Below are 144,179 nucleotides of genomic sequence, written 5' to 3' on the forward strand. Positions count from 1 at the left end.
TGCTCATCTGCAAAATACTGAATTAAACAAATCTTATGCAATTCAACAAACACCGCCCACTTTGCCATTTTATCATCAGTCCCTGTCTGCAGTTCGAAACATCTTCATTGGGCTTACCTCTAAAAATTGTCTACGAAATATATCTGTGAACTTTTCTTACTTCACTGGTTTTGCGGATTATTTCCCGTCTCAAAAGGAATAACAAATACATGTGGTTCTATGACACATACAGTAAATACTTACCTTTCTAGGTAGGTTACAAAAAGGGAAGTAATGCAGAAGGTAGGCAGTCTAAACATAAATGAGTGTGTCAACATGGTGTTTTGGCACTGGAGTGTTTATTACTCCAATCATGTGCGCTAATAATGAATGAAAAGGCACATAAGTATGAATACTTTATTTTGACACAGAAGCTATGGCCAACGTGTGTGTGTTGCCATTACGCTTGTAAGAGAAGTGCAGACTTGTGAGTACACTGTTGAGCCAGTAGCACAGGGAGCAGTCAACTTGGGCCAGGGAATGCCATGCTTTGAAAGGTGGGCAGCTGTTGTGATCTTTCGACTAGTATCAGTCACGTGCAGGATCGGCTGTCACGGGGAGAAAAAACAAAAGAATGCAAGCTCAGAACAATAACAAAACACCCAGAGAAACTCAGAGATGTACCAAATTTAAATAAAAAGATAGCAGGACTGCAGCTAATGCAGCAGCTCATATATTCTAATAGTGGATTTGCATATGGTCACTACACCCTCAAAAAGGAAAGAAGCACAAATGCTGAATTCATGACTCGTCAAAGGAACCAGACAAGAAGAAAAGTGTGCACCCTGTAGCATAGCTCAAGAATGAGAAAAGCCAAAACAGAGAAAAGGTTACCCTAAGTAAGGCCAGTACTAGTGCTCTCTGCATGCGTGTGACAATGTATCACTGCAGTGCACATGCACAGCAGAAATGGACACCATGGGTGGTAAAGAACTTTATCAACACTGGCCGCAGACATCAGAACAGACAGCTGGTTGTGCTTTGGTATAACGCAAGCGTGCGGGCTTTGGTAGGTTGTGAAGCATATAAATAAACGTTGAGACATCTTGAAAACCATGTGTGCACATTTTCATTTGCTGCTGCATCCAAGAAGTTTCGCTTGCACTGTTCATTAGACGACATGCGTTGCTCTCGGATTGTAGCGTTTGTCGACTACACAGCATGATTCCAGAATTGCGACTGACTCAGCTGTGAACATTTCATTTTTCTAAACTTGCGAAATCATTCCTATGGGCTGTGAAAAAGAATGAGGAACTGTTCCACCGAAATGTAGTCGCTCGCCCTCTATAATGCACATGATGGCAGTCATAAGTCATTTTGTGCCAAACAGTAATTTCCATACAAGTAACAAGAAGTTCTCAAACTATGTGACAGGACCATAGCTATTTACTTTGAGGGTGGCCACAGCAAACGGGCAACAACCACAAGATGGGCAAATCCCTCACCGAACTACAGGACCACAACAGTTGCTACAATGCTAGCATCATAAAACCTCTGGCTGTCTGATATATGGTCCTCATCACAAATACACCAGTTCATGTTGTTAAGGAGGCTGTCCATGAGCATCATACTTCTCAAAGCAGCTAAAAAATATTGCAAACAGAGACCAACACTTGATTTTAAGTGCAGTAGCAGCACTACTAACATTCAGTGTGTTAATGAAGTATAGACACCCTGAAACAGATGACAAAAATTCAATTATAAATTATTTAGCGGTTGAAGATAAAAACCAGGTGATGATCTGTACAGAGTAATGTTTTGCATGTCGTTAACAAGCAAAATGCGACCAAAATTAGGTGCATATGCTCCTGTAAGATGAAGTACTGCACTGGCCTAGCCCAAGCAGTGCGAGTACCTCCAGTCAAAACGCTTTCAAGTGCCATCATCCATGAGTTGGTTGCCCAATAGCAATCGGAATTTTCATAATGCAGCGTTCCTTATCTTCGGCCAGCATTTTTCACTCTTCCCAATGGATGCAACCCTCCCCAAAACTCCAAATTGAAGACATCAATTCAGTCATGCAGAATTGTCAATAATGACCTGAACCACAAACCAACTTGGAGAGGTGGAAGCAGGCTCGAGCACTTTGAAGCTATAATACGGGAGTTTTGAAGCATTCAAATTGTTTTGAAGCACGTTTCTAAAGTCAAAAGATTTTATTAGCTGAATTTTTTATACCTGACATACCAAAATAACCTATTTGATTCCTTTTTATTCAAAGATCAATGCATTGCTGAAAATGCAAGACTAACAGCCAAAACATGTATAGATGTTTAAAATAACACAAATGACCTTAGCAACAATTTGGAACAAACTAGCAGAAAATGCAATGCTTGTTTCTATACTTGATGCCCGAACGATAAGTTTGACTAAAAACATGACTCTTTTAGCTTGAGAAATGTGGACTATACCACTATGATGTGCTCAAGCACCACTAGACTAGTTCGGAGTTCACATCAATAAGCAGCACATTTCCACTCTCTATCTTGTGCATATAATTTTTTTTTATCCATGCCTGTTCTGATAAAATTTCCAAGGCACTGATCAGTAATAACTTCAGTGAGGATAGACTGCACTCAAGGATAGCCCTTTCCTCCTCCAGATGCCCTACTCCACGGCTTTCTGTCAGTGGCTTCTCATGTTTTCGCTTGAGTGGCACCGGAGCTTCCTTAATTTTAACATGTTAATGATGGGCCCTCCATGCCTGCCCAATACTTGTGACATTTCTAATGATTGACACCTTCATGGTGTCACACCCATAATACTGTGTTTTTGTCTGACGTATGTTTGACAAGCTTATTATTAACAAAGAGGTTCAATGAAATAGATCTATGACTGCCAGAAACGAGGCTCATGCTGGTCTGGCTTATGGGATTTAATGTCCCAAAGCAACACAGGCTATGAGAGGCTCATGTTCTTCTATTTAGCAGAAAAGGAAAAAATTGAGGAAAGCATATAATTAACTAATAAAAACAAAATCTGCATTGGTGATGAATGGCAATTAGCAGTGTATCTACTCTCAAATGAGAAATAACTCATTGCAAACTAGGAAAACAAAACAAAAACAAGAAACATGCCACTGTTGAGGTCCGAGTCCTCCACATTATGCATCCCATGTTGAAAAACGTAGGAAAAATAGCTTTAAGAGCCATGTCCCCTGTTAAGGATGGCGACAACGAGACAAACGCGAGAGCTGCCGCTTTCAACTATTGTGACAAGAATTCCCCACCGGAAAGGAACGCGGGGTGTTTGGCCAGACGGCGACAGCAGCCCAAGTCGGGCCATCGGGAAACAAAAAGGTTCAAGTGAATCCCGGTGTCTTCCCGCCTGGGTCAGTACCCTCAAGCCGGCCACGCGGTCATCCCCTTCGTCTGGCCGACAGCGCGCAACGGCCCTTGCGACGCAGACGGTGTGGCCCAGACCAAGTCCTCGCTAGCCATCTACACTACGCTTCTCCAATTCGTCTTGCCGACAGCGCGCAGTGGCGCGTTCGACATGGTTCGACGCGGGAGTGCCCCCGACAATGGGACGCAGACAGACACCGATCGACGCAGGTGTGTGCCAGACTGTGAGACGCCGGCAGTCAGTGAGCTCCTCGTGTGCTGCCCTTTACACTGCCACAGCGGCTTCCTCCTTCCCCACCAAGTCTAAACTTTCTAGGGGGCCCCGAAAAAAAAGAAAAGAGAGAGAGGGAGAGAGAGAAAGTAATCGGATTTCTTGTGAGGAGGCTTTAATATTTAGACACCGCGTGCAGCAAAATATAACATTAAAATCTTGAGGAAACGCAAGGTAGCCAATTGCATGTGTATGTAGTCTTCACGCCATGCCAAAACTGCCGTTAGTTAAGCGTAGGTATCAAGAAAGAGAAAACCAATATTCTTCCCAATTTAATGTATCTGTGAACTGGAGGCGACGGTGGTAGAAGAAAGACAAGAAGCTCAGGCGGCGTGCCCGCCCTGTGGTGTGCGAGAGGCGCTGTTATATCATAGCTATATTTATCGCACCGCCGCCAGGGCCGGCATGTGTTCTGGCTGCAATGCTCTTCGCTGATTCTGCATGTAGAAGGTCCCCCCCGCCTCCAATTTCCCCTTTCGAGAAAGATGGCGCCGTTGCGGCAGCAAGACTGTATCTGTGGCTGAGGCGTCCCGAGTGTTGAACAGCAACCTTGGAAAAGGCCAAACCTCATAAAGCGTTCAGACGTTGGCCCTTCCCAGTGGTTTGTATGAGGTTTCCAGTTCCTAGTCTCCAGTGGTATACAAAACTGATCATGTGCGGAAGCACCTTATCGCAGACCAGCCTCATCCAGCGCTACTCTAATTTATTAGGCGAATGCCACGCTGCACCACACTAGAGTAACCCGCACATGGCATTTTAAGCTTTAAAACATGCAAGAGCGGTGTCTGACTGCTGCTCTTCAGTCACAGAGGGGAGTAATTTCATATATTCGTTTGAATCGTTCAATGGGCCCGCGCACGTCTAATTGCTTACGACATTATTTGACTCATTTAATGGGCCCGCGCACGTCTAATTGCTTACGACATTAATTGACTCATTTAAACATTGCTCATTCAAGATTTATCTTATTTCCCCGGGTCCAGCAAAAATGTTCACGAGTCGGCCCAGACGACCCGTGGACTGAGCCGCACCCGGCTTTTGGGCCGGCCCATGCCCACGCAGTGTCGTGTGAAGCACGTGCTACCTTCACCTGACACTTCTACACAAGGTTTGACGATCTTCTATTTTTTCGGTTCCTGGGACTGCCTTTCAGTGGGTCGCTTTCTACTTTTCGAAGTCTGAAAGGTAGGCAAGGCCGGCAGAGAATATTGTGGGGACCGCTTCCTTTGCTAGCAACGAGCAACGCTTTGTAGCACATGCCCATTTAACTCTGTCATCCATGTTTTGGACACAAACCTGGGCTTCAAATGCCCCTCACAAACAGTGACTGTATAGCTCGGTCCTATCTTGGTATGCCGGCCGCCATAGCTGAAGCTGTTCGACATCTTTTCGCACCGAAAAAAGCTGACATTTTTCATTGCAGAATACGTAGCCTGTATCGCAGTGGAGAACAATGCACGTTTTTTCCACATTACATTACAACTTAGAATATACCATGATCGAAGAAAGGCGTGGAGCGGGGGCGTCAGCGAAAGTTGAGAACTGACTGCCATTCCTTGCGGCAACCAGCGAACCCGCGGCCACCAACAGCCAACGCAGTCTCTCGGCAGCCTACAGAAATCAGCGCATCGGTATCGCCACTTACTGCTTGGTGTGGAGCAGCCCGCTCACGCATTTCTATTCTAACACCATGATGCGGAGGTTGTGTGTCCGGGCCGACCAGTGGCATATGGTAGTTTTTTGCTTGACAATTACCTCAGACAAAATCATTATGAAATCCATTGATAGCCACGCCATTATGGGCATAGAGCAGCGGTCTCAAACTCATATTGCTACGTGGGCCGCATTGACAAAGCCTTTTCTCTCATGACCCAGGAGCCAGAAAACAAAACAACAGGAAACAAAATACAATAAATAATGATAAAATGAACAAAAATAAGCAAAACTTCTTTTTTCCAGACCAAGCCCTTCCATTATTGAAAAAGAAAAGCAACGTGTGCTCCTTTCCGCTTGAATGCCGGACAAAAGCAGTTTCAGGATCACTCGGAGAGAGGTACTGAAATGACATACCTGTTAATAAATACCACACTTATAATCCTCAGCAAGAAAAAAAAAAGCACACTTGGAAATAAAACAAAAGGCAGGATGTCCGGCTCCTTGCTTTTGAAGGCATAGTGATGTAAAATGAAAGTTCATGCAGATTAAGTGGTCAACGCCTTATCAAAAATGAATGTGTACTAACTGGGTACTAAGTCAGAGCTTATTTTAGCTCGAAATTAGGGCTGGTGGTAATGCTTTCAAAATGTCGGCTAAAAATTGAGCTGGGCAGACTGCATCACGCAGCTTCGCTGGCCGTGCTCTAAGACCCCTGGCATGAAAGGATCATCTCTGATGAGCGGAAAGAGACTGCCCGGCACTGCTGCGCCAGAAGATGCAGGAGATGACAAAGCAAGTGAGTGCGAGGGCATGCTCACAATTCTTGCTGCTACAGTGAGCCTCATTTGCTAGGCTGCTTTGATTAATGTGAAGCAACCCTGCCACAATCGGCTGGTAGGCATATCGCTGCCCGGAGAAGCTGTCACTGTTTTTAGCTGCTCAACGGCCCTGATAGTAACCAAATAAATAAATAAATAAATAAATAAATAAATAAATAAATAAATAAATAAATAAATAAATAAAGTTCTTGCAGCAACTTTTTCACACGCACAAAAAAGCGACACAACCAATCTGTGTAGGAATACCATTCGTTAAAGAAGGCAGCTTTGCTAGTTTCTCACAGCGAATTGAGAAGACAATATAGCGTGGTTTGATCTTCCATCTCGTGCAAACATTTGTTTGTTTTTGGAGCTAGTCTGGTTTTCTTAGTCTGAATCAACTGTTACATTGCACACTGTTTGCGATGCATTAATTGCAGCTGAGAAAGAAAGGCTGCGAACTACAAGCTGGACACCGCAACTGCAGGAAGCTGCAGGGATGCTTGCTTATTCGAATCCTTCATGCACTCTATGCAACTGGTGACCTGTGCCATGTTCCCCATGTAAAAATTAAAACAAATGACCAGTCCCGGTGGCACAGCAATTGTTTTGAAATTAAGTACAGGGCTCACCTTGTGGCGTTGGAGCATATGCTGCCTCCGCCTTTCATAGTCCCATTTGTTCAGCCTCAGCAACCAGCAAGCCCATGCTAGACTCCAAAACACATATCAGGAAGGTCCCTGCGTACAAATATTAGACGTCAGCTTATAAGCGATGTTTACACACACAAAAGAAATTAAGACAAGTACAAGGCGTAATCGCTTACCTCACCGTAATTAGAAAGTGGCCCTGCATACACTTGACAGTGCGCAGTCATAAAATGAGGTATGAAATCATTATTCTACACCGCGTCATTACAATGCGGGTCACACAAAGGGTCACGTCGCACAAATGGCTAGTACGTCGTGGTGCACCGAAACAAAAGCTTCCCACACAGGCCTGTGTGATCCTCGCCTTTCCTGCTTCTACGCGTTGTTTTGTCATGTCCTAGTATCTCCTTAAGTCCCTCCATCAGCTCAAAGACGTTACAATCAATAAATATTCATCCAGACCGCTGAGGAAAGCTCACCCAAGTTTCCCGCCGTTTTCAGGCGCACGCAAGACTGGTAGTCAGGCGTGTTTTACATGACTGAGACTTTCGTGCGGTTGGCCTAATAAACGGTATTTAACCGCATGTTCCTTGGTGTAGAACTACGTTGAGCTTTCGATTGAAACTTTCTATAATACACCTTTGGGCCGTTCGGGCCCACTGCCGGCCAAGCAGGCTCAATGGTCGTCAACAGAACATTCGGGCGCAGGGAAGTTGAAAACTAAACGTAGAGTTCCTGACAGCGGGCAATGACTCAATACATGCATACTGAAATATCTAAAAAATAGAAAAAATTGCTTACGTACCATACAACACGAGAGCGCACTGCTGGCACGGCGACGCAGCTCCCACGGCTCCGACGACCAGCCATTCTGCTACTAAAAACAACCACCTGACCACAAAACAATAGCCGGACGTGACGTTTTTCTTAAACCGAATAAGACGTCATGGGTTGCAGCAAGCATTTTGCTCCTGCAACCCGGTTGCAGGAAGCATTTCGCTGCTGCAAGCGGGTCGCAGGAGACGGCGCCCTCGAAGAAGTGCCCGTGGCGTTCGAGAAGAAGCCGAAGTTAGCTGCCGTATCTCGGTGCTCCGACCCTGCTCTTCTGCGCCTGCTAGCTCAACCCCTAATTAAAACCCAACCTTCTGGTTACGGGCCTAAACGGCTACGTGACAATATATTGAGGACAGCGCGTGACAGAATGAAGATACACTTGTGAATTGGACAACATCAGCAGGTAAGGTATTCCACTGGCGAGTCGTTCTAGGAAAGAATGATTCTTTAAAAATGTTGGTTTTGGAGGAGTATTCTTTAACTTGTTTAGGGTGATAGGAACGTGTTGTGCGTGGGTTAGCGGTTTCAATATAAAGCGTTTTATCAATTCCTAATTCGTCATGATAAAGCAAGTAAAAAAGCTTCATTCTTTCCCGGTAACGTCTTGATGCTAAGCTTTCCAGGTTGGCATCTAGTGAGAGTTGGGTTGGAGATGTGCGCCAGTTATATGCGTTATAAATGAATCTTGCCAATTTACGTTGTACGCTTTCAAGTTTGATGATGTTGGTTTGTGTGTAGGGGTCCCAAATAGTAGCAGCATATTCCAATATCGGTCTGATGTACGTTTTGTAAGCCAAAAGTTTTATGTCGCGTGTTGATTTTCCCAGTGTTCTCAGATAACCGAGCCCTTTCATTGCCTTCTTTTCAAGGTATCCTACGTGTTGGTTCCATCTTAGATCTCTTGTGATTATTAATCCAAGATATTTAAAACTTGATACTGTAGCTAAGGCATGGTTTCCAAGACAATATGTAAAGTGCAATGGTGGTTTTTTTGCGAGTGATTGTCATAGCGACTGTTTTTTTGTTATTTATAGCCATTTGCCACGTAGGGCACCATTCTTGTATTTTGGCCAGAGATGTGTTTAAGTCTACCTGATCTTCAAAACTATGGATTTCATGGTAAATCACGCAGTCATCTGCGAAAAGTTTGATTTTCACTGGGATTTCACAAGTGATGTTGTTAATAAAACGAAGTGTCTAAAGGTACGTCCGACGGATCCATTCGATTCTCGTAAAGATACGGCGGACGTCGATATACAGGCTCATGGCTACATGCACGTCGAACGCGGCCCCATTCCGCTTGCTACGCGTGAATGGATCTCATCCTCTATGATATCAGCTAGCCGCGACTCTCGATGAGGTTCTACGAAGAGTGCATCCGTTCTAACATAGATCACGGTCTTCACTTAGGGTTGTGTACGGCAAACATCGCTGTCAAGCACGTAGCTGCAGGCGATATATGCTACGTACTGCACCAGCTCCACCAGCTGGCATCGAGATACGCACATTCACGAGCAGCTTTCGCTTCGCACTAAACTATCACCTCGATCTGCCCGTAATGCGAGCGAGCTATTCCTAGCATTTACGCTGTCTTAGGTCCTGCATCGACCTCTGAAGATCTAGCGCCGGTACAACACACACACACCTCGTCGTGCAGCTGAACATTCGGCAGTCCAAAGTATGTATGTGAAATGGCATTGTGCTCGTTCCTCACATGCAGACCGAGGAAACAGGATGTTTTTAGCTAAATTCTTCGTTTAAATTCTACCTCAGAGCCGTGGCAGTAGACATGCCGAATCTACTAGAGGCCTGCACATCGACTCGTCGAGGCGAAGACCTACTGCACCGCACCGCAAGAGTGCACAACCGGAAAGCCGGAAGCGTGAATGATCCGAATTCCCTGTGAACAGCAATGTTCTTTGGTATATAGGGGATTACTAGACTAAAGTGCTTAGGCTGCATCTTTTTCTTGTCGTTGAAGTTTGCGTACATGTAGTTTAAACCCCCGCATGCTCGAGGTTAGCGTGACCCGACTGAACGGCCGCGCAGCTTTGAAACGATCGGGATCGATATGCATGCATCGCCGGGCTTAGGTACGCGGTAGAAAATGTGCGCTGCACATTTCGTTGAAGAAGCTGACTCTTGGAATTTTGCAGAGTGTGCCATGCAAGCGATCGTTGCTACAACCACGCATCCATGTTCCCACGGCTGGCCTACCCCGAGGCGCATAAATGTTCAACCGTGGACGTATCAATGATCGAAGAGAGGACAGATTTTCACAATATTGGGCGCGAAATCGATAGCTACCAGTGCTCAGTGTTAGAGAAATTCTGCCTTGATCATGCGCAATTCAGTGTTTCAGGTGTGGTCAGTAGCTATATAAGTTTGAACAGTTCGCCTTTCAAGTCAGCGGCGCCAGCGATGGATCGGCGGAGCGATTTTCCACGCTACATCGCTGTCTTGCTAGAAAGCCTATCTAGGCGGCGTTTGACATTCACCTGCTTTTTGTTGGCCCCGTAATTGAAAGCAACGCCTTCAGAAACGCGTTAAATGTTCAAAAATGTATTCTCTTCAACAGTTTCACTCCAGGCTGTCAAAGCAGGCGGACGTTGATAAAACAGTTGAGCACTCCAGTCTTTAGAAATCTGTACAATCACCTTCAGTTTGTAAAATTATTGGAATAGGTCACTTTCCGATCGCTGGGACATAGACCCTCATGACAGCGCTGTCACGTGAATAAGGACCACACCAGGCCGAAAGCTTGTCTCATATAACATAGCTAACCAAGGTATACCTTACTACAGCATTGTGTTGATTTTTATGGTGCCTAAGCGACTAATGCTGCCATGCACCAAGAACAAGGTTTAATGTATTTATTTTGTGTGTAATGACTAAAATGTTCTTTAGGATGTAGCTTGTTTAGGAACATTTTAGGAAACCAAAAATGCAGGAAATTTGCACGTCTCTCCTAGGATCATGCTGGGATGGAAATGGATCTGTTGGAAATTGTACAAAATGTTTCCTCTTTTCTCGACTCTGGCGCATGTGTAAGATATGGTTTATTGTTAGTTCATCTCCACACTCCTTGCATATTGGTTTGTCCTCTTTCATAAGTATGAAGCTGTGTGTGAGGTTTGGGTATGTGTTTTGTGAAGATGACGTAAAATGTCCTCCATGTTGTGTTTTTGATTACTGCATGATTTCCATTCCTTAATGACAGGTTTGACAAGTATAGTTTGTAGTTTATTTCAATGTTTCAAAAATCCTGCCATTTCACTCTCACTTTTCTTTGTACAAGCTTCTTGGTATCTTCATGCAGCATATTCACCCTCTGTAATTTAGAATTGCGTCAAGGTAACCTGGTTATTTCTTTTCATCACCTTTCAAGACTACTGTCCCGATTTCATAAAGTTTCTGACGACAGGAACTCCTTGGAAGTCATAGAAATAAATGAGATCCACAATCATGAGCTATCTAGGGTATGCATATACATGTCCATCGCTCAGTGGAATGGCGTCAGTACGCTGTTAGAACAGGTCTTGAGATAACAACAACCATTGTCTGAGGTGGTCCTTTAATGGGCATTGAAATGCTATGTAACTACAGGTACTGATAGAACTCTTGATCATGTTATGTGATGATGCGATCCTTGCATGAATATAGGTATACATTTCAGAATCTGCAGTGCACCACTTGACCATTTGCCACCAGTTTGTGTGAAAATGTATTTTTCATGCATGTTAACCAGTGTTTAACAGATGACCCCTGTGCACAAGCCAAAAGTGCCACGAGCCAAATGTCACGAGGCCACACGACATGGCAGGAGCTGTTAAGCCAAGCTTACAAAGTTATATTTGAAATATTTCATCTTCAACGTTTCAGCTCCAATTAAGAAAGGTTGAGGCTTACAGAGGTCTATGCCAGGTTGTCTATCACCTAACAGGGCAGCCTACGACCGTATGCTAATGAGTATATCTGAGATAACAGAGACATGAATTAAGGAATTAGTAGTAATGTTTGTAGCAAAGGGCATGTAAATTAATGAGAATCCACAGTGGGATCTGCAGACAAGAACCATTAACGCTGGCACACCATACCCTTACAGGTGGAGATTAGGAGTCTCCCTAATTTTTTGTCTGCTCAAAGCTTGTCATTTCCTTCGTTCTTCCAGATGAGGAAGATGTGAAAATGATAGCATCTAAAATGCCAGAGACCATCGTTAACAAGGATGCTGATCCCAACAGCGTAAAAAGGAATTTCAGAAAAGATGGGTGACTAGTAATGCTGGCAACAGTTGAAACTAAGTGGAAAGGCATGAAATTGAAATGCAACATATGCAGAGATATGTTGCGAGACGACCAGTCTGTGGTGTGCGACATCTGTCTCCGTTAGTTCCATCAAGTGATTGGCCAAAGCAGATGGGGCTTGTGGTTTTGTGATAAGTGCAGTGTAGTAGCATAGATGCAACCTTGCCCATTAATAATTCGAGTGGAGTAAGTGCATTGTTTTGTTTTGTTCATGGTTTCCATGAAAACATTATGAGAAATTTTTTTCTAGAGAATGTTTGCTGAAATGTGAATATAATGTGCAATAAAACTAGTGTTTTCTTGCTGTTTACTTTTCCTTGTATACATTAGTTCTGTGAAGAAAACCACAGGCTAGAAAGAAATGTAATGGCATGCATTTTGATACTTGGCCCCGTTGTGCTGGCTCAGTAGTTAGAGTGCTTGGCTGCTGAACCCAAAGATGCAGATTTGGTTCCAGCCACAGCAGGGACATTTTAATAGAGGCGAAACAATAGGCCGTCATGCACCGTGCGGTGTCAGTGCATGTAAAAGAACCCCAGATGGTCGAAATTATACCGGAGCCCTCAACTATTGTGTTCCTCATAGCCGTAGTTATTTTGGGATGCTAAACCAGATATATATCACATCATACTCTGAGTAAGATGCTATTCATGGTCAGTTAATCATACACTAAATGATCAATTTTTTTTCTGCATGGTACAGCAGCTGTTGTACAATTTTACTTTAGCCTTCATGAAGAATATCACACTGGCTCCACATGGCCTTCTGTTGACCCTTGATATGCGTCACAATCACACACCCGAGTATGTATTTGTCTAAAGGCACCTATGCATGCAAGGAGGGGACCGTTACTTTCCACTTGTCAGAACTGAAATGCATGATCCACATCATTTCAATAATTCAACTGCTTGCTATTTGAACTGTCCAGCATTGATGCAAGTTTCAAAGAACTGCAATTAGCAAATTAATCTAAGCAGCAAACCATGCCAAGAACTGCTTCGGTTTCATCTTTAGCAACTGTTTGGGAACTAAAATTAGCCAAATGTTGCAAAACATAGATGAGAGGTTACAAAATCTAAAAAACAATGCAGCCTACCTGTGGCATGTAGGGTTTAACATCCTAAAGTGACATATGTAGCTATGAAGAATACCGTAGTGGAGAGCTCCAGACTAATTTGACTGCCTGGGCTTTGTACTTTGAATTGACATCTTGCAGAAAACAGAAGCATTTGCATTTCACCTGCACCAAAGTGCGACTGCCATCACTGGCATTAAACATCATGACCTTGGGGCAAGCAACCGAATGTGCCACTAAGATGTCGCAGCGTGTACGTACATGCTATACATGTCAACCTTTCTAGCATTAAAGCTGTCACATGCATGGCAGATATTCATGTTCAGCTTTGGACTGACAAGTTTAAAAGTGTACTATTTGTGTTTGTCTAGCATGAAAAACAAAGGAAACTAAGGAAAAACGAAAAAAAAAAAATGAACATAATATGTTGAAAAAGCATTAGTCATTAACACATAAAGCATATTCGTTCCTTTATTAATGATAAAGTGGCCTTCAACAATAGTACAAAGCCTGAACATTTAGAAAGGTGCTGTGCCAGGCAGCTATTTTACAGAAACCTGAACCATTTCACCTGTAGCAATACGCATCCCGGCGGTGTGGGCTGGGCACTTATTTTTCGGTCCACTCCAACATGCGAAAACTGCATCGTGCATTCCCATTTTCCGAGTTTTGAGCTCTGTAGTACAGGCTAACAAATTGTCGATGACTTATTTTCGTCTGATTGTTGCACAGCGCGTGTAAATAAATTACCACTGCACCTAATAAACACTGACATGCACGTGCAACATCGCCGATCATAAACGGACACACTGATGTCCGTCCGGACATCGGCGCACTCATCACAGCACTCTTCGTAGTCTCACACAGCACTCTAGTAGGACGTAATCCGTAATCACAGCATCCCACGGTAAGCACAAACCACACCTCCAGTTGTACAACAAACACGAATGACGCGATGCTTGGGCTAGAGACACGCCGGCTCGCCGGCGGTGCCCAGCTTTTTCAGCGCCGCTTGTACTACGTAGAACTTGCAGCACCAAACCTCAATGCGAGCAGAAAGCGATGCGTTACGTGACGCATCTCATCACAGATGGAAGTGAGGAAACTTTGAAGAATCAAAACTACATAATTACATAACGACCGTCGTAGACGTTAATCCACATAATAACGAGGACCAAATGAGCGGGCGTGCGTGCCGCGGGCTGGCCGTCAACACCGCGATTACATGCGCTTGCGCTCTGGTCGTGCTTGCCACCCTGCCGCGGTCCAACTCACGTAAACCTATCATCATGCCATCACGTAGTATATCACCCATTCTAGGCACTATTCTTGCCACTGTACTATTCTTTGTAATTTCACATTTCACGCATGCAGTATGTAGTACATACTTCTTACACCTCGCACGTACACCTCATACCAACTTCGATTTGGCTACATATGGCTACCATGTTGTTGCTACAACCACATCTGAGTCCGGCTTTCCCGACGGATCCCAAGGCCCATATCGGAGAAAAATGCGTTGGGTCCGTCGGAAGAACCCTACCGATCGGGTCCGTCCGCCGTACCTCTGAAAAATATTTCCCGGATCCGTCGGACGGATCCCGAAGAAAAACGCACCGGGTCCGTCGGACGTACCTTTAAGACCATTGATCGGGTCCGTCCGACGTACCTTTAGCCACAGCCTTAATAAAAATCAAGAAGAGTGGTCCTAGTACCGATCCCTGAGGGATTCTTGACTCAACTAAAACAGGTCTGGAGGACACATTACCAACCTTAACACTGATGACTATAGGACAGATAAGTTTCTATCCATGCAAGCAAGGTATAATTTTTCAGTAAAGATTTTAGCTTCAACAGTAGTTTACTATGAGGTACGCGATCGAAGGCATTTTCGAAATCTAAAAAAATAATGTCAATCTGATTATGATTATCTAAGGCTGCGGCGAGGTCGTGAATTGTTTCAAGTAGCTGAGTTACAGTAGATAGCTTAAAGGGCCACTGTCCAGGGAAGGCCCTTTTAAACAAAGGAGCCCAGTGTTTCGATCAGGTACCGGAGATAGTCTGTGCAAAATGCTACAGTGACACGCGCGCCGCAAAGCATCGAAAATACAATTCAAAGCTCTCTCATGCTCTCCTTTGGGAAGCCAGCCTCCCCGCTTCCTGCGCTGGCCCGACGGGCCACGATAATGACGTACGTATCGGGAACGATGTCCATTGGTCCATCTCGCTGACTGACGGGTGAAGGATGGGTGTCTACCGCTCGCAGCGCGCTTTTCCCTCGCCACGGCCAGACTGAATCCAGCGGCGCGCGCTCCCTCAACCGTTTTTTTTTTCGCGCTCGCGGAGAGCCACGCCCCACCTCCCGCCAAACGTGGAGGAGGAAGGGGAATTTGTATTGCGGAGGCTAGACGACCTCGGGCAGGAGAGTGAAAAACCTTTGCGAGGGAACGGAAGGAGAGAGGCATGACAGAATCGGGTGATTGCGGTGGCTGTAACTGCGTTATTAGTTACTCTTTTCAAAAACAGAGATGTGTTTGGCAATGATATGCTCCAGGGTTTTAGCACAAGTGCACAACAGTGAAATAGGCCTAAAAAATGTGGGTAGCGACTGGTCAGAAGTTTTTGGAATAGGAGTGATTTGGGCATACTTCCAGTCAGCTGGGAGTTCGGCACATGTCAATGATTTGTTAAATATGGGGGTCAGGTATTTCGCGCACCATTCAGCATACCTAATTAGAAAACAGTTCGGTATTCCATCTACACCAGAGGACTTAGCGTCTAAGTTCAGTAATAGCGAAAGTACACCTTCCTCTTTAGCGTATACATCACCAATTGCCGGGACTTCATCATAGAGGTTGAAATTGGGTCTTAAGCCGTCATCACGTGTAAAAACAGAGTAAAAATAATCGTTAAGGGCATTTGCAGTTTCAGATTTGTCGGTTGTAACGACATTGTTCAAGCACATGCTTTGCAAGGATTTCCTTTTTGGTGCAATGTGGCGCCAAAAACTTTCCTGCGGACGAAGACAGAAAATTTCCGAGAGACATTTTGATAATGAGCTTTCGCCTTCTTGATGCTATCTTTCAGCATTGCGCGCAGATCGCCCATTTTGATTGCGCTGGCCCCGGACGGGTGCCGCTTATGTTGCTTCCTTGCGTTTTTCAACTTTCGCCCAAGCCGAACGATTTCTTTATTATTCCAAGGGCTAGTATTGCGCACTATCTTTCGTTGAAAGGGCACGAAGTCGTTTATGCATTTCAGCACCAAATCCTTGAAAAAGCGCCATAGCTGGTCAACAGAACTCTGGTTTGAATTGCAAAGGGAAACAAACTCGGTAAATGAGCTATCCATTGCATCTAATATATCGACGTCACTTGCGCGAGAAAAGACAGGAACAACTCGTTCTTGCATTTTTTGTCGTGATAGGGTATTGACCTGCATTGAAAAGCATACCATTTTATGATCCGAAATGCCTTCAAAAATATGAATTTCCGGGTTTCGACGAAGATCGAATTGCTTTGCCAACAAGAAAGAAGTCCAGTACAGATGACGAGCTGCATTGAATCCGGGTTGGTTGCTTTACTAATGAAATAAGATGAGATCAACCAGAGGTTAGACAGAGCGCTTGGAAAGTCGTCACTCCAGTCAATGGACGGCACGTTGAAATCGCCAGTAAGCAGTACGCTACATGAATGGTTTCTGTGCGAACACAAAAATTCATTCAAGTGCCTAAAAACGTGTTATCGGTGCTTGGTGGTTGATAGAAGCCCCCAATCACTATGTTCATTTAATACCTTGATGATAACAGATTCTACTTCGGCAATATACCTGGGCCTTAATGAAATGGGGTATAATGAAAAATGAAATACTGGCCTCAGATCCCGCGTTATACACGATGTGGTCGCTGACCTGCGACACACACTTATACCGGTTTCCATTGGGCGAACAGGAGCAAGAGCAACGAGCAGCCAGAGCAGCGCACGAAAGCACTGGGGTCGCGCGTTCTCGTCTCCCCAATAGAACATACCGAGGCGGAGCGCGTGACGTCAGGCGTCATGTGATCAAACTTTTCCCGCGCTTGCGTTGCCCGTATCTACTCAAGCGTTTCGGGGTAGCTCGGCTGGAAACGCTGATTGGCCCACAATTTCTGACGTCATATATGACGTCACAAAACGTCAGGGGTCACGTGATATTTTATGATGTCATGTTCGGATGTAAGGCACACGTGTTTTCCCTAGACTCCCTGGATTCCCCATGCTTTTCGACCGCCATGCGATAGTGCCTAGAATATACTGGCTAGTGTGCCGTGCGGAGGGCTCTCTCAATGGGAAGAGGTGGCCGCGCCGGCGATGCCTTCCAACTTTGGCTGCCAGGGGCGCTGCTCATCGTATAGGTGCACGTGGCTACCGGAAACGGACGGACTGGCGACAGCGGGAGCTTCCGAAGCGTCAAATAGATCAGTTCTTTCCTTTATATACTTTATTTCTTTTTCAGCTAGTTAGGTTAAGTGCAGCCTAAAGAATAGATTTTAGCTCTTGGTCCTAGCGGCCTGGTTTTTCGTGCCGGCAGCTAGGTTTTCTTGGCGTTCATTGTTTAGCTATCTTGTTTAGATAAATATTTTTCTTTCTAGGCTATTGGCATTCGCAGATTTGGTTTTTAACGCGTGTTTGCTAGTCGTTTATTGTGTCTTCTTTTGGCAATTTGTATATTCTAAGAATTCGTAACAGTTATAGTTCAGTCGATGAGCGCTTAAGATGTGCAATCAAAAGAAGGTAAAGTGTACTCAGTGTGAGGCGCAGGTTAATCTCAAAGAAACGCGTTTTGATTCTGTAGGTGAAGCGGAAGGCAGCGATTTTTTGTGTCGGTGTTGCGTACTGAATGCACGTCTAGATAGATTTGATCAAGAAAGGGGCAGTTTAGTGTCTCGTGTGGAGGATTTAGAAAATGAAGTACGTTTGCTAAGGACGGAAAATCAGAAACTGCTTGGACAGCTTACTCAGATTGAAAAGAAAGGGGCCGACTTTGTCCTTGGAACCAACAAGGACGAACATTCCAATGCGGGCCACGTGGCTGGGGCCAGCATGGAAGGCATAATCAAAGTAGGTCAGGCAGATCCGAACCGTCAGAGTTATTTAGAAGCAGCTAAGACGCCGGAAAAAAAGAAGTAAGGAAGAATGAAAATCCCAGAGATAAGGACACAGATAACCGAAAGCAGGAGCCAACAGTTGGGAGAGGGAGAGAGAAGGCCCAGGTGCTTATCGCCGGAGATTCTAACATAAACAGGTGCAAGCGAGATATCTTGGAACGTGTAAGGGGTGATAAGAGAGTGTTGGTTGGAGCCTTCCCAGGGAGAACAATGAGGGCTGTACTAAAAGAGAGTAAAAATAGGCTGTTGAAGGATTCCGCAGAGCGCAGTATGGTAATAGTAGCCGCGGGTCTAAACGATGTCCTAAATGGTGACGCTGCAGGAGTGGTGGAAAGTTTAGCTAAGGGAGTTGACGAGATCAGGGAGATAGCACAGCAGACGCAGATACCAGAGGTGCTAGGATTGAACGGAAAGATGGAAAAGGACATGGTGACAGTTAATCAGGACATCAGAAAGTTAAGCCTGGAGAAGCGTTTCGAAGTGGTTGAGGTAAACAGGGAGGTACATAAAGCAGGTTTTGGTAGGGCTTTTCAGCGAGATGGCATTCATTTTAACAGAAGGGTCGGAGTACAGATCGGCTGGCGCTTGGCAGGCAGGGCTGTAGCTTTTTTAGGGGGTCCGCGAGGACTCCGTGCACAGAGATAGTTAGAAGTGAAGTAAAAGAAAGTGTAATAATGGAGGCTGAGCCCCCCAAAATGGCAAAGAGTAGGTCGAGAAAAAAAAGTACAAAAAAGAAATTTAACACTAGGATCAGCTACATAAACATGCAAGGAGGTAGAAAAAGAGCGAAATGGCTAGAGATAGAACAGCAGTTGAAGGATGACAAAATAGGTGTGTACGCTCTTTGCGAGACTCATCTCAGGGATCTAGAAGATCCGCCGTTTATAGAAGGCTACGTCTGGGAAGGGTGCAACAGAACGAGAACGGAAAGAAAGGGTGGAGGGGTAGGTATGTTGATAAACCAGGGAACAAATTGGCAAAGAATTAAATCATCTTGTAAAGAACATATCTGGGTTTCAGGAACCATTGCCGGCATAAGGACATGGCTAGGGGTAGTTTATTTAGGAACAGGACATCAATGCAGGCAAGAAAACAGGGATCTTGTTGAATGTCTCAGTGACGATATAAGCCAGTTTGGAAACGGGGCCAATATTATTCTGCTGGGGGACATGAACGGCCACATCTACGATCTGGATGGATACACGGATTGTAACGGGAAGCTAATGCTAGATTTCTGCGAGCGACACGATCTAGTTAGTAAATAGAGAAACAAAATGTGAAGGCCAAATCACGTGGGAATTCCGCAACAGGCAGACGACCATTGACTATTGTCTAATGTCGCAGGAAATTTATAGCAAGGTCACAAAAATGGAAATAGACGAAGAAGGGGAGTGTAGTCTGGGAAGTGATCATAAACGTATTAGTCTGCAGATGGGGCCCTTGATGAAAAGAGAAATGGAACTTAGACAAAACGTAAACGCAAAATTAAACGACGATCAAATAGCGCAGATAGCAGCAGACATAGAGGAAGCAATAGAGAAAAGCCCCATGGAAGACTGGGATTATGAACAGGTAGAACTACTCATAAGGAGGAAAATTCAGGAGGTTAAAGTAGCAAACCGCTGGAATGGAAAGAGGAAGCCACGGTGCTGGTGGAATAACGAAATCAGGGAAGCTATTGAACAACGACGGGCTGCTTCAAGGGAACACCGAATGGCAAAGAAAGCACAGGCTTCTCAAGAGGAAATCGACCAAAAATGGGAATCATATCGACAAAAGAAATTTCAAGTGCAGGCCCTCGTCCAAAGTAAAATAAGACATTCCACCGATCGCTGGATGGCTGATATACACGATGCCTCTAGAGGCGGAGCAAGAAAATTCTGGAACCATATAAGCTGGCTAGCGAAGAAGAATCAAAGAAAGCAGGATCGGATTCAAGATAACGAGGGAAATTGTTTAAAGGGAGACAACGCAGTGAACTACATTACATCAGTTATAGCCGAGTCATTTAAGAACGACGATAGGGTAATCTCCTCAAATCAGGAAGCAACACAAGGTAGCAGAAAACAAAGCAGCTTAGAACTGACCAATCTAAACTGGAAAAAGGCAGAAAGAAATATTCCTAAAAACACATCTACAGGAATAGATGGAATTCCGATCAAGCTGATTAATGAACTCGGTCCAAAAAGTAAGGAAACGTTGTTAAAAGCTTTGGAAACAGTCACAGCAAATAAGCAAATTCCGCACAGCTGGCGGCAGAGTAAAATGAATTTGATTTATAAAGGGAAAGGAGAAAGGATGCACATAAAATCCTACAGGCCGATTACCATAACATCTGTAATGTACAGGTTAGCCATTTGAAAGTAACAAGATACTCGGAGAACTTCAGAACGGCTTTAGAAATGGTAGGCGCTTAGATGATTGCCTGTTCGTGCTTACCCAATGAATCGAAATATCTAGAGCGGAAAATAGACATTTGTATTTGGCCTTCCTGGACATAAATGGGGCGTACGACAACGTAAGCAGGGAACTCCTGTGGAACATATTAAAAGAAGAAGGTAGCGGTTATGAGATAATAGAGTTCCTACAGGAAATATACCGGGATAACAAAGTAGAAATTACGTGGGAAGGGATAAGAAGTACGGAGGATGTCAAAGTATGCAAAGGATTAAGACAAGGCTGTCCTCTATCACCGGTGCTGTTCATGCTTTATATGATAAACCTGGAACGGAGGATACAAGACCTAGGTTTTAACCTGTCATACAGATTAGGTGGAAAGGCGGTAGAGCAGCGCCTCCCCGGTTTGATGTATGCAGACGATATTGTGCTGCTAGCTGAGAGTCTGGAAGAATTGCAAACTCTAGTTAAGTATTGCGGAGACGAAGGGGACGCTCTAGGCTTCAGTTTCAGCGCAGTTAAGTCGGGTCTGATGATTTTCAACGGCTCAACTGATCAGGGTCTTAAAATTCAAGGCCTTGAAATACCTAGAGTAGCAGAATATAAATATTTGGGGGTATGGGTAAACGAAGGATTGGCATACATTGGAAAGCATGAGCAATCACTTAAGGCCGAAGGGCGAAGGAATGCCGGGATAATGAAGCATAAGGCATTGTGGGGGTATGAGGTATTGAGGGGTATTTGGAAAGGAATTATGGTGCCCGGACTTACTTTCGGAAATGCGGTTTTGTGCCTAAAATCAGAGGTACAGTCGACATTAGAAACAAATCAGAGATCCGTTGGACGATTAGCACTAGGTGCCCACGGCAAAACTACAAATGAGGCGGTACAGGGAGATATGGGCAGGGCATCTTTCGAAGTACGGGAAGCTCAGAGTAAAATATTATATGAGGAACGCCTGAGGAAATTGGATAGTAACAGATGGGAAGCTAAGGTATTTAAATACCTGTACCTAAAAAGCGTTGACTCACAATGGAGGAAAAGAACTAGGAAACTAACTAGTAAGTATGCTAGTTACAAGGACGGAGAAATAAAGAGCATTAAGCAACAGGTGAAAAACACAGAAGGTAAAAATTGGATAAATTCGATGAAAAAAAAAAAAAAACAGAGTGTGGAATTATACCGAAAGTGGAAAATGCAGATCAGGAAGGAAGATTTCTTTGATAACTCAAGAGGCAGTGCCCTACTTTTTGAAGCTAGATCAGGGTGCCTTAGAACACGCAGCTACAAAAAGAAGTTTAACAATGGAGATGACGCATGTGCTGTATGTGGAAACTCCAGTGAAACAATTGACCATATTATACTCGAATGCAATGGTATCCATCCGGAAGTTGATGCAGGCGCAATAACTGTTCCTGAAGCTCTGGGGTTTAGAGATACCAGTGGCCGGGTGAATAAACCGGCGGTGGAAACTAGCAAAAAACGGCTGGAAGATTGGTGGCTTAAAAGCAGAGAAGTGACATAATGTCAGTAATGTAGGAGCAAAATTTAATAAATAGAATGATGGTTTAGTTAACCATTCTAAATCAATAATTAAGATATATGGAGAAAAATGAGCATGATAGCTACTGCTACCACCCCGTTTCAAAGGGGACTCTCCTATATTTCATCCATCCGTGCCGTCGACGCCGTCGGCCGCCGGCGCGCCCTTGATTTGCCGCAGCTGCGCTGGCCGAGCCATCAGTGGGTTCGAGCGCTTTGGACGCGTCTACGCTGTTCTTTTGTTTTAGTCGTTCTTTTTCTTGCATTCATATGAGATAATTAAATTTGCAACGACTAATGATGCTAAAAATAAAGCATCAGGGCAATGAAAAGACATGTTTCGTGCCGCTCTGTCGGAGTGGCTACCGCTCAGGACTAGGTTTCTATGTTCGGTGTGCCATCGGACCCTGCGCAGTTTGCTGAGTGGAAGCGGCTGATTAAAAGACAGGACCGCAAGTTGACTTCAACGTGTGTTGTCTGCGAAAAATATTTTGAGGAGAGCTACATCGAGAGAACGTTCAAAGTGACAGTAAACGGCATCGTCAACGAGCTCGCTAGAGATAGACCACGAATTAAGCCCGAAACCGTGCCAACGCTATTCGACCATTATCCGAGCCATCTTCTGCCTAAGAAGACATCGAAAAGAAAGTTGAGGAACCTCTGTGACCAACCGGCCGCTAAACGACTGCAGACGACACAGCCATGCACGCACCGTCAAGGATGTTTGACAATGCTTCCAAGGAGCTGGCAGCAGAAGAGCCGAGCGAGAACTCATGCCCGCAGCAGCAGACGTGCAGCTTTGAGCCTCGGGATCCGTTTGACTCAATTTACATACCTGCAACTTGGACCAAATTAACCGAAGCACCTGCTGGATCTGAAGCCTACGCGCGTTATCGAGCCTAAAAAAAGAAAAAGAACTTTGTCACTTTGTACATAGAAAAAGTGATAACTTTTGGAAGCCTGAACGCAGTTCTGTGGACACTACAGTGTATATTCTCGGAAAAGAAAAAAACAAGCGCGTACAATACAACAATATCTAAAGCTGAAGATAGAGCTATATAGGTAGAGTGCACTGGAGGGTCTTTGTTCCGAATGTGGTCTGCAACCAGCTGATTCAGGAAGCACATATCATTCATGGGAATATATTTTGCAGAAAAAGTGTCGCTTGACCGTCAACCGTGAAGGGGTTAGCTTAATGCAAATACCAGCGGAGGCTTACACAAGATGCGCAGAAAGAAGGAAAAAGCATGCAACTAGCCAAATAAATGCTGCAACATTTCTCGCGCTCTGAGAAGAGCTAAGAGAAAACTGGCATGGAGCGCAGTACAAGTGGCTCTATTGAAAGCGCAAAATGAGGAGCTAATAAGTGAGTCTGCGGTTGAAGCTTTTTTTTTTTTTTTTTTTAATCCCGCGCGTGACCCATACAATTGTGACCGTACAACAACCGCTCGGCTGCTGAAACCGCGAAGCCGAAACTGGTGAAGTAAGTAAGATTAATTATAAATTACTTAGCGGTGGTAAGCGAGAAACCACGTGGAGAATTATACAGGAATATCTAGCGCATCATTAGCAAGTGAAAAAAAAAAATACCACCAAAAATTGGTATCAGACTACTTTAAAATTATTGCGGTGTCATATGTGCGGCCTTTCTCCAAAACCTTTAGCGGTGCATTTCTATATTTTTACTTGTTTATTGTTGCTGCGCCTTTTTGCTCAAATTTTACTATATTGTAGACTTTGTAAAAAAAAAAAGAATCAGTGATACAATCACCACTTTTGTTTCTTGCCTTTCCTTCTGTTACAAAAGAAAGCACACCGCATAATAATCATTTATGTAAAGAGTAAGAACAAAAACTGAAGTCAGATTCAGACTGCTTGTGTTTATTGTCGCATATGCGATCTTTGAAAACATGCGCGCGTGCAATATATGTTACGAAAAAGCAAGATCGCCCTTCTTTTCTGTAGCATAAATGTGACGCTATAAAACGTCACTAACCTGATATATATCACCTTAGCAATAAACATGACTGAATTGCAGAAACGTCGACGTAACCTATCCGAAAGCATGAGGCCCGTATACGTATTGACGTTCGTAGCACTTGACTGCGGCATCGCGATATACCATGGACCATAAGAAAAGACCGAAGAGTAAATAAAATTCAAAGTTGGATTAATGAACAGTGTAAAATATTAAGGGTATTTTCTGATACCTGTGTCACACGGACAATAACAGTCGTCGTCGATCCGTTCCGGGTTGCGTATTGACAAACCATATCCCGTAGGAACACTCGAGCAGACGACGCTCTGACGCGCAAGCACGTGACACGACGTCACTTCCTTTAAGTTTTTTTTTGCTTGTTTCTATTTTTTTTTTTTACGCCAAAGAAAGATGGCCAGATAGCGGCGCACACGCGCGCGCCGTTAAACTGGTTAAACGCTTCGCCGACGCGGGCGTTGGTTAGCCAGCCAAGCGCGTATCCTTCTACCATGGCCTAGTGGCATGTGCCTGTGGATTAAGGGGTGCTGCGGCCGCATTTTGAGGCTTTATAAACGCAGTGGCCCAAGCCGTGTCATTTGGATGCTGGATATACTGTGATGCTTGCAGTTCGAAACAAGTGTTGGCCGTCATGTTTGACTCTGACAGCAAGCGATTTTGTGAAGCCACAACTGCTGCTCTAAGCATGCTGGATGCCGACTGTGCTAGTGCTGGATGTGCAAGTGCGTCGATTCCAAGAAAGCTGCCCAGCGCCGTTGGATGCTCGCCTTGGAGCCACTAGTCGCTGAAAGTGCCGCCTTGGTTAGTAGCACTGCAATGTTTGGATAAGCACCGCTGGAATAGGGGGTTAAAGGGGGGGGGGAAGAGAAAAAAACGTGGTTACGTGGTGTATTTGTGAAACATTTGCTGTGATGCTGCATCGCTGCTCGAGGGGGTCTTCGCTAGGGATGCTAAACCCAAGCAACCACCGACATCCATCGGACGGCCAATGGCCATCCGTTTCGGATGTTCCGGATGGCCGATGGACGTCCGCGAACAGCCAGTGGACGTCCGTCGGCCGTCCGATGGGCGTCCAAATGGACATGTTTGTCTGGCCAATGGACGTCCATTTCGGACGTCCGTTCCCGGATCTTTCTCGCATATTCGCATATATGCTGCATGCATGCTCTTTTCGCTCCCACGAGGCAATAAAATAGAAAAGCTGCTTAAAGTACAACAGGCATATTTTATTGTAAAGTGTCTAATTCCTCAATATGACGTAAAACTTGAAGCGCACATCCATCTTCCGTGATGAAGTGGAAGCGACCAGCTTTCTGCAAAAAGAGAAAAAAAGACAGGTTAGTAAACAGTCTGTCTCTCATGCACAGTATAATCCTTGACTCGAGGTTTTCTGGAGGATAATAACAAGAGTATTTCTCATATTGTACCTGCCCTACAGCACTTGTTACAAGCAGTCTCAAATATCAGCGAGGTTCTGCCCTCCTTTCCCTTAGTTCACGCCAGTTATATCGCACCCGCTCTTTCAAATATCACATAGTTTCATCTGCAATGCTTCAAGGATAAAGCTAAATACGCTAAACAGTTCATAAGGCAGTATCATACAGGCCATACCTAAATTAAAATAAGCTGATAACGCGCTTCAATAATTTCAAGCACAGAAAAGGCCACTCGCTATCTGAAATGATTTTTTTTTTGTAGTGGTGCACAACTTTCAAGCTCGCGAGCTTGGGCGATTATCGCTTATTGCATTGTACAGGAGCAGTTATGCATTTTATCACTGTAATGCACTGCAGCGCAGACTGTGCCCTCGCAACCTGCAACTTGCATTGAAAAATGCAGAACATGCCACTTGCGAAGGCAAGCATATTAAAAAAAAAAATCTTTGAAGACCGACTGTTTACCCAGCACCTTGGTTGACGAAAACAAGGAGGTTGGTTAAGGTGGATTCACACGGCGGACCAAATCGCGAATCGCTCTCACGATTCGCTGTGACGTGGCCCTACGTCAGTGATTTCCGCTGCTTCGCTTCAGTCCGCGAGCAGCAATTCGCGACAAGGTCGAGAGTCCTTTTCACAATTCGGATCCTTCACGGACAAGACATTTTTTTATTTATTTATTTCTCTCGCGGAACGCTTTTCAGCTATGCTCCCGGTGCCCAAGCATAGACAACATAACATACATTGCACTAAAACGCTGTAGGAAAGCGAGAAGCGGCTTCTGACGACTGACGGCAGTCGTTTCTATTTTGGAGTCGAACTAGCCTGTTTTTGCCTTCATTCGCAGTACATGGTTTTCACAGAATTTACAGTGACAGGCTCTTGCACTGCGCGATACCGAATGCGTGAGTTTTGTGACTGCACAGAGCAGTCGCTTGAATGTATTCATCGCTTTCCTCAAGCGTTTTGGCATTTGGCACGTACCGGGAGCATAGGGGCAGTCCGAATGGTCGTCTTCCAAGGGTTGAAAGCAGTATTTTCATGCAGCTCTCATAGAGTAAGCGCGATCGTTTGCACTGCAGAGAACTGCCTGCGTAGTATACCACATCGAGCGAAACAGTCACCACAATACTTTGGCAAAACGGCGCAGCAGCAGTAGCTGTAGGCCGCCGCAACCCGCGCATTCACCCACCGTCCATGCATCGTCCATGGTAGGCTACCCTCGATAACAGCGCGCCAGAACAAGGCTCTCCTCTCGCGCAGTGCCTGGGAGAAAGAGTAAGTCCGCTCTGTCGTCTGCTATTCTCTCCCACCGTGTGAATGCTCGCCGCGGACGGACGGACCTCGGATCAGAGGTCACGTGACCGATCGCTTCGCTATTCGGTCCGTCGTGTGAATCCACCTTTATAAGCCTCGCAAGACCTCCAGCAATTTCCTAGTTTGCGTAGAGGAGAGGGAGAGCCAACTCAATCGACATACACGGACGCCACCGCGCCGATTACTCCTGGTTTTCGGTGTAACTAGCTCCTTAATGCTATCGCGTTGAAATGTGTCAGTAGGTTCACTGCGCTGTTACATATTCATACAATTTTCGCTGCGCAGATTTTCACGAAGCTCGATCGCAGTACTCACTTTCAAACGCGGTCGCTTTCGCCGGAGTCGTCCGTCCTGATGTGTTGTCGTCGTGAGCCACTGTTGCTCCAAGGGGGTAATCCTTTCACACTAGGAACTGGCACAACTGCGCAATCGTTGTCCTTGCAGCGCACAAAGATGGGTGAAGGCATTCGAGCATAGTTGCGTGCACCCGCACAGAACGAAAAAAAAAACTGCTGCCGCGAGCCGCTGCGGCGCGGCGGCAGGACGACAGCCGGCAATGGCGGCACAGAAACACGTGGTACGAAACTACGGCAGAAACATTCATGCGCAGAATTGAATTGGCCCTAATAAGTTAACACTATAATTTTACTGAATATTGTTAATTTCTTTAAATAGGAACCCTTTCTTGTAAGGATAATCAAGCGAAACCTACCATCTCCCCTCCTCCCCTCCAACACACACACACACTGCGATGGAATACGCAACCTTCAACCAAACAGCACGGCCGCCGGCCGGCGGGGACTGGCGGGGATTTCAAACAGCAAAAAAAAAAAAAAAAAACTTTTTGTAAAGACCCACAGTGCAAGGTAATCCGGCGCTTTCGTTCGTCAAGACGTAGTCGTGGACCATCGTGGATGGCGAAGCCGCGCATGTGGTACATGTAGTACATACGTTCAGGCTCAACTAGAGTAACAATTGAAGATCACGACCGTCGCTACCAACGGATACAACGAATTGCGGCATGAAAGCTGAGAAATTAATGACAATCGCCCCATACTGTGTATGTGCCAGAGTTTTTTAGGCCAACCAGCTAATCATTTGGTATATAATACAATTCGCTATCTCAGGAGCCGAATGGAAGTTGCAAACCTAATTGGATTTCCTATTGGAATTTTGAGTACCATTTGGAAAATCCGAATGGAATTTTACACGCAATTAAAACTATTTGGAATGCCCAATTGGTATTTGCAGAACCATTTGGTTAATCCAACTGGACTAATCCATTGGAGAGGTGGTGTCCAATATTGGGTCCAGATGTGACCTTTGCAGGTCTCAATTGGCCCCATTTTTTTTTGACTAGGCAGGACACATCTCGAGCATTGAAGACAAGTGTGAATGTTGAAACAGAATTTTGTCAGCGAGGAAATATATGTCCTGGAAACATACTCGTCCGTACGTACATCGGACGTACACCTCGTCTCTCATGCGGATATACAAAAACGGACGTAGTCCGTACGTACATCGGACATACACCTCGTCTCTCATGCGGATATACAAAAACGGATGTAGTCTGTACCTCCGACGGACGTACGAATACGGATGTCCGAAACCGGAGGTTGTACGTATGTCCGACGGACGTACAATTTCGGCAAAGGACGTTCGGCTCTAGCTCGGACGTACAACGGACGTCGGTGGTTGCTTGGGAAGCTACTGGCCTACCCAAGGACGTATGACTACTACCGATGCTAAATTACATCTCAAAGGCCGTCTCTCATTTTATGCTACCTTGTGAGCAGCTGTCTGCACTCAGGATTTTTTTTTTTTTTTTTCAGTTTCCGGCATTTAAATACGGAAATGTTTCTATATGGCAGCATGCTGGGACAGCGGAGCCAGTTTTCTGAAATTAGCGGTAATCCTTGAAATGAAAACATGTTCTCGTTTTGTGAACGCACGCATGATTACGGCATCTTGTACATAGCGGCAACCGCCCTTTTCTGAAGCCCATAATCTGGCGACGTCAAACTATTGATTCTGAAAGTAGTGGGATATTAGGTGAATTCGATAACCAAGTACTCACGCTTCTGTGGCTAAAAACAGCGCTGACAAGAGACGAAGCAGAGGGGACACGATGCTGTTTCGTCTGCTTCGTCTCGTGTTAGCGCTGTTTTTAGCCACAGATCATGCACCAACCAGCCAGAATTTCCACCCTCTTAAAGTACTCACGCTTGTTTGAGAGCACTGCGTTGAATAGGCATTTGTTGAGCGCAGTAGCTAACTTAACTGCACCTGTTAAGCAGAGGCAGTGGCATAGCATGCTGCGTAATTTGTTTTTTGTAACTCTTTATGTATATGATCGGTATTCTGCTCAATTGTCATGGCAAGAAACAAGAGTGTTTATTTTTGCAGTCGTGGGCACCTCATAACATGCTTACGCAGGATGGTGCTGCTCAATATTGAGTCAAATAAATAAGTGCTGGCTTTCACAACAACTGTTTATTCCTTGTATACATCTCAAAGTGACCTTGGCTAACTTGAATTCCAAACTATCTTACAGGCGCCGCTTCAAAAGCTTCTGAATTAGGTGACATATTGTACTTGCACCATTATGCCTACTAATTTTTTTGAAGAAAGGAGCATTGCTACAAAATAAAGGATTAAGCTCACAAATTATATCAACACATGAAGAGGGGAGAACCAGAGTATTTTGACATCAGTCCCTTATGGTTTGCACACTGGTCAGCTAGCAATCCAACTTTTCAAGAAATGCTGGTTAATGTCATAATCATGTGTCACAAGTGTGTTTATAGAAAATTAGGTACTACAAGGCTACCCCGATGAAAGTCGTCTAGGAAATAGTATGAAACAACCAGATTTAGGCATTTAAATTTGAGGAACCCGAGTTCGATCCAAGCCATAGCGACCATGTTTTGATAGAGGAAAATGTAAGGCAGCCATTTACTGTGTGATGCCAGTGCATGTTAAAAAAAAAAAAAAATCATTGGTCAGAAATGAGCTGGAGACCTACACTACAGAATCCTGCAGAGCCTAAGCCAAATTAGGACACTATACTAAACAAAACTGAAATGCACTGCTTCTAAATTGAGGTGAAACAATGCCTTTGCTGTTTAGTAAATGCACGGCAAGCAATACATTGTAAACCATTTATGCAGAAGCAGTTTGTTTTACTGGCAAATGCCTTCAACATTTGGCAGGAAAAAGTGGCAGATGTGACTTCAGTTCTACAAATGACACTGGGCAGCCATGAAGCCATCAAAGAAACTACTTTGAATTGCAAATAGCCACATTTGTGTTTGTAAGGAGGCCCAAAGCACAGTGAATAAGCAAGATAGCGATGAAAATAATTCAGTGAAAAGAAAGGTGGAGAGTTCGGCCAGCAGCAATATGACCCTAGCGTGCTGCTCAACACTAGATAAGGGAGAAAAGGGAAATAAAAGGAGAATGATGATACAAATGGTTGATCACAATGTTGTAGTGCAGTGAATTGGTTTGAGTTACAGAGGAGACCACGCACACAGTGGATTGCACTCGTCTCGCATCATGAAGTGCATGTTCTCCACATGGGCCAGTTGTCATTGCACACATACCCCGCGCAGCTACACACTCACTCTCATATTCTGGTCCAAATGCATACACAGGCTCGCCACGCACTGATTCTGAAAAAGCTCAAACTAGACAGAAACACAATGGATTGCACTGTAAGCAGCTGTATAGACATGCGAAGCACAGCACTAACAATTTGTGGTGTGTCACATATGGAATGGTTTGACTGTTAAAGTAGTGTGGTGTTGCTAGCATGGTTTTCTGAAAAAATCTTTCTGTGCAGCTAACTTCATTGCAACATCTGATCGAAGCTGGAACACCTGCAGCAGTACCAGACAGCAAGACAAAAGTGTCCATGCAGATTGCAGAACTTTTGTAGACATGGAAAATAATAAAGTATGATTCATACTTATGAAACCTTTGCCCTTGTCTTCTTTTTGACAGTGCGGCCCTAGGCAGCTGCTGCACCAAGATTTTCATAGGTCAACAGGCCCACCAGAACCAATGCACCCAACCGACCTTCTGCAGGGAAACCCAGCCACTACAGATTCCAGTGGCTATGAGGAATGTGTTAATAAACCAGTACTACTGGAACTAGTAGGATCCTAGCAAGAAACCAGTAGGAAATTTTTACTTTGGATAAACAATTATGTTCTTTGGCATTTTTCAGCAATTGCTCTGATTGCTCTTATAAAGTGCTGTACTCTTACTACACAGCTCACAACCCCTAAAAAGATGTTGGCTACATATCTACAGAATATCATTTAATATCTCATCAAGAGATGTGTGGGCATATGTGGGTATTCGGTACATGTCCACTTTCTACTCTTTTCAACGTGGACATTATAATGTATACTATAATGATATATTATTAACATTTGCGGCAGATATTCACTGGATGTTCACTGAGTATAAGTTCTTTGGCTAAGATTTTTTTTTTGTAAACTGATTTTACGAACGTTTACAAGGGAAAGTTTTCAGATTGATGGCATGTGACTAGCACTTTGTGTCATCATTTCTACAATTAGTCATTTAGCTTCGAGGTGATGACTTCCTTCAAAAGTCTCTTCTCTTGAGCTTGCCAGCTAACTGCATAGGTCTGCATGGAAACTATCGCCTAATATATTGCGTTTGTGTACTTTCGACTCCAGTATAAGCGAGAAGCGTAGCTCCGCTTTTTATTAAACTGACTAAAATCCAACCCACATATAGCACTAGCCGAGTATAAATTATTTGACAATGATTGAAATATACTGCTAAGAGCAATACGGGCTGATCGGCAATGTACGTACCTTTCTCCATCCTTTTGAACCTTTTCCACGTTCCAAGACTTGTTGGTTTCAACGCTGTAGGCTTCCAGCCATTCGTTGACGGCTGCCTCGTTTGCCAGGTTCGCGCGATACACCGATTCGTGCCCTTTTGACGCGAGCTCATCTTTTGCGAGCTCGAGCGGCTCTGGGAGCTCTTCCATCATCTCTAGTTATCCGCAATTGACACACAAGTTCGCCAAGCACAAAATCACCCCGGCTAGCGCAGCGCGCAACGGATGAGCCATGTGCACGGGCGTACAACCCAGAAGCACCGGACGAACTGCGCAGAGCTATGCGGATGGGGAGAAGTGCAAACTTCGTGGTGTAGCCGAGCCGAGCGACGATTCCAGAACCTACCAGAACAAGAACAGCCTCGCAAGTGACCACTGGACTGAAATTTACGTGACACGTAACCGGTAACCGACCGACGTTTACAGAACACCAGAGGAAAATGCCCGCACAGTGGTCACTGGACCGAAATTAACGTGATCGCGTGACCGAACTTTTAGCCGACGGCAATTTGCGTGACTTTTACGTGAACTTCAGCTGACAGCCGTGCGGAAATACGAGCCCTGCGCGAAAACGAGACCGAAACATGCGTACCTTTGACAAACACCAGTGGGGAAAAAACGTAAATGCGAGCCCTGCGCGAAACGAAACTGAAACCATGAGGAGTCTCATCACAAGGCGCTAGGGGAAAACAACGTCGCTGCTACTCACGGAAGTGACGTTGTGTCACGTGCTTGCGCGTCAGAGCGTCGTCTGCTCGAGTGCTCCTACGGGATATGGTTTGTCAATACGCTTCCGGCGTAGATCGCGATTGAGAATATAGTTCCCATAATTCGGGGCAACCACCTGGGCTGACTGAGCGCTCACTCAGAAGGATGATGCATACGATACCTTACATCCGCAATCGCGATGCGTGGATCGCAATCGAGTGGCTCTAGATCAAATAAAATCGCCGTCGGAATATTTCATAGCAATACAGGGTGTTGCACAATTAGACCCGCGCTGTAGAATGCTTCTCCCAGCTAAACCGCGGAATCCTTGCAGTTCAGATTTCGCACAGAAATCACATTTTGTCGCTAGTATTTTTTAATACTAAATTTGTTTGTGGTACTTGCCTGATTCGATCAGAAGAAGTAAAATATTCCCATCGCCTGCGGCGGCGGCGACGCCAGACGAACCGCTGCCCCAGTGATGGGACTGGTGGCGCCACCTCATGCTGCTTACAACAACTCAAACCTTCTGCCAGAAACGCTCGCCCCCTCTTTTCCTGCTACAGAGTTGTTGTTAGCAGCATGAGGTGGCGCCACCAGTCCCATCGCTGGGGCAGCGGTTCGTCTGGCGTCGCCGCCGCCGCAGGCGATGGGAATATTTTACTTCTTCTGATCGAATCAGGCAAGTACCACAAACAAATTTAGTATTAAAAAATACTAGCGACAAAATGCGATTTCTGTGCGAAATCTGAACTGCAAGGATTCCGCGGTTTAGCTGGGAGAAGCATTCTACAGCGCGGGTCTAATTGTGCAACACCCTGTATATTGAATCCGGCCCGGACTCGATCGTTTCATCAAAGATTAACAAACTATTGCAACCAACGTGTCAACTTTAGGTGGTTTTCTCAAATTTCTTCTCTCGCTGGATATCAGGAAGTCAATATGTGTTCTGCTTAAGACCTTATCCGGTTCAGCTGAATAAATAAAACAGATGTATAGCAGACATGGACCAGACAGTATTTGTTAAACGCTTCCTCGAGCGCTATTTGAGCGTATGATTTTCTCCGCACAGTACTAGGACGGTATGAATGTCTTCCACCAAGACTGTTTTTAGACACAAAGTGCGCTCAAACAGTCAAGAGACAGGCTTCGCAGTGCGCAGCGCCCCAGATAACCATGAATATTCAGAGGATGTCCACAAATAGTCCTAATGTCCAATGTCACTTGTCGATATTGTGTGGATATTGAGAGGATTATTCGATGAAAATAATCATTTAGTGGATATTCTAAAGATATTATTTCGTGGATGTTCTTTCAGTGTATAGAAAACTGGGGAAAGTGCTTAAATGCTTTGAGTGGATGTATATTTAACTTGAAGTTATAGCACAAACATATTGCGCATGTGTCGTCTCATGTATACAGGGGAGAGATGTTTACTTAATGTTTGGTCCTTTTTTTTTTCTGAAGGAATTATTTAGGCTATCGACTGGCGCATTTCTTTCTTTTATTCATGCATGCCAGCCCGTGCGGAAGGCCAAACTTCGTAGAGACTCCTCACGTTGTGTTCAGTCCCAAACGCCAGAGTTCGAAACGAGCGCAGTCACAAACGCCAGAGTTCCGAAACGAGAACCAACAACAGAGCTGGTAGCTTAGTAGCCACGGTCATCGCCACCGGCTACACCGGCCGCGCCGCTAGCGCCACCGCCAGCATTGCTGCGGCAGCCGCGTCAGTTTGCTGCGTTGTTGTGGTGGTTCGTTCTCTTGTTTCTTTTTTTTTTCTTTCGGGTGTCTGTGTTGTTCTCGCGACGGCGACCTTTTTGTTGTGTGCTTCACGTAGTCCCGCGCCCAAATTCGACCAAGCACCAGACGACTGTGCGGGAGAACAGCTAAAAGGGTAAGTGTTGATGTTACTGTTTGGCAAACAAAGTGTTAGGGTTCGTTTCTGGTATTGTGCAGTTTTAGTGGCGGTGACTTTACCAGTCGGTTATCATTTCGGTTGGGGGCATACATTGCTAAAAATACACGACGTTTAGTTCGAGCTGGGATGACTGAACCGTCCATGTGGGCAAAATACTCAGTGCCGCTTCTTTGCCTCTAGAAAGAAGCATGCGTATGGGACTTGTTGTTCAATAGGGATGGCAGCCAAGCCCAAGCCCGAGGGGCTTGGCTGCCATCGCATTGCCAAGAGGGTCTTGTCAAAATCGCAATCAGATGCGATTTTGGGTGTCTAGAACAGCCTGAACTTGAAAAAAAAAACACTTTGCAGGGCAGTCCCGCCGCCTACCATATATATTACCTCTTATTAGTAAAGTGGACAGCTTCCTAGCGCAGCTCTAGAAGGCAGTTCCGGCCTTTTCTTGTGATGGTGAAAGACTGCCAAGAGCCCGTCATTCATTGCTACTCTCGAATGAATTTAATCATTTTTTATCATTATCTAAAATTTTCTTGTGTTCATTCCATGAAATTTCCTTTCATTTAAGGTGAGATCCTGGTGGTCTTGTATGTTTTTTCTTACACATGTTGCTTTTTAATTTAAGCTGAATGTTGCCCCGGGAACACTAGAAGATTGCATCAAAATCCTTTCCACTGTTTGCGAGGCCCAGCATATGTTTACGTTGTATGTATGTGTATATTGTTGGTGTAATTACACCAATGAACAGTTTCCTTCCAGGATACCCACCATTTCACTTTTTTTCCTGTTTATATTAAAAGGGCTGTCTTTACCACTTCTTGCAGAGTGTTTACAATATGAGTTTTTGCCATGGATTTTCAAAATATTTTGTGAAGAATAGAGTGCTGTCTCCACAAGTGTGCTTGTTTAGGATATACTGCCAGTGCATTCCGACTGCTGTGGAGTTCATTTTACCAAGCTCAGATTGCATCAATGAACATGCTTCATTTGCATCATACCCACCATTCTACTTTTTTCATGTTTGTGATAAATGTGCTGCCGTTACTATTGCCATGTATTTATATATGTGCATTTGTATATTTGCAGGTCATCAATGTGCACCCCGGACCTGATATCACAGAGGCAAAATAAAACATAAATGACCAAATAAACATGACTGTACAACAACAATAATTTTTCTTGGTGATTTTCAGCAGTCTCTGCAAAGTATGAAATCAATTACTTAGTGCACTCTAAATGTATTTAGGGCATTTCCCTTGAAGAGAAGTATATTTGCAGGATGGTAGCAGCTGCACAGTAACGCCCACCCACCCTGCTTTATAATAAGCAAGTAATTGTTCAATAATATCCACCCAGGTGGACAATATGGTGCTTCGGAGTACATTATTGAGCAATTCCTCGCTTATTATAAAGTAGGGTACTCCTAATGCACAACTCACAGCACCAAAAAATATATTGGTTAATATCCACACAATATCATTTAATGTCTTATCAATATTGTGTGTGGATATGGTGTGGGCATTATATGGGGGTCCACAAGTGTCAAAATGGACATTCCATGGATGTTATGTCAACATAATATTAACTTCTGTAAACATCATATGGACATCGGATATCTATTTATGGATGTTCATTGAATATCCATTGAATACGATATGGTTTTCTGGGGCGCTATCCGGACCTATATGCCGCCTATGCTGCCGAGGCCGCGAACGCGGAGCGATTAAAGCCCCTGGAGCGATTAAGGCTCCTCCATTTGTTTTAAAGGTAGCGATAACTACTCGAGCGCCCTCTGAGGGGTCCAGAGGACAGCGCTAGCAGACGACGCGGCGCACTCTTTCGTGCATGCTTCGTAGTCATGAAGCCACGCTCGGTGCACACATAAACCGGTCAATTCAACAGATTTGTGTCCTATCCTGCTCAAAAAGCTTCAAAAGACAGGAATAATAACGTAAACATGCGTGTGCAGCATAAACGTAAAAAAAAAAACGCGGGCGTTAAACGAGCCTGCCCATTCTACTGAACCATTCGCATCAGTACAGCGGTTAGAAAACTGTTCAGTATTATGCTTTGAAATTAGTAGCGAACTTGAAGTAGAAATGATTTTTCAGTAAACTTATTGGGCTCGCTTCCTTACTAAAAAATAAGTAGACTACGAGTTTTCTGCAACTTTTGCGAACGTCGTTGCGCACAGAGCGTTAATGCAACGGGTGTCATTACGTTTGTAACCGTTTGGGCATACTCCGTTTCAAACACTTTTTTGGCTCGAGTTTATTTCGTTTACACAGTATTCCAATAGATTTATTTTGGAGAAAAAGTCAGTTTCTCTGCAGCTGTACATTGCCAACGCATGTATATCGTCCAACAAGTAAAAAAAAAAAATCGGGTATGATGCGATACAAAGCTCACGGATAACGTTTTCTCACTTTTATATTCTTAATTTGCTTTATATTGTTTTCCTTAGCCTGCCGGGCAATAATGTCACCAGTAAGCTTGAATGCCGCCTCTTGAAACTTGACGAGTCTCTGTGTGCGTTCAGCGGAACTTCGATGCAACGCCGCGAAACTCCTCCGTTAAAACAATGGCTCAATAGTGTTTCACACACACACACACGTTTGATTTTACACTTCTATGGTACAAATCTTTGTTTCTGTTTTTTAATTTTTATACACCGATATTTAGCATAGGCAAATATTGACTTTTTATTTCGATCATTTTGACACATTTGCACCCTCCTGTTTTTCCAATGTTTCATTTTTAATTTATATCAATCAACTGATCAATGCACAGTCTAAATTTTCATAACAAGCATTATCAAGCATTGCATTTTCATTGTGAGCATTTTGACACCATTGATTCCACGCGTTATATTGCAGTCCTGATCTGCTCGGGAAAAGTAAGGGGGTGCGACACGGCAGTGACTTTTCACTAGGCAGCCACAGTACAATAGCGGCATAGTCATAGCGTTCTTGATATTTTGCTCATGAAATAGCATATGCCCAAACAAAGGCCATTCCGGGCAAGCGAACGGCTTCTTAAGCAGACAGAAATCACTTCGCACAGTCGGGCGTTTTCAGTGGCCATGAAAATCTCACGCCCGATCTCATGAGGCCATAGCTTCCTTCTGTTGCTATTATCGTCACCGCGAGGAATGGAAAATGACTTTTTCGCGTCTTCCGCATGGTTCCGGCAGACGAAAGCACGGCAGCTCGGCGCAGCCGCATGTCACGCGTGTGCTTCAAAATTTGAGTTCAGAGATGTAACTCTTGCGTCCGCTTAAGCACTAAGTACTGCAAATATACTCCTAAAATGCAATAGAGGCATGTGAAATACTTTTTCCTTAATTAATCGGCCAATATCTCGCTGACAAGCGCTGATCGCCGTGCATTTCAGCGGCGCAGCGAGCACCGTTGGACCCTTTGGGCGGAGCTTGGCGGCGAAGAGGTCACGTGTAGCCAACCGGCCTATCGGAGGGAGGGGCGGCTGGATCAAGACCTGTCGCTACCTTTAAAAAATGGAGGAGCCTTAGGAGCGATTAAAGCCCCTCAGTTTATTGAGGGGCTTTAGGAGCGATTAGGGAGCCTACATGACCGTCCCTAGGAGCGATAGCACCTTAGCGCCGCCCCGCGGTGGCGGCGGGAAGGCATCACCGCGGCGGACACGCCAGCGCGCGCCCTCGGCACACTAGCCAGTATTAGGAGAGTTTCAAATTGGGCTAGTTGGTGGTTGTTATTCCTGTGCATTGTTGCGCTTACTGCTGATCAAACGAAATATGGCCATGTCATGTTTAGAGCAGGCCATAAAGAAATCATGTAGCCACAAGATGCAAGAAAGCTTCCATTTGCAGGCAACACGGCTGAAAAAAGCAGGCTATCCGACACCATTGCTCGTTTCAGTGGCGGAAAAAATAATGAGAAGGCCAGTACGAATAAGGGACCAAGACAATGTCAAAGAAAAGAAGAGGCCAGTGGTTATCCCATACGTCCATGCACTTTCGCACAACCTGAAAAAGGTTGCACAAAGACACGACGTAAAAGTCGTTTTTTCCGCACCCAAAAAATTGAAAGCTATGTGCGCGAAAGTAAATGAAGAATACAGTGCCGAGAAAGAGGAGTCATGTGGCGTCAGACACGAGACAAAGTTCGTGGAATGCCGCGAAGGTGTAGTATATAAGATACCGCTATCATGCGGGCGGACGTATGTTGGCCAGACAGGTAGGTGCGACGTCAATGAGAGGCTCAGAGAACATAGGCGCAACTGCGGTCTTGTCAACTCACCGGGAAAGCTGGCAGCTCACTTCGCCAGATGCCAAAAAGAATGCACACCTAACTTTCGGCAGACAGCAATACTGCTCAGTTCAAGGGAGAAACTAATCAGAGAACTGTGGGAAGCATACTGCATACAATCAGGAAAAGAAGGGCCATGTGTAAGCGTACCTTCTATCAAGCTTTCTAATCAAGAAAAAGAATTTTTGGAAATATAATAACAAGCAGCCAAGTCAGAAGGATAAGGCATGTTCTTTAATGCTGGACAGAACGTTAAAAGATATGTTGCCTTGACGATGTGATCGCGGAATTTTTGTTTTATGTTTTAATTTTGTTTTTTGTTTTGACAATGCCTATACATACATGCACCCAGAAATAAACCTGCAGTTGATAGTTTGCGCACATCTGTTCTGTGTCGTCTCCGATTGTGTCCCAGTTCCTACGTAAGCGCAACAATGCACAGGAATAACTAGCCAGTATATTCTAGGCACTATAGCCATGCTAACTAGAATACTTTCTAGTGGCGCGAACGGACGGAAAATGGGCGCCTCTTGCCACGGCCGGTCTCGAGGGAGAGAGCGCGCGCTCGAGAAACGCGCTCTCCCTCGAGACCGGCCGTGCTCTTGCACGCCGGACGCCACTGACCGCCGCTGGTGGCGCTGCAGTTACGTTTACTCTAAAGTCCCTAGATCGTTAGGGGAGGAGGTACTTGTCGCCACTTAGTTTTTGTTAAAAAACAGATCTAGGGACTTTAGTTTACTCACGGCCGTTCTCGAGGGAGAGAGCGCGTGCTCTTTCTTACGGCCTTCTCAATCGCCGCGTGAACAATGGGAGAGAGAGAGAGAGAGAGAGAGAGAAAACTTTTAATGAGCATATAATCAGTAAATATTCGCAGGAGCTGGGTGGTCGGTGCCCCTAGTCCAGGGCTCCGCTGGCAGCAGCTGACTTGCGGACTAGCTGGATAATCCAGGCTTGCTGGTCCAGGTTGTCGCTGGTCAGGGCCGCCTCCCACTGCTCGTGTGTCGGGCATGGCACTATTAACGTTGGGTCAGGTTTGTCCCGGCATTCCCAAGAGATGTGAAAGAGTGTGGGGCTTGCACCGCACCAAGGACAGTAACTCGTGTATTTTGTTGGGCTTATCTTATTTAAAATTTGAAGATTAGGGAATGTGTTTGTTTGTATTTTTCTCCAGTCTATAGCGTCCGAGGAAGGAAGGTGTTTGTGTGGTGGTGAGAAAATTCTTCTTTCTAACCGTAGGTGTTCCAGCCTGTCGCCGTAAGGTCCTAGGAGAGGGGTGAGGTAGGGATGGGGATCCACCCGGTTTGTAAGAGCTCGGGCTAGATCATTCGCTACCTCATTTCCTTCTAGGCCTTCGTGTCCAGGTGTCCATGTAATTGTGTGCGTCTGAGAGATGGAACGTAATATTGCACACGCTCTTTTGTGAGGTTTTCCGGCCAGGTAGTCCCTGCAGGCTGGTTGGGAGTCCGTCACTACGTGTGATGACTTATTTTGGTTGTCTTGTGTTTTTATGGTGATGGCTATTGCCAGTGATTCCGCTTCCGCAGGATCCTTGGCATAGATCGAAGCCTGAATAATTGGCCTCTTCTTGTGGTCAACTGCAGCTATTGTGAACTTGCCAGGTTCGCCGTAAGCCCCTACGTCCACGTAGACAACTTCCGCGTCTTTAGACAATTGTTTTTCCAATGATTTGACTCTGGCTTTCCTTCGACCCTTCTGTAACTCATGGTGCATGTGCCTGGGTATCGGGTTCACATAGATGTTGTTTCTTGTGGATGTTGGAATTTGTGATTTGATCTCAGAAGTTCTTAGTGCCTGCCATAGCCCTAGTTTTGACAGGATTTCCCTACCCGCCTGCGTTGTTGTTAGGCGTTGTTTCTGACTCTCTAGAACCGCCTCCTTGAGCTCCTCGAAGTTGTTGTGCACTCCGAGTGCCCAAAGACGTTCCGTTGATGTTGTTGGCGGGAGGTTTAGTGCCGTTTTATAGGCTCCTCTTATGATAGTGTCAATGGCCCTTTTATCAGTGAATCTAATTTCGTGATATGGGAGCCCGTAGGTAATTCTGCTAACGACTAGGGCCTGTACAAGGCGTAGGGTGTCCTCCTCCCTCATCCCTTTCCGGTGGCAGGTCACCCTTCTAATCATTCTGGAAATTTGGTTGACTGTGGTTTTGAGTGTTTTGATTGTATAATCCACTCTCAAATTGCTTTGCAACCACAGCCCCAAAACTCTGATCTTGTCCTTCTCTTGAATTATCTGGTCTCCTAGAGAGAGCTGAATTTCTCCTGGGGACTTGTAATTTCTTCTGTGTAGCCTGATAAGTTCGGATTTTTCTGGGGAGCATTGAAGACCACTCTCCCCGGCAAATTCCTCGACTAGGTCTATAGCGGCTTGCAGAGCTTCTTCTTTTTGCGCCAAGGATCCCTGAGTAGCCCAGATGGTGATGTCGTCCGCGTATAAAGTGAAACCAATATCAGTGCGGGTCAACAGTTTTTTTGCTAAATTTATCATTGCTATGTTAAATAGCATTGGAGATATTATTGAACCCTGCGGTGTACCTTTGTTCGGCATGGGTACTTTTGGTGATCGGATCTCTCCAATTCCTATGGTGGCTGTGCGATCTGAGAGGAAAGCCTTCACGTATTTGAAAATTTTCTCTCCGCAGTTGATATTGTTTAATTCTTGCAATATGGTTTGGTGGCCAATGTTGTCGAATGCTCCTTTGAGATCTAGTGCCAGAATGAAATTTTCGCCTTTTCGGGGTATGGTGTTGATTACTTCTTCCCTAATCCGGAGGAAAGCATCTTGCGTGCAGAGTCCCTTGCGGAAGCCCAGCATGCAGGAAGGAAAGATGTTGTTTTCGTCGATGTAATTTTGGAGCCTTAGGTGGACTACTTTTTCATAGAGTTTTCCCAGGCAAGAAGTGAGGGAGATAGGACGGAGACTCTCCACAGCCGGTGGCTTTCCAGCCTTTGGTATGGTGATGATATCCGCGTGTCTCCAAGCTGATGGGACCTGTCCCTTCTCCCACAGTTCTTCGTTGATGTACTTCGTTAGGTCTTGCAGATGTTCGGTGCTTAAGTTCCTAATCATAGCGTAGGTGACTTTGTCTCCTCCAGGGGCAGTGTTTCTTGTAAATGTACGGGCGGCTGAGTAGACCTCCGCCAGTGTTATGGGGGAGTCAAGGGAGGGGTTTGGTTGACCCGCATATGAAGTTTGGCAAGCCGGAGTAGGGTCTCCTATGTATTTCTTGTGCATGGCGGTGATCAACTCTGCATCTGTGCCCGGGTATTTATGGGCTATGGTGTGGAGGGTTCTTCTTGTGGCCGTTTTGGTTTTTGATGTGTCTATCATGCTTCTTAATATTGACCATGCTTTAGCCGTGCTTAGGGTACCTTTCAGTGAATTGCAAAAGTCTGCCCAGTTTTGCTTGGCGAGCTTTATAGCATACTCTTGTGCTTCAGCCGTAACCTGTGCTATCTTCGTTTTAAGTTTTCTATTTAATTTTTGCAATTTCCACCGTTTTAATAGACTTTTTCGAGCTTCCCATAAATGTAGGAGATGTCTGTCTACTTCTGGGGTTTTTGTCGTTGTGTTGATAGTCTTGGTCGTTTTTGCATGAGCATCCTTCAGGCTTTGAACCCAATCTTCAATTGTTGTGATGCCGTCGTGTGGCCGTCTAATTTGTCTGAACTTATCCCAGTCTGTTATTTTAGTAGAGCCAATGTTCCTTTTCATACGGGTTGTCATTAGGGATAAGCTAAGGATTTTGTGATCGCTGCCAAGTGTTTCTTCTAGATTGGTCCAGGTGCAATGTCTTATGTTTTTGGTGAAAGCTAGGTGAACAATGGGAACTTTTCTCCTTGAGTCACGCTCTCCGCCGCCGCAAGGGGCGCGACATGCTCACTGTTCGCTCCGCATCTGCTTCAGTGGCGGCGGGTGGCTTTTGCCTGGTTTCGCGTTGTCGCCCGCGGGTTTCGTGGTGAGTGCAGCCCCTAAATGAAAGATTGCAGAAGGTAGATGCTGCAGCGGCATCTTTTCAGCGTGCTATACACGTGAATGGAGTCTTTATATTAAAAAACACTGTCGCTCAGCAAACGCTCGACAAGATATGACATGTATTGCGGCATTGTATCTACTTTTGTTCATTTTAATCTGAATTTTTGCCCAAGCCTGTACAAGAAGATGAATAAAAAAAGTGAATGAGCATTGATCACATCGAAGCTTCAAGGCAAACATAACAGCAACAATGGCAAAACCGTCTTTCAGAGCTAGATGAGAAACCATCGATGTAACACCGAAGATGGAAATAATTTTATCATCATCATCATCATCAGCCTGACTATACCCACTGCAGGGCGAAGGCCTCTCCCATATTTCTCCACTTAACCCGGTTCTGTGCTAGCTGCATCCACTTGACCCCTGCGAACTTCTTAATCTCGTCCGCCCACCTAACTTTCTGCCGCCCCCTGCTACGCTTTCCTTCCCTTGGAATCCAGTTTGTTACCCTCAGCGACCATCGGTTATCCTCTCTTCGCACTACATGTCCTGCCCATGTCCATTTCTTCTTCTTAATTTCCACTAGAATGTCGGTAACTTGAGTTATTTCTCTGACCCACTCTGCACGCTTTCTATCTCTTAATGTTACCCCTACCATTTTTCGTTCCATAGCCCTCTGGGTTGTCCTCAACTTAAGTAGAACTCTCTTGGTTAGCCTCCACGTTTCAGCCCCATAGGTGAGTACAGGCAAGATGCAACTGTTGTATACTTTCCTCTTGAGCGATACCGGTAAGCTGCTAGTCATAATCAGCGAGTGCTTGCCAAATGCGCACCATCCCAATCTTATTCTTCTTGTTATTTCCTTTTCATGGTCCGGATCTGCGGTTACTACCTGTCCTAAGTAGACATATTCGCCTACTACTTCCAGTATTTCGCTACCTAATGTAAACTGCTGTTCCTTCCCGAGGCTGTTGAACATTACCTTAGTCTTCTGCATATTGATTTTCAAGCCTACCTGTCTACTTTTTCTGTCTAGGTCATCAATCATTATTTGCAGTTCATCCCCCGAGTTGCTTAGCAAGGCAATGTCATCAGCAAATCGCAGATTACTGATGACATTCCCTTCTGATGACAGTCCATCTACCCTTATCCCTAACTGCTCCCATTCCAAGTCTCTGAATACTTCCTCTAAACAAGCTGTGAATAGTACTGGGGAGATTGTGTCTCCTTGCCTAACACCTTTCTTTATGGGAATTTTGTTACTTTCTTTATGCAGAACTATGGTTGCTGTGCAGCCACTATATATATCTTCCAGCACTTTCACGTACGGCTCGTCTATCCCCTGATTTCGCAATGCCTGCATCACCGCCGAGGTTTCAACTGAGTCAAATGCTTTTTCGTAATCAATGAATGCTATGTATAAGGGCTGGTTATATTCCGAGCATTTTTCTATCACCTGGTTGATGGTATGGATATGATCGATAGTAGAGTACCGTTTCCGAAACCCTGCTTGATCCTTTGATTGATTGCAGTCTAAGGTTGTCCTGATTCTATTAGCGATTACCTTAGTAAATACCTTATACGTAACAGACAGTAAGCTGATTGGTCTGTAATTTTTAAGGTCCTTAGAGTCCCCTTTCTTGTGAATGAGGATAATGTTTGCGTTCTTCCATGGTTCCGGTACCGTCGATGACACCAGGCACTGCGTATACAGGGTGGCCAGTTTTTCTAGCACAATATCCCCCCCCGTCCTTCAGCAAATCTGTAGTTATCTGATCCTCTCCAGCTGATTTCCCCCTTTTCATAGTTTCTAATGCTTTCTTGACCTCGTCTTTCGTCACTGGTGGAACGTCTGACTGTTTTTCCCTACCGCCAATCTCATTACGGTCCTGACTAAAGTAGTCAGGACCGCTGTAGAGATCTGTATAGAACTCCTCGGCTACTTTGACTGTCTTGTCCATATTAGTGATGACGTTGCCCGCCTTATCGCATACATTTGGTTTTTGCCTATGCCCAATTTCTTCTTTACCGCTTTAAGGCTTCCCCCGTTCTTTACAGCATGCTCAATTTTGTCCATGTTATACTTCGTTATATCGGCCACCTTGCGCTTATTTCGGCCAATTCGATCTGGTCTGTTGGATTGGAAGCTTTCATACTCTGGCGTTTCTTAATCAAATCTTTCGTCTCCTTAGACAGCTTACCGGTATCCTCTCTAACTATCCTACCGCCTACTTCTACCGCGCACTCAGTAATGATATCTCTGAAATTATTGTTCCTTGCCTCTAGGGTAATGTCGCCATCCTCAGTTAGAGCTGAATACCTATTCTGTAGCGAGATCCTGAACTCTTCTGCCCTCCCCCTCACCACTAATTCGTTGATGGGCTTCTTTCTTACTAATCTGTTGCGTTCCTTCTTCAGATTTAGGCTAATTCGGGACCTCACCATCCTGTGGTCACTGCATCGCACTTTCCCGATTACCTCTACATCCTGCACAATGGCGGGGGTTGAACACATTATGAAGTCGATTTCATTGTTAGTCTCTCCGTTAGGACTTTTCCATGTCCATTTCCGGTTCTTCCGTTTGCTGAAGAACGTATTCATGATTCGTAAGTTACTGCGCTCTGCAAACTCAACTAGTAACTCCCCCCTGCTGTTCCTAGAACCAATGCCATAGTCACCTACTGCCTTGTCTCCTGCCTGTTTTCTCCCTACCTTGGCACTGAAGTCGCCCATTAGTACAGTATACTGCGTCTTTACTTTTCGCATTGCCGATTCTACATCTTCATAGAAGCTTTCAACTGCCTGGTCATCATAACTACTTGTAGGTGCATAGGCCTGTACAACCTTCAGTTTATACCGCTTATTAAGCCTAATTACGATACCTGCAACCCTCTCATTAATACTATAGAATTCATCTATATTACCCGCTATATACTTTTGACAAGGAAACCTACTCCTAGTTGTCGCCTCTCTGGTAAACCTCGATAACACAGTACATGCCCATCCTTCAGTACAGTATATGCCTCATTCGGCCTTCTAACCTCACTAAGCCCTATGACATCCCATTTCATGCTCTCTAGTTCCTCTAACAGCACTGCTAAACTAGCTTCACTAGCTAGGGTTCTAGCATTAAACGTTGCCAGGGTCAGTTTCCAATGGCGGCCTGTCCAGCGGAGCCAGGCTTTCTTAGCACCCCCTGCTGCGTCACAGGTCTGACCGCCGCCGTGGTCAGTTGTTCCGCAGCCTCTGGTGACTGAGGGCCGGGGTTTTATGGAGCTTATTGTTGTTCCGAGACGCCGAGAAGGCAAGACTTTATTCGGACAGCAACACGAACATACATGCAACAAGGATTCAGTGGCTTCGGTTTATAAAGGAAGCCTGGGTGTAACCGAGGCATGCTATTGGCTAGCGCTACGGTCGCACACGCGAACCATGACTGCGTACATCAGATAGCGGCACACAGTAGCAAGACAGCAGCAAGCTTGATAAGCGTTGCGCCGATATAACACTTCCCCTCCAACAAAATCAGAATCTATCATACGTCAGACGATCCGGCTTCCGCTTGCAACGAGCGCTGCGCCTTGGTAGCACACGTAACCCAGCATCAGTTTGTTCCGACGTTGAGGCACTTTGGGCGTGACTTGCGAGTGGAACACAATCACTCTGATCCAACACTGGCTGGCTCGAGGCAGCTGTAGGAGACCTTTCACTTTCGAGCAAGTCACTTGCAAGGGGCAAATCTGTATCACTTTCGTTTACAACAGCTGGCTTCACAAAAGAACGTCGCAAATGATCAGCATGCACAAATCGCGTCTGTCCGTCTACAACCACAAGGTATGTCATTGCCGATTTCACATCCACGACCCTGCCTGGACGCCACTTCACCTGTTCCCCACGCACTGAACGCACAAACACACTATCACCAACAACAAATGATCGAGGTGAACTCCTTCGCTTGTTTGCACTGCGAACATTCCTCTCAGATCTGGCATTTATTGCATCTTGCAGATTCGGTTTCAACAAAGATAACCTTGTGCGCAACTTCCTCCTCAAGAACAGTTCATCTGGCGATTGGCCGGTGAATGTGTGCGGCGTTGTTCTGTAAGCGAACAGAAAGTTATCTATCCTGTGCTGCAGTGATCTGGAACTTTTGTTCTTCTGGTCTTCCAGCAATTGCTTCAACAACGACTGTTTTACTGTTTGGACAGCACGTTCTGCCGAGCCGTTCGACTGAGGATGATATGGCGGAGTAAGCGTGTGCTTGACCCCGTTTGTCAAAAGAAACTCCTCGAATTCTTTTGCACGAAACTGCGGCCCGTTATCTGTGACTACCTCTATCGGCAGGCCATGACTTGCGAACAACGAGCGCACCGTTTCGATCGTGCTTTGCGCCGTCGTTGACGTCATGATTTTTATTTCCAACCATTTGGAATAGGAATCTACAGCTAGAAGAAACATCTTTTTTTCCTTTTCAGCAAAGTCTAGATGTACCCTTTCCCAACTGCTTGTGCACCACTTCCAAGATGAAAGCGGCGCTAGTGGCCCCACGGATTTGGTGCTTTGACAAATTTCACACTGCTTCACTGCTCGTTCGAGGCAGTTGTCTATCTGTGGCCACCAAACCATTGACCTCGCAAGTGCTTTCATCTTTGTGATACCGATGTGTTGTTCATGTAACAAGCACATAACTTCACTTTGAAGCGACTGTGGTACAACGACTCTGTTGTTCCACACCAAACAGCCGCAATCGACTGAAAGCTCAAACCGCCTAACGAAGAAAGGCTGATAAAGTGTGTCCACAGCACGCGGCCATCCGTGCCATACCATTTCACGAACAGTACTAAGAACTGGATCTTTCACAGTTTCCCGCTCGATATCTTTCGCAGTTAAGGGGAGTTTACTAACGGGCGAAAAATAAAATATTTCTTCTGCCTCGTCACCGGCTTCAGGCAGTGGAAGGCGTGATAAGCCATCTGCATTGGCTATCTTTGTTCCTGCTCTGTGCAAAATGCGAAAGTTGTAGTTTGCAAGGAAAATTCCCCAGCGATGCACGCGAGCTGCAGCGACTGCATTTGTGTGGTGCTTTGCCTCAAAAATAGCGGTGAGCGACTGGTGATCTGTGATCACGTTGAACTTACGCCCATACAGATATTTATGAAATTTCTTTACTGCAAAAACAACAGCAAGAGCTTCTTTTTCCACCTGCGCGTAATTACGCTCGGCAGGAGTCATTGATCGAGATGCGAACGCAATCGGTCGCTCTACGCCCTCAATCACGTGCGACAGCACCGCGCCTAAGCCGTAAGCAGAAGCATCACATGTCAGCTGTATTTCTTTCTTTACATCATACAGTTCCAAAACCATGTCTTCACTGATCAAATTTTTACACCGTCTGAAACATGCGTCACACTGGCTCGACCACTTCCATGTGCTGCCTTTGCGCAACAGTTGATGAAGAGGTTCTAGCAAGTTTGCTAGGTCAGGCAAAAATTTGGCGTAGTAGTTTACTAGACCCAAAAATGCCTTTAGTTGAGTCACGTTAGTTGGTTGAGGCGCTTCTCGAATCGCCTTTACTTTTTCTGGTGTTGGGTGTACGCCATGCTTGTCTAGCTCATGTCCCAAGTAACAAACATTTTCTTGGAAAAATTTGCATTTCCCTGGGTTTACCCGGATGCCGTGTTTACTGAGCGTTTGTAGCACTTGCTCGGAACGGTGATGGCACTCCGTCAGGTCTTTACCTGCTATTAACACATCGTCCAGGTATGTTTCGTAACACCTGGTCCATCACGGCCTGAAACATTGCAGGGGCGCTTGCCACTCCGTATGGCAGTCGCCGGAACCTGAACAGTCCCATGTGCGTGTTCACCGTCAGCAATTCTTGTGCCTGCTCATCCAGCTCAAGCTGCAGGTAAGCTTTAGACAAATCCAGTAAAGTGAACACGGTCCCTCCAACCAATGACGCGAATATGTCCTCTGGCAGAGGCAGTGGATAGTGGTTGAGTTCAATACCCCGATTTACAGTCACTCTGTAATCCCCACATATCCTAATCTGCTTTTCTGCTTTCTTTGGGACGATCACTAGCGATGTTGCCCACGCACTGTGCCTCACTCTGTACACCACACCAGCCTTCTCAAGTTCAAGCAATTCATTCTCCACCTGTTCGCGCAATGCATATGGTACTGGTCTCGCCTTACAAAAAACTGGCTGCGCATCGTTTTTCATTTTGATGCTACCAGTGAATCCCTGAATAGAACCATAACCTGGCTCAAACACATCACTGTACAGCCGTTTTAACCTGTTCTCGGCTTCCGCTGCTACCATCTGCCTGCCATCCTGCACGTTATCAACGTCACGTTGCAACTGCTAAACAGCATTGTGCAAGTCAACTTTTAGTGCCGTTATCCAATCGCGACCTAAAAGCGTCGGCATGCGAGCTCCATTTTCTTGCTTTGCTATTATCAGAGGCAGATCGTAGCTTCGGTTTTGATATGACACCTTGACGTTTGCTACGCCTTTCACTTTGAGTGAAGTACCGTTATATACGACTAGACGTATGTCGTCGTTCGAACATGGACAATTTGGAAAATTTTCATCAAAGTCTCTTTCAGACATTATTGTCACAGCGGCTCCCGTGTCTAATTCCATCGGTATCTTCTTGCCATTTACTTTTACTTTAAGCACAATAGGCGGTGAGCCGTGAACTTCGTTCGTCGTACACACTGTAAGCAAGTCAGTTTCCGCCAAGGGCTCCTCAACTTTGTGCACCACCTTTGTTTTGCACATTTTTGCTACATGACCCGGCTTCGAGCATTTGAAACACATACTTTTGAGGAAAGGACAACTCACAGGCGTATGCAGTCCGCCGCATCTATGACAGACGCGAACAGTGCCTTTCCCACGTTGCTTCCTTGGGCCGTTTTGCGGGGCACGCTGCTCGTTGCTAGGGGCCTCCTCCTTTGTCGCGTGTCGCTGGCCTTGCGGGGTGGAATCCCGATGCCAGCAGATGTCCGCCGGACTGGTGGTTGACCCCTCCGGTAGCATTTCTCTGGTGTCTTTCTGAGCAGTCTCCAAGGCGGTAGCAATTTTGCAAACTCGCTCCCAGGTGACTTCATCATCAGACAGGGCAAGAAGACGGCATCGGATAGAATCCGCTCGCATTCCAGAAATCAGTCGATCCCGGAGCGCTTCTTCCAAAAAACTTCCAAACGAGCACGTGGCAGCCAGTCTCTTCAGCTCGACAATGAACTGTGCCAGGCTTTCGTGCGACTCTTGCTTTCGCTGGTAGAAGTGATACCGTTCGGTAACCACTGACCGCTTTGGTGCATAGTGCTGTCGGAGAACATCTGTAGCTTCTTCGTACTTGACTTCCGTGGGCTTCTTCGGCAGCAGAAGGCTACGCAGAGTCACATAAGCTTTTTCACCAAGGACAGTTAAGAAGACTTGCAGCTTCTTACTTGTGTCTATTCCGTTTGCTGTTGCGTACAGGTCAAACCTTTCCACGTAGATGTCGAAATTGCCAGAGTCCGGGCAAAACTCGCCCAACGATCCCAGAGTGGTGTTCATCACTGATGTTCCCGCTTGCCGTGGCGTCGTCGTCGTTTCTTCAGGAGGCTTGGTCAACGATCCCATCCTCGTCGCCATGTTATTCCGAGACGCCGAGAAGGCAAGACTTTATTCGGACAGCAACACGAACATACATGCAACAAGGATTCAGTGGCTTCGGTTTATAAAGGAAGCCTGGGTGCAACCGAGGCATGCTATTGGCTAGCGCTACGGTCGCACACGCGAACCATGACTGCGTACATCAGATAGCGGCACACAGTAACCAAGCGGCACACAGTAGCAAGACAGCAGCAAGCTTGATAAGCGTTGCGCCGATATAATACTTATCATAGGAGGTTGTGGCCAATTACTGCACCAGGGTGGCCAACTCCTGTTCTGGTGAGGGAGTGCGTTGCCGGAGGTGTTCACCGGCATCAGGTCGCACCCCAAACCTGTTTATGCAATTCCATCGACACGCGGATTTTTTTTTTCATCCGGTGGAGAATTGCGCGGCACCGGGATTTGAACCCCGACCCGGTCCTCTTGCATGCGAGGCGGATGTTCTACCGCTACGCCACCGCTGCACCCGAAATAATTTATACTTTATTTATAAAAAGTATACTGTTGTATACCTTTTATACATTTTTACATTTTTACATTTTCGAAATAATTTTATAAAAATGTAAGAATGTAAAAATGTATAAAAAGTATACAACAGTTGCGTCTTGCCTGTACTCACCGATGGGGCTGAAACGTGGAGGCTAACCAAGAGAGTTCTACTTAAGTTGAGGACAACCCAGAGGGCTATGGAACGAAAAATGGTAGGGGTAACATTAAGAGATAGAAAGCGTGCAGTGTGGGTCAGAGAAATAACTCAAGTTACCGACATTCTAGTGGAAATTAAGAAGAAGAAATGGACATGGGCAGGACATGTAGTGCGAAGAGAGGATAACCGATGGTCGCTGAGGGTAACAAACTGGATTCCAAGGGAAGGAAAGCGTAGCAGGGGGCGGCAGAAAGTTAGGTGGGCGGATGAGATTAAGAAGTTCGCAGGGGTCAAGTGGATGCAGCTAGAACAGAACCGGGTTAAGTGGAGAAATATGGGAGAGGCCTTCGCCCTGCAGTGGGTATAATCAGGCTGATGATGATGATGAATGTAAGTTGCACAATGCTTACATGGCATAAAGTGTTAGTAGTATAACGTCAGAGTAAACGATTTTAAGTTTTGTTTTCAATTTTGCTATAATTTATAGACCAGCAACTGTTTTATGTTGTATTATAAACATTATTTTAATTTTGCAAATAAACGTTGGTTTAATGAAATGTTTACATGATATCATGATTATTTCATGAAAAAAAAACAGGAAATCTATTTCAAGCACTAATTCCTAGCAATATTTTCTTTCTTTTTCTAGTATGTTTTTGAACTAATAGTTCCTTGTAACTATCTGTGCAGTAAAGCCTGCCTTAGAGAGCAATCGCTGCCCCATTATTTTGGTAGAATGCGTTGCTTATTACACATTCGCCACTGTTACTCAAGGGACACTCCTCAATAATGGATATAAAAGTTTTTCTCTGTGCTATTTATTCAGAGGTGACTATAGGAATTGTATGTCGCGCTGTATTGTGCGCCTAGGCACCTTGTGTCGACACCGACGAAATCATTTCAGCTCTGCCGCAATCAGTAACCGAGGAACTGAAAGAAGTGATGGTATCTCCTGTCATCCCATTACCCACTGTCACGTATTCTGCTTTAGCTTACGTCGCTGGATACATTGTGAAGTTAATCAGGGACTTCGGGTGTGACGTGCTATCCTTCTTGAAACCAGTGAAACAAGCCATGTACACTATTATGCGAGGACAAGATTCTAGCGGACTGCATTATCCAAAACCAGAGTTTGTAGCCCTCTTGGACAAGGTTGTGTATTTTTTTGAAAAAGCTGTCGTGCACCTACCACACACAAATGTCCTTGAAGTCCAAATCTTAATCCAGCCAGCACTTGAGAACTCACCTTTGCTGAGTTGCCCGCAAGGCATTGACAATAGCCAAGGTCCGCTTCTTTAATATGTGAGAAATTTCTCAGACTCCTTCTTGTCAATTATGCTAAGAAGGTGACAAACAGGAACGAAAGGCCAGCTCCTTATATGTGCACAAACCGTCCAAAAAGATCTTGAGTCTTTAATTTTCTAGCCGCATGCTTGATGAATGAGTGCAATGTGTTAACTTTGAAGGACATTTTTTTTTATTGCTTGTTGCTCTTTTCAATTATGCATATCTGTTTACGCCCATTTCCTTGATTAAATGTTGTTGTTTTTTATCACTGTATTAAACTGACTACGACTGTCTACGTGTGCGTCAGTCGCGAGACTGCGTATACATCTGCTGAAGTTCAACCTTCATTAATACCGTTTCTTGGGCTAGTTGGTTCACATTTGTACAGCGCCTTTGTCCCGTCTTATTTCTTGTGGTGTGTTTATTTCGGCGCAGTTTTTCACAGTACGAAGTTCAACCTACTGATTTGTTTTAAACGAAGCTAGAACAGCCCACTTCACTAGACAACTGAAATTTTAACTGTATGCGTAAATTTTTGTTCCTTACTCTGAATCTGAGACGTGCTATGAATTTTCGTCAGGGCCTCTTTTGCTCTAAACGAAAACGGCAGCGGTTGACAGAATATCCACCGAACAGTTTGCCATGCACTAGCGTCAGGTCGCGCTCTACCTGCTTACAGCTTTCAAAGGCACACTGCGTAAAATGGTACATATATTTTTGTGAAAAATTTAGGAGCAAAAAGTGTTGATGTAAGTGCACCCGAAACTTCATTCGACCGTGCGCGACAGCACTGACGAAGGCGCGCACGCGCATTATTGACTATTTTTATTGCTCATACACGATAAATCAGACGCTGATTACGGCTTCTTCCTATAAGCCATAAGGGGTGAAATATCAGGACCTGCCGGTTGCAACCGATGCGGGCGGAGCGAAGAGCGAGCGCGCGTTTCCCTTGCGCGTGAACGTAGGAACGGTCTGTATCTGTTTATACGAAAGCGTTTTACAAGTAATTTTTGTACTTTTCTAATGCAGTTACCCACTCCTGTTTGGAATGACATTATCTCACGCTGCTTCACCCATCTGCTGTAAGCACGAGCTTAGTGCTGTTTTTGGCTTCCCAATCTAGCATTGTGCGCAACAGATTTTGGTCTGCCTTCTTCAAAGTTGAAGCAGGTCGAAACATCGCATTGCCTGGCATCGGGAGTAGCGCGGTGTGTTTTTTAAGTCTAAATTTTGAATTTTCAGCGTACGTGATGGCTTATAAGCTAAATATATGGACAATTGCGTCTGCTATGCTGTAGTCACTCGGGAAAATTTAGTGTAATTTTCAGTGAGTGACACTCGACCTTAGTATCATTCGCGTAGTGTCACACAATATCTGTTGTTGAGGATCTCCCTTTCTGTGTTCATAGCCGCACCAAGAATATGCGGAGAAGGTCGAGCCAGGTATTTGTCAAAGGAATGCACCATTGTGCCCTTTCGATCGCTCCCCTTTACACTTGATCTTGAAAGCTAACGTCAACCACCGAGGCTTCAGATTCACACAGATTACACAAGGTAGATATTACATTCACTCTCCCCTTCTCGGGAAATAATACAATGGAGAGCAACGGATGGCATGTCACCTCGCGACAGAGTAAGAAGCGAAACGCAGTTTGTAACAATTACTTTGGTCGCAAAGAAAAAAAAGGAAAAAGAAACTTCCCGTGAGTGGGCCCGCTGGAATTTGGCAAGTGGGCTTATCGCTAGTAAATTTCGTGAAACAGGGATAACAGGTCCTCTGAAGCTGCTTTTTTTTTATTATTATAGACAGGAGCAGTTTTTCGCGATGTTTGTGAGATTCGCAATAATATAAAAGGTTGGGTTGTCATGAAAATTAGGTCGTTTTAAGTATATGATTGGTAGCTCGACAGGTCACAAAGAAACTGATCTCGTGAGCTGGAAGGTGTAGCGGCATCTTGTAAAAGCGGTCGTAGGGAAGCAAGGTGCTTGCGCAGTAGAAAAGTTCATCCCGAAAGCAGCTTTTCCTTCCCTGTGTAATTAATTACGCATCGCAAGGCGATGTACACACCCTGTTGTCCCCGCAAGTACTCGTCTGAGGTTAAGCCAAATTTAGGTGAAGCTAAATTTGACCGCTTGTCACCCGAATTGGTGCTGTCTCTTGCTTGGCATCCATAGAAAAATTGTGCTATCGCACATGTAAATATCGCATTGCTTCCATAATGTTTTTATTATTTCATTCATTTGCGTGCACACTACAAAATACGCAAAATGACTGTTTCGTCGCCTATCTCATTTCAGCGCCAGTTCGAGGGCAAACACAATGTATGGACGGCGGCTCCTCAAGTCAACGGCTGTCTCGACATCGTTGGATTGCGTGTAAAAAATTATCTGAATAAAACGGCATCTGCAATTTGAAGAGTCTAGTAAAATCTGTTATATGCCTTATCGAACAAACCGTTCCGATTCCAGTGGTTGAAGGGGCGTAACACCCAAAGCTGATCAGCAGAGCGGTTTGGACGATGCGCTTGCACATTTACTTGAGTTGGCTAAGTCAGCCAGAAAAATCAAATGATGGGTACGGCAGCAAAACTGTAGCTGGCGCCAACCTTGATTAAAAGATGTCTCCTAGGCGTGCATCCAAAATCAGCTTCGAAGTCTTGATGAGGATTGTTTTGGAATAAAATGCCGTGTGCATCAGCGTGCGACGCGTGTCAAAGGTTGATTTACGCATCGTTTTTTGCTGTGTCTTTCTACGGTTTCTGCAATACAAATAATTTTCGATATACGGCTGACTGAAACGTAGACATGGTTGTTTATCTATAGCAATAGACGCAACTGAATGCTATGCACCTCATAAACTCATTCATGTCCGGCAGAACAAAGTGCATTGCTTTATAAAACAGCCAGTCTTCAAAATAACCGCATTTGAGCATTCGAGACGGCGAACGAGTAAAGGTTACCATCTGCAATTTGATCATTTCCTCTTAGAACTACGTCGCATGCTAGCAAGCAGTAGTTGCTTTCACATTTCTTTTTTTTTCGAGCAAGAAAGCGCTCAGGATTGCGAGTATGTGTGTAAAAACGTTAACCAGCTGAGCCTGCATGCTAGCGCAAGAGCGTGCTGAACAAGAAATCGGGCCGACGCTCCATAGCCCGCCGTGTCTACGCTTGCCCCAACATGGCGCCGTCGACGGCATGTGCAGTCTGCACATGCTTGCGATTTTGCCCTCGAACTTTCAGTTTTGCCTTCCATCACAGTCACTAAGACATCTCAGCTCTTCAAAAGCACCATGCGCGATTCGAAATAGCCAGGAAAAAGACCAACTCGCACTGTTTTGCTCCGAGATGCCGAAGCGCGCCTATCCGGGTGCTCCAGTCACCTTTGTTTGCTGCTCCGAGGGACAACAAACATCGCAGAAAGTGGAAACGAAGCTTGTGAAGGCAGGAAAAGCCTCTCACAGAAGCATTGGCAGCGTGTGAGCATCATTTCGAGCCGCATCTCATCCTGCTGCGTGACTACGCACATATATGATCAACAGCAGAAGTGAAGATATACCGCGTGAAAAGCCATCACTGGCAGCTGATGCGGTGCCTATACACTCTTGCCGGATTATCCGGCATATATTACCGTCAAACCCGTGTAGCGAAGGCTGGATGTGGGCAATATTGATGTTGCAGAGAGTTGTGCTTAGTGCAGATTCTTGCTATTAAGCCTGTGGCACCAAACGATAGTCGACATATTATGTACCGCGTGTCCAAGCTAACTTCAGCCAAGTGTTAAAAATAAACCATTTGAGATAGGCCAGAGAAACCACTTGCTGACAGCCACCTGGTGCACCAGGTCTGAACAAAAGAAAGACTTCGGGGAAGAAAGCTTGGACTGTTTGCGTGATCTCGATTACTACCACTGGCTCAATAAAGCAGACAGCTGAGGTTAAATTAAATTCAATTCCGCGTAGTCATGGTATGTCCTTGGATCTCTAGCTGGCACATTTATTTAATTATTTATTTATTCTTCATATCATACCCTACTGATGTCCCAAGACAATAAATATCAATAAAAAAACGGTGCAGGCAATTTTTCATTTTGCAATTCTAATTTACTAAGTATATTGCTTTCAAATAAATGTGATTTGCAAACTTGGGGAGGACCTTCTGAAACCCCCATTTCATTTATTCCCGATAAAGAAAACCTCACGTGCATAGTTTTTCCCACCTCTATAGAAAGCCAGCGAAATAAAAAAAAAATCACGTGACTGACGCATTCATGCGCTACGATACTGTGGTGCTCCCAACCGTGCATGGTTTGAGTGACAGAAATTAGCTGCGGCCGTGACTCAACAGCCCAGTCTCAGCGCTATACAGGCTGATAATTTTTGTATTTCGCGGGCTTTCTTTAGAGCTTGGAAAAACGATGAGGCTTTCTTTATTGGAAATAAATGGAATGGAGGTTTTAGAAGGCGCTCTCAAATTCTGCAAACCCAGTTATTGTCTAAAGGCGATAGTTAGTCAATTAGAAAAAATAATTACTAATTACTTAACTTCAAAATAAAACATTGCCTGGGGGGAGTCAGTTGGCTGGCAACAGTATACAATTGTGGTCTCTCTATCCTACCTCAAACTAACTGTGAGAAAGGCTTTAATCTTTTTTCTGAAAAGAAAAAGATGTCACATGTATTAAACTTGGCTAATTTTACTAATTTTAAGGACAACAGAGGCCTTTTGTACCCTTCAAGTGATACCAGTTTGTTGCTGACCTTGAGAATGTGTTTACAACCTGCTTCAGTCTAAATTCAAGCAGACAGCTTGTACTCAGTATGCTACTGGCCAATCAAACCTGCTAACTTGGGTGCTCTGACCACTGTCAAATTGGTGCAGCTGAAATCACTGCTTAACTACCCGCATGCACTTTTTCACAAAATGCATTAACCAGCGCAATGTCAAGATTCAAAGCACCTGAAAAGATGAGCAGATGGATGCTCTTAGGACTGTTTGTGTAGTCAATAATTTCGCAAAACAACTCATTGTTGATGGCTTTTGTCCCATGCACTCAAATAAAATAAAACAGCAGTGGAGAAGCCTTGTGAAGTACCTAAACAAGACTGCTCTGCCCTCCTCATGTATGTATTTTTGGCATATATGTTATGCATATGAGATGATGAAAAGATTTTAGCACCTAGCCTTACAGCGATGATTTATAACAGATGTTGTTTCTGTGAACAGAGAATAATGGTGACGCCACAGAATATCGCTGGATGATTCGTTTCAAAGCGCAGGATTAGTTTTTTTCGTGACCACTTTTGGTGAATTCCAATCGCAGAGCAGGAGCACTTCCGGAGCAACGTTTTCTGCTCCTTTCGGAGCAATTGTCTTCCAAACGCAGATCCGGAACACGGATCGCGTCTTCCAAACGAAGAACGGGAGCAATTGCCGAGCAAGGGTCGCTCCGCGGAGCAGTCAAAACTGCTCCGCAAAAATCGGGGGAAGCGACCGGAAGTTTGCGTGACGTGACTTTCCGAGCGGCGCTAGCGCATCCATTTCCGGTGGCTCGCCGCGTTGGCTTCAGAGGCAACGCGCCGCTCCATAGCAGACGATCAGTATTTGCCGCCGCCATGGATGGTGATTCGCGTCGCGCTCTTGCGCTCGCTTTGCTTGAGGACAGCGAGTCAGAGAGCAGCAGTTCCGACACATCTGTCGAAGAATCAAGAATCAACTATTTATATGTCCATCGTCCGTGTAAACTCAAAGCTGCGCACGTTACAGCTCGTCTCTGGAAGACTGCAAACATTCGGTACGTGAACCGAAGTTTTCTTCCATATTAAAGAAAGTGCTGAAGGAGTCTTACCGTGTGTGTCCGCGCTCGGCTCTTCGAGCAAGGAGGATATAATTGCGTAAACGGCTGCAGGCTTGCAAAGAAAGGCTGCAGGCTTGCAAAGCAGACGACGCGAGCGCACGAAAAGCGCGGGCAAGTGCAAGGAATGATGGGTACTTTCTCCATCTCCGTTTGCTCGCGAGCACCACCTACTTGCTCCGGCCAGAGCAAGAGTATTCGAAACGCAGAGTCTGGGAGCGTGCTCTCCGCCGGATCGAGGCGTTCTGTGATGGAGCGTGCGCGCTGCTCCAGTTCTGCGATTGGAATTCGCCATTTGTCATATATATATATATATATATATATATATATATATATATATATATATATATATATATATATATATAACAGCCTGAAGCGGCTCCTCACTTTACCAATTGCCAAATTTCCTAACGCTAAGCAGATATCAAGCTAAAAGGAGCACTCCTGGTTACCAGTGGATACCGAATAGCGCAGTGTAATATAATCATTACTATTGGCTAAAGGAAAGTTACTGCGGCGTGGTTGGAGAGATGCGAGAACCCGTGCCTGCGCACGATGCCTGGCCGCTCTGCTAACAGTCTGCTGCTGACAGTTGAGTTGGCTCTGTAATAAAGCGGGCTCTGCAGGGCTCAGAAAAATACCCGTTCCGTACAAATAAATGTGCCGTGACGATTTACAGTGCGCGATAACTCGTCCCGCATGAGCTGTAGCAGACGCCAGCGAAATAAGAGCGCTTTCACCCTAGTGCAACGGCGAAAACCCGAATAATGTAGAATGAAACGCCTTCTATCATGGGTGGAGGTCCATATACGTCGGCATAGGGAAAAAATCACCACTTTTACTGAACAGGCGCACAAAAGCGTCGGTACTATGTCGCACTATTGCAAGAAAGCATTGAAAAGTCGACTAGTAGATGTTGCAGTGGCGCCGTCTGGCGGCGTCAATGAACATCGGCGTGCCCGAGCGTCGTCGTTCGCGCCATGAGAAAGTATTCTAGTTCACTATACTACAGTGCCTAGAATATACTGGCTAGTGTGACGAGCGCCTGCGCTTCGCTATGGGAGAGGATGGCGCTATTTGCAATGAAAGCCAATCGTTAGCGGCAGAGGGCGCTGCTTGTCGGGAGGGTACCACCTGAGCAGACGACGCAGTTTTCTCGCTTCAGAATACGGCAATCTCTTGGTGTTGTGCGTGCGTGTTAAACCTGCTTCTGCGCGTCTTTTGCTTTCACGAAGGTGCAGCAGTTTATTTACGGTGTAGGTGTTTGCTCATGCGAGTCGTTCCGCACTTCTACCTGCTCTGCGACGATTGCATCGGTGCTTTTTTCTCGTTTCGTGCGCGCGTTCTTTTCTCGCCTGTATCCTTTCTTTTTTTACTGTGTCGCCAGTGTTGAAGCGCGGTTCCCGATTGTTTTTTCCCCACTGCCTCTCACTAAACTGCAGAGAAAAATGCCAAAGAGAAAGCGGTGGTGCACAAAGAAGACTTGCTTTTTTGGCAAACGGGGCTAGCGCTAGAGCTAGCGTACGTATTACTGCGCTATCTGATGCTAGGTAAGTACGCATTCTGTACAATGGAAACGAAGCATCGACAGAAATGACGGAAGGTAAACGGCAGCTGCTTTTGTGGGCGAGAAACTTTTTTAGAGCATGCAGTTATATTCACAAGGATGGAAACCTGGGCGAGTCGGTAACGGCGCTCCATGGCAGTGTGTAGCACAAAGAGTGTACACAATCAAGCTCTACAGACAGCACCTGTGTTGTGTACCTTTTCTGTGTCCCTCGATTGTCCTTTTGCGCTACACATATGTCATATGGATGCAGTTATATATTAGGCGCATGTTTCACCGTAAGCGCGGCATTACCAAAGAGCTTCATCGCGATGAACCGGCCGCGTCTCGTGCATATTGTGTATCTGAGAAAAAAAAAAAAAACTTCGTCAGCTTCTTCATTCAAAAGATAGTGACCTCGGCAAAACCTTGTGCAATAGCAGGCCTAGATGTACCTTAGCCGCTGTAAGTAAAGGTTCCTCGTTTGTGTTCTGCTGTTTTTTTTTATTCAAATACCTCACGGGCTCCGATTGGAGTATTATGTGAGGGGGGTTACATAACTGGGTTGCGAAACAGAAGCATGTAGAAGATGGTTATTTTAACATCGTAATTTTCAAAACGTTAACATTATACAATGGTTCATGCAATTCTGCCACATGTGCCTGTGTTTGTTATTACATATACAAAAGAGGAGTGTTGCGTGACTTTGTTTCCTGTGTTGTTCGCATATTCAATATATAAATAAAACTGCGCGTACGTGTTTACTTGTCAGCAAGTGTACAGTGCGCAGAAAGAACCATATATCAATAAAAATGAAGCATTTCACTTTGATCCAGAGAAATAAATGCCTATGCTTTAATTGTTGTTAGAATAGAAGTTCAGTGTTTCCCTTTGTGAGCACGGGATGTCCGGGACTAAGATGCTCAAACTTCGCAGAAGCCTTCGCAAGGAAGAAGCGTTAAATACGTGCGCCGCTTCCAGTCCAAGACAAAGCACACCCCCTGAAACTTGTAGTCAGTGGCTTCAGTTATAGCTGCAGGTCTGTTGCGACTTAATGAGAGCTGAAATGCAGTGCAAGCAGCCCTCTTGCCGAAGATGTGAGAGCGCGCTAGGCAGCAGTCAGCGCGGCTGGTACGGATGGATGGATGAAATATAGGAGCGTCCCCTTTGAAACGGGGTGGTAGCAGTGGCTACCATGCTCATTTTTCTCCATATATCTTTATTATTGATTTAGAATGGTTAACTAAACCATCATTCTATTTATTAAATTTTGTTCCTACATTACTAACATTATGTCACTTCTCTGCTTTTAAGCCACCAATCTTCCAGTCGTTTTTTCCTAGTTTCCACCGCCGGTTTATTCACCCGGCCACTGTTATCTCTAAACCCCAGAGCTTCAGGAACAGTGATTGCGCCTGCACAAACTTCCGGATGGATACCATTATATTCGACTATAATATGGGCAATTGTTTCACTGGAGTTTCCACATACAGCACATGCGTCATCTCCATTGTTAAATTTCTTTTTGTAGCTGCGTGTTCTAAGGCCCCCAGATCTAGCTTCAAAAAGTACGGCACTGCCTCTTGAGTTATCAAAGAAATCTTCCTTCCTGATCTGCATTTTCCACTTTCGGTATAATTCCACACTCTGTTTCTTTTCCATCGAATTTATCCAATTTTTACCTTCTGTGTTTTTCACCTGTTGCTTAATGCTCTTTATTTCTCCGTCCTTGTTACTAGCATACTTACTAGTTTCCTAGTTCTTTTCCTCCATTGTGAGTCAACGCTTTTTAGGTACAGGTATTTAAATACTTTAGCTGCCCATCTGTTACTGTCCCATTTCCTCAGGCGTTCCTCATATAATATTTTACTTAGCTTCCCGCACTTCGAAAGATGCCCAGCCCATATCTCCCTGTACCGCCTCATTTGTAGTTTTGCCGTGGGCACCTAGTGCTAATCGTCCAACGGATCTCTGATTTGTTTCTAATGTCGACTGTACCTCTGATTTTAGGCACAAAACCGCATTTCCGAAAGTAAGTCCGGGCACCATAATTCCTTTCCAAATACCCCTCAAAACCTCATACCTATTGTATCCCCACATTGCCTTATGCTTCATTTTCCCGGCATTTCGCCCTTTGGCCTTAAGTGATTGCTCATGCTTTCCAATGTATGCCAATCCTTCGTTTGCCCATACCCCCAGATATTTATATTCTGCTACTATAGGTATTTCAAGGCCTTGTATTTTAAGACCTTGATCAGTTGAGCCGTTGAAAATCATCAGACCCGACTTAACTGCGCTGAAACTGAAGCCTACAGCATCCCCTTCGTCTCCGCAATACTTAACTAAAGTTTGCAATTCTTCCAGACTCTCAGCTAGCAGCACAATATCGTCTGCATACATCATACCGGGGAGGCGCTGCTCTACCGCCTTTCCACCTAATCTATATGACAGGTTAAAACCTAGGTTACTGTCTTGTATCCTCCGTTCCAGGTTTATCATATAAAGCATGAACAGCACCGGTGATAGAGGACAGCCTTGTCTTAATCCTTTGCATACTTTGACATCCTCCGTACTTCTTATCCCTTCCCACGTAATTTCTACTTTGTTATCCCGGTATATTTCCTGTAGGAACTCTATTATCTCATAACCGATACCTTCTTATTTTAATATGTTCCACAGGAGTTCCCTGCTTACGTTGTCGTACGCCCCGTTTATGTCCAGGAAGGCCAAATACAAATGTCTATTTTCCACTCTAGATATTTCGATGCATTGGGTAAGCACGAACCTAAGCGCCTACCATTTCTAAAGCCGTTCTGAAGTTCTCCGAGTATCTTGTTACTTTCAACCCATGCTTGCACCTTTAATTTCACCGCCTGCATGGCTAACCTGTACATAACAGATGTTATGGTAATCGGCCTGTAGGATTTTATGTGCATCCTGTCTCCTTTCCCTTTGTAAATCAAATTCATTTTACTCTGCCGCCAGCTGTCCGGAATTTGCTTATTCGTTATGACTGTTTCCAGAGCTTTTAACAACGTTTCCTTACTTTTGGACCGAGTTCATTAATCAGCTTGATCGGAATTCCATCTATTCCTGTAGATGTGTTTTTAGGAATATTTTTTTCTGCCTTTTTCCAGTTTAGATTGGTCAGTTCTAAGCTGCTTTGTTTTCTGCTACCTTGTGTTGCTTCCTGATTTGCGGAGATTACCCTATCGTCGTTCTTAAATGACTCGGCTATAACTGATGTAATGTAGTTCACTGCGTTGTCTCCTTTTAAACAATTTCCCTCGTTATCTTGAATCCGATCCTGCTTTCTTTGATTCTTCTTCCCTAGCCAGCTTATATGGTTCCAGAATTTTCTTGCTCCGCCTCTAGAGGCATCGTGTATATCAGCCATCCAGCGATCGGTAGACTGTCTTATTTTACTTTGGACGAGGGCCTGCACCTGAAGTTTCTTTTGTCGATATGATTCCCATTTTTGGTCCATTTCCTCCTGAGATACTTGTGCTTTCTTTGCCATTCAGTGTTCCCTTGAAGCAGCCCGTCGTTGTTCAATAGCTTCCCTGATTTCCTTATTCCACCAGCTCCGTGGCTTCCTCTTTCCATTCCAGCGGTTTGCTACTTTAACCTCCTGAATTTTCCTCCTTATGAATAGTTCTACCTGTTCATAATCCCAGTCTTCCATGGGGCTTGTCTCTATTGCTTCCTCTATGTCTGCTGCTATCTGCGCTATTTGATCGTCGTTTAATTTTGCGTTTACGTTTTGTCTAAGTTCCATTTCTCTTTTCATCAAGGGCCCCATCTGCAGACTAATACGTTTATGATCACTTCCCAGACTACACTCCCCTTCTTCGTCTATTTCCATTCTTGTGACCTTGCTATAAATTTCCTGCGACATTAGAAAATAGTCAATGGTCGTCTGCCTGTTGCGGAATTCCCACGTGATTTGGCCTTCACATTTTGTTTCTCTATTTACTATAACCAGATCATGTCGCTCACAGAAATCTAGCATTAGCTTCCCGTTACAATCCCTATATCCATCCAGATCGTCGATGTGGCCGTTCATGTCCCCCAGCAGAATAATGTTGGCCCCGTTTCCAAACTGACTTATATCGTCACTGAGACATTCAACAAGATCCCTGTTTTCTTGCCTGCATTGATGTCCTGTTCCTAAATAAACTACCCCTAGCCATGTCCTTATGCCGGCAATTGTTCCTGAAACCCAGATGTGCTCTTTACAAGATGATTTAATTTTTTGCCAGTCTGTTCCCTGGTGTATCAACATACCTACCCCTCCACCCTTTTTTTTCCGTTCTCGTTCTGTTGCACCCTTCCCAGACGTAGCCTTCTATAAACGGCGGATCTTCTAGATCCCTGAGATGAGTCTCGCAAAGAGCGTACACACCTATTTTGTCATCCTTCAACTGCTGTTCTATCTCTAGCCATTTCGCTCTTTTTCTACCTCCTTGCATGTTTATGTAGCTGATCCTAGTGTTAAATTTCTTTTTTGTGCTTTTCTTTCTCGACCTACTCTTTGCCATTTTTGGGGGCTCAGCCTCCATTATTACACTTTCTTCTGCTTCACTTCTAACTACCTCTGTGCACGGAGTCCTCGCGGACCCCCTAAAAAAGCTACAGCCCTACCTGCCAGGCGCCAGCCAATCTCTGCTCTCACCCTTCTGTTAAAATGAATGCCATCTCGCTGAAAAGCCCTACCAAAACCAGCTTTATGTACCTCCCTGTTTACCTCAACCACTTCGAAACGCTTCTCCAGGCTTAACTTTCTTATGTCCTGGTTAACTGTCACCACGTCCCTTTCCATCTTTCCGTTCAATCCTAGCACCTCTGGTACTGTGCATACAACTATCTGCGTCTGCTGTGCTATCTCCCTGATCTCGTCAACTCCCTTAGCTAAACTTTCATGGTGTCCTAAATGGTGCAGCGTCACCATTTAGGACATCGTTTACCCCGCGACTACTATTACCATAGTACGGATGGATGGATGGATGGATGAATGGATGGATGGATGGATGGAAGGATGGATGGATGGATGGATGGATGGATGGATGGATGGATGGATGGACGGACGGACGGACGGACGGACGGACGGACGGACGGATGGATGGATGGATGGATGGATGGATGGATGGATGGATGGATGGATGGATGGAATATAGGAGCGTCCCCTTTGAAACGGGGTGGTAGCAGTAGCTATCATGCTCATTTTTCTCCATATATCTTAATTATTGATTTAGAATGGTTAACTAAACCATCATTCTATTTATTAAATTTTGCTCCTACATTACTAACATTGTGTCACTTCTCTGCTTTTAAGCCACCAATCTTCCAGCCGTTTTTTGCTAGTTTCCACCGCCGGTTTATTCACCCGGCCACTGTTATCTCTAAACCCCAGAGCTTCAGGAACAGTGATTGCGCCTGCACCAACTTCCGGATGGATACCATTATATTCGACTATAATATGGGCAATTGTTTCACTGGAGTTTCCACATACAGCACATGCGTCATCTCCATTGTTAAATTTCTTTTTGTAGCTGCGTGTTCTAAGGCACCCAGATCCAGCTTCAAAAAGTAGGGCACTGCCTCTTGAGTTATCAAAGAAATCTTCCTTCCTGATCTGCATTTTCCACTTTCGGTATGATTCCACACTCTGTTTCTTTTCCATCGAATCTATCCAATTTTTACCTTCTGTGTTTTTCACCTGTTGCTTAATGCTCTTTATTTCTCCGTCCTTGTTACTAGCATACTTACTAGTTAGTTTCCTAGTTCTTTTCCTCCATTGCGAGTCAACGCTTTTTAGGTACAGGTATTTAAATACTTTAGCTGCCCATCTGTTACTGTCCAATTTCCTCAGGCGTTCCTCATATAATATTTTACTCTGAGCTTCCCGTACTTCGAAAGATGCCCAGCCCATATCTCCCTGTACCGCCTCATTTGTAGTTTTGCCGTGGGCACCTAGAGCTAATCGTCCAACGGATCTCTGATTTGTTTCTAATGTCGATTGTACCTCTGATTTTAGGCACGAAACCACATTTCCGAAAGTAAGTCCGGGCACCATAATTCCTTTCCAAATACCCCTCAATACCTCATACCTATTGTATCCCCACAATTCCTTATGCTTCATTATCCCGGCATTCCTTCGCCCTTTGGCCTTAAGTGATTGCTCATGCTTTCCAATGTATGCCAATCCTTCGTTTATCCATACCCCCAAATATTTATATTCTGCTACTCTAGGTATTTCAAGGCCTTGTATTTTAAGACCCTGATCAGTTGAGCCGTTGAAAATCATCAGACCCGACTTAACTGCGCTGAAACTGAAGCCTAGAGCGTCCCCTTCGTCTCCGCAATACTTAACTAAAGTACCCACCTAAAGTCCCTTGATAATTTGAAAGTAGCGACACTCTCCTCCGCGCCGCGCTTTCCTCCTCGATTCTCCTCGCGCGGCGGTGGCGAGCGCTGCGCACGACACGCTTTTTCTCCTTGACGCCCGCCGGCCGGCCGAAGCAGTGAGTGAAGCGCGAGCTTTTGGGCCAAGTCTGCGCTCCAGGAGTGCACAACATTTTTGAAAAGTTGCGAGAAAAGCATTGAGAATGCCGAAAGTAAAGTTCGTTAATTGATTGGTTTCTTCTTAGAACTGTTTGAATGGAGAATACTGATAAACAAAGCTTTCAGGCGAGTTCTGTGCTACAGACACTTTTTAAGTCACATAATAAGGTTTTACTTTGTGCACCTAATCTAGTACTGCCTCTGACTTTGTGTTTGTTTTTTTTTAGAGCGCGAAATCTGTCACCGCGGTAAAACTTCGGAAAACGATCCAGGCTGCTGCTTTGAACTTCAAGATCAGAGAAGGCCAAAGCAGGACCTAGTCTATTTCGCTACTGTCAAGCTATCTCTCTAAGCATAGTATATGTCACGTGATCAACCATGAGATTGGATTATTGGTTAATTGTACATGTATTTTGATCAATTACTGGGCCAAATTAGTTGATATTTAGTAAATTTCAATTAAAATCTAAATTTTAGCACCAACATCGAACCATATACCGTTGGAAAGCTTAGTCCAAGTGTAATGGCACTGTGCTAGTTAGCGATCCGCGATAATCTGCGTTAATTAGTTAATTTTGTATAAAACCAAATTTTGAGGTGTTCCTTGCCGCTTCGAGGCAAGGAACAGGTTTGCCACGGCAGTGAGTACGCGGCCACTCACTGACTTCACGTGTGGTTAAAAGACAGCAGGGTACACTGGGAGAAGCGGTGGACCCTATTGCCGACACACTGAAGTTCTGGGGCAAGCATGCTGTGGCCTCATGCGCTATGTAAAAGAGCTGGATTTCATTGAACGCAACAATCAAATAAAAAAATTACAGGGTGCACATAGGTCTTCAACGTGCGGAAATGAGAAAGCATATAACTGCCAATTCATTAACTATCGCTATCCTATCTATCACTACATCTACTAATGCCAGAGACCTATCGTAACTGTCACTATCCGCAACGAACACTATCACCTCACTATCCGGGCCTATTACTATCATTTGCTATTATTATCCGTAACAGTCACCATCATTAGTTATTACTATTCATAACCATCACTATTTAATCTGATGCCGTCCCATGACCCATTGATATACTTTTATTTTCATTGACTTACGTTGTCTGTCATATCTCTATTACAATATCTGACGAGACAACTATACATTGACTTTTAATTCTTATACTTTCTTGTTTTCTCATAAATGGAGGTGGGAAAAGAGCAACCCATAGAAATAATTGACTACTATCAGCGCGAGGTTCATGTCTCTGTCGAGGAGGCTTCCTTTACTTCAGGACAGGTCGGTGAGAGAAAATTGATGGAACTGCGTTGGGCCTGTTTTTTTTTCGAGTTCGTGTAATATTGGCGGCTCAAACTGGTCTTCAGTGAAATTTAGCTAGCACGTAAAGCGATGAGTTAATCACTCGGGCTAGGTGAAAAAAAAAATCTTCTTGCGTACAATTGAAATGAGTAATATGTTACAGTGCTAAGAATCGTTGCTCGCAAAATGTTCCCTTATTTTTACATCATAACTATAATCATTATTGATTGTTTAAGTTTCGTAAATAAAGAAAATTGATGCAATGATTCCGGCTGATTTGAAATCGATGGGAAAACTTTTCTCTCAGTAAATGAATACGCGGAATCGCGGTTTTAGAGCTCCAGCTTTTAAAGCGAAGGTAACCTGCCAATGCCTAGTAGTCATGGTCAAAGTGAAGCGTGTGTGATCATGTGAACACCTCCTGTACTATGGCCGTATCCCTGATAAAACGAACGCATACTTTTTAACCCACGCGTGTATCGAAGCATGGCAAGACACATTCAAGAATTGAAAAAAAAAACATGCCGTACGACCTAACCAGTGCAGATTACCCGCAATACCTCGGGTTTACTTGCCAAAGAGTTTTTCAGGGCCAGCATTCATTGCTCCCGAGTAACTGACGCACACTACAAGTACAAGCTGGAAAGGCTAGCTCCTCTACAAGCCCGAATTTTTATTTTTAGTGAAGGAGGCCAGGGATCCTAGCATAATCGCGACAAATGCAATCGAGAGACTGTAATTTTCCAGTTATCTCTGACAGTAAAAAGCAGATTACAGCGCCCTATTTCTGACTGTACAGAAGTCGAAGCGTGGTAAATGATGGAGCCTTGGAGCCTCGCAGAATATTCAGCATGCTGTAGAGGACAATACAATGTACATGTTGCCGGCGCAAAAATATTGAGGAGCAAGCAGGAATAAAAAACGCAGTGTCAGGTGACGCGTTATTACGGGGAGTGAGAAAGGCACCCGACGTCGCAAACAACTCTGTTCTTTCTAGGAATAAACGTCTTTCGACTAATCTTGTGAATCAATTAACTCGTGCGCAAGCCGTGACGCTTGCCTTGAGATATCATGATTACCGCATAACCATCTTCAGGCCGCTTGCTGCAGTTGTACGCGCAACAGCACGGCATAGAGCTTGCACGCTGCAATAAAAACACAGCGCGCAATATTCACTCGCCGAGACTAGGAGAAAAATGGCGCGAAGGAAAAAGAAAACACAAGGAAAACGCCGGACGCGCGTCGGTTTCCAAGGGCAACGGCAGGGAGACCAATCGTCGCCCAGGAAATCGGGCGGAGAGCCGCCCTTCAGCGAAGGGGCGCGCAAGGGGCGAGGAGGTAGCGCGGCGGCGGCAAAGTTCAATCGTTGGCGTAACTTTCAAAGTATCAAGGGGTTTTATACCCACCCAGTTTGCAGCGCTCCTGGCGGCGGCCGCCGGCATTTATCGCTCATGGTGCCACCCGGGAGGCCTCGGTCGGCACACTAGCCAATACATTCTAGGCACTATACTATAGGGACCGGATGGATGGATGGATGGATGGATGGATGGATGGATGGATGGATGGATGGATAAGGCTGAACCCTTTGAATCGGACGGCGGCGCCACAAGCCGCCTAGCCGTGAATAGTAATATATAGTGTGGACCTATTCTTGCCTTCCTTTCAGCCACCAATCAGCTAACCTTCGTTTGGTTATTTCTACCCTTTTAAAGTCTATGTTCCCTTCATTATCCTTAAACCCCAATGCTTTGGCTAAATCTGGCCCATTGCCTTGAACTATAGGGCGGAGCCCTTTACAGGAAATTATTAAGTGTTCAGGCGTTTCCTCATCCTCCCCACACACCCTGCACAGCGTGTCTATCTCTTGGTACTTGACTCGGTACGTCTTAGTCCGCAATACTCCTGTCCTAGCCTCGAACAACAATGGGCTGCCCCTAGAATTATCGTAAATGTTTTCTTTGGCTATTTCCTGCTTGAACGTTCGGTACATTTCTAATGCTGATTTAGTCTCCATCCCTGTTTTCCACAGACCCCTCTCTGTTTCCTTAACCTTTTTCTTAATTGATAATTCCTGGCTGGTCCCCCTACTGCTGTCCAAATATTTGCTTGCCAGTTTTCTTGTCCGCCTTCTCCATCTTGTGTCAACATTACTCATGTAGAGGTAGCTGAAGACTTTCCTAGCCCAGCGCTTTTCTCCCATTTTTCTCAATCGTTGCTCAAACGCTATCTTGCTGCCAGCTTCCCTGCTCTCAAAAGAAGACCATCCCAGGTCACCCTGCACACCTTGGTTTGGCGTATTCCCATGAGCTCCCAAAGCAAGCCTACCCACCCCGCGCTGTTTAATTTCCAACCGTGCTCGGACCTCTGATCTCATACACAGGACTGCGTTGGCAAAAGTCAGACTAGGAACCATCACCCCTTTCGAAATCCCTCGCACCACTTCGTACCTATTGTAATTCCAAAGCGCCCTGTTTTTCATGACGGCTGCGTTTCTACTTCCCTTAGCTGCCACATATTTTTCATGCTCCGTTAGGTATTCAGCTCCAGTATTTATCCACACCCCAAGATACTTGTACTTATCCACTACTTCCAGCATGTCCTCCTGTATCCTATGTTCGCCGGCCTCATTATCATTAAAAATCATGACTGCCGATTTTTCCTTGCTAAACTGCAGACCTAACTTATCTCCTTTATTAATACCGTTTCTTGGGCTAGTTGGTTCATATTTCTATTGTGAAAAAATGCGCCGAAATAAACACACCACAAGACAGAGGACGGGACAAAGGCGCTACTCACAACTTTGTTGTGAGTAGCGCCTTTGTCCCGTCCTCTGTCTTGTGGTGTGTTTATTTCGGCGCATTTTTTCACAATAGTAACTTATCTCCCTCTGTACCGCAGATATCCATCAACTCCTGCAAATCTACCCTGTTGTCAGCCATCAGTACTATATCATCTGCATACATTAGTCCTGGTAATGACTGTGGGATAAATTCTCCTTGCTTGAATAAAGAAAGGTTGAAGCCGAGTCCACTCCCATCTAGTTTAGCCTCTAATCCTTGCAGGTACAGCATGAACAACAAAGGTGACAGGGGACATCCTTGTCTAAGCCCCTTCTTTACCTCTACAGGCTTCGACACCTTTTTTCCCATTTCATTAGCACTTGGTTATCCTTATAAATATCTTTTAAAAGATTAGTTACTCCGCTTTCCACACCTAACACATCCAGAATACTCCATAAGGCTTCTTGAAGTACACTGTCATAGGCTCCTTTGATATCTAGAAAAGCTAGCCATAGGGGTCTGTGTTCCTTTTCTGCTACCTCGATACACTGTGTCAATGAGAACAGATTGTCCTCTAACCTCCTTTGTTTCCGGAAGCCATTCTGCAGCTCTCCCAGCATCCCTTTGCTCTCTACCCATGCCTGCAGTCTGTCCTTTATAATCTGCATCACCACCCTGTAGACCACTGATGTTACTGTTATGGGACGGTAGTTGCCTATGTCAGCTTTGTCCCCCTTTCCCTTATATATCATGCTCATTCTACTTAGTCTCCATTCATCAGGAACTTTGCCATCCATTAACATTTTGCTCACCACCTCTCTTAACGTTTCCTTAGACTTTGGGCCCAACATCTTTAATAACCTAACAGGAATACCATCTGGGCCTGTTGATGTGCTACTTGGTACTCTCTTCTCAGCCCTTTCCCACTCTCTTTGTCCAATTGGAACAATTGCACTAACCGGTCTGTCGTCCTCTACTAAGGCACCTACTACATTTCTTTGTTCTTTAAACTTTTCTGACATCGTTAGTCGTATATGCTCTATTGCATTTTCCCCTTCTAGCCGAATACCTTGATCTGTAACAATAGACCTCTGCTCTAGGCTAGCCTTATTACTAAGGGAATTCAAGTGTTGCCAGAATTTCTTAGCTGCATTTTTATCCCTTTTGTTTTCTTCTGACAGCCACTGGGAACCTTGTCTTCTAATTTTCTCATTGATTAAGTAGGATGCCTCCCTTCTACATTTTATGTATTTATCCAATTTTCTCTCAACGTCTGCTTCTGGGTCTCCCCTATGCTTAGAATATCTGTGTTCCCTGGAGGCTTCCTGGCGTTTCTGTATGGCCTTCTTCACCTCCCCATCCCACCAGCTCTTTGGTTTTCGTCTTGTCCTTTTTTTCCTGACTCGCACCTTAGCCAACTCTAGCCCAAACAGTCCCATTAACTTTGTGTATGTCCACTCTACTTTCTTATCCTTAGAGATTACTGCTTCAATTTGGGTGCTTGCTGTTTCTATTTGCTGCTCCGAGTAAAAGATCCCATCTGGCTGGTCATCATGTTTCATTCCTGAATTAGTTTTTATTCCAAAACTCATCTTGATACGTTTATGATCACTGCCTAGACTCCTGGCACCATGTTCATCTATGTTCATGACCCTTAGCCTATCGTACATCCTGTGTGACATTATCGCATAATCTATTGTCGAATGCAGACAGCTGAACGGATCGCGCCGCCTCTCGGCGCATCGCTCAATCGCCGGAATGCGCCGACCCTGGCCGGCGCATTGCCAGCGCATTGGAAGGTACTGTTTGTCGTTGGTTTGTGTGGGAATTGGAAATCCTAAGGTTTAGATGATGTTGTGCCTGGATATATCCTCAAGAGAACAGAAAGTTGGGCTAGTTAATTGTGTGAATATGTCCAGTGAAATGAAGTCTGGTCGAACAAGGCTGGCGAAACGTGGTGCGTTGTTGGCTCCACTGGCAGCTACGCAAACTCATCGGACGTTTTTAAGTCGACTCATTTCTACGGGTTTCCACAGAAGCATGAGTGGCGGGTGACCTAAGCATGGTTTTTTGAAAGGCAAAGTCACCAATCTACGTATTTGGTTACTGTGTGGTCATGGAAAGCGCCGAATGTTTAAAATTCCGCTTGCTACCGGATGCTCTGTGCCTTCTGTTCCCCAGGAGTGACGGCACGAGAGTCTCGGAGCCGAAGCCGCACTCCTTCATCTGTAGTCACTTTATTGACAATTGGAAATCGAAGTAACCCAACAGCGTAATTTACAACCTAGCATTTCCCCGCCTGTGTACAAGAAGACCCCAGCACGGAAAAAGAAAAGGCAGCTCCACCATCGTCGTTCGGGCTGCGTTACGATCTTCAGTGATGGGCAGAGACAATGTTTGTGCTGATACTTTCGCTGACATAGTCAAAGAAAATTTAATTTTTTCTCTTAAGAGAAAGAGCAGATAGGAGACATGAACAATTCCTATTGCCATAATCTTGTCATTTTTCCTCTTTTCGTTTGTCAACCAATGAAAATGCGCTGAGAGCTCTGCGTTGATACTCTTAGAATTTGTTAACATTTGTTTGTGGCATGTCCATTTCGCCTAATAAAATCACTCATTTCACAGCTCAATCAATACCGCATGGTAGCAAAATCTGCTATCGGCTTCATATAAAAGTCGAACAAAAATATACAATTTAATTTGTGGAAACGAGCATAAACGTAGCATTTTTTTTTTAATTTTGAAGGCCGTGTAGCAGTTTTTTTTTTTGCATTCACGTTGCATCTGACACGGCTTTACGTATTTTCTCAGCAGTGTCCATTTCCTGGCCCGCCTAAATACATGTGTTTGTCATCGGCGTTTTAGTGAACGTGAGATTTCCTGATTGTGGCGTAGTATGACAAGACCGTTTTACCTCTCTCAGAAATTGCTTCTAGGTATGGCCAATGTAAACAGATTTAGCAGCAGCAGTCCGGCAAGCTGCAGTGACAAAGTTGTAAAAGGAATGGCTTTCAGTTATCCGGATTCCTTTACGTGCAAATAGAAAACTACATACATGTTCGTGTCCCCTCACACTCATCAGGTATCGAGGTCAGCTAGGTATCGGCCCCGCAAGTTCGTGGTACGCTGAGAAAGTAGACCACCTTAGCGAACGAGCCATCAGAGGGATTCATTTAACAATAGAACTCTTGGTTGTCGGTGGCTTATCTTACAACACATCACACTGTTTTTTTTTCGATTGTATTTAACAGGTTGACAGTATTGGAATATTGCCTTCAGATGTTCAAGGCAGGTGCGGTCAATCGCATTGAACTTCCTGCGCTGAGAGAACGCTAGCAGGAAATTTTTTTTTCTTTTCACAACCTCCGCAGCATGTCGGGAGAAAGGCTTGCATAGTATAATATTTTCTAAGTCAATTATATGTAGCAGCTCCGACGTGTTCAACAAGAGCATTGCCGTATATGTAAAAATGATGTTGAGGTGGTATTACTCATTTGGCTTATATTATGATTAAGTTTGATGGTCTCAAGGCCGGGTTCAGTGAGCTATTGTAGCGTAATTGTGCAGGAAGTCCTGGAAGTATATGTGTGTTTGCTATTCCAACCATAAATAGCATCCTACATTTGTCTTGCTTGTTTATTTTTCTCCTTTTACAGCTCTCGTTGCAAGGTTGAAACTGGAATGTCATTTGCTATTATTCTGCTCTGGATCGTTTGAGCCTAGCTATTACCAAAAAAGAGAGGTGCAGCATCTTTTTCATTTTACATGAACGCTGACCATTACAACTACCACTACTACACGGCTACACGGCTCGGCGGTATTTGATCTTCAGGCAGATTCCGACTAGACCTAATATGAGATAGACGCGCAGTGCAGGCGCAATTCCCGTCTTCGAAGTCGCCTTATCAAGTGCCTAACGAAGGTGTTCCTAGCGCTTGGTGAAATAACGCGCGCGGCATTTTCGAGTATATAACAGAAATACCATGCGCCGGGCGGTTTCAAAAAAAAAACAAAAAAAAAAAAAAAACACGCAAGCCCTGCCGAGAACGGCCCTTTTCTTTTTCAAGATATCCCCGTCAAAAAATACTCCTTGCGATTACTCAAAGCAGCTCAAAGCTCTCAAAGCCACACCGCAAAATGACGGGTTGCGACAGGCTCAAAAACACCTCGCAGAACGGAAACGACTGCTATATTCTAGGCACTATACGACTGCGCCGCTCAGCTGCCTCGCCATTCCGCTGTTTCGGCACTCCGCCGCGGGCGGCGCTGTTCCACCGAGGCGACGGTGGCGCCATACAACGGGCGCCTGGTCCCTATAGCCAACCTGGGCTGGGTATAGTGCTCTAGAATATTGGGCAGTGTGACGACCGGCGCCGGAGAGCGGGCCGCTTTTGCGATGACAAGAACCGATTCCCGCGAGAGGGCGCGACGTGCAACAGGGGTGCCACGTTCGCCGCTCGGCGCGTAGCGGCCGCGGGATAGCGGGGTTACAGAGGAGGGTTGCGGTTCTCTTTGGAGCGATTTTCAGACGCTACGCAATTAGTGTGATAAATAATAAAGAGGCTACTTATTCCAGGTGCTTAAACTGATCCCTGCCATTCTTTTACGTCTATCGGGAGACATCGTGACATCGTGCACGCTTGGATAGTCCTTCAAAGCAGCGCGCGATGTTTGAATCGCTATCTGAAACTCAACATTTCTTCCTGCAGACAGTTACATATCGTCCAGATGAGCAATTTGTACTTAATGTTTGCAATGAAGCGTGGTGTTTTGCATTCGTTCTTCCCGTAAGGGAATAAAGGCTGCTGCCCAGGAGTGGTATTAACACGCGGAGAAAAACAGTGTACATGCGAATCAAAGCTTGTGCTTCGTAAGGCCTCTTTAGGAACACCTATTTTTTACAAACCTTATTTACGAACACCTGCTTACATTTTGCAGATTGCGCTTATTAATACATAACAACGTTTATCTTAAATCGCCAGTAATAATATATCTCTTTAATAGGTGCTCTTTATGTGCCCTAATCACCACTTATAGAAATTACAAATACAGAGTGCGAGCAAAACACATTTATTCACTACCGTACTAATTTAAAGCACTGTGGTATTTACCAGCAAAAAAAAAAAATAAACAAGGTATACGCGACTCAAGCATTTATTTTTTGTTCGTGATTAACAATTACTTATATCGCGGACATTTGTTTGCGTGCCACTAACCAAAGGGTGAACCAGCTGCTTAGATGAAAAAAAAAAGGAAAGTCAAGTGCAGCTAGGGCATTACTTCAACTAAAATATGAAAAATTAAACCCGTCACATACGTAATACGTTCATAGTGGGCACTTCAGTGCTTACGCTTTACTGGCATCAAATGGTACAGAGCAAACAAACAAAATTAAAGCACTGATAATTGCGCGTCGAATTGGCAGGTATGATGCAGTTCTTGGCGCGCACCGAGAGAAAGCGAAAAAAATGCGAAAAAGATGACGAGCACCTAATGAGTACCTAATATGAGTAATCGACTGGATATACTTGCAACTACTGCTTACCAGACTATATATAATCGGGCTACTTGCCGCGGATGCTCTTTGCAGTACTAACCAGACTATAATTGTTAACAAGGTTGATATTACACGTGAAATACTTCCAAGGGAATTTAATTATTTTCCCTTTGGGAACTCTTGTCGTGATTCGCTTACTTCAGAAAGAGCGAAGCCGCAAAAACACATTAAATTTCATGGCTTCAAGTGGGAGCATTTCTGGAGCTCCAAGTAGGTACACGTTTTGAACCTTCACATTTTACAGGAAGTTTGCAAAATCTGAAGTGCAAAGCAGTCGAAAAGGACCGTGCATCCGAGCCAAATGTTGCTATTTTTGTTCGTGGTGAGAAACCGTGCCAGCCTCTCTTTCGCAGAAGGATGATCTACCGGAAGCGAATTAAGCGTACCCTATAGCCTCTGCGTCCTCTATTTTCCGTCGTTATTTCTTTTTCAAAGCTATTCATTTTTTTTTTGTATGTACATAAAACAGGACTAGAGCGATCTTCTGGAGGCAATGACTTGCATATTACCGGCGGCTTGCGCACCCTAGAATGGAAACATTTTCTGGAACAATTAGGTCATTGTTAAACTATAACGCATTGAGATTAAATGTTTTAAGTATAGCGCACATCTCTGGATATTTATAAAGCTACCCGTTACAACAATGTTTCAGCTTATGGAGAGAAAAGAAAATGGTGTGTTCTTAGATTAGTGTACAGTTTCACGAATTGTTGTCTCTTAAATTTCGACGCTTATATCTTTGTACGCGTTCGACTGCAGCCTGTTTGTGCACTGCTTTCCTCTTCCCGGGCCTTCATTTGGTTCTTATGCTGGGTTGTTTCCTCTTTTTTTTAATGTTTTTAATATCTCAATTTTTCTTCGTCTTTAGCTGCCTGCTTTCTTCGTCGTGCGTTTGCCGTGCCGCACGAATATTCTGAACCTTTATTCACATTCGCGGTCGCTCTTTTCACGGCGCTGCATGCCTTCTACCAACCCCTTTCTCCCTCCCTGGTAGGCGACACGTTTCTTTTTATTTTCCTGTGAAACCTTTACCTCCCACTTCTTCCACCTTTCCTGACCCACTGTGTTCCGTTATTCAGTAGCCAGTTGGCGTGGTGTCGTTGGTTTTTCATGTCCTTACTTTACTGTATCTCTACCTCCATGCGGGGTAGTCCACATTTAATTCATATCCAACTGAATGCCGAATTCTCTAGTGGCTTCAGTGACGTGCTGTAGTCGGCATAGTTGGCATGAAAAACAACGGAATATACCATTTTGGACTGTTTTGATAATGGGGTTACTGTGACCAGTTTTAGACAGCGCTCAAACGCACGTGTTGTATGTTTCACTTCTTCATACATCCTGTCTCCACACAGCCCTCTTTTCAAAACGACTACATTTCTGGACGTGAATTAGGTGCTTTAGGAATGCTAAAGCAAGTTGTACGGCGAGTGAAGCATGCTGTGCGAGTCGTACGCCGGCCCTCTCCAAGCTTTTTTCTTCGGAGCCAACTCCTGTCATGTTACTTCCCCGAGGTGTTGCCGACGGCCAAAATGGAAAATAAATTAGGTGATTGCTAACAGTACTGAGCACCGGTAACCAGCATATTTGTAAAATCTTGTCGCGAACAGCTCGAGACGACGCACAAGCAAACAAGAACGTACAGTCCGCGCGGTATCCGCCCCGCCGCACAGCGCGCATACGCCTCCATGCGCATACGCGGGCGCCCGGACGGCTGACACACCAGTTGCTGGTGGCGCCCTCTGCGCTGCGGCACCTCCGTCATCGCAAAAGCGGCCCCTCGCTCCCATGCATTTCGCGGCGCGGTCGACACACTGCCCAATCTTCTAGAGCACTATACCCTGGGTATAGTGAACTAGAATACTATACCCTGGGGCCCGGTCCTCGATATTCGCCTTTCCCTGGCGGCGCCATATTGTCTTTCTGATTGGCTCTGAAAAGAGTCACGTGCTTCAAACTTGTGGCGCGAAATCATCAGTTGAGGCAAGCACTTTTAGCGGTTACGTCAAAATGACGTAGCCGTGAAAATTGATTTCAACCGGAGCTATCCTTGTTGCCTGGATGACAAATACGAATGATTTTGGAGTGGAAGCAAAGTTACTGATGGTGGTTTGGAGAACACTTACGCTCGATTAACCAATGTGATGAAAATAATGGCATACTGGGAAGGAGCGGATGCTCAAATTTGATTGGCTGGAGCTACGTCATGTGAAACACGTGTTACGCAAGCATATTTAGGTTACGTCAAATTGACGCGTCATGACGTAATTGATGTGCCGCCATTACCGAAAATGCTGACGTTTGGCCGCCATAATTTCGCTGAGTGGCGAGGTGCCCGAATTATGCTAATGAGCCTATGGCGACAGGCAAGCTGATTTATGCAGCCGTTAGCCTACCGTAGTTTCTTAGCACGTTATTAAAAGTAAAAGGATAACTTTACATACACCTTGCATGGCTTTTAAACGCAATAGAAAGGCAAATTATGAGCGCTTATGAAATAAAGGACGCTTGAGACAATCTCTAATGGGGCAGAAGCTTGCGGCCGCGTGACAGCGCTAACTGCTTTCTTATTTCAAACCCTTTCTTCCCATGGTAAGAAATCATTGGTCTGCGCGGTTATGATAACCCAGCAATGGCGGCGGCCGTGGAGGGAAGCATGGAGGGAGGTACGCTTACATTATAGTGAACTAGAATATATATTCTAGTTCACTATAGCTTACATGGAAGAAAGAAAGAACTTGTACGCTTATGAGTGGTCTTCGTGCCGTTCGCCGTCTGCAAGTAGTGATAGAGGATTTGCTGCAGCACAGCAATGCCGTCAAATTGTCTTGAAAGATAGCTCGTCAGTACAGTCAGATCAGTCATCTGACGAGGAGTGAGGTGTGGCGGCTTTGCAAGCTCCGAGGCGAGAATTGCCCTGCGCTCGGAGTGTTGAACTGTTGAGCTACTGGTGTTTCGGGTGTGATCGCCAGTGGTGAACACCGCTGATGTTGGATGGCACGAAATGTATTCGTTCGGCCGAGCGACGAGCTCCCGGAATGTGTCGGGCTTCTCGATGGGTGTCGACCAGCAAGGCAACGCAGTCTATCTGCTGGAAATGGTGCAGCACGTCGAGCATCACAGAGGTAAGTGCAATAGGAAAACCTGTAAAGGTGACTGTTATACAGCGTCATTCGCATTCAAGTTGTACGCAGGCGGGAAATGACTGAAGATTAAAGGAATACTCACAGGACGCATGCGGCGAATCCGATATTTTTAATCAGCATTTTGCGTTGCTTTTAGCTGCATATTTCTACGACGCATTATAATTTTCTTCAACTTCTCTACACTGCACGAACTTAAAAAAAAAAAAAAAAACTGAGTGTGCTTGTAGTTGTCAAGATTTCTTGGTTAATGGTTTCGACGACCGAGAAAGGAAAAACAAGTGAAATCGCCTGATATAAGTCGTTCCCTTAATTGCAAAAAAAAAAGAAAAAATTAGCCGTCACAATACAATTTCCGTTACCAAGCCGCCTTTACCTGTTACGGAAATGGTTCACTTAGGTTTAGGTTTTGCACTGACCATTTCTTGCATTCATAGATTACACTTTACCGCAGCTTAGCTTGCAGCTTTGATGATTTTGAATGTTCCTGTGCCATGCGTGTTTGATATTTTATTTGCATATAATTTAGGCACTAAACATTTGCAGGTGATCGTGTGGACCTTGTGCAGCAGTTGCAGCACTTCCGATCCGAGTCATCATGTGGGCGAGAAGTCCTGGGGCCATATTCAACATCATTAACCTCTCTGCTAGGCTTGTATAATCTGGGAGGCCACGCCTTGTCCCTGGACGGCCACATCAGATGTGAAGTGCTATGCAGATGGACAGCTCTTTTTGAAGATCGTTACAGCTTGTAGTGTGTGCAGATCACATGACATTGACGCCACCTGCAAATGGTAATCGCAGCAGGAACATCAACAAGTACAAGGAAGAGGACGTGCAACATTTATATTAACTCGGACAGGAACAACTTGATCACCTGCACTTGAGATTTTCACTCGCTGTCATGATTTTGATATATGCCACAAGTGATCAATGTGCACATTCTTACTGCTTCATGTTCGATAGCATACTGCTGAAAAGCCGTCCAAGTCTTAATTTTTTCTGTGGTTTTGAGATATAACCATCTGTTTGGTGTACATTGTTGATAGCATGTGCAAGAACCAAGTTCAGCTTTGGGGTGGTGCAGTGGTTACGGCGCTCGACTATTGTTTCCAAAGACGCGGGATCGAATCCCGGCCTCGGCGGCCACTTTTCAGTGGAGGCGAAAAGCAAGGCGCCCGTGTGCTGTGCGACGTTAGTGCGATGTTAGAACCCAAGGTGGTCGAAATTTCCGGAGCCCTCCACTACGGCGTCTCTCATAGCCTGAGTCGCTTTGGGACATTAAACCCCACAAACCAAACCAAATCTTTCCTTGGTGCTATAATTTTTTGTCTACCATCTGTAGACATACTGAGTGTATTCTTCTACAAGTGCTGTGGCCCTTGCTGAGAGCTGTCATTCTTTGTTGTATACTTTGCTTTTTTGTGTTCTGCTTAAACTCAGTGTGCATTTTATTAAGTGCTTCATGTCAATGAAACACAGGAAGGTACAAAAACGTTCTCCTGCTACCTCCAGAAGTGCCATTCTGAGTAGGACGTGCGTGCACCAATAGTTCACAATTCACTTTGGTGTTTGTGGCAAGCAGGCAGTCTGCGATATACTACTTCAGTGAGAATATTTGACATACGTGCACCCTGGTGGATGTGTCTGCAGTCGTTTACCAAAGCAGAGTCCATTTCGTTACACCTATCTTGTGTGCTACTAGGGTGAAACGTGAGGTGCCCACTGTGTTTTTCCACAAACTGCAGAGTGAAGCGAGCTGTGCTTCTTTGTATTTGGTTGCCTTTATGCTTTTTTGCTATTGCTTCCTTCATATGCTGAATGTAGATGAACAGCAATCAACTAGTTTTCCCAAGGATAATTTGTGCATCTATTTGGTGGTCATTGTCTTTCATTGTTGTATGCACGGAAAATGAGGCCCCCGCCAACTTGTCAACCCATTTTGGCAATTTTAGATTCCACTTTTGCAAAATTTGCCATTTTCACTTTGCACTGCAATTACTGATGCTTTTTAGTGATGTTAATCAAGATCCCAGATAACCTGTTTAACCTCTGCATCATTTGTGCGGCTCGGCTATCAATGAACATTTTTATATTCTTCAGTTTTTTCACAAAGGCAACTATTGGCTTCTCTGTTTTGTAACTAAGTGATATTGATGTGCATGTGCACCCACTGGCAAAAGTTCTTGTAGGTGGCTTTGCAGGGGAAAGAATGCATTCATTTGTGTACGAGATAAATTGCTTGGCATTTCATGTTGCACTATATAACCCATAGTCACAATAATGATGCACAAGCGCAGGAATGAAATGAAAACTTTTTGATAAGATTGTCCTTCATAAATTTTTGACTGCAGCTCTACAAAATGCTTTGCTCCTTTTGTGCATTGCTACATATCTTGTTTCATAAAATATCTCCCTCCATGATAGCGTTGCGTGTAGACCTTCCATACCCCTATTATGAGGCTGCTATCTGGGCCAGTTGCTTCTTGACACATTCTTGCTGCTGCCACATGCCTTCCGGCACTCACATATGTTAAAAGAGGGTTGGTAAAGCTCACATATTCATGCTCTAAGCCACTGGAGCATGGCTTCATCACTCGAGATGTTTATCGAATGATTGCAGCTGTGTATAACTGCTTCATTATTTTTTTTCTGTTAGTTGCTTTTGTAGCCTTATCTTCATTGTTCTTTGTGAGCTTTAAATTGAGAATTTTAAGTAAGGGGCATAAATTTTATGCCAATCACTTTCATTTCATTTATGTAGAAGCACTTTCAAGGAAACTTGTGTTTCATCATCACTTTTCAACATTTTGTACCATTGTGCTAGTACTGAGTTGTATAACTTTTTTGCTCTCATAAGTGACAGCTGCACTAATTTCACTTACACCTATCCTATTGTCACATGTGTTTTCTACGTTATCTAGTATCCCTATGCTTTCCTATTATATCAGCTTCAGCAATCCTCTCTGCATTTAACCCTCAGAATGTGTTCCATATTTTGCACGTCTGCTATGTGTACAGCCTAAATTGAACACCACAATATATTCTTAAGATTGCATTCAAAAGATGACTTCCTGAAGGTACAATCCTATTGAACACAGTAGATGTCATACTATCGATAAATGAGCCATTCTTTTTCATGATGTATTGAAGAATTTGTGAACAAAGCGATTTCATTTTATCTTGACCACATTCATCTGTTCTTTCTGTGGTACAGCCTCTGCCACAGCTGCATCTATAACTCGGCTGTTGGCACTGTGGTCAAATGTCTTGCGAGCCAGCAGAGCCTAATGTAGCGTAGATGTTCAGCTATTGGCTTCTTGCTTTTGTTTTTTTTTTTTTTTTGATGCGGCAACGTTAAAGCCTCTTTTCTGCACAAAACGCAATGTTGTGAGTGGAAAATCTTGGGCACATTTCAGACAGGTGACATGGCCGAGTACTCAATGTGATGTCTCTGGCTTCACCTTTGAGATGAATGTGTGAGGTGATAAACCTTGCAGGATCTTTGGGTAATAAGACAGGCAACCCTTAGGCCATGGAAACGCATCCATACAGCTTGGTTACAGTGGGCTTTATAGGTATCTAGACAAGTGGTCTTCCACATAATTGGATAACTTACAGGTATACGCTACTGATATGTATCATAGGATAAATACTAGGTGTTAGCAGTAGCAAAGTCGATTCACACGAACGAGAGTCTGCAGACAGGAGCCATAAAAGCTGTTGTGTCATAGCGGTAAATGCTGAGCTTGCGTGTCCCCGCAATTGTTTTTAGAGCATGAAGTTTTCAAGTGCTGTGCTGGTTTGCCTGATAGCCGTCACATTGAGTGACTTGCTGAAATAATGCTTAAGGCTTGTCTTCCTGAGACAAACATTTCTGCTTTTTGGTAGACTGCATAAAGGGAACATTCTAGGTGTGGCAGGCATTTATGCACAGATAAAATCATTCTTACACACACTATAACTACCTTTGCCCTGTCCATAACAGAATCAGGGAATACTTGCTCTGTCCCAGGTGCCGACTACCATTTAAATGACGTTGAGTTCCATAATCTTTGATACTGGTAATACTGCGGAACGCATAGCATCCCTTGACTGTAGTTGCAGCCTAGTGGTTTGAGCATTTGGGGACCAATCCTCAGTGGTGTTGGGTACTCTTTGGTAAAACAGTGGGTGCTTGCTTTGCTGGTGCTGGGGTTATCTTGGGCCAAACACTTGGAGAATGGGTTTTTGACCCTATCTTGTGTTCCCTTGCTTTGTATAGCTAATTTCTCTTCTTTGGTCTCCAAGGCCGTGCCACCTTTCAGATATGGCGATGAGCTGTACAACAATACTGTAATTACTTGAATGTGTGACAGCCTTTCATTTTTTAGGCTGTGTATTGTAGAGTGTGGAGTGCTGTAAATAAATTTTGTATTGTTTTCTATATTGTAATTTTCAGTTTTCTTATAAGTAAGGCTTCATGTCAAGTGCATGTAAAAAAAATGCCAAAAAGTACCGAAAGCAAATGATACACCAATTGTTAGTCAACGACGAGCTGTTTAAAGCTGCAGGGAATGTGTTACATGAGTAGCAGGTCTCTTAAAGTGTGCATGTTTTACCAAAATAAAGGACAGAAGCTATACTGCAACCTGTTGGAAAAACCATGCATACAACACACTAGCTGCAAATCATACGCTCATTTAAATCACGTTTAGTTTTCCAATGATATGCAATCAGAATGTCGAAAAAGTAAATTTCATGCTTTATTCCCATATTTATGCCCGTATTCAGGTGAGGTTCATTTGAGCATGTTTTTGAGTCAGAGTGTAGAGAGTGGATGTTAGACAGTTGCACGTTGGACATTATGCATTGCTGGCAGAGCACACAGGGGATGGCAAAGCCAATACAAATCATACAGTATTATCACCTGGCATTAATGAACCTTTGTCAAAAAATCCAGAACACCACCCTGATGTGCTGCAGGCCACATCAGCCTCTTTTTGTCTAATATTGTCCCTGTGCATGCTTCTGTTTTTCTTTTTTGTTGCTGTTACTTTTTACTCATAGTGTCCTTAAAGTCACGCTTTTTTCCCCTTTGGCTCCCTTGCTTCACTCAGAGACAGGTTCGGGCTTTGTGTATATAGCATGTGCACTGGTTAATGTGTGCATGAATGCTACATTCAATTGACAATTGCTTCAAGAAAATGGTTTCCATAATGCATCTAACTCATTGTAATTAGGCATCATATATCATATTCACTCTTCATGTCTGTTCCTTCACTTCCTGATCGTCAAATAGTATATGTGAAGGCATTTCTCTAGCCGACCTCATCAACCTTCTCTCCTCTGAGGAATCTTGCTGCACTGAAAGAAAGCGCCGGATGCTATTGCAAGTGCAAAACTGGTAAACAGTAGCAAAGGAACTAGGCTGTACCTGACAAATTTTGTTTCTCTTGTGACATTGTGGTGTGATGTGCACCTGCATCAGAAGAGCAGTTGTGGTATTTAGGGGGAACGGTCTTCCGCCCCGCTCCTACTCCGCAGGTGCAGCGTCCTCGCTAGCGACCCGCGGAGGGGAACAAAGGGGACAAAGGACGGGGACGACACATCGTTAATACTCCAATGCTATTTATTGCACTTGCAAATAATACAGAGCATGCTGGCTAGCTATACATCAACAAGGTATTCCTTGGAAGGGCAAGGCTACGTAAGAAGGACTTCTGACTCACCGGCTGGGGAATGGGGGTGCGACTTCGGCGGCGGACATTTGCACGCGCCGTGAATATGGCGGCCGGGATCTCCCGTGCGCGCCGCATTCTTCGGACAAAGCCGTACCACGGCGTTTGCCGCGGGAGGCGGCGAGAGCGTGCGGTATTTACCGGTCGCTTCGCCGTTGGGAACCAGAAGATGGGCGGTCGTGCACGACGGGTCCTCCCGTGTGCGCAGCGTACTCCGTGCCCGCTATCCCCCGGCATTTGCCGGGAGAGGCGGCGGAAGACGACCGCTTTCGCTGCCGGCTGGATCCAGAATCTCCATCTCGTCTTCTCGCGGGAACCCGCGTAGACGTCTTGGTGGCGCGCCCCTCGCTGGTCTCCTTCCCCCAAGGGGAGGTATTTACCTCCTCTCCCAGCCGGCGCTGCCATGAAGCTCGTTGGGGTGGTTGACCAGACCAGACCTTCTTTATTGGAATGCTCCGTCGCTTCTGCGCATGCGCCAGTTGAAAGAAGTGAGGAGGAATAACTTGCCGGACGTGACGTAAAACTTGTTTTATGTTTTCTTTTTAAAATGTCTGCCGCTTCTCGTCGCTGTTTCTAGCCATAGGCCGATAGCTGGTCGCCAGTGTCGCTGGCTCCGTGATCGCTCGCAAGCCGGACTTGGCTGTGGCGATGGTGGCGGACGGGTTTCTTGGCATCGTAGTTGTTATAATACTCCTGGAGCTTCGGCCTCGCGTACTGCTGTTCGTCAAGCAGCATGCTGTGATATTCCCATGCGTTTTCTTAGTTACAGATAGCACCGTCTCTGACCTGTGGACTCTGCGACGCTAGTTCTGCAATGCGTGTCAGCCCGCCCTTGTCGATGGAACATGCCTTCAGTATGTCGCAAGTCAGCATTCCATGTACTTACTTGCATTTCCTGAAATTTACACGAGTCACTGCCTTTGGATCATCCTGAAGTACGTATACAATCGGACTGAGGTGTACAGCGCAAGTAGCGCAACACATGGGATGCGAAAAACTCGTCTCCGATCGAGTGCGTAGTTGAATGGAATCTCGCTGTCATTTTTATCGTTGTCTTCGACTTCGACACCACTATTTAGTAGCAGTGGTAAACTTTAATCACCTCGAAATACCAGTATAAAAAGGCCGGTTGGAGCATAATTTGTACGAAATTGCCTCTCTATCCTGGATTTCAAGAGGTCGGTTAGTGTATCCGCAGGGCAATTGTTTTGCCATTTTCGTTGCCTTTATCGGATGTACAAACAGGAATTCGGTGTGTTGATGCAGGCAGCTTGGCACAGCTAATCTATTATGAAGCTCCGGTACAGTAGCCAGCCCGGGACTAACCGGGAAATAGAACTTCAACCGGGAAGGCCAGCTATTCATCACAGCTCTCAAGCGACTCGCTGCCGGCCTACTGGGCTAGTCATGCAACCGTGGAACCCAAGTATATGTTCAAGTAAACTTCTGTACTTAGGAGCGCCGGGAGGTAGACAGCCCGCGCAAAGAAAAAATGCTCTCCACATCTCCCGACGCAGTCCTGCCTCTAGTTTTGCTCCTAAAGTTGAAGGCTCGAAGCGCAAGCTGTGAAAGTCCTGGTATTTTTGCACAGTATTTATTTTCCAGCTGCTCTAGCTCTAGACAGTTCTTGTATCGAATTCCTGTATTTCTTTTTTAACTTTTTTTTTGTCTCAGAAAACATCCCACGACGTCCTATTCGATAGATGTTATTTCTACCTGCCCTGTTGTGCTTATCATTGTAGACAAGCATGTAGACTAGTGTCAAAACAATAAACAGTGCTGCGTTCGTGATTCCATCTTTGTCCAGTCATTGCCCTTGCAACTAGTTGCAGCATGCACCAAAAACAAAAGTTTGCCAAGTAGTTATTTCGTCTGCCTTGGGGAAAACAGGCCAGCTGTGAAAATTGCAAAGATATGGACTGATATCCCTTCATATTGTTTCACACAATCGTGCTAATGATGTGTTGTATTTTCAAAGATTTAAGCAGTCTGCTTGCCAGCGCAAGACGGAACATTTATTGCGGACTGCATATTGGTTGTGTAGTGTCAAAATACATGCATCTCGATTTCAGGTCATACAATACCCTCGGGTGGTCACAAAATACTCTATATGTCATGATAGCCAACTGCAGCAATGGGATAAAAAAGGTATATGGACATAAATCATTGCAAGAGTAACAAAACTGCATAAATTTGCACTGTTAAAAATATTAAACACTAAACAGTTAAAGTAGTTTTGCTAGAACCATTGCTGTGACTGACATCGCAAACAGTGCTGGTTGCCTTTAGTGATGTGTTGAGCACAAGGCCTGCATGGAGATTTTAATCCTGTCAGTTAGGCAGAGTTATGTCCTGTTTTTGTTGTGTTATCATACATGCAGGCCAAGGTAATGCCATATGGTCCTTGGTTCCAACGCTGCAATTCTGAAAAAGTGACTGTCAACACAGGTCCGATGTACACAGTCCCACTGCTGACCGTGTATATTCCTAAGTGATGCCCAAGTCTTGGACAGACACCAATCGACGCAGCTCACAAAGCAACATTCCTGCCAAGGTGGTTGCCTACCATAAAAACCACATGCCATAGCTGCCATTCATGGCAGCCCAGAAGTAATGAAGTGCTGACGAAACACACTTGAGATGTTCAGTGCGTTTACACGAGGGAGTTGTTAATATGGTTAATTAGTCATCCAGTGAAATTTACACTGTATTTATTTTGTTAATCAAAGCTCCTTTTGTGAAGTAAAACAAGCTCCAAGTAGCCACAGACACAAAGTAGGCAAATGGCAATACTTATTGAAATACTTATTGTGAATTGTGTTTTATTGTCGGATTCCTTTGAAGGGACACTAAGGAGGATGGAAAGCAGTTTTCCTGTATTGATAAGATACAGTGCTCTAATCTTAAAGAGACCACACGAGTCGCTTTGGGACGTTAAACCCCACAAACCATTAATGAGACCACTTAAAATGAAAGCAGAGGTTTTAAAAGGTTGGAAAGATCAAGAAACAGAACAAAGATGCTGCTATTACCGGCCAATTTTGCTAGTAAAATGCATGCTTCCACACAGAAGTTTTGGTGTAGATTACTGCAAGATATATTGTGCAGTGAGCTACTCTAACGTGGCAGTGACACGTCCTTTTCAGCAAGGTCATCATGAATCGACTCATGGGAAGGCTTCCAATTTAAATTTTCTCACCAATAAATACTATATGCCACAATTGCTGCCAGACAACACAGCCATAATGAGAGAAATAATCAAATATTTACTGAGGCCATGGACTCAATGGGGTTGTCCTCAGTGTCCCTTTAAAAGGGTGCACTGAAGCATTCAAGCAAAGTATGCACTGACGCATGTGAGAAAATATTCCGAGGTAACACAATCTTTGCTCTAACAGAAGACTGGCAACTTCATCACAAAGAGGGTAAACAGCTGCCTAGGTACAAAGGTACAGCACGTACAGCAATCGTAATAATTAGCAGACATGCATTGCAATTCACAGAATGTCACGAAATGTAATCGCTAGGTTAAGTGTACTGGCATTAAATGTGCAAGCATATTTTGCAGATTGCCAAGATTTATTTGTTGCTTCAATTATTTATTTCATATATACGGCCACACCTTTCGTCAACAAAAAGAGGGCGTGCAGGTGCCAGGAAAGGGGTCAGATTAGATGTGCTAGGTTTCTCTCCTGGAGGAGCAAGGAGAGAATCATTCTCCTGTAACCAGTTGATGGTGGATTCATCCAAATGTGAAGGTCCGATGTTCGACGACCCAAAAGTTACATAAACGGGCATCTCTGCCAGCCGTCCACCAGGGCATATGCAAGAGAGGTGGTCATGTGTAGCCTAAGCACGGACATCTGCACGAAAGAAGGAAAAAAAAAAGAGCTCACATTTTGGGTATCACATCAAAAATATGTGTAAGCCCACTCAGCAACCAAAAATGACGTACACTGTGCATGCATACAACGCATGAATATGCCAGCGCAACTTAACAGTGTTGGCCGTTCATGTCATATCGTAATTATGGTGCAGTAAGGCTTGCTGATGATTTAAACAGGCTCTGCTCATCACAAACCTCTCAGCAGCACCTTTCCACAATCAGTGTCCTGACCTTTCAATAAGACAGCTTTCTCCTCCTCGCATTGCTAGAATGTATCAGGATGTTCTTGCTCACAGCATATAAATACGATCAATATGATAAAGCTCACCATGAATGTCATTACGGTTTCTTCCCCTCCCCCCTTATCATCTGCCTGTGCTGTATGCACAGCTTTCTTGACCTATCCACATCCAAATGAGAACAACTTAAGGGAATAGTGAGGGCAAAATGAACTTGGTCTATACCAATAAATTACTTAAGGGATTAGTGAGGGCAAAATGAACTTGGTCTATACCAATAAATTACTGTGTTCTAATAATGAAACACAGGCTTTTTCTATGGTAGAAGTTTTATAGATTACAAAAGTATGGAAACTAAAATACAGCTAAGCCACCAATGGCCACTTTTGTAAGTAAACCGGGGTGACGTTACTTAATGTTTACTCTGGCAGTTTTCCAATGCACGACTACACAGCCGTTCACTACTGAATGATAAGTGTGTTTTGCAGCATGAGCTGCATCTCGTAAGGATTAAGGGGGCTCTCCTGGAGAAATTTGTGATGCCTACATGACATTTTCTGAATTGTGACCTTGTGGTATGTGCATGTACAACAGTATGGTGCATGCGTAGAAAAAAATATTGCCTGCAAGCAAATTTCTGGTCTGAAGCCCTGAGGCACTACAGCCACTCTCTTCTCGTCGGAGTGTGAAGCCACGCACCATGTGATGGGTGCATAATAAAAAGTATATAAATGGCACACCAGAAAGCGTGGCGTGATATGTCCATAGGGTCACGAAGAGTCGGACATGACTGAACTGAACTGAAATGGCACACGGCTAGGAATGTGATTTGAACCCATGGCAAGCTACACAAGTCAGATTCTCTGGGCGCTGCATTAAACAAATAAGCTATAGCTTCACTTTGACATCACATGCATTATACAGCCACTTTCTCATGCTGTGCATCACTGTCTTCATCAACTTCGACTTGTGCACAGTTTAGTCACAAAGCAAGACCATGCAGACACAAAACATTTGAACACGTAGTCATTGAAAAAAAAAATAGTCTAATGCTCATTTCATATGCCTTAGGGAAACCCTCCAAGGTTAAGCAGACTTGCAATAAAAAGTGATTACTCATTGCCATCCAACCGATGGCAGCCCTATTGCTACAGAAAAGATATGCAGCTTTTTCAACCAAAGAGGTTTTGATAAAGCTGCATAGCTTTCCTTTGCAGCCTTATCGCTGTGCTTTGGTGGATGCTTATGAGTAATTACTCCCTTATTCCACTAGTCTTGTAGGTCAGAGGGGAAGGGGGTAGTTTGGTAACGCCGGGGGCTTCCATCGGCCGAGTCCGTAACTCTGTCTTCTTGGGCAGCCATGCTGTGCTACAGGCCACAACAATTTTTCAGACTGTTCTACGCCATTTCTGTGAGAGCAAAGCTTACTGCCTTCTTGTCGTTGCTTTATTCGTGCTGCGAATGGGTTTTACTCTACAAGTAGTTCTTTTGGTCATGACACCACAGGTGCAAATCAAATGTTGCATTTTGATTGTTTTCGGAGTAATAAATGCGCCTCTTGCTGCCAAAAAAATAATCAACCTACCTGGAAGAACCCATATAATGATTTTTTTTTTAGATGAGTAGGATGAAGCTGTCTGCAGTGTCCCTTTAGGGAAGCAGCAGTGCAAAACTTAAATAACTGGAAGTATGTAAAAGCTGAGCAGCTATTCTATATCTAATCGATAACTTAGACAAAAAAATTTAGTTTCTGCTCATTAGTCCCACAGGCATCTGTACTTCAGTGAACCTCCGAAGTTTACTATTTTCCTTTTTTTTCTTTTTTTTTACATACTGCCCATCAAAATCTCTCAGCTGTGTACAGCCCAGCCAAGGCACTGAGTGAAGGCATTCCTTTCATTACAATTTCTCAAGAAATGCAACTGTGGGTGTGTTTTCTCTAATTCTGTCTGCTTTCTTACTAAACATATGAAATTTCTAATAGTACTTAGCCATACAACAAGGGGAAGTTTGCTGCTGGAGAAGAGTAAAAATACTGGCATATTTCTGTAGATTTTTCCTTGTGATGACAATAGTTACAGAATATCTGTTTTGCAGGAATTTATATTTTCTCTAAGCTGGGGACGGTGGCGGCATTGCTATGGGCAAAATATTTTTCTTAGCTGTGGTAGATATGACCAGCCTTATTTAACTAATAGCTATATTTAAATTAGTAACTGAGTGCTTTAAAGTATAGCTGTAATGAAACATTATTCGTCTTATTTAAATCACCTTCAGGGGCTCCCCCACGCACTAACATTAGAGGAGAGGAGTCAAAACCTGGGAATTCACAAAGTGCTTGCAAAAGTATGGACGGAGGTCTGGTTCCACCTGGAGCGGGCATGTCGCCTCTTTAGCGAGCAGAGGTTCTCGGAGCTCTGGTGTCGACCGCCTGTTATTTATTATTTTTTTTAGGGTGGTAGACTTTGTTTTGTTGTGATTTCATTTAAATATCTAGGTTTGTGGGCGTGACATGGATGGTATAAGTAGGATAGAACTTAAAGAAAACAGCAGTTGCTAACAATGACCAATGAATGTTTCCCGGCATGTGTGTTACTCCACTGAACGGTAAACAATCAGGTTTTGATGTGTGAGTACACCAAACAAGCAAGAAGCATTGATAGTATTCTTCAGCTGGTAATTTTGTCTGATGGTTAGCTTCTTATTTAGGTAACCAGAAAGACCTTAAACAGAAAATTTTCTGTGACGAAGAAATTGTGCATGGCAGTTACTGCAGACTTAAGTTGTATCCGAGACTATAGAGGCAAAGCAGTTGTTATATTTATTTTTGTTGATGTGTCGCATAGGACAAGCAATATTTATGACTCTGACATTGATGAGAAATTGTAAATGAACACTTTACACAAGGGCAGAGGTCGTACTTATGAAAAAAAAGAAAGAAACTAAAGAAACCAGGACTACATAAAATGTGTTGAGAAACTATATGGCATTTCAGGTTACTAGCAAACCTAAGAATGCTGCAAAACATGTGCACCTTTGCACCATGATATAACAAATCAACATAAAGCTATACACGTGCAGCTTTCTATGCAATGCACACAGAAATTCCCAGTGCTCCTGCTGCTATTGGAATAAACGGTAGAATTTCACCCCTGGCAGGAACTTACGCAGCTGCATTGAGCATCGAATGATGCAATATTGTATGCGAGACATTGCGAAATCCTTACAACTGCAAACATACTGCCTTATGCCGCCGTGAAACAGCAAGGCATAGGCTTCCGCTGGGGATCACATAGCGTTGCTTGTGGCATGATTGTTATACTTGCACTATGGCTCTGTCGCTTTAAAGTTAGGATTGTTATTGTATTTGCCGTACTCTCTTTCATGAGGAAGTCATAGTTTCTTCCACCATAAGCCAGCTAAAGACAATGTGACCCTTTGCATACATTCTCGTCTCCCAGCGCTATTAATAAAATTCTCAGTAGTATGCAAAAAAAAAAAAAAACATTCGTTAAGGAGCTGACTTAGAAAAGCAAGGGGGCTGTACATACCCCTTAGGTTTAAGTTGGGCATCACTGCATCACTGACCTTCATTTTAATGGTGGGCTCGTTACTTCCCGCTATCTAGGCAGCGGGCAGTTACATCATCTTTCACTGTCAAGATTCAAAAATATTCAGAGCAAGATTCCTATTTTGAAAATTTGCATTTTAAAATGTCCTGCCGTGTTTCTTATCGCTAAAGCTAGGTATACTTTTTTTATCTAGACACGGAGTGTTTGACTACCACAAAGAAAATATAGTTGAAAAAAGTCAGCAGACTGTCCTTCGGATGTGAAGAATTTGCTACATTGTACAGAAAATGCTTTGGACTTCTGCACACAATGCCATTTCATACACAACATGCAATGCTGCCAAAGGCAGTATGCCTGTGTACCGACTGCATTCGTGCCTGAGAAACAGTTTGTCCTACATCCAAGTCCAAAGTGCGGACATGGATCGTCCAACTGACCTATGGAGACATCTATCTTAACACTGAGCATATTCATCAGTGCCACCCTTGACTACAGCAAGCATTACCGTACCTGTCATCTGGAATGTGATGAAACAGCGAAGCAGCGTGAGAACCTCCTTATAGTGCCAATGGCATCAAGACTACCAGAACAGAAGCTGTCATTAAGTTACTGGCCAGACAACAGAAAAGAAATCAGCAGCTCTTTATGTAGCCAACAGCCACTGTGACTAAACAATGTTGAGCAGAATGTTTTCTCTTCTTAGTTCCTAGTTCTGGTAAGTGGAGAATGAAGCGTGCATTTTTTTTGACCTGACAGACTATTTGAGAGAAAATAAAACAATGTCCTCATTTCCTACCCAGATTTGCATGGTTAATGACATGCACAGAAGAAAAAAAAAAAAACCGCCATAGGTATTTTTCCCTTATCCTACTCACTGAAAATGAGGTTCAGTTATTTATTCGTCTTAATAAGCTTTGGCGAGTCGCGATGGTTAGGTACATACATCGCCACTAACTTTTCAGATGCTTTAAACTGAAGGAGTCAAGAAAATGTGCAATAAGGAACTGTGAAATCAAAGTGACACAGGCCTACGCGAGTGGTATATGGTAATAACACGAGCCCTTTCAAAGCAGTTATTTTCATAGCTGCAGATAAATCAGGTCATAAATGTACGGCACTGCAGTGTTCTAAAAGGTGAGAGAATTGTTATTTTGAATCTATGGAGCACTGACCTGTAGTAGATGATGAAAACAGCACGAAATGCCGTTTTAAATACAAGAAAAGTTATACACATATATTTCATGCAGCACTTTACAACGAACAAAACATTTTAGAAATGTTGCAAACAAGGTCCAGCCATATGTATCATTGAGCATTATCGGCAGGTGGCCAGCTGCCAGCTTCCACGTTACACACGTCTTAGGATCCGGGATTTAGAACTGACATGAACAGTCGTTCCTTCAGGAAGAACGTTAGTCACTACTTTTAATGTAGCCAAGTGGACATGTACCTGCCATTTTTATCGCAGCTCAAGCACAGGTGACCGATAGTTCTGAGCCTTGCCTGTTGCACCCACACAAATGTCGCGGCTCTACGACAACATTTTCTTGCCTGTTATCTTTTTCTTTGCACATTGGCGAAATCGTGGACAGGTACGGAAAAGTGCCGCGGCGTTCGTTGGAAATTAGGTTAGTATTTTGAAATTACGCTCTGGTTTTATTTCTCGATTTGTTTGAATGCATTGTGATAGTTTGTGATTTTCTTCCTCAGCCAGGTTCATGACCTTGCCAGGTTCTTCTAGGCGTAATTATTTGTTCCTTTTCGATTTAAAAATGACGATAACATGCCTCAATGCGAGTCCCAACCTAATTGCACGTTTATGAGTTCATATAGTAGTTTGTTGGTTTCGGCTTTGTGGCCTTGAGCTATTGCAACCGCACTAGGACAAGGGACAGAAAGAAATAGTACAGCAAGGGGCGCGGAAATTTAATATTGCAGTTGTCGTCGTCGTTCTCTAAGTTGATGGCACATACCTACTCATGCGCTCCGTCCTGTTTGTTTTCTTCTTTGTCCTTCGTGCGGTTGCAATATGCGTTAAAGTATTAACCACCAATTAGCCCCCCTTTCCCTGTTATTTTTGTGTCCGTCTTTTGTCGCGATCGAATGTCTCCTACTAGTGTGGTCTGTTATGCTGTTGATGTCTTCTCATGTTGGCCCCGTGTTTTGCTGCTCGTCCTGATAGTTTTGCAAATGGCAGCGTCTAGAATACCGCCAACACCACCTGTCAGCTAGGCTGCGTCCTACAATACACCAAAGGAAAATTTCTAGTGTCCTCTCTGATGCTTTGCTCTGGGCGAGCAAGTTGCTCGCCCTTGGATGTGGATAGGTCAAGAAAGCTGTACATACAGTACAGGAAGATGATAAGGGGGAGGGAAAGAAACCGTAATGACATTCATGGTGAGCTTTATCATATTGATCGTATTTATATGCTGTGAGCAAGAACATCCTGATACATTCTAGCAATGCGAGGAGGAGAAAGCTGTCTTATTGAAAGGTCAGGACACTGATTGTGGAAAGGTGCTGCTGAGAGGTTTGTGATGAGCAGAGCCTGTTTAAATCATCAGCAAGCCTCACTGCACCATAATTACGATATGACATGAACGGCCAACACTGTTAAGTTGCGCTGACATATTCATGCGTTGTATGCATGCACAGTGTACGTCATTTTTGGTTGCTGAGTGGGCTTACACATATTTTTGATGTGATACCCAGAATGTGAGCTCTTTTTTTTTTCCTTCTTTCGTGCAGATGTCCGTGCTTAGGCTACACATGACCACCTCTCTTGCATATGCTCTGGTCGACGGCTGGCAGAGATGCCCGTTTATGTAACTTTTGGGTCGTCGAACATCGGACCTTCACATTTGGATGAATCCACCGTCAACTGGTTACAGGAGAATGATTCTCTCCTTGCTCCTCCAGGAGAGAAACCTAGCACATCTAATCTGACCCCTTTCCTGGCACCTGCACGCCCTCTTTTTGTTGACGAAAGGTGTGGCCGTATATATGAAATAAATAATTGAAGCAACAAATAAATCTCGGCAATCTGCAAAATATGCTTGCACATTTAATGCCAGTACACTTAACCTAGCGATTACATTTCGTGACATTCTGTGAATTGCAATGCATGTCTGCTAATTATTACGATTGCTGTACGTGCTGTACCTTTGTACCTAGGCAGCTGTTTACCCTCTTTGTGGTGAAGTTGCCAGTCTTCTGTTAGAGCAAAGATTGTGTTACCTCAGAATATTTTCTCACATGCGTCAGTGCATACTTTGCTTGAATGCTTCAGTGCACCCTTTAAAAGGGACACTGAGGACAACCCCATTGAGTCCTTGGTCTCGGTAAATATTTGATTATTTCTCTCATTATGGCTGTGTTGTCTGGCAGCAATTGTGGCATATAGTATTTATTGGTGAGAAAATTTAAATTGGAAGCCTTCGCATGAGTCGATTCATGATGACCTTGCTGAAAAGGACGTGTCACTGCCACGTTAGAGTAGCTCACTGCACAATATATCTTGCAGTAATCTGCACCTAAACTTCTGTGTGGAAGCATGCATTTTACTAGCAAAATTGACCGGTAATAGCAGCATCTTTGTTCTGTTTCTTGGTCTTTCCAACCTTTTAAAACCTCTGCTTTCATTTTAAGTGGCCTCATTAATGGTTTGTGGGGTTTAACGTCCCAAAGCGACTCGTGTGGTCTCTTTAAGATTAGAGCACTGTATCTTAGCAATACAGGAAAACTGCTTTCCATCCTCCTTAGTGTCCCTTCAAAGGAATCCGACAATAAAACACAATTCACAATAAGTATTTCAATAAGTATTGCCATTTGCCTACTTTGTGCCTGTGGCTACTTGGAGCTTGTTTTACTTCACAAAAGGAGCTTTGATTAACAAAATAAATACAGTGTAAATTTCACTGGATGACTAATTAACCATATTAACAACTCCCTCGTGTAAACGCACTGAACATCTCAAGTGTGTTTCGTCAGCACTTCATTACTTCTGGGCTGCCATGAATGGCAACTATGGCCTGTGGTTTTTATGGTAGGCAACCACCTTGGCAGGAATGTTGCTTTGTGAGCTGCGTCGATTGGTGTCTGTCCAAGACTTGGGCATCACTTAGGAATATACACGGTCAGCAGTGGGACTGTGTACATCGGACCTGTGTTGACAGTCACTTTTTCAGAATTGCAGCGTTGGAACCAAGGACCATATGGCATTACCTTGGCCTGCATGTATGATAACACAACAAAAACAGGACATAACTCTGCCTAACTGACAGGATTAAAATCTCCATGCAGGCCTTGTGCTCAACACATCACTAAAGGCAACCAGCACTGTTTGCGGTGTCAGTCACAGCAATGGTTCTAGCAAAACTACTTTAACTGTTTAGTGTTTAATATTTTTAACAGTGCAAATTTATGCAGTTTTGTTACTCTTGCAATGATTTATGTCCATATACCTTTTTTATCCCATTGCTGCAGTTGGCTATCATGACATATAGAGTATTTTGTGACCACCCGAGGGTATTGTATGACCTGAAATCGAGATGCATGTATTTTGACACTACACAACCAATATGCAGTCCGCAATAAATGTTCCGTCTTGCGCTGGCAAGCAGACTGCTTAAATTTTTGAAAATACAACACATCATTAGCACGATTGTGTGAAACAATATGAAGGGATATCAGTCCATATCTTTGCAATTTTCACAGCTGGCCTGTTTTCCCCAAGGCAGACGAAATAACTACTTGGCAAACTTTGTTTTTGGTGCATGCTGCAACTAGTTGCAAGGGCAATGACTGGACAAAGATGGAATCACGAACGCAGCACTGTTTATTGTTTTGACACTAGTCTACATGCTTGTCTACAATGATAAGCACAACAGGGCAGGTAGAAATAACATCGATCGAATAGGACGTCGTGGGATGTTTTCTGAGACAAAAAAAAAGTTAAAAAAGAAATACAGGAATTCGATACAACAAGAACTGTCTAGAGCTAGAGCAGCTGAAAAATAAATACTGTGCAAAAATACCAGGACTTTCACAGCTTGCGCTTCGAGCCTTCAACTTTAGGAGCAAAACTAGAGGCAGGACTGCGTCGGCAGATGTGGAGAGCATTTTTTCTTTGCGCGGGCGGTCTACCTCCCGGCACTCCTAAGTACAGAAGTTTACTTGAAAATATACCTGGGTTCCACGGTTGCATGACTAGCCCAGTAGGCCGGCAGCGAGTCGCTTGAGAGCTGTGATGAATAGCTGGCCTTCCCGGTTGAAGTTCTATTTCCCGGTTAGTCCCGGGTTGGCTACTGTACCGGAGCTTCATAATAGACTAGCTGTACCAAGCTGCCTGCATCAACACACCGAATTCCTGTTTGTACATCCGATAACGGCAACGAAAATGGCAAAACAATTGCCCTGCGGATACACTCACCGACCTCTTGAAATCCAGGATAGAGAGGCAATTTCGTACAAATTATGCTCCAACCGGCCTTTTTATACTGGTATTTCGAGGTGATTAAAGTTTACCACTGCTACTAAATAGTGGTGTCGAAGTCGAAGACAACGATAAAAATGACAGCGAGATTCCATTCAACTACGCACTCGATCGGAGACGAGTTTTTCGCATCCCATGTGTTGCGCTACTTGCGCTGTACACCTCAGTCCGATTGTATACGTACTTCAGGATGATCCAAATGCAGTGACTCGTGTAAATTTCGGGAAATGCAAGTAAGTACATGGAATGCTGAGTTGCGACATACTGCAGGCATGTTCTATCGACAAGGGCGGGCTGACACGCATTGCAGAACTAGCGTCGCAGAGTCCACAGGTCGGAGACGGTGCTATCTGTAACTAAGAGAACGCATGGGAATATCACAACATGCCGCTTGACGAACAGCAGTACGCGAGGCCGAAGCTCAAGGAGTATTATAACAACTACGATGCCAAGAAACCCGTCCGCCACCATCGCCACAGCGAAGTCCGGCTTGCGAGCGATCACGGAGCCGGCGACACTGGCGACCAGCTATCGGCCTATCGCTAGAAACAGCGACGAGAAGCGGCAGACATTTTACAAAGAAAACATAAAACAAGTTTTACGTCACGTCCGGCAAGTTATTCCTCCTCACTTCTTTCAACTGGCGCATGCGCAGAAGCGACGGAGCATTCCAATAAAGATGGTCTAGTATACACACAAAGCCTTACAGGCACTTTTAGGCATGATGTGCAAAACGGGGTTATCCAGCTTGCGCGGGTTAGGCGCAGAACTGCGATTCAAGTTCGCATATAGCTGCTAAAACGAATCGGAACACACAAAGCCTTACAGGCACTTTTAAGCATGATGTGCAAATACGCGTCAATCAAGCTTGCGCGGGTTAGGCTCAGAACTGCGAATCAAGTTTGCGCATAGCGGCTAAAACGCATCGCAACAAGTTAATGCACACAAAGGCTTACACGCACATTTAGGCATGATGTGCAAAACGCGGTCATCCAGCTTGAGCGGGTTAGGCTCAGAACTGCGATTCAAATTTGCACAAAGCGGCTAAAGCGAATCGCAAGAACTTAATAGACACAACGCCTTGCAGGCACTTTTAGGCATGATGTGCAAAACGGCTTCATCCAGCTTGCGCGGGTTAGGCGCAGAACTGCGATTCAAGTTTGCACATAGCGGCTAAAGCGAATCGCAACAAGTTAATACACACAAAGCCTTACAGGCACTTTTAGGCATGATGTGCAAAACGCGGTCATCCAGCTTGCGCGGGTTAGGCTCAGAACTGCGAATAAAGTTTGCACATAGGGGCGAAAGCGAATCGCAACACGTTAATACCCACAAAGCCTTATAGGCACTTTTAGGAATGATGTGCAAAACGCGGTCATCCAGCTTGCGTGGGTTAGGCTCAGAACTGCGATTCAAGTTTGAACATAGCGGCTAGATCGAATCGCAACAAGTTAATACACACAAAGCCTTACGGGCACGTTTAGGCATGATGTGCAAAACGCTGTCATCCAGCATGCGCGGGTTAGGCTCAGAACTGCGATTCAAGTTCGCACATAGCGGCTAAAACGAATCGCAAGACGTTAATAAACACAAAGCCTTACAGGCACTTTTAGGCATGATGTGCAAAACGCGGTCATCCAGCTTGTGCGGGTTAGGCGCAGAACTGCGATTCAAGTTCGCATATAGCTGCTAAAACGAATCGGAACACCAAAGCCTTACAGGCACTTTTAAGCATGATGTGCAAATAGGCGTCACTCAAGCTTGCGCGGGTTAGGCTCAGAACTGCGATTCAAGTTTGCACATAGCGGCTAAAACGAATCGCAACAAGTTAATACACACAAAGCCTTACAGGCACGTTTAGGCATGATGTGCAAAACGCGGTCATCCAGCATGCGCGGCTTAGGCTCAGAACTGCGTTTCAAGTTTGCACATAGGGGCGAAAGCGAATCGCAACACGTTAATACCCACAAAGCCTTACAGGCACTTTTAGGAATGATGTGCAAAACGCGGTCATCCAGCTTGCGTGGGTTAGGCTCAGAACTGCGATTCAAGTTTGAACATAGCGGCTAGAACGAATCGCAAGAAGTTAATACGCACAAAGCCTTACGGGCACGTTTAGGCATGATGTGCAAAACGCTGTCATCCAGCATGCGCGGGTTAGGCTCAGAACTGCGATTCAAGTTCGCACATAGCGGCTGAAACTAATCGCAACACGTTAATAAACACAAAGCCTAACAGGCACTTTTAGGCATGATGTGCAAAACGCTGTCATCCAGCTTTCGCGGGTTAGGCTCAGAACTGCGATTGAAGTTCGCACATAGCGGCTAAAACGAATCGCAACATGTTAATAAACACAAAGCCTTACAGGCACTTTTAGGCATGATGTGCAAAACGCGGTCATCCAGCTTGCGCGGGTTAGGCGCAGAACTGCGATTCAAGTTCGCATATAGCTGCTAAAACGAATCGGAACACCAAAGCCTTACAGGCACTTTTAAGCATGATGTGCAAATAGGCGTCACAAAAGCTTGCGCGGGTTAGGCTCAGAACTGCGATTCAAGTTTGCACATAGCGGCTAAAGCGAATCGCAACACGTTAATACACACAAAGCCTTACAGGCACTTTTAGGAATGATGTGCAAAACGCGGTCATCCAGCTTGCGTGGGTTAGGCTCAGAACTGCGATTCAAGTTTGCACATGGAGGCTAAAGCGAATCGCAACAAGTTAATACACACAAAGCTTTACAGGCACTTTTAGGCATGATGTGCAAAACGCGGTCATCCAGCTTGCGCGTGTTAGGCTCAGAACTGCGATTAAAGTTTGCACATAGTAGCTAAAGCGAATCGCAACAAGTTAATACACACAGCGCCTTACAGGCACTTTTAGGCATGATGTGCAAAACGGGGTCATCCAGCTTGCGCGGGTTAGGCGCAGAACTGCGATTCAAGTTCGCATATAGCTGCTAAAACGAATCGGAACACACAAAGCCTTACAGGCACTTTTAAGCATGATGTCCAAAAAGGCGTCACTCAAGCTTGCGCGGGTTAGGCTCAGAAATGCGATTCAAGTTTGCACGTAGCGGCTAAAGCGAATCGCAACAAGTTAATACAAACAAAGCCTTACAGGCACTTTTCGGCTTGATGAGCAAAACGCGGTCATCCAGCTTGCGCGGGTTAGGCTCAGAACTGCTATTCAAGGTCGCATATAACTGCTAAAACGAATCGGAACACACAAAGCCTTACAGGCACTTATAGGCATGATGTGCAAATAGGCCTCACTCAAGCTTGCGCGGGTTAGGCTCAGAACTGCGATTCAAGTTTGCACATAGCGGCTAAAACGAATCGCAACAAGTTAATATACACAAAGCCTTACAGGCACTTTTAGGCATGATGTGCAAAACGCGGTCATCCAGCTTGCGCGGCTTAGGCTCAGAACTGCGATTCAAGTTTGCACATAGCGGCTAAAACGAATCGCAACAAGTTAATACACACAAAGCCTTACAGGCACTTTTAGGCATGATGTGCAAAACGGGGTCATCCAGCTTGCGCGGGTTAGGCGCAGAACTGCGATTCAAGTTCGCATATAGCTGCTAAAACGAATCGGAACACACAAAGCCTTACAGGCACTTTTAAGCATGATGTCCAAAAAGGCGTCACTCAAGCTTGCGCGGGTTAGGCTCAGAAATGCGATTCAAGTTTGCACATAGCGGCTAAAGCGAATCGCAACAAGTTAATACAAAGCCTTACAGGCACTTTTCGGCTTGATGAGCAAAACGCGGTCATCCAGCTTGCGCGGGTTAGGCTCAGAACTGCTATTCAAGGTCGCATATAACTGCTAAAACGAATCGGAACACACAAAGCCTTACAGGCACTTATAGGCATGATGTGCAAATAGGCCTCACTCAAGCTTGCGCGGGTTAGGCTCAGAACTGCGATTCAAGTTTGCACATAGCGGCTAAAACGAATCGCAACAAGTTAATACACACAAAGCCTTACAGGCACTTTTAGGCATGATGTGCAAAACGCGGTCATGCAGCTTGAGCGGGTTAGGCTCAGAACTGCGATTCAAATTTGCACAAAGCGGCTAAAGCGAATCGCAAAAAGTTAATAGACACAACGCCTTGCAGGCACTATTAGGCATGATGTGCAAAACGGCTTCATCCAGCTTGCGCGGTTTAGGCTCAGAACTGCGATTCAAGTTCGCACATAGCAACTAAAACGAATCGCAACACGTTAATACCCACAAAGCCTTACAGTCACTTTTAGGAATGATGTGCAAAACGCGGTCATCCAGCTTACGTGGGTTAGGCTCAGAACTGCGATTCAAGTTTGCACATAGCGGCTAGAACGAATCGCAACAAGTTAATACACACAAAGCCTTACAGGCACGTTTAGGCATGATGTGCAAAACGCGGTCATCCAGCTTGCGCGGGTTAGGCTCAGTACTGCGTTTCAAGTTTGCACATAGCGGCTAAAGCGAATCGCAACAAGTTAATACAAACAAAGCCTTACAGGCACTTTTCGGCTTGATGTGCAGAACGCGGTCATCCAGCTTGCGCGGGTTAGGCTCAGAACTGCTATTCAAGTTCGCATATAGCTGCTAAAACGAATCGGACCACACAAAGCCTTACAGGCACTTTTAGGCATGATGTGCTAATAGGCGTCACTCAAGCTTGCGCGGGTTAGGCTCAGAACTGCTATTCAAGTTCGCATATAGCTGCTAAAACGAATCGGACCACACAAAGCCTTACAGGCACTTTTAGGCATGATGTGCTAATAGGCGTCACTCAAGCTTGCGCGGGTTAGGCTCAGAACTGCTATTCAAGTTTGCACATAGCGGCTAAAACGAATCGCAACAAGTTAATACACACAAAGCCTTACAGGCACTTTTAGGCACGATATGCAAAACGGCGTCATCCAGCTTGCGCGGGTTAAGCTCAGAACTGCGATTCAAGTTCGCACATAGCTGCTAAAACGAATCGGAACACACAACGCCTTACAGGCACTTTAAGCATGATGTGCATATAGGCGTAACTCAAGCTTGCGCGGGTTAGGCTCAGAACTGTGAATCAAGTTTGCGCATAGCGGCTAAAACGCATCGCAACAAGTTAATGCACACAAAGGCTTACACGCACATTTAGGCATGATGTGCAAAACGCGGTCATCCAGCTTGCGCGGGTTAGGCTCAGAACTGCGATTCAAGTTCGCACATAGCGGCTAAAACGAATCGCAACACGTTAATAAACACAAAGCCTTACAGGCACTTTTATGAATGATGTGCAAAACGCGGTCATCCAGCTTGCGTGGGTTAGGCTCAGAACTGCGATTCAAGTTTGCACATAGCGGCTAAAGCGAATCGCAACAAGTTAATACACACAAAGCCTTACAGGCAATTTTAGGCATGATGTGCAAAACGCTGTCATCCAGCTTGCGCGGGTTAGGCTCAGAACTGCGAATAAAGTTTGCACATAGGGGCGAAAGCGAATCGCAACACGTTAATACCCACAAAGCCTTACAGGCACTTTTAGGAATGATGTGCAAAACGCGGTCATCCAGCTTGCGTGGGTGAGGCTCAGAACTGCGATTCAAGTTTGGACATAGCGGCTAGAACGAATCGCAACAAGTTAATACACACAAAGCCTTACGGGCACATTTAGGCATGATGTGCAAAACGCTGTCATCCAGCATGCGCGGGTTAGGCTCAGAACTGCGATTCAAGTTCGCACATAGCGGCTGAAACTAATCGCAACACGTTAATAAACACAAAGCCTAACAGGCACTTTTAGGCATGATGTGCAAAACGCTGTCATCCAGCTTTCGCGGGTTAGGCTCAGAACTGCGATTCAATTTCGCACATAGCGGCTAAAACGAATCGCAACACGTTAATAAACACAAAGCCTTACAGGCACTTTTAGGCATGATGTGCAAAACGCGGTCATCCAGCTTGCGCGGGTTAGGCGCAGAACTGCGATTCAAGTTCGCATATAGCTGCTAAAACGAATCGGAACACCAAAGCCTTACAGGCACTTTTAAGCATGATGTGCAAATAGGCGTCACTCAAGCTTGCGCGGGTTAGGCTCAGAACTGCGATTCAAGTTTGCACATAGCGGCTAAAACGAATCGCAACAAGTTAATACACACAAAGCCTTACAGGCACGTTTAGGCATGATGTGCAAAACGCGGTCATCCAGCATGGGCGGCTTAGGCTCAGAACTGCGTTTCAAGTTTGCACATAGCGGCTAAAGCGAATCGCAACAAGTTAATACACACAAAGCCTTACAGGCACTTTTAGGCATGATGTGCAAAACGGGGTCATCCAGCTTGCGCGGGTTAGGCGCAGAACTGCGATTCAAGTTCGCATATAGCTGCTAAAACGAATCGGAACACACAAAGCCTTACAGACACTTATAGGCATGATGTGCAAATAGGCCTCACTCAAGCTTGCGCGGGTTAGGCTCAGAACTGCGATTCAAGTTTGCACATAGCGGCTAAAACGAATCGCAACAAGTTAATATACACAAAGCCTTATAGGCACTTTTAGGCATGATGTGCAAAACGCGGTCACCCAGCTTGCGCGGCTTAGGCTCAGAACTGCGATTCAAGTTCGCATATAGCTGCTAAAACGAATCGGAACACACAAAGCCTTACAGGCACTTTTAAGCATGATGTGCAAATAGGCGTCGCTCAAGCTTGCGCGGGTTAGGCTCAGAACTGCGAATAAAGTTTACACATAGGGGCGAAAGCGCATCGCAACAAGTTAATACACACAAAGGCTTACAGGCGCTTTTAGGCATGATGTGCAAAACGCGGTCATCCAGCTTGCACGGGTTAGGCTCAGAATTGCGATTAAAGTTTGCACATAGTGGCTAAAGCGAATCGCAACAAGTTAATACACACAACGCCTTACAGGCACTTTTAGGCATGATGTGCAAATAGGCGTCACTCAAGCTTGCGCGGGTTAGGCTCAGAACTGCGATTCAAGTTTCCACATAGCGGCTAAAGCGAATCGCAACAAGTTAATACAAACAAAGCCTTACAGGCACTTTTCGGCTAGATGTGCAAAACGCGTTCATCCAGCTTGCGCGGGTTAGGCTCAGAACTGCTATTCAAGTTCGCATATAGCTGCTAAAACAAATCGGACCACACAAAGCCTTACAGGCACTTTTAGGCATGATGTGCTAATAGGCGTCACTCAAGCTTGCGCGGGTTAGGCTCAGAACTGCGATTCAGGTTTGCACATAGCGGCTTAAGCGAATCGCAACAAGTTAATACAAACAAAGCCTTACAGGCAGTTTTCGGCTTGATGTGCAAAACGCGGTCATCCAGCTTGCGCGGGTTAGGCTCAGAACTGCGATTCAAGTTCGCATATAGCTGCTAAAAGGAATCGGAACACACAAAGCCTTACAGGCACTTTTAAGCATGATGTGCAAATAGGCGCCACTCAAGCTTGCGCGGGTTAGGCTCAGAACTGCGATTCAAGTTTGCACATAGCGGCTAAAGCGAATCGCAACAAGTTAATACACACAAAGCCTTACAGGCACTTTTAGGCATGATGTGCAAAACGGCTTCATCCAGCTTGCGCTGTTTAGGCTCAGAACTGCGATTCAAGTTCGCACATAGCGACTAAAACGAATCGCAACACGTTAATAACCACAAAGCCTTACAGTCACTTTTAGGAATGATGTGCAAAACGCGGTCATCCAGCTTGCGTGGGTTAGGCTCAGAACTGCGATTCAAGTTTGCACATAGCGGCTAGAACGAATCGCAACAAGTTAATACACACAAAGCCTTACAGGCACGTTTAGGTATGATGTGCAAAACGCTGGCATCCAGCATGCGCGGGTTAGGCTCAAAACTGCGTTTCAAGTTTGCACATAGCGGCTAAAGCGAATCGCAACAAGTTAATACGCACGTTTAGGCATGATGTGCAAAACGCGGTCATCCAGCATGCGCGGGTTAGGCCCAGTACTGCGTTTCAAGTTTGCACATAGCGGCTAAAGCGAATCGCAACAAGTTAATACAAACAAAGCCTTACAGGCACTTATCAGCTTGATGTGCAAAACGCGGTCATCCAGCTTGCGCGGCTTAGGCTCAGAACTGCTATTCAAGTTCGCATATAGCTGCTAAAACGAATCGGACCACACAAAGCCTTACATGCACTTTTAGGCATGATGTGCTAATAGGCGTCACTCAAGCTTGCGCGGGTTAGGCTCAGAACTGCTATTCAAGTTCGCATATAGCTGCTAAAACGAATCGGACCACACAAAGCCTTACAGGCACTTTTAGGCATGATGTGCTAATAGGCGTCACTCAAGCTTGCGCGGGTTAGGCTCAGAACTGCGATTCAAGTTTGCACATAGCGGCTAAAACGAATCGCAACAAGTTAATACACACAAAGCCCACAGGCACTTTTAGGCACGATATGCAAAACGGCGTCATCCAGCTTGCGCGTGTTAAGCTCAGAACTGCGATTCAAGTTCGCACATAGCGGCTGAAACGAATCGCAACACGTTAATAAACACAAAGCCTAACAGGCACTTTTAGGCATGATGTGCAAAACGGCTTCATCCAGCTTGCGCGGTTTAGGCTCAGAACTGCGATTCAAGTTCGCACATAGCGGCTAAAACGAATCGCAACACGTTAATAAACACAAAGCCTTACAGGCACTTTTAGGAATGATGTGCAAAACGCGGTCATCCAGCTTGCGCGGGTTAGGCTCAGAACTGCGAACCAAGTTTGCGCATAGCGGCTAAAACGAATCGCAACAAGTTAATACACACAAAGCCTTACAGGCACTTTTATTCATGATGTGCAAAACGGCTTCATCCAGCTTGCGCGGTTTAGGCTCAGAACTGCGATTCAAGTTCGCACATAGCGGCTAAAACGAATCGCAACACGTTAATAAACACAAAGCCTTACAGGCACTTTTAGGAATGATGTGCAAAACGCGGTCATCCAGCTTGCGTGGGTTAGGCTCAGAACTGCGATTCAAGTTTGCACATAGCGGCTAAAGCGAATCGCAACAAGTTAATACACACAAAGCCTTACAGGCACTTTTAGGCATGATGTGCAAAACGCGTTCATCCAGCTTGCGCGTGTTAGGCTCAGAACTGCGATTAAAGTTTGCACATAGTGGCTAAAGCGAATCGCAACAAGTTAATACACACAACGCCTTACAGGCACTTTTAGGCATGATGTGCAAAACGGGGTCATCCAGCTTGCGCGGGTTAGGCGCAGAACTGCGATTCAAGTTCGCATATAGCTGCTAAAACGAATCGGAACACACAAAGCCTTACAGGCACTTTTAAGCATGATGTCCAAAAAGGCATCACTCAAGCTTGCGCGGGTTAGGCTCAGAACTGCGATTCAAGTTTGCACATAGCGGCTAAAGCGAATCGCAACAAGTTAATACAAACAAAGCCTTACAGGCACTTTTCGGCTTGATGTGCAAAACGCGGTCATCCAGCTTGCGGGGGTTAGGCTCAGAACTGCTATTCAAGGTCGCATATAACTGCTAAAACGAATCGGAACACACAAAGCCTTACAGGCACTTATAGGCATGATGTGCAAATAGGCCTCACTCAAGCTTGCGCGGGTTAGGCTCAGAACTGCGATTCAAGTTTGCACATAGCGGCTAAAACGAATCGCAACAAGTTAATATACACAAAGCCTTACAGGCAGTTTTAGGCATGATGTGCAAAACGCGGTCATCCAGCTTGCGCGGCTTAGGCTAAGAACTGCGATTCAAGTTTGCACATAGCGGCTAAAACGAATCGCAGCAAGTTAATACACACAAAGCCTTACAGGCACTTTTAGGCATGATGTGCAAAACGGGGTCATCCAGCTTGCGCGGGTTAGGCTCAGAACTGCGATTCAAGTTTGCACATAGCGGCTAAAACGAATCGCAACAAGTTAATACACACAAAGCCCACAGGCACTTTTAGGCACGATATGCAAAACGGCGTCATCCAGCTTGCGCGTGTTAAGCTCAGAACTGCGATTCAAATTCGCACATAGCTGCTAAAACGAATCGGAACACACAACGCCTTACAGGCACTTTAAGCATGATGTGCAAATAGGCGTAACTCAAGCTTGCGCGGGTTAGGCTCAGAACTGCGAATCAAGTTTGCGCATAGCGGCTAAAACGCATCGCAACAAGTTAATGCACACAAAGGCTTACACGCACATTTAGGCATGATGTGCAAAACGCGGTCATCCAGCTTGCGCGGGTTAGGCTCAGAACTGCGATTCAAGTTTGCACATAGCGGCTGAAACGAATCGCAACACGTTAATAAACACAAAGCCTAACAGGCACTTTTAGGCATGATGTGCAAAACGCGGTCATCCAGCTTGCGCGGGTTAGGCTCAGAACTGCGAACCAAGTTTGCGCATAGCGGCTAAAACGAATCGCAACAAGTTAATACACACAAAGCCTTACAGGCACTTTTATTCATGATGTGCAAAACGGCTTCATCCAGCTTGCGCGGTTTAGGCTCAGAACTGCGATTCACGTTCGCACATAGCGGCTAAAACGAATCGCAACACGTTAATAAACACAAAGCCTTACAGGCACTTTTAGGAATGATGTGCAAAACGCGGTCATCCAGCTTGCGTGGGTTAGGCTCAGAACTGCGATTCAAGTTTGCACATAACGGCTAAAGCGAATCGCAACAAGTTAATACACACAAAGCCTTACAGGCACTTTTAGGCATGATGTGCAAAACGCGTTCATCCAGCTTGCGCGTGTTAGGCTCAGAACTGCGATTAAAGTTTGCACATAGTGGCTAAAGCGAATCGCAACAAGTTAATACACACAACGCCTTACAGGCACTTTTAGGCATGATGTGCAAAACGGGGTCATCCAGCTTGCGCGGGTTAGGCGCAGAACTGCGATTCAAGTTCGCATATAGCTGCTAAAACGAATCGGAACACACAAAGCCTTACAGGCACTTTTAAGCATGATGTCCAAAAAGGCATCACTCAAGCTTGCGCGGGTTAGGTTCAGAACTGCGATTCAAGTTTGCACATAGCGGCTAAAGCGAATCGCAACACGTTAATACCCACAAAGCCTTACAGGCACTTTTAGGCATTATGTGCAAAACGCGGTCATGTAGCTTGAGCGGGTTAGGCTCAGAACTGCGACTCAAATTTGCACATAGCGGCTAAAGCGAATCGCAACAAGTTAATACACACGAAGCCTTACAGGAACTTTTAGGCATGATGTGCAAAACGGCTTCATCCAGCTTGCGCGGTTTAATCTCAGAACTGCGATTCAAGTTCGCACATAGTGACTAAAACGAATCGCAACACGTTAATACCCACAAAGCCTTACAGTCACTTTTATGAATGATGTGCAAAACGCGGTCATCCAGCTTGCGCGGGTTAGGCTCAGAACTGCGATTCAAGTTTGCACATAGCGGCTAGAACGAATCGCGACAAGTTAATACACACAAAGCCTTACAGGCACGTTTAGGCATGATGTGCAAAACGCTGTCATCCAGCATGCGCGGGTTAGGCTCAGAACTGCGTTTCAAGTTTGCACATAGCGGCTAAAGCGAATCGCAACAAGTTAATACAAACAAAGCCTTACAGGCCCTTTTCGGCTTGATGTGAAAACGCGGTCATCCAGCTTGCGCGGGTTACGCTCAGAACTGCTATTCAAGTTCGCATATAGCTGCTAAAACGAGTCGGAACACACAAAGCCTTACAGGCACTTTTAAGCATGATGTGCAAATAGGCGTCACTCAAGCTTGCGCGGGTTAGGCTCAGAACTGCAATTCAAGTTTGCACATAGCGGCTAAAACGAATAGCAACAAGTTAATACACACAAAGCCTTACAGGCACGTTTAGGCATGATGTGAAAAACGCGGTCATCCAGCATGCGCGGGTTAGGCTCAGAACTGCGTTTCAAGTTTGCACATAGCGGCTAAAGCGAATCGCAACAAGTTAATACAAACAAAGCCTTACAGGCCCTTTTCGGCTTGATGTGCAAAACGCGGTCATCCAGCTTGCGCGGGTTAGGCTCAGAACTGCTATTCAAGTTCGCATATAGCTGCTAAAACGAGTCGGAACACACAAAGCCTTACAGGCACTTTTAAGCATGATGTGCAAATAGGCGTCACTCAAGCTTGCGCGGGTTAGGCTCAGAACTGCGATTCAAGTTTGCACATAGCGGCTAAAACGAATCGCAACAAGTTAATACACACAAAGCCTTACAGGCACGTTTAGGCATGGTGTGCAAAACGCGGTCATCCAGCATGCGCGGGTTAGGCTCAGAACTGCGTTTCAAGTTTGCACATAGCGGCTAAAACGAATCGTAACAAGTTAATACACACAAAGCCTTACAGGCACTTTTAGGCATGATGTGCAAAACGCGGTCATCCAGCTTGCGCGGGTTAGGCTCAGAACTGCGATTCAAGTTTGCACATAGCGGCTGAAACTAATCGCAACACGTTAATAAACACAAAGCCTAACAGGCACTTTTAGGCATGATGTGCAAAACGCTGTCATCCAGCTTGCGCGGGTTAGGCTCAGAACTGCGATTCAAGTTCGCACATAGCGGCTAAAACGAATCGCAACACGTTAATAAACACAAAGCCTTACAGGCACTTTTAGGCATGATGTGCAAAACGCCGTCATCCAGCATGCGCGAGTTAGGCTCAGAACTGCGATTCAAGTTTGCACATAGCGGCTAAAGCGAATCGCAACAAGTTAATACACAGAAAGCCTTACAGGCACTTTTAGGCATGATGTGCAAAACGCGGTCATCCAGCTTGCACGGGTTAGGCTCAGAACTGCGATTAAAGTTTGCACATAGTGGCTAAAGCGAATCGCAACAAGTTAATACACACAACGCCTTACAGACACTTTTAGGCATGATGTGCAAAACGGGGTCATCCAGCTTGCGCGGGTTAGTCGCAGAACTGCGATTCAAGTTCGCATATAGCTGCTAAAACGAATCGGAACACCAAAGCCTTACAGGCACTTTTAAGCATGATGCGCAAATAGGCGTCACTCAAGCTTGCGCGGGTTAGGCTCAGAACTGCGATTCAAGTTTGCACATAGCGGCTAAAACGAATCGCAACAAGTTAATACACACAAAGCCTTACAGGCACGTTTAGGCATGATGTGCAAAACGCGGTCATCCAGCATGCGCGGGTTAGGCTCAGAACTGCGTTTCAAGTTTGCACATAGCGGCTAAAGCGAATCGCAACAAGTTAATACAAACAAAGCCTTACAGGCACTTTTCGGCTTGATGTGCAAAACAGCAAAAAAAAGCAGATTGAAACCGAAACTGCTAACCGTCCTGCGCGGGCTACCTTCAAAACAGCAAACAAAGAAGATCGAAACCGAAACTGCCAACCGTCCTGCGCGGGCTACCTTCGAAACAGCAAAAAAACAGATCGAAACCGAAACTGCCAACCGTCCTGCGCGGGCTACCTTCAAAACAGCCAAAAAAGCAGATCGGAACCGAAACTGCTAACCGTCCTGCGCGGGCTACCTTCAAAACAGCAAAAAAAGCAGATCGAAACCGAAACTGCTAACCGTCCTGCGCGGGCTACCTTCAAAACAGCAAAAAAAGCAGATCGAAACCGAAACTGCTAACCGTCCTGCGCGGGCTACTTTCAAAACAGCGAAAAAAGAAGATCGAAACCGAAACTGCTAACTGTCCTGAGCGGGCTACTTTCAAAACAGCAAAAGAAAGAAGATCGAAACCGAAACTGCTAACCGTCCTGCGCGGGCTACCTTCAAAACAGCAAAAGAAAGAAGATCGAAACCGAAACTGCTAACCGTCCTGAGCGGGCTACTTTCAAAACAGCAAAAGAAAGAAGATCGAAACCGAAACTGCTAACCGTCCTGGTCGGGCTACTTTCAAAACAGCAAAAAAAGCAGATCGAAACCGAAACTGCTAACCGTCCTGCGCGGGCTACCTTCAAAACAGCAAAAAAAGCTGATCGAAACCGAAACTGCTAACCGTCCTGGTCGGGCTACTTTCAAAACAGCAAAAAAACAGATCGAAACCGAAACTGCCAACCGTCCTGAGCGGGCTACTTTCAAAACAGCAAAAGAAAGAAGATCGAAACCGAAACTGCTAACCGTCCTGGTCGGGCTACTTTCAAAACAGCAAAAAAACAGATCGAAACCGAAACTGCCAACCGTCCTGCGCGGGCTACCTTCAAAACAGCCAAAAAAGCAGATCGGAACCGAAACTGCTAACCGTCCTGCGCGGGCTACCTTCAAAACAGCAAAAAAAGCAGATCGAAACCGAAACTGCTAACCGTCCTGGTCGGGCTACTTTCAAAACAGCAAAAAAAGCAGATCGAAACCGAAACTGCTAACCGTCCTGCGCGGGCTACCTTCAAAACAGCAAAAAAAGAAGATCGAAACCGAAACTGCTAACTGTCCTGAGCGGGCTACTTTCAAAACAGCAAAAAAAGAAGATCGAAACCGAAACTGCTAACCGTCCTGGTCGGGCTACTTTCAAAACAGCAAAAAAAGCAGATCGAAACCGAAACTGCTAACTGTCCTGAGCGGGCTACTTTCAAAACAGCAAAAAAAGAAGATCGAAACCGAAACTGCTAACCGTCCTGAGCGGGCTACTTTCAAAACAGCAAAAGAAAGAAGATCGAAACCGAAACTGCTAACCGTCCTGGTCGGGCTACTTTCAAAACAGCAAAAAAACAGATCGAAACCGAAACTGCCAACCGTCCTGAGCGGGCTACCTTCAAAACAGCAAAAGAAAGAAGATCGAAACCGAAACTGCTAACCGTCCTGGTCGGGCTACTTTCAAAACAGCAAATAAAAGCAGATCGAAACCGAAACTCCTAACTGTCCTGAGCGGGCTACTTTCAAAACAGCAAAAAAAGAAGATCGAAACCGAAACTGCTAACCGTCCTGAGCGGGCTACTTTCAAAACAGCAAAAGAAAGAAGATCGAAACCGAAACTGCTAACTGTCCTGAGCGGGCTACTTTCAAAACAGCAAAAAAAGCAGATCGAAACCGAAACTGCTAACCGTCCTGAGCGGGCTACTTTCAAAACAGCAAAAGAAAGAAGATCGAAACCGAAACTGCTAACCGTCCTGGTCGGGCTACTTTCAAAACAGCAAAAAAACAGATCGAAACCGAAACTGCCAACCGTCCTGCGCGGGCTACCTTCAAAACACCCAAAAAAACAGATCGGAACCGAAACTGCTAACCGTCCTGCGCGGGCTACCTTCAAAACAGCAAGAAAAGCAGATCGAAACCGAAACTGCTAACCGTCCTGGTCGGGCTACTTTCAAAACAGCAAAAAAAGCAGATGGAAACCGAAACTGCTAACCGTCCTGCGCGGGCTACCTTCAAAACAGCAAAAAAAGAAGATCGAAACCGAAACTGCTAACTGTCCTGAGCGGGCTACTTTCAAAACAGCAAAAAAAGAAGATCGAAACCGAATGTGCTAACCGTCCTGCGCGGGCTACCTTCAAAACAGCAAAAGAAAGAAGACCGAAACCGAAACTGCTAACCGTCCTGAGCGGGCTACTTTCAAAACAGCAAAAGAAAGAAGATCGAAACCGAAACTGCTAACCGTCCTGGTCGGGCTACTTTCAAAACAGCAAAAAAAGCAGATCGAAACCGAAACTGCTAACCGTCCTGCGCGGGATACCTTCAAAACAGCAAAAAAAGAAGATCGAAACCGAAACTGCTAACTGTCCTGAGCGGGCTACTTTCAAAACAGCAAAAAAAGAAGATCGAAACCGAAACTGCTAACCGTCCTGAGCGGGCTACCTTCAAAACAGCAAAAAAAGAAGATCGAAACCGAAACTGCTAACCGTCCTGGTCGGGCTACTTTCAAAACAGCAAAAAAAGCAGATCGAAACCGAAACTGCTAACTGTCCTGAGCGGGCTACTTTCAAAACAGCAAAAAAAGAAGATCGAAACCGAAACTGCTAACCGTCCTGAGCGGGCTACCTTCAAAACAGCAAAACAAGAAGATCGAAACCGAAACTGCTAACCGTCCTGCGCGGGCTACCTTCAAAACAGCAAAAAAAGCAGATCGAAACCGAAACTGCTAACCGTCCTGGTCGGGCTACTTTCAAAACAGCAAAAAAAGCAGATCGAAACCGAAACTGCTAACCGTCCTGCGCGGGCTACCTTCAAAACAGCAAAAAAAGAAGATCGAAACCGAAACTGCTAACTGTCCTGAGCGGGCTACCTTCAAAACAGCAAAAAAAGAAGATCGAAACCGAAACTGCTAACTGTCCTGAGCGGGCTACCTTCAAAACAGCAAAAAAAGAAGATCGAAACCGAAACTGCTAACTGTCCTGAGCGGGCTACTTTCAAAACAGCAAAAAAAGAAGATCGAAACCGAAACTGCTAACTGTCCTGAGCGGGCTACTTTCAAAACAGCAAAAAAAGAAGATCGAAACCGAAACTGCTAACTGTCCTGAGCGGGCTACTTTCAAAACAGCAAAAAAAGCAGATCGAAACCGAAACTGCTAACCGTCCTGCGCGGGCTACCTTCAAAACAGCAAAAGAAAGAAGATCGATACCGAAACTGCTAACCGTCCTGAGCGGGCTACTTTCAAAACAGCAAAAGAAAGAAGATCGAAACCGAAACTGCTAACCGTCCTGGTCGGGCTACTTTCAAAACAGCAAAAAAAGCAGATCGAAACCGAAACTGCTAACCATCCTGCGCGGGCTACCTTCAAAACAGCAAAAAAAGAAGATCGAAACCGAAACTGCTAACTGTCCTGAGCGGGCTACTTTCAAAACAGCAAAAAAGATCGAAACCGAAACTGCTAACCGTCCTGCGCGGGCTACCTTCAAAACAGCAAAAGAAAGAAGATCGAAACCGAAACTGCTAACTGTCCTGAGCGGGCTACTTTCAAAACAGCAAAAGAAAGAAGATCGAAACCGAAACTGCTAACCGTCCTGGTCGGGCTACTTTCAAAACAGCAAAAAAAGCAGATCGAAACCGAAACTGCTAACCGTCCTGCGCGGGCTACCTTCAAAACAGCAAAAAAAGAAGATCGAAACCGAAACTGCTAACTGTCCTGAGCGGGCTACTTTCAAAACAGCAAAAAAAGAAGATCGAAACCGAAACTGCTAACCGTCCTGGTCGGGCTACTTTCAAAACAGCAAAAAAAGCAGATCGAAACCGAAACTGCTAACCGTCCTGCGCGGGCTACCTTCAAAACAGCAAAAAAAGAAGATCGAAACCGAAACTGCTAACTGTCCTGAGCGGGCTACCTTCAAAACAGCAAAAAAAGATCGAAACCGAAACTGCTAACCGTCCTGCGCGGGCTACCTTCAAAACAGCAAAAAAAGAAGATCGAAACCGAAACTGCTAACCGTCCTGCGCGGGCTACTTTCAAAACAGCAAAAAAAGCAGATCGAAACCGAAACTGCTAACCGTCCTGCGCGGGCTACCTTCAAAACAGCGAAAAAAGAAGATCGAAACCGAAACTGCAAACCGTCCTGCTCGGGCTACCTTCAAAACAGCGAAAAAAGAAGATCGAAACCGAAACTGCAAACCGTCCTGTTCGGGCTACCTTCAAAACAGCGAAAAAAGAAGATTGAAACCGAAACTGCAAACCGTCCTGCTCGGGCTACCTTCAAAACAGCGAAAAAAGAAGATCGAAACCGAAACTGCAAACCGTCCTGCTCGGGCTACTTTCAAAACAGCGAAAAAAGAAGATCGAAACCGAAACTGCAAACCGTCCGGCGCGGGCTACTTTCAAAACAGCAAAAAAAGCAGATCGAAACAGAAACTGCAAACCGTCCTGCGCGGGCTACCTTCAAAACAGCGAAAAAAGAAGATCGAAACCGAAACTGCAAACCGTCCTGCTCGGGCTACCTTCAAAACAGCGAAAAAAGAAGATCGAAACCGAAACTGCAAACCGTCCGGCGCGGGCTACTTTCAAAACAGCAAAAAAAGAAGATCGAAACCGGAACTGCAAACCGTCCTGCTCGGGCTACCTTCAAAACAGCGAAAAAAGAAGATCGAAACCGGAACTGCAAACCGTCCTGCTCGGGCTACCTTCAAAACAGCGAAAAAAGAAGATCGAAACCGAAACTGCAAACCGTCCTGCTCGGGCTACTTTCAAAACAGCGAAAAAAGAAGATCGAAACCGAAACTGCAAACCGTCCTGCTCGGGCTACCTTCAAAACAGCGAAAAAAGAAGATCGAAACCGAAACTGCTAACCGTCCTGCTCGGGCTACCTTCAAAACAGCGAAAAAAGAAGATCGAAACCGAAACTGCAAACCGTCCTGCTCGGGCTACCTTCAAAACAGCGAAAAAAGAAGATCGAAACCGAAACTGCAAACCGTCCTTTCGGGCTACCTTCAAAACAGCGAAAAAAGAAGATCGAAACCGAAACTGCAAACCGTCCTGCTCGGGCTACCTTCAAAACAGCGAAAAAAGAAGATCGAAACCGAAACTGCAAACCGTCCTGCTCGGGCTACCTTCAAAACAGCGAAAAAAGAAGATCGAAACCGAAACTGCAAACCGTCCTGCTCGGGCTACTTTCAAAACAGCGAAAAAAGAAGATCGAAACCGAAACTGCAAACCGTCCTGCTCGGGCTACCTTCAAAACAGCGAAAAAAGAAGATCGAAACCGAAACTGCAAACCGTCCTGCTCGGGCTACTTTCAAAACAGCGAAAAAAGAAGATCGAAACCGAAACTGCAAACTGTCCTGCTCGGGCTACCTTCAAAACAGCGAAAAACGAAGATCGAAACCGAAACTGCAAACCGTCCTGCTCGGGCTACCTTCAAAACAGCGAAAAAAGATCGAAACCGAAACTGCAAACCGTCCTGCTCGGGCTACCTTCAAAACAGCGAAAAAAGAAGATCGAAACCGAAACTGCAAACCGTCCTGCTCGGGCTACCTTCAAAACAGCGAAAAAAGAAGATCGAAACCGAAACTGCAAACCGTCCTGCTCGGGCTACTTTCAAAACAGCGAAAAAAGAAGATCGAAACCGAAACTGCAAACCGTCCTGCTCGGGCCAGCTTCAAAACAGCGAAAAAAGAAGATCGAAACCGAAACTGCAAACCGTCCTGCTCGGGCTACCTTCAAAACAGCGAAAAAAGAAGATCGAAACCGAAACTGCAAACCGTCCTGCTCGGGCTACTTTCAAAACAGCGAAAAAAGAAGATCGAAACCGAAACTGCAAACCGTCCTGCTCGGGCTACTTTCAAAACAGCGAAAAAAGAAGATCGAAACCGAAACTGCAAACCGTCCGGCGCGGGCTACTTTCAAAACAGCGAAAAATGAAGATCGAAACAGAAACTGCAAACCGTCCTGTGCGGGCTACTTTCAAAACAGCGAAAAATGAAGATCGAAACCGAAACTGCAAACCATCCGGCGCGGGCTACTTTCAAAACAGCAAAAAAAAACAGATCGAAACCGAAACTGCAAACCGTCCGGCGCGGGCTACTTTCAAAACAGCAAAAAAAAACAGATCGAAACCGAAACTGCTAACCGTCCTGCGCGGGCTACTTTCAAAACAGCGAAAAATGAAGATCGAAACCGAAACTGCAAACCGTCCGGCGCGGGCTACTTTCAAAACAGCAAAAAAAAGCTGATCGAAACCGGAACTGCTAACCGTCCTGCGCGGGCTACCTTCAAAACAGCGAAAAAAGAAGATCGAAACCGAAACTGCAAACCGTCCGGCGCGGGCTACCTTCAAAACAGCAAGAAAGGCAGATCGAAACCGAAACTGCAAACCGTCCTGCGCGGGCTACCTTCAAAACAGCAAAAAAAGCAGATCGAAACCGAAACTGCAAACCGTCCTGCTCGGGCTACCTTCAAAACAGCGAAAAAAGAACATCGAAACCGAAACTGCAAACCGTCCTGCTCGGGCTACCTTCAAAACAGCGAAAAAAGAAGATCGAAACCGAAACTGCAAACCGTCCTGCTCGGGCTACCTTCAAAACAGCGAAAAAAGAAGATCGAAACCGAAATTGCAAACCGTCCTGCGCGGGCTACTTTCAAAACAGCGAAAAAAAGCAGATCGAAACCGAAACTGCAAACCGTCCTGCGCGGGCTACCTTCAAAACAGCGAAAAAAAGCAGATCGAAACCGAAACTGCAAACCGTCCGGCGCGGGCTACCTTCAAAACAGCGAAAAAAAGCAGATCGAAACCGAAACTGCAAATCGTCCGGCGCGGGCTACCTTCAAAACAGCGAAAAAAAAGCAGATCGAAACCGAAACTGCAAACCGTCCGGCGCGGGCTACCTTCAAAACAGCGAAAAAAGTAGATCGAAACCGAAACTGCAAACCGCCCGGCGCGGGCTACCTTCAAAAGAGCAAAAAAAGAAGATCGAAACCGAAACTGCAAACCGTGCTGCTCGGGCTACCTTCAAAACAGCGAAAAAAGATCAAAACCGAGACTGCAAACCGTGCTGCTCGGGCTACCTTCAAAACAGCGAAAAAAGAAGATCGAAACCGAAACTGCAAACCGTCCTGCTCGGGCTACCTTCAAAACAGCGAAAAAAGAAGATCGAAACCGAAACTGCAAACCGTCCTGCTCGGGCTACCTTCAAAACAGCGAAAAAAGAAGATCGAAACCGAAACTGCAAACCGTGCTGCTCGGGCTACTTTCAAAACAGCGAAAAATGAAGATCGAAACCGAAACTGCAAACCGTCCGGCGCGGGCTACTTTCAAAACAGCAAAAAAAAAGCTGATCGAAACCGGAACTGCTAACCGTCCTGCGCGGGCTACCTTCAAAACAGCGAAAAAAGAAGATCGAAACCGAAACTGCAAACCGTCCGGCGCGGGCTACCTTCAAAACAGCAAGAAAAGCAGATCGAAACCGAAACTGCAAACCGTCCTGCGCGGGCTACCTTCAAAACAGCAAAAAAAGCAGATCGAAACCGAAACTGCTAACCGTCCTGCGCGGGCTACCTTCAAAACAGCACAAAAAGAAGATCGAAACCGAAACTGCTAACCGTCCTGCGCGGGCTACTTTCAAAACAGCAAAAAAAGCAGATCGAAACCGAAACTGCAAACCGTCCTGCTCGGGCTACCTTCAAAACAGCGAAAAAAGAAGATCGAAACCGAAACTGCAAACCGTACTGCTCGGGCTACCTTCAAAACAGCGAAAAAAGAAGATAGAAACCGAAACTGCAAACCGTGCTGCTCGGGCTACCTTCAAAACAGCGAAAAAAGAAGATCGAAACCGAAACTGCAAACCGTCCTGCTCGGGCTACCTTCAAAACAGCGAAAAAAGAACATCGAAACCGAAACTGCAAACCGTCCTGCTCGGGCTACCTTCAAAACAGCGAAAAAAGAAGATCGAAACCGAAACTGCAAACCGTCCTGCTCGGGCTACCTTCAAAACAGCGAAAAAAGAAGATCGAAACCGAAATTGCAAACCGTCCTGCGCGGGCTACTTTCAAAACAGCGAAAAAAAGCAGATCGAAACCGAAACTGCAAACCGTCCTGCGCGGGCTACCTTCAAAACAGCGAAAAAAAGCAGATCGAAACCGAAACTGCAAACCGTCCGGCGCGGGCTACCTTCAAAACAGCGAAAAAAAGCAGATCGAAACCGAAACTGCAAATCGTCCGGCGCGGGCTACCTTCAAAACAGCGAAAAAAAAGCAGATCGAAACCGAAACTGCAAACCGTCCGGCGCGGGCTACCTTCAAAACAGCGAAAAAAGTAGATCGAAACCGAAACTGCAAACCGCCCGGCGCGGGCTACCTTCAAAAGAGCAAAAAAAGAAGATCGAAACCGAAACTGCAAACCGTGCTGCTCGGGCTACCTTCAAAACAGCGAAAAAAGATCAAAACCGAAACTGCAAACCGTGCTGCTCGGGCTACCTTCAAAACAGCGAAAAAAGAAGATCGAAACCGAAACTGCAAACCGTCCTGCTCGGGCTACCTTCAAAACAGCGAAAAAAGAAGATCGAAACCGAAACTGCAAAGTGTCCTGCTCGGGCTACCTTCAAAACAGCGAAAAAAGAAGATCGAAACCGAAACTGCACACCGTACTGCTCGGGCTACCTTCAAAACAGCGAAAAAAGATCGAAACCGAAACTGCAAACCGTGCTGCTCGGGCTACCTTCAAAACAGCGAAAAAAGAAGATCGAAACCGAAACTGCAAACCGTCCTGCTCGGGCTACCTTCAAAACAGCGAAAAAAGAAGATCGAAACCGAAACTGCAAACCGTCCTGCTCGGGCTACCTTCAAAACAGCGAAAAAAGAAGATCGAAACCGAAACTGCAAACCGTGCTGCTCGGGCTACCTTCAAAACAGCGAAAAAAGAAGATCGAAACCGAAACTGCAAACCGTCCTGCTCGGGCTACCTTCAAAACAGCGAAAAAAGAAGATCGAAACCGAAACTGCAAACCGCCCTGCTCGGGCTACCTTCACAACAGCGAAAAAAGAAGATCGAAACCGAAACTGCAAACCGTCCTGCTCGGGCTACCTTCAAAACAGCGAAAAAAGAAGATCGAAACCGAAACTGCAAACCGTCCTGCTCGGGCTACCTTCAAAACAGCGAAAAAAGAAGATCGAAACCGAAACTGCAAACCGTGCTGCTCGGGCTACCTTCAAAACAGCGAAAAAAGAAGATCGAAACCGAAACTGCAAACCGTCCTGCTCGGGCTACCTTCAAAACAGCGAAAAAAGAACATCGAAACCGAAACTGCAAACCGTCCTGCTCGGGCTACCTTCAAAACAGCGAAAAAAGAAGATCGAAACCGAAACTGCAAACCGTCCTGCTCGGGCTACCTTCAAAACAGCGAAAAAAGAAGATCGAAACCGAAATTGCAAACCGTCCTGCGCGGGCTACTTTCAAAACAGCGAAAAAAAGCAGATCGAAACCGAAACTGCAAACCGTCCTGCTCGGGCTACCTTCAAAACAGCGAAAAAAGAAGATCGAAACCGAAACTGCAAACCGTCCTGCTCGGGCTACCTTCAAAACAGCGAAAAAAGAAGATCGAAACCGAAACTGCAAACCGTCCTGCTCGGGCTACCTTCAAAACAGCGAAAAAAGAAGATCGAAACCGAAACTGCAAACCGTCCGGCGCGGGCTACCTTCAAAACAGCGAAAAAAGAAGATCGAAACCGAACCTGCAAACCGTCCGGCGCGGGCTACCTTCAAAACAGCGAAAAAAGAAGATCGAAACCGAAACTGCAAACCGTCCTGCTCGGGCTACTTTCAAAACAGCGAAAAAAGAAGATCGAAACCGAAACTGCAAACCGTCCTGCTCGGGTTACCTTCAAAACAGCGAAAAAAGAAGATCGAAACCGAAACTGCAAACCGTCCGGCGCGGGCTACTTTCAAAACAGCGAAAAAAGAAGATCGAAACCGGAACTGCAAACCGTCCTGCTCGGGCTACCTTCAAAACAGCGAAAAAAGAAGATCGAAACCGGAACTGCAAACCGTCCTGCTCGGGCTACCTTCAAAACAGCGAAAAAAGAAGATCGAAACCGAAACTGCAAACCGTCCTGCTCGGGCTACTTTCAAAACAGCGAAAAAAGAAGATCGAAACCGAAACTGCAAATCGTCCTGCTCGGGCTACTTTCAAAAAAACAGCGAAAAAAGAAGATCGAAACCGAAACTGCAAACCGTCCGGCGCGGGCTACTTTCAAAACAGCAAAAAAAGCAGATCGAAACAGAAACTGCAAACCGTCCTGCTCGGGCTACCTTCAAAACAGCAAAAAAAGAAGATCGAAACCGAAACTGCAAACCGTCCTGCTCGGGCTACCTGCAAAACAGCGAAAAAAAGAAAATCGAAACCGAAACTGCAGACCGTCCTGCTCGGGCTACCTTCAAAACAGCGAAAAAAGAAGATCGAAACCGAAACTGCAAACCGGGCTGCTCGGGCTACCTTCAAAACAGCGAAAAAAGAAGATCGAAACCGAAACTGCAAACCGTCCTGCTCGGGCTACCTTCAAAACAGCGAAAAAAGAAGATCGAAACCGAAACTGCAAACCGTCCTGCTCGGGCTACCTCCAAAACAGCGAAAAAAGAAGATCGAAACCGAAACTGCAAACCGTCCTGCTCGGGCTACCTTCAAAACAGCGAAAAAAGAAGATCGAAACCGAAACTGCAAACCGTGCTGCTCGGCCTACCTTCAAAACAGCGAAAAAAGAAGATCGAAACCGAAACTGCAAACCGTCCTGCTCGGGCTACCTTCAAAACAGCGAAAAAAGAAGATCGAAACCGAAACTGCAAACCGCCCTGCTCGGGCTACCTTCACAACAGCGAAAAAAGAAGATCGAAACCGAAGCTGCAAACCGTCCTGCTCGGGCTACCTTCAAAACAGCGAAAAAAGAAGATCGAAACCGAAACTGCAAACCGTCCTGCTCGGGCTACCTTCAAAACAGCGAAAAAAGAAGATCGAAACCGAAACTGCAAACCGTGCTGCTCGGGCTACCTTCAAAACAGCGAAAAAAGAAGATCGAAACCGAAACTGCAAACCGTCCTGCTCGGGCTACCTTCAAAACAGCGAAAAAAGAACATCGAAACCGAAACTGCAAACCGTCCTGCTCGGGCTACCTTCAAAACAGCGAAAAAAGAAGATCGAAACCGAAACTGCAAACCGTCCTGCTCGGGCTACCTTCAAAACAGCGAAAAAAGAAGATCGAAACCGAAATTGCAAACCGTCCTGCGCGGGCTACTTTCAAAACAGCGAAAAAAAGCAGATCGAAACCGAAACTGCAAACCGTCCTGCTCGGGCTACCTTCAAAACAGCGAAAAAAGAAGATCGAAACCGAAACTGCAAACCGTCCTGCTCGGGCTACCTTCAAAACAGCGAAAAAAGAAGATCGAAACCGAAACTGCAAACCGTCCTGCTCGGGCTACCTTCAAAACAGCGAAAAAAGAAGATCGAAACCGAAACTGCAAACCGTCCTGCTCGGGCTACCTTCAAAACAGCGAAAAAAGAAGATCGAAACCGAAACTGCAAACCGTCCTGCTCGGGCTACCTTCAAAACAGCGAAAAAAGAAGATCGAAACCGAAACTGCAAACCGTCCTGCTCGGGCTACTTTCAAAACAGCGAAAAAAGAAGATCAAAACCGAAACTGCAAACCGTCCTGCTCGGGCTACTTTCAAAACAGCGAAAAAAGAAGATCGAAACCGAAACTGCAAACTGTCCTGCTCGGGCTACCTTCAAAACAGCGAAAAAAGAAGATCGAAACCGAAACTGCAAACCGTCCTGCTCGGGCTACCTTCAAAACAGCGAAAAAAGAAGATCGAAACCGAAACTGCAAACCGTCCTGCTCGGGCTACTTTCAAAACAGCGAAAAAAGAAGATCGAAACCGAAACTGCAAACCGTCCTGCTCGGGCTACCTTCAAAACAGCGAAAAAAGAAGATCGAAACCGAAACTGCAAACCGTCCTGCTCGGGCTACCTTCAAAACAGCGAAAAAAGATCGAAACCGAAACTGCAAACCGTCCTGCTCGGGCTACCTTCAAAACAGCGAAAAAAGAAGATCGAAACCGAAACTGCAAACCGTCCTGCTCGGGCTACCTTCAAAACAGCGAAAAAAGAAGATCGAAACCGAAACTGCAAACCGTCCTGCTCGGGCTACTTTCAAAACAGCGAAAAAAGAAGATCGAAACCGAAACTGCAAACCGTCCTGCTCGGGCTACCTTCAAAACAGCGAAAAAAGAAGATCGAAACCGAAACTGCAAACTGTCCTGCTCGGGCTACCTTCAAAACAGCGAAAAAAGAAGATCGAAACCGAAACTGCAAACCGTCCTGCTCGGGCTACTTTCAAAACAGCGAAAAAAGAAGATCGAAACCGAAACTGCAAACCGTCCTGCTCGGGCTACTTTCAAAACAGCGAAAAAAGAAGATCAAAACCGAAACTGCAAACCGTCCGGCGCGGGCTACTTTCAAAACAGCGAAAAATGAAGATCGAAACAGAAACTGCAAACCGTCCTGTGCGGGCAGATCGAAACCGAAACTGCAAACCGTCCGGCGCGGGCTACTTTCAAAACAGCAAGAAAAAACAGATCGAAACCGAAACTGCTAACCGTCCTGCGCGGGCTACTTTCAAAACAGCGAAAAATGAAGATCGAAACCGAAACTGCAAACCGTCCGGCGCGGGCTACTTTCAAAACAGCAAAAAAAAGCTGATCGAAACCGGAACTGCTAACCGTCCTGCGCGGGCTACCTTCAAAACAGCGAAAAAAGAAGATCGAAACCGAAACTGCAAACCGTCCGGCGCGGGCTACCTTCAAAACAGCAAGAAAAGCAGATCGAAACCGAAACTGCAAACCGTCCTGCGCGGGCTACCTTCAAAACAGCAAAAAAAGCAGATCGAAACCGAAACTGCTAACCGTCCTGCGCGGGCTACCTTCAAAACAGCACAAAAAGAAGATCGAAACCGAAACTGCTAACCGTCCTGCGCGGGCTACTTTCAAAACAGCAAAAAAAGCAGATCGAAACCGAAACTGCAAACCGTCCTGCTCGGGCTACCTTCAAAACAGCGAAAAAAGAAGATCGAGACCGAAACTGCAAACCGTACTGCTCGGGCTACCTTCAAAACAGCGAAAAAAGAAGATAGAAACCGAAACTGCAAACCGTGCTGCTCGGGCTACCTTCAAAACAGCGAAAAAAGAAGATCGAAACCGAAACTGCAAACCGTCCTGCTCGGGCTACCTTCAAAACAGCGAAAAAAGAACATCGAAACCGAAACTGCAAACCGTCCTGCTCGGGCTACCTTCAAAACAGCGAAAAAAGAAGATCGAAACCGAAACTGCAAACCGTCCTGCTCGGGCTACCTTCAAAACAGCGAAAAAAGAAGATCGAAACCGAAATTGCAAACCGTCCTGCGCGGGCTACTTTCAAAACAGCGAAAAAAAGCAGATCGAAACCGAAACTGCAAACCGTCCTGCGCGGGCTACCTTCAAAACAGCGAAAAAAAGCAGATCGAAACCGAAACTGCAAACCGTCCGGCGCGGGCTACCTTCAAAACAGCGAAAAAAAGCAGATCGAAACCGAAACTGCAAACCGTCCGGCGCGGGCTACCTTCAAAACAGCGAAAAAAAAGCAGATCGAAACCGAAACTGCAAACCGTCCGGCGCGGGCTACCTTCAAAACAGCGAAAAAAGTAGATCGAAAGCGAAACTGCAAACCGCCCGGCGCGGGCTACCTTCAAAAGAGCAAAAAAAGAAGATCGAAACCGAAACTGCAAACCGTGCTGCTCGGGCTACCTTCAAAACAGCGAAAAAAGATCAAAACCGAAACTGCAAACCGTCCTGCTCGGGCTACCTTCAAAACAGCGAAAAAAGAAGATCGAAACCGAAACTGCAAAGTGTCCTGCTCGGGCTACCTTCAAAACAGCGAAAAAAGAAGATCGAAACCGAAACTGCACACCGTACTGCTCGGGCTACCTTCAAAACAGCGAAAAAAGAAGATCGAAACCGAAACTGCAAACCGTGCTGCTCGGGCTACCTTCAAAACAGCGAAAAAAGAAGATCGAAACCGAAACTGCAAACCGTCCTGCTCGGGCTACCTTCAAAACAGCGAAAAAAGAAGATCGAAACCGAAACTGCAAACCGTCCTGCTCGGGCTACCTTCAAAACAGCGAAAAAAGAAGATCGAAACCGAAACTGCAAACCGTGCTGCTCGGGCTACCTTCAAAACAGCGAAAAAAGAAGATCGAAACCGAAACTGCAAACCGTCCTGCTCGGGCTACCTTCAAAACAGCGAAAAAAGAAGATCGAAACCGAAACTGCAAACCGCCCTGCTCGGGCTACCTTCACAACAGCGAAAAAAGAAGATCGAAACCGAAACTGCAAACCGTCCTGCTCGGGCTACCTTCAAAACAGCGAAAAAAGAAGATCGAAACCGAAACTGCAAACCGTCCTGCTCGGGCTACCTTCAAAACAGCGAAAAAAGAAGATCGAAACCGAAACTGCAAACCGTGCTGCTCGGGCTACCTTCAAAACAGCGAAAAAAGAAGATCGAAACCGAAACTGCAAACCGTCCTGCTCGAGCTACCTTCAAAACAGCGAAAAAAGAACATCGAAACCGAAACTGCAAACCGTCCTGCTCGGGCTACCTTCAAAACAGCGAAAAAAGAAGATCGAAACCGAAACTGCGAACCGTCCTGCTCGGGCTACCTTCAAAACAGCGAAAAAAGAAGATCGAAACCGAAATTGCAAACCGTCCTGCGCGGGCTACTTTCAAAACAGCGAAAAAAAGCAGATCGAAACCGAAACTGCAAACCGTCCTGCTCGGGCTACCTTCAAAACAGCGAAAAAAGAAGATCGAAACCGAAACTGCAAACCGTCCTGCTCGGGCTACCTTCAAAACAGCGAAAAAAGAAGATCGAAACCGAAACTGCAAACCGTCCTGCTCGGGCTACCTTCAAAACAGCGAAAAAAGAAGATCGAAACCGAAACTGCAAACCGTCCGGCGCGGGCTACCTTCAAAACAGCGAAAAAAGAAGATCGAAACCGAACCTGCAAACCGTCCGGCGCGGGCTACCTTCAAAACAGCGAAAAAAGAAGATCGAAACCGAAACTGCAAACCGTCCTGCTCGGGCTACCTTCAAAACAGCGAAAAAAGAAGATCAAAACCGAAACTGCAAACCGTCCTGCTCGGGCTACTTTCAAAACAGCGAAAAAAGAAGATCGAAACCGAAACTGCAAACTGTCCTGCTCGGGCTACCTTCAAAACAGCGAAAAAAGAAGATCGAAACCGAAACTGCAAACCGTCCTGCTCGGGCTACCTTCAAAACAGCGAAAAAAGAAGATCGAAACCGAAATTGCAAACCGTCCTGCGCGGGCTACTTTCAAAACAGCGAAAAAAAGCAGATCGAAACCGAAACTGCAAACCGTCCTGCGCGGGCTACCTTCAAAACAGCGAAAAAAAGCAGATCGAAACCGAAACTGCAAACCGTCCGGCGCGGGCTACCTTCAAAACAGCGAAAAAAAGCAGATCGAAACCGAAACTGCAAACCGTCCGGCGCGGGCTACCTTCAAAACAGCGAAAAAAAAGCAGATCGAAACCGAAACTGCAAACCGTCCGGCGCGGGCTACCTTCAAAACAGCGAAAAAAGTAGATCGAAAGCGAAACTGCAAACCGCCCGGCGCGGGCTACCTTCAAAAGAGCAAAAAAAGAAGATCGAAACCGAAACTGCAAACCGTGCTGCTCGGGCTACCTTCAAAACAGCGAAAAAAGATCAAAACCGAAACTGCAAACCGTGCTGCTCGGGCTACCTTCAAAACAGCGAAAAAAGAAGATCGAAACCGAAACTGCAAACCGTCCTGCTCGGGCTACCTTCAAAACAGCGAAAAAAGAAGATCGAAACCGAAACTGCAAAGTGTCCTGCTCGGGCTACCTTCAAAACAGCGAAAAAAGAAGATCGAAACCGAAACTGCACACCGTACTGCACGGGCTACCTTCAAAACAGCGAAAAAAGATCGAAACCGAAACTGCAAACCGTGCTGCTCGGGCTACCTTCAAAACAGCGAAAAAAGAAGATCGAAACCGAAACTGCAAACCGTCCTGCTCGGGCTACCTTCAAAACAGCGAAAAAAGAAGATCGAAACCGAAACTGCAAACCGTCCTGCTCGGGCTACCTTCAAAACAGCGAAAAAAGAAGATCGAAACCGAAACTGCAAACCGTGCTGCTCGGGCTACCTTCAAAACAGCGAAAAAAGAAGATCGAAACCGAAACTGCAAACCGTCCTGCTCGGGCTACCTTCAAAACAGCGAAAAAAGAAGATCGAAACCGAAACTGCAAACCGCCCTGCTCGGGCTACCTTCACAACAGCGAAAAAAGAAGATCGAAACCGAAACTGCAAACCGTCCTGCTCGGGCTACCTTCAAAACAGCGAAAAAAGAAGATCGAAACCGAAACTGCAAACCGTCCTGCTCGGGCTACCTTCAAAACAGCGAAAAAAGAAGATCGAAACCGAAACTGCAAACCGTGCTGCTCGGGCTACCTTCAAAACAGCGAAAAAAGAAGATCGAAACCGAAACTGCAAACCGTCCTGCTCGGGCTACCTTCAAAACAGCGAAAAAAGAACATCGAAACCGAAACTGCAAACCGTCCTGCTCGGGCTACCTTCAAAACAGCGAAAAAAGAAGATCGAAACCGAAACTGCAAACCGTCCTGCTCGGGCTACCTTCAAAACAGCGAAAAAAGAAGATCGAAACCGAAACTGCAAACCGTCCTGCTCGGGCTACCTTCAAAACAGCGAAAAAAGAAGATCGAAACCGAAACTGCAAACCGTCCTGCTCGGGCTACTTTCAAAACAGCGAAAAAAGAAGATCGAAACCGAAACTGCAAACCGTCCTGCTCGGGCTACCTTCAAAACAGCGAAAAAAGAAGATCGAAACCGAAACTGCAAACTGTCCTGCTCGGGCTACCTTCAAAACAGCGAAAAAAGAAGATCGAAACCGAAACTGCAAACCGTCCTGCTCGGGCTACTTTCAAAACAGCGAAAAAAGAAGATCGAAACCGAAACTGCAAACCGTCCTGCTCGGGCTACTTTCAAAACAGCGAAAAAAGAAGATCAAAACCGAAACTGCAAACCGTCCGGCGCGGGCTACTTTCAAAACAGCGAAAAATGAAGATCGAAACAGAAACTGCAAACCGTCCTGTGCGGGCAGATCGAAACCGAAACTGCAAACCGTCCGGCGCGGGCTACTTTCAAAACAGCAAGAAAAAACAGATCGAAACCGAAACTGCTAACCGTCCTGCGCGGGCTACTTTCAAAACAGCGAAAAATGAAGATCGAAACCGAAACTGCAAACCGTCCGGCGCGGGCTACTTTCAAAACAGCAAAAAAAAGCTGATCGAAACCGGAACTGCTAACCGTCCTGCGCGGGCTACCTTCAAAACAGCGAAAAAAGAAGATCGAAACCGAAACTGCAAACCGTCCGGCGCGGGCTACCTTCAAAACAGCAAGAAAAGCAGATCGAAACCGAAACTGCAAACCGTCCTGCGCGGGCTACCTTCAAAACAGCAAAAAAAGCAGATCGAAACCGAAACTGCTAACCGTCCTGCGCGGGCTACCTTCAAAACAGCACAAAAAGAAGATCGAAACCGAAACTGCTAACCGTCCTGCGCGGGCTACTTTCAAAACAGCAAAAAAAGCAGATCGAAACCGAAACTGCAAACCGTCCTGCTCGGGCTACCTTCAAAACAGCGAAAAAAGAAGATCGAGACCGAAACTGCAAACCGTACTGCTCGGGCTACCTTCAAAACAGCGAAAAAAGAAGATAGAAACCGAAACTGCAAACCGTGCTGCTCGGGCTACCTTCAAAACAGCGAAAAAAGAAGATCGAAACCGAAACTGCAAACCGTCCTGCTCGGGCTACCTTCAAAACAGCGAAAAAAGAACATCGAAACCGAAACTGCAAACCGTCCTGCTCGGGCTACCTTCAAAACAGCGAAAAAAGAAGATCGAAACCGAAACTGCAAACCGTCCTGCTCGGGCTACCTTCAAAACAGCGAAAAAAGAAGATCGAAACCGAAATTGCAAACCGTCCTGCGCGGGCTACTTTCAAAACAGCGAAAAAAAGCAGATCGAAACCGAAACTGCAAACCGTCCTGCGCGGGCTACCTTCAAAACAGCGAAAAAAAGCAGATCGAAACCGAAACTGCAAACCGTCCGGCGCGGGCTACCTTCAAAACAGCGAAAAAAAGCAGATCGAAACCGAAACTGCAAACCGTCCGGCGCGGGCTACCTTCAAAACAGCGAAAAAAAAGCAGATCGAAACCGAAACTGCAAACCGTCCGGCGCGGGCTACCTTCAAAACAGCGAAAAAAGTAGATCGAAAGCGAAACTGCAAACCGCCCGGCGCGGGCTACCTTCAAAAGAGCAAAAAAAGAAGATCGAAACCGAAACTGCAAACCGTGCTGCTCGGGCTACCTTCAAAACAGCGAAAAAAGATCAAAACCGAAACTGCAAACCGTCCTGCTCGGGCTACCTTCAAAACAGCGAAAAAAGAAGATCGAAACCGAAACTGCAAAGTGTCCTGCTCGGGCTACCTTCAAAACAGCGAAAAAAGAAGATCGAAACCGAAACTGCACACCGTACTGCTCGGGCTACCTTCAAAACAGCGAAAAAAGAAGATCGAAACCGAAACTGCAAACCGTGCTGCTCGGGCTACCTTCAAAACAGCGAAAAAAGAAGATCGAAACCGAAACTGCAAACCGTCCTGCTCGGGCTACCTTCAAAACAGCGAAAAAAGAAGATCGAAACCGAAACTGCAAACCGTCCTGCTCGGGCTACCTTCAAAACAGCGAAAAAAGAAGATCGAAACCGAAACTGCAAACCGTGCTGCTCGGGCTACCTTCAAAACAGCGAAAAAAGAAGATCGAAACCGAAACTGCAAACCGTCCTGCTCGGGCTACCTTCAAAACAGCGAAAAAAGAAGATCGAAACCGAAACTGCAAACCGCCCTGCTCGGGCTACCTTCACAACAGCGAAAAAAGAAGATCGAAACCGAAACTGCAAACCGTCCTGCTCGGGCTACCTTCAAAACAGCGAAAAAAGAAGATCGAAACCGAAACTGCAAACCGTCCTGCTCGGGCTACCTTCAAAACAGCGAAAAAAGAAGATCGAAACCGAAACTGCAAACCGTGCTGCTCGGGCTACCTTCAAAACAGCGAAAAAAGAAGATCGAAACCGAAACTGCAAACCGTCCTGCTCGAGCTACCTTCAAAACAGCGAAAAAAGAACATCGAAACCGAAACTGCAAACCGTCCTGCTCGGGCTACCTTCAAAACAGCGAAAAAAGAAGATCGAAACCGAAACTGCGAACCGTCCTGCTCGGGCTACCTTCAAAACAGCGAAAAAAGAAGATCGAAACCGAAATTGCAAACCGTCCTGCGCGGGCTACTTTCAAAACAGCGAAAAAAAGCAGATCGAAACCGAAACTGCAAACCGTCCTGCTCGGGCTACCTTCAAAACAGCGAAAAAAGAAGATCGAAACCGAAACTGCAAACCGTCCTGCTCGGGCTACCTTCAAAACAGCGAAAAAAGAAGATCGAAACCGAAACTGCAAACCGTCCTGCTCGGGCTACCTTCAAAACAGCGAAAAAAGAAGATCGAAACCGAAACTGCAAACCGTCCGGCGCGGGCTACCTTCAAAACAGCGAAAAAAGAAGATCGAAACCGAACCTGCAAACCGTCCGGCGCGGGCTACCTTCAAAACAGCGAAAAAAGAAGATCGAAACCGAAACTGCAAACCGTCCTGCTCGGGCTACCTTCAAAACAGCGAAAAAAGAAGATCAAAACCGAAACTGCAAACCGTCCTGCTCGGGCTACTTTCAAAACAGCGAAAAAAGAAGATCGAAACCGAAACTGCAAACTGTCCTGCTCGGGCTACCTTCAAAACAGCGAAAAAAGAAGATCGAAACCGAAACTGCAAACCGTCCTGCTCGGGCTACCTTCAAAACAGCGAAAAAAGAAGATCGAAACCGAAATTGCAAACCGTCCTGCGCGGGCTACTTTCAAAACAGCGAAAAAAAGCAGATCGAAACCGAAACTGCAAACCGTCCTGCGCGGGCTACCTTCAAAACAGCGAAAAAAAGCAGATCGAAACCGAAACTGCAAACCGTCCGGCGCGGGCTACCTTCAAAACAGCGAAAAAAAGCAGATCGAAACCGAAACTGCAAACCGTCCGGCGCGGGCTACCTTCAAAACAGCGAAAAAAAAGCAGATCGAAACCGAAACTGCAAACCGTCCGGCGCGGGCTACCTTCAAAACAGCGAAAAAAGTAGATCGAAAGCGAAACTGCAAACCGCCCGGCGCGGGCTACCTTCAAAAGAGCAAAAAAAGAAGATCGAAACCGAAACTGCAAACCGTGCTGCTCGGGCTACCTTCAAAACAGCGAAAAAAGATCAAAACCGAAACTGCAAACCGTGCTGCTCGGGCTACCTTCAAAACAGCGAAAAAAGAAGATCGAAACCGAAACTGCAAACCGTCCTGCTCGGGCTACCTTCAAAACAGCGAAAAAAGAAGATCGAAACCGAAACTGCAAAGTGTCCTGCTCGGGCTACCTTCAAAACAGCGAAAAAAGAAGATCGAAACCGAAACTGCACACCGTACTGCACGGGCTACCTTCAAAACAGCGAAAAAAGATCGAAACCGAAACTGCAAACCGTGCTGCTCGGGCTACCTTCAAAACAGCGAAAAAAGAAGATCGAAACCGAAACTGCAAACCGTCCTGCTCGGGCTACCTTCAAAACAGCGAAAAAAGAAGATCGAAACCGAAACTGCAAACCGTCCTGCTCGGGCTACCTTCAAAACAGCGAAAAAAGAAGATCGAAACCGAAACTGCAAACCGTGCTGCTCGGGCTACCTTCAAAACAGCGAAAAAAGAAGATCGAAACCGAAACTGCAAACCGTCCTGCTCGGGCTACCTTCAAAACAGCGAAAAAAGAAGATCGAAACCGAAACTGCAAACCGCCCTGCTCGGGCTACCTTCACAACAGCGAAAAAAGAAGATCGAAACCGAAACTGCAAACCGTCCTGCTCGGGCTACCTTCAAAACAGCGAAAAAAGAAGATCGAAACCGAAACTGCAAACCGTCCTGCTCGGGCTACCTTCAAAACAGCGAAAAAAGAAGATCGAAACCGAAACTGCAAACCGTGCTGCTCGGGCTACCTTCAAAACAGCGAAAAAAGAAGATCGAAACCGAAACTGCAAACCGTCCTGCTCGGGCTACCTTCAAAACAGCGAAAAAAGAACATCGAAACCGAAACTGCAAACCGTCCTGCTCGGGCTACCTTCAAAACAGCGAAAAAAGAAGATCGAAACCGAAACTGCAAACCGTCCTGCTCGGGCTACCTTCAAAACAGCGAAAAAAGAAGATCGAAACCGAAATTGCAAACCGTCCTGCGCGGGCTACTTTCAAAACAGCGAAAAAAAGCAGATCGAAACCGAAACTGCAAACCGTCCTGCTCGGGCTACCTTCAAAACAGCGAAAAAAGAAGATCGAAACCGAAACTGCAAACCGTCCTGCTCGGGCTACCTTCAAAACAGCGAAAAAAGAAGATCGAAACCGAAACTGCAAACCGTCCTGCTCGGGCTACCTTCAAAACAGCGAAAAAAGTAGATCGAAAGCGAAACTGCAAACCGCCCGGCGCGGGCTACCTTCAAAAGAGCAAAAAAAAGAAGATCGAAACCGAAACTGCAAACCGTGCTGCTCGGGCTACCTTCAAAACAGCGAAAAAAGATCAAAACCGAAACTGCAAACCGTGCTGCTCGGGCTACCTTCAAAACAGCGAAAAAAGAAGATCGAAACCGAAACTGCAAACCGTCCTGCTCGGGCTACCTTCAAAACAGCGAAAAAAGAAGATCGAAACCGAAACTGCAAAGTGTCCTGCTCGGGCTACCTTCAAAACAGCGAAAAAAGAAGATCGAAACCGAAACTGCACACCGTACTGCTCGGGCTACCTTCAAAACAGCGAAAAAAGAAGATCGAAACCGAAACTGCAAACCGTGCTGCTCGGGCTACCTTCAAAACAGCGAAAAAAGAAGATCGAAACCGAAACTGCAAACCGTCCTGCTCGGGCTACCTTCAAAACAGCGAAAAAAGAAGATTGAAACCGAAACTGCAAACCGTCCTGCTCGGGCTACCTTCAAAACAGCGAAAAAAGAAGATCGAAACCGAAACTGCAAACCGTGCTGCTCGGGCTACCTTCAAAACAGCGAAAAAAGAAGATCGAAACCGAAACTGCAAACCGTCCTGAACGGGCTACCTTCAAAACAGCGAAAAAAGAAGATCGAAACCGAAACTGCAAACCGCCCTGCTCGGGCTACCTTCACAACAGCGAAAAAAGAAGATCGAAACCGAAACTGCAAACCGTCCTGCTCGGGCTACCTTCAAAACAGCGAAAAAAGAAGATCGAAACCGAAACTGCAAACCGTCCTGCTCGGGCTACCTTCAAAACAGCGAAAAAAGAAGATCGAAACCGAAACTGCAAACCGTGCTGCTCGGGCTACCTTCAAAACAGCGAAAAAAGAAGATCGAAACCGAAACTGCAAACCGTCCTGCTCGGGCTACCTTCAAAACAGCGAAAAAAGAACATCGAAACCGAAACTGCAAACCGTCCTGCTCGGGCTACCTTCAAAACAGCGAAAAAAGAAGATCGAAACCGAAACTGCAAACCGTCCTGCTCGGGCTACCTTCAAAACAGCGAAAAAAGAAGATCGAAACCGAAATTGCAAACCGTCCTGCGCGGGCTACTTTCAAAACAGCGAAAAAAAGCAGATCGAAACCGAAACTGCAAACCGTCCTGCTCGGGCTACCTTCAAAACAGCGAAAAAAGAAGATCGAAACCGAAACTGCAAACCGTCCTGCTCGGGCTACCTTCAAAACAGCGAAAAAAGAAGATCGAAACCGAAACTGCAAACCGTCCTGCTCGGGCTACCTTCAAAACAGCGAAAAAAGAAGATCGAAACCGAAACTGCAAACCGTCCGGCGCGGGCTACCTTCAAAACAGCGAAAACAGAAGATCGAAACCGAACCTGCAAACCGTCCGGCGCGGGCTACCTTCAAAACAGCGAAAAAAGAAGATCGAAACCGAAACTGCAAACCGTCCTGCTCGGGCTACCTTCAAAACAGCGAAAAAAGAAGATCGAAACCGAAACTGCAAACCGTCCTGCTCGGGCTACCTTCAAAACAGCGAAAAAAGAAGATCGAAACCGAAACTGCAAACCGTCCTGCTCGGGCTACTTTCAAAACAGCGAAAAAAGAAGATCAAAACCGAAACTGCAAACCGTCCTGCTCGGGCTACTTTCAAAACAGCGAAAAAAGAAGATCGAAACCGAAACTGCAAACTGTCCTGCTCGGGCTACCTTCAAAACAGCGAAAAAAGAAGATCGAAACCGAAACTGCAAACCGTCCTGCTCGGGCTACCTTCAAAACAGCGAAAAAAGAAGATCGAAACCGAAATTGCAAACCGTCCTGCGCGGGCTACTTTCAAAACAGCGAAAAAAAGCAGATCGAAACCGAAACTGCAAACCGTCCTGCGCGGGCTACCTTCAAAACAGCGAAAAAAAGCAGATCGAAACCGAAACTGCAAACCGTCCGGCGCGGGCTACCTTCAAAACAGCGAAAAAAAGCAGATCGAAACCGAAACTGCAAACCGTCCGGCGCGGGCCACCTTCAAAACAGCGAAAAAAAAGCAGATCGAAACCGAAACTGCAAACCGTCCGGCGCGGGCTACCTTCAAAACAGCGAAAAAAGTAGATCGAAAGCGAAACTGCAAACCGCCCGGCGCGGGCTACCTTCAAAAGAGCAAAAAAAGAAGATCGAAACCGAAACTGCAAACCGGGCTGCTCGGGCTACCTTCAAAACAGCGAAAAAAGATCAAAACCGAAACTGCAAACCGTGCTGCTCGGGCTACCTTCAAAACAGCGAAAAAAGAAGATCGAAACCGAAACTGCAAACCGTCCTGCTCGGGCTACCTTCAAAACAGCGAAAAAAGAAGATCGAAACCGAAACTGCAAAGTGTCCTGCTCGGGCTACCTTCAAAACAGCGAAAAAAGAAGATCGAAACCGAAACTGCACACCGTACTGCTCGGGCTACCTTCAAAACAGCGAAAAAAGAAGATCGAAACCGAAACTGCAAACCGTGCTGCTCGGGCTACCTTCAAAACAGCGAAAAAAGAAGATCGAAACCGAAACTGCAAACCGTCCTGCTCGGGCTACCTTCAAAACAGCGAAAAAAGAAGATCGAAACCGAAACTGCAAACCGTCCTGCTCGGGCTACCTTCAAAACAGCGAAAAAAGAAGATCGAAACCGAAACTGCAAACCGTGCTGCTCGGGCTACCTTCAAAACAGCGAAAAAAGAAGATCGAAACCGAAACTGCAAACCGTCCTGCTCGGGCTACCTTCAAAACAGCGAAAAAAGAAGATCGAAACCGAAACTGCAAACCGCCCTGCTCGGGCTACCTTCACAACAGCGAAAAAAGAAGATCGAAACCGAAACTGCAAACCGTCCTGCTCGGGCTACCTTCAAAACAGCGAAAAAAGAAGATCGAAACCGAAACTGCAAACCGTCCTGCTCGGGCTACCTTCAAAACAGCGAAAAAAGAAGATCGAAACCGAAACTGCAAACCGTGCTGCTCGGGCTACCTTCAAAACAGCGAAAAAAGAAGATCGAAACCGAAACTGCAAACCGTCCTGCTCGGGCTACCTTCAAAACAGCGAAAAAAGAACATCGAAACCGAAACTGCAAACCGTCCTGCTCGGGCTACCTTCAAAACAGCGAAAAAAGAAGATCGAAACCGAAACTGCAAACCGTCCTGCTCGGGCTACCTTCAAAACAGCGAAAAAAGAAGATCGAAACCGAAATTGCAAACCGTCCTGCGCGGGCTACTTTCAAAACAGCGAAAAAAAGCAGATCGAAACCGAAACTGCAAACCGTCCTGCTCGGGCTACCTTCAAAACAGCGAAAAAAGAAGATCGAAACCGAAACTGCAAACCGTCCTGCTCGGGCTACCTTCAAAACAGCGAAAAAAGAAGATCGAAACCGAAACTGCAAACCGTCCTGCTCGGGCTACCTTCAAAACAGCGAAAAAAGAAGATCGAAACCGAAACTGCAAACCGTCCGGCGCGGGCTACCTTCAAAACAGCGAAAAAAGAAGATCGAAACCGAACCTGCAAACCGTCCGGCGCGGGCTACCTTCAAAACAGCGAAAAAAGAAGATCGAAACCGAAACTGCAAACCGTCCTGCTCGGGCTACCTTCAAAACAGCGAAAAAAGATCGAAACCGAAACTGCAAACCGTCCTGCTCGGGCTACCTTCAAAACAGCGAAAAAAGAAGATCGAAACCGAAACTGCAAACCGTCCTGCTCGGGCTACTTTCAAAACAGCGAAAAAAGAAGATCAAAACCGAAACTGCAAACCGTCCTGCTCGGGCTACTTTCAAAACAGCGAAAAAAGAAGATCGAAACCGAAACTGCAAACTGTCCTGCTCGGGCTACCTTCAAAACAGCGAAAAAAGAAGATCGAAACCGAAACTGCAAACCGTCCTGCTCGGGCTACCTTCAAAACAGCGAAAAAAGAAGATCGAAACCGTAATTGCAAACCGTCCTGCGCGGGCTACTTTCAAAACAGCGAAAAAAAGCAGATCGAAACCGAAACTGCAAACCGTCCTGCGCGGGCTACCTTCAAAACAGCGAAAAAAAGCAGATCGAAACCGAAACTGCAAACCGTCCGGCGCGGGCTACCTTCAAAACAGCGAAAAAAAGCAGATCGAAACCGAAACTGCAAACCGTCCGGCGCGGGCTACCTTCAAAACAGCGAAAAAAAAGCAGATCGAAACCGAAACTGCAAACCGTCCGGCGCGGGCTACCTTCAAAACAGCGAAAAAAGTAGATCGAAAGCGAAACTGCAAACCGCCCGGCGCGGGCTACCTTCAAAAGAGCAAAAAAAGAAGATCGAAACCGAAACTGCAAACCGTGCTGCTCGGGCTACCTTCAAAACAGCGAAAAAAGATCAAAACCGAAACTGCAAACCGTGCTGCTCGGGCTACCTTCAAAACAGCGAAAAAAGAAGATCGAAACCGAAACTGCAAACCGTCCTGCTCGGGCTACCTTCAAAACAGCGAAAAAAGAAGATCGAAACCGAAACTGCAAACCGTCCGGCGCGGGCTACCTTCAAAACAGCGAAAAAAGTAGATCGAAAGCGAAACTGCAAACCGCCCGGCGCGGGCTACCTTCAAAAGAGCAAAAAAAGAAGATCGAAACCGAAACTGCAAACCGTGCTGCTCGGGCTACCTTCAAAACAGCGAAAAAAGATCAAAACCGAAACTGCAAACCGTGCTGCTCGGGCTACCTTCAAAACAGCGAAAAAAGAAGATCGAAACCGAAACTGCAAACCGTCCTGCTCGGGCTACCTTCAAAACAGCGAAAAAAGAAGATCGAAACCGAAACTGCAAAGTGTCCTGCTCGGGCTACCTTCAAAACAGCGAAAAAAGAAGATCGAAACCGAAACTGCACACCGTACTGCTCGGGCTACCTTCAAAACAGCGAAAAAAGAAGATCGAAACCGAAACTGCAAACCGTGCTGCTCGGGCTACCTTCAAAACAGCGAAAAAAGAAGATCGAAACCGAAACTGCAAACCGTCCTGCTCGGGCTACCTTCAAAACAGCGAAAAAAGAAGATCGAAACCGAAACTGCAAACCGTCCTGCTCGGGCTACCTTCAAAACAGCGAAAAAAGAAGATCGAAACCGAAACTGCAAACCGTGCTGCTCGGGCTACCTTCAAAACAGCGAAAAAAGAAGATCGAAACCGAAACTGCAAACCGTCCTGCTCGGGCTACCTTCAAAACAGCGAAAAAAGAAGATCGAAACCGAAACTGCAAACCGCCCTGCTCGGGCTACCTTCACAACAGCGAAAAAAGAAGATCGAAACCGAAACTGCAAACCGTCCTGCTCGGGCTACCTTCAAAACAGCGAAAAAAGAAGATCGAAACCGAAACTGCAAACCGTCCTGCTCGGGCTACCTTCAAAACAGCGAAAAAAGAAGATCGAAACCGAAACTGCAAACCGTGCTGCTCGGGCTACCTTCAAAACAGCGAAAAAAGAAGATCGAAACCGAAACTGCAAACCGTCCTGCTCGGGCTACCTTCAAAACAGCGAAAAAAGAACATCGAAACCGAAACTGCAAACCGTCCTGCTCGGGCTACCTTCAAAACAGCGAAAAAAGAAGATCGAAACCGAAACTGCAAACCGTCCTGCTTGGGCTACCTTCAAAACAGCGAAAAAAGAAGATCGAAACCGAAATTGCAAACCGTCCTGCGCGGGCTACTTTCAAAACAGCGAAAAAAAGCAGATCGAAACCGAAACTGCAAACCGTCCTGCTCGGGCTACCTTCAAAACAGCGAAAAAAGAAGATCGAAACCGAAACTGCAAACCGTCCTGCTCGGGCTACCTTCAAAACAGCGAAAAAAGAAGATCGAAACCGAAACTGCAAACCGTCCTGCTCGGGCTACCTTCAAAACAGCGAAAAAAGAAGATCGAAACCGAAACTGCAAACCGTCCGGCGCGGGCTACCTTCAAAACAGCGAAAAAAGATCGGAACCGAACCTGCAAACCGTCCGGCGCGGGCTACCTTCAAAACAGCGAAAAAAGAAGATCGAAACCGAAACTGCAAACCGTCCTGCTCGGGCTACCTTCAAAACAGCGAAAAAAGAAGATCGAAACCGAAACTGCAAACCGTCCTGCTCGGGCTACCTTCAAAACAGCGAAAAAAGAAGATCGAAACCGAAACTGCAAACCGTCCTGCTCGGGCTACTTTCAAAACAGCGAAAAAAGAAGATCAAAACCGAAACTACAAACTGTCCTGCTCGGGCTACTTTCAAAACAGCGAAAAAAGAAGATCGAAACCGAAACTGCAAACTGTCCTGCTCGGGCTACCTTCAAAACAGCGAAAAAAGAAGATCGAAACCGAAACTGCAAACCGTCCTGCTCGGGCTACCTTCAAAACAGCGAAAAAAGAAGATCGAAACCGAAATTGCAAACCGTCCTGCGCGGGCTACTTTCAAAACAGCGAAAAAAAGCAGATCGAAACCGAAACTGCAAACCGTCCTGCGCGGGCTACCTTCAAAACAGCGAAAAAAAGCAGATCGAAACCGAAACTGCAAACCGTCCGGCGCGGGCTACCTTCAAAACAGCGAAAAAAAGCAGATCGAAACCGAAACTGCAAACCGTCCGGCGCGGGCTACCTTCAAAACAGCGAAAAAAAAGCAGATCGAAACCGAAACTGCAAACCGTCCGGCGCGGGCTACCTTCAAAACAGCGAAAAAAGTAGATCGAAAGCGAAACTGCAAACCGCCCGGCGCGGGCTACCTTCAAAAGAGCAAAAAAAGAAGATCGAAACCGAAACTGCAAACCGTGCTGCTCGGGCTACCTTCAAAACAGCGAAAAAAGATCAAAACCGAAACTGCAAACCGTGCTGCTCGGGCTACCTTCAAAACAGCGAAAAAAGAAGATCGAAACCGAAACTGCAAACCGTCCTGCTCGGGCTACCTTCAAAACAGCGAAAAAAGAAGATCGAAACCGAAACTGCAAAGTGTCCTGCTCGGGCTACCTTCAAAACAGCGAAAAAAGAAGATCGAAACCGAAACTGCACACCGTACTGCTCGGGCTACCTTCAAAACAGCGAAAAAAGAAGATCGAAACCGAAACTGCAAACCGTGCTGCTCGGGCTACCTTCAAAACAGCGAAAAAAGAAGATCGAAACCGAAACTGCAAACCGTCCTGCTCGGGCTACCTTCAAAACAGCGAAAAAAGAAGATCGAAACCGAAACTGCAAACCGTCCTGCTCGGGCTACCTTCAAAACAGCGAAAAAAGAAGATCGAAACCGAAACTGCAAACCGTGCTGCTCGGGCTACCTTCAAAACAGCGAAAAAAGAAGATCGAAACCGAAACTGCAAACCGTCCTGCTCGGGCTACCTTCAAAACAGCGAAAAAAGAAGATCGAAACCGAAACTGCAAACCGCCCTGCTCGGGCTACCTTCACAACAGCGAAAAAAGAAGATCGAAACCGAAACTGCAAACCGTCCTGCTCGGGCTACCTTCAAAACAGCGAAAAAAGAAGATCGAAACCGAAACTGCAAACCGTCCTGCTCGGGCTACCTTCAAAACAGCGAAAAAAGAAGATCGAAACCGAAACTGCAAACCGTGCTGCTCGGGCTACCTTCAAAACAGCGAAAAAAGAAGATCGAAACCGAAACTGCAAACCGTCCTGCTCGGGCTACCTTCAAAACAGCGAAAAAAGAACATCGAAACCGAAACTGCAAACCGTCCTGCTCGGGCTACCTTCAAAACAGCGAAAAAAGAAGATCGAAACCGAAACTGCAAACCGTCCTGCTCGGGCTACCTTCAAAACAGCGAAAAAAGAAGATCGAAACCGAAATTGCAAACCGTCCTGCGCGGGCTACTTTCAAAACAGCGAAAAAAAGCAGATCGAAACCGAAACTGCAAACCGTCCTGCTCGGGCTACCTTCAAAACAGCGAAAAAAGAAGATCGAAACCGAAACTGCAAACCGTCCTGCTCGGGCTACCTTCAAAACAGCGAAAAAAGGAGATCGAAACCGAAACTGCAAACCGTCCTGCTCGGGCTACCTTCAAAACAGCGAAAAAAGAAGATCGAAACCGAAACTGCAAACCGTCCGGCGCGGGCTACCTTCAAAACAGCGAAAAAAGAAGATCGAAACCGAACCTGCAAACCGTACGGCGCGGGCTACCTTCAAAACAGCGAAAAAAGAAGATCGAAACCGAAACTGCAAACCGTCCTGCTCGGGCTACCTTCAAAACAGCGAAAAAAGAAGATCGAAACCGAAACTGCAAACCGTCCTGCTCGGGCTACCTTCAAAACAGCGAAAAAAGACGATCGAAACCGAAACTGCAAACCGTCCTGCTCGGGCTACTTTCAAAACAGCGAAAAAAGAAGATCGAAACCGAAACTGCAAACCGTCCTGCTCGGGCTACTTTCAAAACAGCGAAAAAAGAAGATCGAAACCGAAACTGCAAACTGTCCTGCTCGGGCTACCTTCAAAACAGCGAAAAAAGAAGATCGAAACCGAAACTGCAAACCGTCCTGCTCGGGCTACCTTCAAAACAGCGAAAAAAGAAGATCGAAACCGAAATTGCAAACCGTCCTGCGCGGGCTACTTTCAAAACAGCGAAAAAAAGCAGATCGAAACCGAAACTGCAAACCGTCCTGCGCGGGCTACCTTCAAAACAGCGAAAAAAAGCAGATCGAAACCGAAACTGCAAACCGTCCGGCGCGGGCTACCTTCAAAACAGCGAAAAAAAGCAGATCGAAACCGAAACTGCAAACCGTCCGGCGCGGGCTACCTTCAAAACAGCGAAAAAAAAGCAGATCGAAACCGAAACTGCAAACCGTCCGGCGCGGGCTACCTTCAAAACAGCGAAAAAAGTAGATCGAAAGCGAAACTGCAAACCGCCCGGCGCGGGCTACCTTCAAAAGAGCAAAAAAAGAAGATCGAAACCGAAACTGCAAACCGTGCTGCTCGGGCTACCTTCAAAACAGCGAAAAAAGATCAAAACCGAAACTGCAAACCGTGCTGCTCGGGCTACCTTCAAAACAGCGAAAAAAGAAGATCGAAACCGAAACTGCAAACCGTCCTGCTCGGGCTACCTTCAAAACAGCGAAAAAAGAAGATCGAAACCGAAACTGCAAAGTGTCCTGCTCGGGCTACCTTCAAAACAGCGAAAAAAGAAGATCGAAACCGAAACTGCACACCGTACTGCTCGGGCTACCTTCAAAACAGCGAAAAAAGAAGATCGAAACCGAAACTGCAAACCGTCCTGCTCGGGCTACCTTCAAAACAGCAAAAAAAGCAGATCGAAACAGAAACTGCAAGCCGTGCTGCGCGGGCTACTTTCAAAACAGCGAAAAAGGCAGATCGAAACCGAAACTGCAAACCGTCCTGCTCGGGCTACCTTCAAAACAGCGAAAAAAGAAGATCGAAACCGAAACTGCAAACCGTCCTGCTCGGGCTACCTTCACAACAGCGAAAAAAGAAGATCGAAACCGAAACTGCAAACCGCCCTGCTCGGGCTACCTTCACAACAGCGAAAAAAGAAGATCGAAACCGAAACTGCAAACCGTGCTGCTCGGGCTACCTTCAAAACAGCGAAAAAAGAAGATCGAAACCGAAACTGCAAACCGTCCTGCTCGGGCTACCTTCAAAACAGCGAAAAAAGAAGATCGAAACCGAAACTGCAAACCGTCCTGCTCGGGCTACCTTCAAAACAGCGAAAAAAGAAGATCGAAACCGAAACTGCAAACCGTCCTGCTCGGGCTACCTTCAAAACAGCGAAAAAAGAAGATCGAAACCGAAACTGCAAACCGTCCTGCTCGGGCTACCTTCACAACAGCGAAAAAAGAAGATCGAAACCGAAACTGCAAACCGTCCTGCTCGGGCTACCTTCAAAACAGCGAAAAAAAGAAGATCGAAACCGAAACTGCAAACCGTCCTGCTCGGGCTACCTTCACAACAGCGAAAAAAGAAGATCGAAACCGAAACTGCAAACCGTCCTGCTCGGGCTACCTTCAAAACAGCGAAAAAAGAAGATCGAAACCGAAACTGCAAACCGTCCTGCTCGGGCTACCTTCAAAACAGCGAAAAAAGAAGATCGAAACCGAAACTGCAAACCGTCCTGCTCGGGCTACCTTCAAAACAGCGAAAAAAGAAGATCGAAACCGAAACTGCAAACCGCCCTGCTCGGGCTACCTTCAAAACAGCGAAAAAAGAAGATCGAAACCGAAACTGCAAACCGTCCTGCTCGGGCTACCTTCAAAACAGCGAAAAAAGAAGATCGAAACCGAAACTGCAAACCGTCCTGCTCGGGCTACCTTCAAAACAGCGAAAAAAAGAAGATCGAAACCGAAACTGCAGACCGTCCTGCTCGGGCTACCTTCAAAACAGCGAAAAAAGAAGATCGAAACCGAAACTGCAAACCGTCCTGCTCGGGCTACCTTCAAAACAGCGAAAAAAGAAGATCGAAACCGAAACTGCAAACCGTCCTGCTCGGGCTACCTTCAAAACAGCGAAAAAAGAAGATCGAAACCGAAACTGCAAACCGTCCTGCTCGGGCTACCTTCAAAACAGCGAAAAAAGAAGATCGAAACCGAAACTGCAAACCGTCCTGCTCGGGCTACCTTCAAAACAGCGAAAAAAGAAGATCGAAACCGAAACTGCAAACCGTCCTGCTCGGGCTACCTTCAAAACAGCGAAAAAAGAAGATCGAAACCGAAACTGCAAACCGCCCTGCTCGGGCTACCTTCACAACAGCGAAAAAAGAAGATCGAAACCGAAACTGCAAACCGTCCTGCTCGGGCTACCTTCAAAACAGCGAAAAAAGAAGATCGAAACCGAAACTGCAAACCGTCCTGCTCGGGCTACCTTCAAAACAGCGAAAAAAGAAGATCGAAACCGAAACTGCAAACCGTCCTGCTCGGGCTACCTTCAAAACAGCGAAAAAAGAAGATCGAAACCGAAACCGCAAACCGTCCTGCTCGGGCTACCTTCAAAACAGCGAAAAAAGAAGATCGAAACCGAAACTGCAAACCGTCCTGCTCGGGCTACCTTCACAACAGCGAAAAAAGAAGATCGAAACCGAAACTGCAAACCGCCCTGCTCGGGCTGCCTTCACAACAGCGAAAAAAGAAGATCGAAACCGAAACTGCAAACCGTGCTGCTCGGGCTACCTTCAAAACAGCGAAAAAAGAAGATCGAAACCGAAACTGCAAACCGTCCTGCTCGGGCTACCTTCAAAACAGCGAAAAAAGAAGATCGAAACCGAAACTGCAAACCGCCCTGCTCGGGCTACCTTCACAACAGCGAAAAA

At 45.6% G+C, this 144,179-nt stretch overlaps 2 protein-coding genes and 1 long non-coding RNA gene across 3 annotated transcripts; all 3 read right to left on the minus strand.

The window, feature by feature from the left end:
* Positions 1-385: 385 nt before the first annotated feature.
* On the minus strand, positions 386-7,703 carry LOC146187703 (uncharacterized). Its single transcript, XR_014707403.1, has 3 exons — positions 7,584-7,703; positions 6,761-6,868; positions 386-587 (listed from the first exon to the last, which is right to left on the minus strand). It is a non-coding gene; the product is annotated as an uncharacterized LOC146187703 (long non-coding RNA).
* Positions 7,704-24,779: 17,076 nt separating this feature from the next.
* LOC146187704 (uncharacterized) lies at positions 24,780-32,380 on the minus strand. Its single transcript, XM_084603500.1, has 2 exons — positions 31,682-32,380; positions 24,780-24,909 (listed from the first exon to the last, which is right to left on the minus strand). Exons 1-2 carry the CDS (start codon positions 31,861-31,863, stop codon positions 24,780-24,782), a joined length of 312 nt encoding a protein of 103 aa, XP_084459626.1. The 5' UTR covers positions 31,864-32,380.
* A 13,618-nt stretch (positions 32,381-45,998) lies between these two features.
* LOC146187705 (uncharacterized) lies at positions 45,999-50,620 on the minus strand. The gene is made up of 2 exons (XM_084603501.1): positions 49,460-50,620; positions 45,999-46,304 (listed from the first exon to the last, which is right to left on the minus strand). The coding sequence occupies exons 1-2, from the start codon at positions 50,252-50,254 to the stop codon at positions 46,155-46,157; spliced, it is 945 nt and encodes a 314-aa protein (XP_084459627.1). The 5' UTR covers positions 50,255-50,620; the 3' UTR covers positions 45,999-46,154.
* Positions 50,621-144,179: the final 93,559 nt, after the last annotated feature.

This window comes from Amblyomma maculatum, chromosome 5 (assembly GCF_055883805.1).
Source record: "Amblyomma maculatum isolate TAMU_Amacu chromosome 5, ASM5588380v1, whole genome shotgun sequence".
NCBI classification, from domain to species: domain Eukaryota; kingdom Metazoa; phylum Arthropoda; class Arachnida; order Ixodida; family Ixodidae; genus Amblyomma; species Amblyomma maculatum.

Coding starts and splice junctions, on each gene's coding strand:
- LOC146187704 (XM_084603500.1), bottom strand. CDS start 31,863: ATGATGGAAGAGCTCCCAGAGCCGCTCGAGCTCGCAAAAGATGAGCTC. Junction 24,910..31,681: donor GTTCAAAAGGATGGAGAAAG/GTACGTACATTG, acceptor CCCCTATTCCAG/CGGTGCTTATCCAAACATTG.
- LOC146187705 (XM_084603501.1), bottom strand. CDS start 50,254: ATGGCGACGAGGATGGGATCGTTGACCAAGCCTCCTGAAGAAACGACG. Junction 46,305..49,459: donor GCGGCGGACTGCATACGCCT/GTGAGTTGTCCT, acceptor GGTCTCCTACAG/CTGCCTCGAGCCAGCCAGTG.